The sequence below is a fragment of the Petromyzon marinus genome, chromosome 52, assembly GCF_048934315.1.
Source record: "Petromyzon marinus isolate PM22_M1 ecotype Great Lakes invasive population chromosome 52, UKy_Petmar_22M1.pri1.0, whole genome shotgun sequence".
NCBI classification, from domain to species: domain Eukaryota; kingdom Metazoa; phylum Chordata; class Hyperoartia; order Petromyzontiformes; family Petromyzontidae; genus Petromyzon; species Petromyzon marinus.
Genome location: NC_133718.1, coordinates 1,260,665 through 1,392,378, shown reverse-complemented (window position 1 = coordinate 1,392,378; position 131,714 = coordinate 1,260,665). Strand labels below are relative to the sequence as shown.

At 50.7% G+C, this 131,714-nt stretch overlaps 3 protein-coding genes across 4 annotated transcripts; 1 reads left to right on the top strand and 2 right to left on the bottom strand.

The window, feature by feature from the left end:
* Positions 1-11,517: 11,517 nt before the first annotated feature.
* CCDC124 (coiled-coil domain containing 124) lies at positions 11,518-29,513 on the bottom strand. Its single transcript, XM_076075106.1, has 5 exons — positions 29,211-29,513; positions 25,084-25,276; positions 23,021-23,255; positions 20,296-20,419; positions 11,518-12,182 (listed from the first exon to the last, which is right to left on the bottom strand). The coding sequence occupies exons 2-5, from the start codon at positions 25,240-25,242 to the stop codon at positions 11,978-11,980; spliced, it is 723 nt and encodes a 240-aa protein (XP_075931221.1). The 5' UTR covers positions 25,243-25,276; positions 29,211-29,513; the 3' UTR covers positions 11,518-11,977.
* Positions 29,514-33,938: 4,425 nt separating this feature from the next.
* LOC116953503 (YTH N6-methyladenosine RNA binding protein C2) lies at positions 33,939-96,409 on the bottom strand. Its single transcript, XM_076075105.1, has 31 exons — positions 96,135-96,409; positions 92,716-92,893; positions 91,856-91,946; positions 90,976-91,175; positions 90,122-90,324; positions 89,753-89,919; positions 88,619-88,721; positions 87,869-88,025; positions 86,992-87,099; positions 80,579-80,724; positions 79,220-79,355; positions 78,144-78,270; positions 76,149-76,214; positions 72,805-72,980; positions 69,997-70,093; positions 68,810-68,897; positions 65,933-66,013; positions 64,855-64,937; positions 63,545-63,650; positions 62,097-62,216; positions 61,015-61,287; positions 59,925-60,051; positions 57,837-58,042; positions 54,475-54,673; positions 51,767-51,876; positions 49,294-49,712; positions 48,359-48,521; positions 47,092-47,298; positions 46,299-46,481; positions 44,828-45,109; positions 33,939-41,824 (listed from the first exon to the last, which is right to left on the bottom strand). The coding sequence occupies exons 2-31, from the start codon at positions 92,882-92,884 to the stop codon at positions 41,765-41,767; spliced, it is 4,653 nt and encodes a 1,550-aa protein (XP_075931220.1). The 5' UTR covers positions 92,885-92,893; positions 96,135-96,409; the 3' UTR covers positions 33,939-41,764.
* A 2,103-nt stretch (positions 96,410-98,512) lies between these two features.
* Positions 98,513-124,244, top strand: PMVK (phosphomevalonate kinase). 2 transcript variants are annotated; one of them, XM_032973885.2, is made up of 5 exons: positions 98,513-98,705; positions 106,996-107,059; positions 108,793-108,951; positions 117,175-117,304; positions 123,809-124,244. In XM_032973885.2, the coding sequence occupies exons 1-5, from the start codon at positions 98,563-98,565 to the stop codon at positions 123,949-123,951; spliced, it is 639 nt and encodes a 212-aa protein (XP_032829776.1). In that variant the 5' UTR covers positions 98,513-98,562; the 3' UTR covers positions 123,952-124,244. The 2 variants fall into 2 exon arrangements, with proteins under 2 accessions (XP_032829776.1, XP_032829778.1); XM_032973887.2 differs by having other exon boundaries at positions 98,579-98,770.
* The last annotated feature ends 7,470 nt before the right edge of the window (positions 124,245-131,714 follow it).

Sequence of the window (131,714 nt, the reverse complement as noted above, 5' to 3'; positions counted from 1 at the left end):
ATCGTAATGATGGTGGTGATGGTCGTGGATGATGGGGGTGCCAATGGTTATTGCGGTCAGGGTGATGATGATCGTTGATGATGATGATATGTATGGTTGTGATGCTAGTGGTAGTGATGATAGTAATGGTCGTGGTGATAGTGGTAATAATGTTTATTGCGGTAAGGGTGATGATGGTGGTGATGGTTAAGATGATGGTAGTTGGTGGTAGTGGTGATGGCCATGATGGTAGTTATGGTTGCGATGGTCGTGGTGATGGTAGTGGTGATGTTGGTAGTGATAGTATGCATTGCGGTGAGAGTGATGATGCAGTGATGGTAGTCATGGTGTTGATGATAAAATCACAATGATGCTATTGTTGTCGATGAACATGACGGCAGTGGCGATCATTATGATGGTGGTGGTGGTGATTATGACAGCGACAGTCACGACGATGACGGCATTGATAGTTGTGCAAACGTTGACGACGATTAACGTGTGAATGTGTGCACACGTGTACACGTGTGTGAGTGAGTGTACACAGAGTCAATATTTATGCTGATGATGCAGGCTGAAGCAGTTGATGCAGCTGATGATGACGAGGACGCCGCCGATGCCGTAGACCACGGGTCGGCAAATCAAAGCAACAAGGGCCACATTCATTTTAGAATTCGGTACAAGGCTCAATGTACTACTATAATGAGCCAAGAATGTCTGTGTCTCGCGCGTGACGTCAATGCACGTCGGCCAGCCTCCCTCATTAATAATCATGAACAGGTGACGCCCTCCACATGGACCCTCCCCCCTCATTAATAATCATGAGCGTGTGACGTCTCCTCTAGGTCGGGGTGGCGATGCGGCGCTTCACGTCGACGTTAGGGGCCGTCCATAAATGACGTCACGCACCTAGGAAGGGGGGGGGGGTCAGACATTTGTGACGATGTGTGACGAGGAGGGGGGGGGGTTTGAGAAATGTGACGTCACATCAAAATTCGCAACTTTAAATAAATATAGACAACCACGTTCTACTTAATTAAATAGACGTTTTAATAAATGTTTACTCCTACAACATCAGAGTGCAGCGCCACATTAAATACGCACTACAATGACAATAGTTTTAAGCGATTTGAAGCATGTTTTTTTGTGGGGGGGGGGGGGGGGGGGCAGAGCTTTGTGACGTCATATTTGAGGGGGGGGTCTGACTTTTTGTGACGCCGTGTGAGCACGTGTCTATCATTCGGAAACAACTTCGTCTTCATCATCATCATCAGCAGCAGCACAATCATCATTACCAGCATCATAAGGATCATCATCGTCATCATCCAATCACACACCGATCATCATCTACAATATTGGAATCGAATCTGGTTGCCATCTTTATCATAATCATTGGTTAGTACAACGGTGCAGTCGAGTCCTGCCAGTCGAGTGGTGTACAGGCAGGTGTAGTGGCAGGTAGGCGGATCAATAGGTAGGCGTGACATTGGTCAGGTAGAGAGGTGTGCGAGCAGGTGGGTCCATGGGTCGGTGTTTGATCAGGCAGGCAGGTACACAGGTGCACATGCAGATCGGTATCCAGGTAGATTAATAGGCGGGTGGTGTGTGATAGGCGGGTGGTGTGTGATAGGCGGGTGGTGTGTGATAGGCGGGTGGTGTGTGATAGGCGGGTGGTGTGTGATAGGCGGGTGGTGTGTGATAGGCGGGTGGTGTGTGATAGGCGGGTGGTGTGTGATAGGCGGGTGGTGTGTGATAGGCGGGTGGTGTGTGATAGGCGGGTGGTGTGTGATAGGCGGGTGGTGTGTGATAGGCGGGTGGTGTGTGATAGGCGGGTGGTGTGTGATAGGCGGGTGGTGTGTGATAGGCGGGTGGTGTGTGATAGGCGGGTGGTGTGTGATAGGCGGGTGGTGTGTGATAGGCGGGTGGTGTGTGATAGGCGGGTGGTGTGTGATAGGCGGGTGGTTTGTGATAGGCGGGTGGGGTGTGATAGGCGGGTGGGGTGGTGTGTGATAGGCGGGTGGTGTGTGATAGGCGGGTGGTGTGTGATAGGCGGGTGGTGTGTAATAGGCGGGTGGTGTGTGATAGGCGGGTGGTGTGTGATAGGCGGGTGGTGTGTGATAGGCGGGTGGTGTGTGATAGGCGGGTGGGGTGTGATAGGCGGGTGGTGTGTGATAGGCGGGTGGTGTGTGATAGGCGGGTGGTGTGTGATAGGCGGGTGGTGTGTGATAGGCGGGTGGTGTGTGATAGGCGGGTGGTGTGTGATAGGCGGGTGGTGTGTGATAGGCGGGTGGTGTGTGATAGGCGGGTGGTGTGTGATAGGCGGGTGGGGTGTGATAGGCGGGTGGTGTGTGATAGGCGGGTGGTGTGTGATAGGCGGGTGGTGTGTGATAGGCGGGTGGTGTGTGATAGGCGGGTGGTGTGTGATAGGCGGGTGGTGAGTCAGGTTAGACGCCGACCTCCTCCCGCCCGGTACTATTCCCCACGGCTGATCACCCCTCACAGCTGTTGCTTGTGAGTTGCCACCTGTCCCGGTCTCACCCGGAGAAATCCGAGAACCATTGGGGCCGTCCATAAATGACGTCACGCATTTTTCGACGATTTTTGACCCACCCCCCCTTCGTCACACGGCGTCACAAAAAGTCAGACCCCCCCCCCTCAAATATGACGTCACAAAGCTCTGCCCCCCCCCCAAAAAAATAAAATAAAACACGCTTCAAATCGCTTTAAACTATTCTCATTGTAGTGAGTATTTAATGTGGCGCTGCACTCTGGTGTTGTAGGAGAAAACATTTATTTTAAAAAAAGTCTCATTAATTAAGTAGAACGTGTTGTCTATATTTATTTAAAGTTGCGCATTTTGACGTGACGTCACATTTCTGAACCCCCCACCCCCTCGTCACCCCTCCCCCCTCCCCCAGGTGCGTGACGTCATTTATGGACGGCCCCAGTTGGCGCTATTGTTCCGGCGGTGGGTGGGGGGTGGGCAGTCGTTGTATTTGAGACCGCGATCCAGCGTCGGCATGATTGTGTTGTTGCATGCAGCGACTGTGGTTGACTGGCAACAGCTGCCGACGGCAGACCTGGCGCTGCCCATAGCGATACAGTTCTGATGTGCGAGGTTTGGATGACAGGGTGGTTCCAGATGTCTTGTGACCCCCCCCGGCCCCCCCCCCCCCCCCCAATTAAATGATCTATTGTATTTATTAACTAAAGCTTAATTAAAACATAAATCAATAAGAAAAGGTCAGTAAAAAATGTTCAGAGGCAATTACATTTGGGGGGGGGGGGTCACACAAGACATCTGGACCTACCTGTAGGAAGCTGGCTCAGCAAGCCAAGCGCCACTCGGCTGGGGGGGATTTATGGTCACCCCCCCCCCGCCCCCGACTCGCCCCGCACCTTGTGTGTCGGGTGAGAGTCGCCCCCTCGGTGATCATGAATTACTTAGTCATTATTCAATTAGCGCTGGCCCTCTCCCGCGATTGGAAATTGATTTGTGAGCGGGCACCCCCCGCCGTCACCCCCCACCACCCCCCCCCCCCCCCGCCGTCACCCCCCACCACTCCTCACCCCCCTCCGTCACCCCCCCCCCCCTCCGTAACCTGCACTCCTCACCCCCCCTCCCCATCCGTCAACCCCACCCCCTCCCACCCCCACCTTTACCCCCCCTTCACCCACTCCGTCAACCCCACTCCTTACCCCCCCCTCCTCCTCACCCCCCTCCCCATCCGCCAACCCCCCCCCTCCTCCTCACCCCCACCTTTACCCCCCACCCCTTCACCGCCTCCCCCTCCGTCAACCCGACCCCCACTCCTCAACCCCCCCCTCCCCATCACGAATCTAGAAATCTGCGATCCTGCTAACGATCGGGACAAATTTCGCGCAACTTACAAATCGGAGAAATCTAAAACTATATTTCATCTTACCAGGTAAGGCCCCGCTGAGCTAGGCAACTTTTGTTTTCAGAAACGACCGGGCTACGACAAATGAAAGCTCAAACGAAGTGGGCTCATCATCATCATCACCACCATCACGTGTAAATGTAGGGCAGTAGCCCAATAACTCTAAACGTGCGATGTTGATACTAAATGTGGAGGGGAAAACTGGAGGACCCGGAGAGAAATCGACGCGACCACCACGGGGAGAGAGAGAGACACGCAAACTCCAAATATACAGCAGCAGTCAGGGTCGGGATCGAACCCACGACCTCCTGTACACCAGGCGAGGTAGTTAACATCTCCTAGCCACCGTGATGATGATGAGAGAGAGACGCAAACTCTAAATATACAGCAGCAGTCAGGGTCGGGATCGAACCCACGACCTCCTGTACACCAGGCGAGGTAGTCAACATCTCCTAGCCACCGTGCTGATGATGAGAGAGGAGACACACAAACTCTAAATATACATCAGCAGGCGTCAGGGTCGAGATCGAACCCACGACCTCCTGTATACCAGGCGAGGTAGTTAACATCTCCTAGCCACCGTGATGATGATGATGATGAGACACAAACTCTAAATATACAGCAGCAGGCGTCAGGGTCGGGATCGAACCCACGACCTCCTGTACACCAGGCGAGGTAGTTAACATCTGGCCACCGCGGCACCGAATCTCAACAGGAGTACGCGTGCAGGAGTGACTTTGGCACAAAAACCACAGAAGCCGAGTTTCCAATTCGTTCAATTATTTGCGTCGAATGTTCATTCCTGTATCTGTGTACGTGGGGAGCGGTAGGGTAGCGGTTTGTGCACTGCGCAACGGACATTAGCGACCCGGACAACCAGTGATGATTATCTGAACCGGTTCTGGGCCTCCCGTAAGTTGACTCAGCCTCAAATGAGAACCTGGTGTGGTGTGTAAACATCGCCACTGGGGAGACAAAGGCGGGCGGGCGTGGTTCTGGCCACCCATTTCCTCGTGTACTGTACCGGCCTTCATAGGTGCTCGCTAACAGCTCTTTCCCCAAAAGTCTGTAAAGGCGATACGGGTGATGTGTTTTTTTTGTATGTGTATATATACACACACACATATGGGGAGCGGTGGCGCAGTAGGTAGTGAACTTCCCCACAATCCTTAACGTGACCCGAGTTCGATTCCCACTCACAGCCAGCATTGGAGATTAATATATCTGATTCGGTCCGGAGTAGAACCCCCTCCTCTAGGTCGACTCAGCCTTAAATGAGCAACCTGGTGCCAGTGTTTAAACGTCAGCATTGGAGAGACAATGGGGACTCCAAATATACAGTCAGGGTCGGGATCGAACCCACGACCTGCTGTACACCAGGCGAGGTAGTTAACATCTCATAGCCACCGTGACGCCCGCATGCTAGCCCACGTGACAATTTGACTTGGGCTCTGTCGGGTGGTGGAGGGTTCCAGTGGAAGATTGACATCACACCGACTCGATCTGGCGCCCGAAATAAACTGTGATTCACAGAATGTTTTTGTCTTTTTTTTTTTAAACTGGCGATGAACCCTCCACGTATCCCATGCAGATGGAGCACGGGCGGAGGGGGGCAGGGTTAGAAGCCCTCGAAATAAACTCAACCTCCGAGACTCCAAATCCTAAACTCAAAATATAAAATAAACCACGAGGGACGGGTGTAGATGGGGAGGGGGCAGCAGACGGCGATGAGAGGGAAGGAGAGATGGAGCAGGCGAGAGAGGTGTAGAGGAGAGGGTGCCTGGGAGGTCAGAGCGGTGAGAGGGGACAGGCGGGAGTGAAGGGAGAGAGATGCGGGCAAGAAGAGATAAAGAGAGGAGGGGGATGGAGGGAGAGAGCGCGAGGGAGATGAGAGAGAGAACAGTGGACAGCAGGGAGCTTAGATGGAGACAGGATGATCAAGAATTGCGGCAAGATGGAGAATGGTGAGAGATGAGAGGGGAGAGATGAGGGGGAGAGATACGATAGAAGAGAGGTGATGGCAGGGACGTGGGGAGCAGTGGTTGAGTGGTTATCGCACTGCGCTACGAACCCGGCAACCCGGGTTCGATTCTCGCTCATGTCCAACACCAACGACGATTATCTGAATCGGTCCTGGAAACTCCCCTAGGTTGACTCGGCCTCAAATGAGTACCGAGTGGGATGTGTAGTCATGGTCACTGGGGAGACAAAGGCGGCCGGGCGTGGTGCTGGCCACCCACCCCCTCGTGTGCCGTGCCGGTGCTAGCGAAAAACACTTGCCCCAAGAGCCTGTTTCGGCTATACGGGGGATCTTTGCCTTTGTAGGGGTGAGAGAGGGATGGTTCCCATTCAGTAATGGGACTTTGGCTCCGAAGACACAAGTCTATGGGTCTCTATGTGTTGCGTAGAGACCCAGACTGACATGACTTCAGTCTGTAGGTGTGCATGTAAACCTGAGTGTATATATAGTTGCACGTTTATAAATGTACAGCACTTTCTTAACTAACATAAGTCTATCGGTCTGTGCGCAAGCTTATGTCTCTATGCAAGTCTAGAGGTCTTCATGTAAGCCTATAGGGCTCTATGTAAGTCTTCAGTTCTGTATGCAAACCTATAGGCCTGTATACAAGCCTGTCTCTATGCAAGTCGAGAGGTCAGTCTAACGCGTAGACTTTCGCGACCAGTATTATTCATCAATGGTTTTTGGGTTAGATCGCGTTAAGTATAATTGTGTCGCAACCCTCCACCACCTGACACGGCCAATCAGTAAAAAATGTCAGATTAACAAAACGCCAATTAAAATTTTGATTCAAAGCTTTCATGACTGCAGGGATTCATAGTCTTGGTTCTTTCGGTAAAGTCACGTAGAAGGGAAACAATAAAATAATAAAAATATAAAACAATAAAATTATCACGTTTCGACTGCAACACAAGCAATCATCATCAGGTGTGAAAACCACAGCAAGAAATTTTGAAAAAATTGGCGTTTTTTTGTTAACGTTAGCACCACGGAGAGCAATTTGGCAGTTATTCAAATGGACGAGTCCATCTATGTTCGGAAAAGAGGAGGGGGGAGACGAAAATAATGGATGCGGTCTGAAAGCCACCATAAGCGTGAACAATCAATTAAGACCCGCAATGGTTTATCAAATCCTTCCAATGATTGCTAAGCCAGAATCCATCTTCTCGGTTGAAATTGTCTGTGTTTGTATATGTGGATAGCCTCATGAACGAATCTCTCATGGAAGCCAGATGGCTTGCAAAGAACCTGTCTTGGAGAAGTCAATGTCATGTGAGCCTTCTGAATTATAACAGTGATCTGCCACGGCCGAGGTGTTGGTCCTACCGTGTTTTAGGTCTGCTTTGTGTTCACGAATGCGGTCCGAGACATGTCGTTTGGTTTCTCCAATGTAACTACCACAGAGGCAACTTAGTTTGTAGACGCCAGGAATCACATTTTACAGACGGAACCAGATCACGAATTTTATGTAATGTGTTGAATCGAACCTGGATCTTGTGTTTATTCAAGATTTTGGAGATCTTTTTTGTGATCCCCGCAATGTAGGGTAAAGTGATGGTTTTGAAAGGCTCCTCAAGAGGGTCCTTCTTCATGGTTGGAGTGATAGCTTTGCGGATTGTGTAGTCGGAGTAACCATTAGCCTTAAGAGCTTGGTGTACGTGCTTGAGTTCACTGGCTCCGTGGTGCTAACGTTACAAAAATAACCGCCACTTCAAATTTTCTTGCTGTGGTTTTCACACCTGATGATGATTGCTTGTGTTGCAGTCGAAACGTCGTGATAATTTTATTGTTTTATATTTTTATTATTTTATTGTTTCCCTTCTCCGTGACTTTAGCGAAAGAACCAAGACTATAAAACGCCAATTGGTTATTTTTTTTCTCCACCCCTACAGCCGACCTCTTCATTGTTGCCGCGGTGATCCACTTTTCTCCAGTGACCCGGGTGCTGCTGCGGGGTCAACTTTCTGCTACGCCTCCTTCCCTTCTCTCTCCCGCCCCCTACTGCCGAGGCCTACGATATAACCTCGTGCCACGGTAGATCTCTCGCCTACTTCAGCAGTTTTTTCTTGCTGTGGTTGTCCCACCTGATGACGATTGCTTGTGTCGCGATCTATACGTCGTGATAGATTATTTTTCTACCTACATGACTTTACCGAAAGAACGAAAGAGTCCGCCGATTGGTTACTTCTTCAGCCCACCGGTGTGTTTGAAGAGTGAATCCACACTCTAAATGTTGTGGATTCACTCTTCACAAACACACCGGTGGGCTGAAGAAGTAACCACTGTAATTGGCGTTTTGCTAACGTGACATTTTTTACTGATTGGCTATGTCCGATAGTGCAGGGTTGCGACACATTCATAAGAACGCGATCTAACCCAAAAAAACATTATTATGAAGTCTACAGGTCTCTATGTAAGACGATACAGGTCTTTATGTAAGCCTCCAGATCTGCACGCAGGTCTGCCTACCGGCCCATAGGTCTCCACGTAAGTTTACAGGTCTGGAAGGAGCGTGGATGTGACGAGGGAAGAGGCACGGAACGAGAGGGCCATGGAGAAAGACGACACGAGGAGATGGCCCCAGAGCAATTGATCAATGGGGGGCCTTTCGCCCGAATAAGAAAAAAAACCGACACCACCAGAGACACCACGACCCCCTACTCGCTGCACGAAACACGAGCACCGGGGAGGGAGGGGGGTCACAGTAAATCCGCGGCCGTCAGCGCAACACAAACACAGCCGAGGCAGAAGCGGCGTGTAACCAGCACGGGGCTTTCGTCGTGTTTTTATTATGACCGCCATCGCCATCATCGCCATCGCCGCCAGCACGCGTGTTGTGGTCTCGCCGACGTTGGCAAAGAGCTTTTCGTGTTTGAGGATCGCGCAGCCTGGGAGGCTGCTGCGCAGTGGTGCACCTGGACCCAGGATCCAATCAAAGATGATCTTACGTGCAGTCATCGGTCACCCGAGGCCAGGAAGCTCGCTGTGCTTGTTGACGGAGCCTGGCCGGGCGGCTGAACCCAGCGTGTCTAGAACCACCCACCAACCCCCCCCCCCCGCCCCATCACCTCCCCCACCCCCCCCCCCCAGAGCCACCCAACCACGACAACCTTGAGCAATTGAAACATGAAGGCGTAAATTTGGCGAGCCAGTGATTGTGCAAAGTAGTGCACGTCCTTTGGCGGGCGTTGGCAGCTAAGAAATAATATCAAATATTACAAACGCCACGGCATTGTTGCAACCGCCATTTACGAAAGTGCCAAGTCCAATGAAAAGGGAATCAAGACGATGGGCGGTGTCCGTACGTGCCACGCTTGGCTTATCCGACAGAAAGCTTTCACAAAGGGAGAATAAAAATAAAATAAAATAAAAACCGGCACAATTTCCCTGGGAGGCACCAAGACCAGGGGCCGGCAGTGAAAGGGAGAGAGAAAAAAAAAAACGCACCATCAGCTTGCGTCGTTGGGAACACATTTTTCGTTCCTTAAATTTTCTTTAAATAAAACAAATCGACAAGCATCTCTGAGAACGGCCGCCGCAAAACCTGCGGCGGGGAGAAGCTGCTCGAATTTGGAGAAAGCTCCTCCGCTCGGAAATGACGGCAAAGCCCTGCAGGATCGGGCGACAGGATTTAGCAACGCGCTTTCGGAGCATTTGGCTGCCGTGAATTTCCACGCGATAAGCCACTTCTTGTAGAGCTCTCATTTGTGGCCAGGTCGTGTCCGACAAAGGGCTACGGAGCTCAATGGGCCTTACCACCTGGTAAAATAAAAACAGTTTTAGATTCTAATCTCTGACTGTCGTTGTAAGATCATCACCCCCCTACCCCGCCCCACCAGCTCCCCCCCCCTACTCCGCCCCACCAGCTCCCCCCCCCTGCCCCATCAGCTCCCCCCCGCCCCACCAGCTCCCCCCACCCCCTACCCCGCCCCACCAGCCCTCCCCCTACCCCACCAGCTTCCCCCCCCCGCCCCACCAGCTCCCCCCCCCCTACCCCACCCCACCAGCTACCCCCCCTACCCCGCCCCACCAGCCCCCCCCTACCCCACCAGCTCCCCCCCCGCACCACCAGCTCCCCCCCCCCACACCCCGCCCCACCAGCTCCCCCCCCCCCTACCCCACCAGCTCCCCCCCCGCCCCACCAGCTCCCCCCCCTACCCCGCCCCACCAGCTCCCCCCCCCCTACCCCGCCCCACCAGCTCCCCCCCTACCCCCCCCCCACCCCGCCCCACCAGCTCCCCCCCCCCTACCCCGCCCCACCAGCTCCCCCCCCACCCCGCCCCACCGTCGTGCGAGCGGCCTGCGACTCGCAACCCCCAACGCGACAGGCAGGGGCTGGAGTGTGAGCCAAGGCGGACTTGAATCTCGCAACCTGGGCGTAGGAGTCCAGACGTCGCTTCACGCAAGACGCAGCCCCCCCCCTCCTCCTAAGCCATGAGCCGCTGTAACGCGGCGCGAACGTGAGCTGATGGGGATGGTGGTGCTGCAGTGGTCTGCAAGCCGCTGCGCTAGGAACTTGCCCAACCCGACTTTAATTCTATTGACGTGGGACAGTGCGTGGGGGGGGGAGTAGAGCGAGATGAGAGGGAGAGGCAGGAGAGTGAGTGGTGGGGAGTGGAGTGAGATGAGAGGGGAGAGGTAGGAGAATGAGTGGAGGGGAGTGGAGTGAGATGAGAGGGAGAGGTAGGAGAGTGGGTGGAGGGGAGTGGAGTGAGATGAAAGGGGAGAGGTAGGGGAGTGGGTGGGGGGGAGCAGAGCGAGATGAGAGGGGAGAGGTAGGAGAATGAGTGGAGGGGAGTGGAGTGAGATGAGAGGAAGAGGTAGGAGAGTGAGTGGAGGGGAGTGGAGTGAGATGAGAGGGGAGAGGTAGGAGAGTGCGTGGAGGAGAGTGGAGTGAGATGAGAGGGGAGAGGTAGGAGAGTGAGTGGAGGGGAGTGGAGTGAGATGAGAGGGGAGAGGTAGGAGAGTGCGTGGAGGAGAGTGGAGTGAGATGAGAGGGGAGAGGTAGGAGAGTGAGTGGAGGGGAGTGGAGTGAGATGAGAGGGGAGAGGTAGCAGAGCACGGAGAAGAATGGAGGTATTCTTTCGGTAAAGTCATGTAGAAAATAAATAAATTAAATAATAGAATACGACGTTTCGATCGCAACACAAGCAACCGTCATCAGGTAGAAAACAAACCGAGTGAACTTATAAATACAACACAACACAGAGAGTCGGCCAACACAACAGTCAGCACCTCACCTGGTTGAGTACGTTCTTACAAAGATTGCTAAACTTGAGAGACAAAACACAGACACGGAGACACACAGACAGACACACAAGCAGAGAGAGACAACACACAGACACAGAGCGAGACGCACAACATAGACGCGACTTTACCGAGAGAACCAGAGAGTAATTCCTGCAGTTACGAAAGCTTCAAATCAAGATTGGAGGTGGGGCACTGTGTGTTGTGTACGAGGGACGGTGACAGTGTGGGGTGGCGTTCAACGCTTCATCTAGCAGTGGATCGATAGGTGGATGATGATGACGACACCGACGACGATGATGGTGGTGGCTGATTGATGGCCGTTCTTGTTATCGTTAGCCGATGACCAAACCGCCCGATAATCGACCCAACTTGTCAGACAGAAAGCGTCGATTTATTTTGGGGTGGGGGTGGGGGGTAGGGGTGGGGTGTTACATCTTCCCGTCGTTAGTCTCCCCAGCCGATTTTAACAGCAATTTAAGTCGTGGCCCAGGGACGTGATGACCCAAACCCCCAGGGGCTGGGAACTCCCCGGGTCCAACGCCGGTACCCTGACCGGCGCGGCGTTTCTCACGCCGCAGTCGAGCTCTCGGCGCGCGTTCCGCTCGCCCCCCCCCCCCCCCCCCCACGTGCCGGGAGCTTCATTCCTCGCCGGGGGCTGCGCGTTGGGGCCGCGGAGAGAGAGAGAAGAGAGAGAAGAGAGAGAAGAGAGAGAAGAGAGAGGCGCTCGGGCCCCAACCCCGCAGACACGGCGACGATACGACGGTTCTGGAGGTGCGGGGGGAGACTCGGGGGTGGGATAGGGGAATGGGGGAGGGTCGGGGGGTCCAACTTATGCCTTGACGTTGTACGCGGCGTGCTTCTGGTTCATGGGGTTCTCCGGCGAGCGCATCCAGTCTTTCTTGAGCACCTGCTTCAGCTGGGACAGCCGCATGTTGGGGTTTTCCTTCTTCAGCCGGGGCAGGTGCAGCTCCTCGTAGGCCGTGTACGCCGCCTTCATCCTCCGCTCGGGGTGGTGGTCGACGTTCTCCTTGGTGCTGCGAGCACACACGCACACACACACAAACACACACACACACACAAACACACACACAAACACACACACAAACACACAAACACACACACACACAAACACACACAAACACACACACACACACAAACACGCACACACACACACACACACAAACACACACACACACAAACACACACACACACAAACACACACACACACAAACACACACACACACAAACACACACACACACAAACACACACAAACACGCACACACAAACACACACACACAAACACGCACACACAAACACGCAAACACACACACAAACAAACACACACGCACACACACGCACACACACACAAACACACACAAACACACACACACAAACACACACACACAAACACGCACACACAAACACGCAAACACACACACAAACACACGCACACACAAACACGCACACACACACACAAACACACACACACAAACACACACACACACACACAAACACACACACACAAACACACACACACAAACACACACACACAAACACACACACACACAAACACGCACACACAAACACGCAAACACACACACACAAACACACGCACACACAAACACGCACACACACACACACAAACACACGCGCACACACACAAACACACAAACACGCACACACAAACACGCACACACAAACACACACACACAAACACACGCGCACACACAAACACACACGCGCACACACAAACGCACACACACACACGCACACACAAACACGCACACACAAACACACGCGCGCACACACGCACACACAAACATACAAAAACATGCGCGCACACACGCGCGCACACACGTGCACGCGCACACACACACGCACACACAAACAGAGACAAGAAATGTTGTTAGCCATGCCGGGAATGAAACCGCGGTTGCCAGGTTCGTGGCACAGCTCATTAACCCTTGCTTTATAGACGCTGTCAGAGTCATCATTTGTTTGTGGTGTTTTAAATTAATAAACACATTCCAGTACCAAGCTCTCCTGTATACGAGGTGTTTGTATTTATTCATTAAGTGCAATTATTATTCACTTACGTATCCGAATGTTTTGCTGTCTGTGCTTTTTTTTTTAAGACTCCTGGAGCAAATGGCTTTTATCTGGCAATAAAGCTCTTCAATCTACCCGTGTATTAAAAAAAAAAGTTAATTATGCAATAACCCCTAACACTCACTTCAAATGGCCTGACATCGTTCACTTTTATAGGGGGAGTCCTCGTGCGCTCGAGGGGCTAATAGCGAGTCAGAGCCCCGTCGCCACCAGCAGTGCAGAACATCACCCGGATTGCCATCCGGGTGTGTAAAAAAAACAACCCCGTCACGTCAACTTGGAGCACAGTCACATCCCTGGGACATTTTTTTTGCCAGCATCAAAAATGATGAAAAATAGGAATCAGTTTAAAGCTTTCGTGACTGCGAGGATTGATCTTCTTTGGTTCTTTCGGTCAAGTCACGTAGAATGAGAATAAAATAATCAATTAATAAAATTAAATAACACAATAAAATTCGCACGACGTTTCGGTCACAACACAAGTGGCCTTCTTCAGGTGAAAGGAACAGACCTGTCGGGACGACAGAGCTTCAATGAACGTTAAGATTTGTAGCGTCTTTTAAGCTCTTTTAGAGAAGTGAGGCACCTTGACAAAGGGGTTTATTAATTGATGATTTTATTCTCATTCTACGTGACTTTACCGAAAGAACCAAAGAAAATCAGAATCAGTTTTGGTTCCTATCCGTGGGACCTTTATGCCGGTATCAAAAATGATTAAAAATATATAAATATATTAATGTTTATATATTTATATACTAAAAGGTTTCACCCCCTTTTGGCAATACAACGGGAGTTGTGTTAAGATGTTCAAACATCAAAAAGACAACATTAAGCACACACAGTACTTGTGGCAAACACGTGCAAACAAGCACGCTCTGATAACAATATACGCCATTGTCTTTGAAACTGATTGGCCTACACCAGAGACAGCGTCGTCTCACCAGTGCTAGACCAGAGGACACAACGCCTAAAGGCGAACGGTGCAAAGACAATGCAAGCATCAAAGTGACAGCTGCTTTATTGCCGGAAAGGATAATAATAATAAAAAAAACTATTCTCATTTTTTCGCGACACAGTGTTTCGCTCAGCTCTCGCAGAGACGGAGAGCGACTGGACGGTGCCGGCAGGGAGCACGGAGGGGCGGGAAGGCGGTAGCAGCGGCGGTAGCAGCGGCGGTAGCAGCGGCGGTAGCAGCGGCGGTAGCAGCGGCGGTAGCAGCGGCGGTAGCAGCGGCGGTAGCAGCGGCGGCATCCAGAGAGCGCCCTGGCGCTACTTTCCCCCTCCTCCAGATATTTATCCGCACCCCCGACTGGCACGGTTGGCTACGTACATCGCGAAAGACGCTCAACGTACGTACATTTAGAATACATTTAGGTGCTAGTGGCCAATTAGTGAGAGTACACGTACGTGAGGGACGAGGTGGGTGGGTGGGAGGGGCGGTTAGCGCTACGCTGCGCTATGAACCTGGCGACCCGGGTTCGATTAGCACTCACGGCCAACACCCAGTGGCGACTATCTGAACTGGTCCTGGGCCTCCACTAGGTCGACTCAGCCTCAAAATGACAAAGGTGGTCAGGCGTGGTGCTAGACACCCACCCCCTCTCGTATGGCGTGTCGGCCTTCGTAGGTGCTCGCTAAAAGCACTTGCCCCAACAGTCTGTTCAGGCTATACGGGGGACCTTTGACGTCGTCTTTACGTTCTATACCCGTACAGATGGACGCAGATGCAGATGAGTCCCCACTTGCTGCACCAACTTCTCCTGGCGAGCCAGGGTAATTGTCACCTCCTTGAAGCCCAGGGGAAGGGGAGTTTCACAACTTGTGTTCGGGTTCTAGCTGCTGCCTCCACAGAACGTGGAGTTTACAGACCACGTGCAGCAAAGCCACAAGCTGCCCCACAAAGGGGATTCAACAACGGCTGCAAAGACAAAGATCCCCTATAGATTTTAACAGACTGTTGGGGCAAGTGCTGTTAGCGAGTGGCACCTATGACGGCTGACGCGGCACACGAGGCGGTGGGTGGCCAGCTCCACGCCCGGGCGTCTTCGACTCCTTCGTGGCCAAGTTTATACACACCGCACCGGGCACACATTTGAGGCCGAGTCGACCTAGGGGAGTCCCAGGACCGGTTCAGATAATCGTCACCCATGCTGGTCGTGAGCGGGAATCCAACGCTGGCAACTGGGTTCGTAGCGCAACGTGCTAACCACCGCGCCACCGCTCCCCACACACGCACACAAATCTAAGTCAGACGCAGGACTGAACCGCAAATTCCAGCGCTGGCAGTCTCCGTATTACGCAGCGCTGCCGCCGGATTCGAACCGCGAACCTCCGCAAGCAGCGGTGAACGCACGACCGTGAGAGGCGACTTGAGGGAACTCAAAAGTAGTTCACACATCGCTCGCCACCGACGCGGGCCGCGGCCAGGAATCAACGCTCGGCGTCGCCGCATTCGCCGTGCGGTGGCAACGAGCGACCGGGCCGCCGCGATGGTCACGCGAGCGTGAAATTCATTTCGCCGTGCGACGTCACGAACCCCACGACGCCGTGGGAATGCAACGGGCGGGGCGGTGGTAACGAGGTAGAAAATCCACGCACGCACGCACGGATCGATTCCCCGCCCGGACGTGCGGTTTGTCCGCGAAGAGCGGCGGTGCACCGTCGACATTTGACGAGCCGACGTTGCGACGTCATCGAGAGATGATGAGGGAGGGGTGGGGGGGGAGGGGCGAGGCGAGGCGAGGCGCTCGCTCGCCGTGCTTGACGTCGTTTTGCCCGTTTCCCGTTTGGCCACCGTCGGACACGTTCCGGGCGCTCGACCGTCCGATCGACGCGGGCGGCTACCGTCGCTCTCTCCAGGGAGACGTCACCCCGACGGCGACGCGACAACTTCACACTCGAGCGTCCGTACGGGAGCTATCAAGACCCCACCGCGCCCCTCCAACGACAGACATTAAACCTGGGAACCTCACACATTCTTCTCTCTCCACCTTCCCCCTTCATCTCATCTCCCCCCCGGTTCCCACGCTCCCTCATCCGTCTCTCTCCCTTGTCTGCAGTAGCCTCTCTTCCTCTGCCCCCGCCTGCTCCCTTCCCCTCCACTCTCCACACACTTCCCCCTCAATTTCTGCCTCCCCTCCCTCCCTCCCTCACCCCCGACTATCCAGGTTGGCTACCTGCGTGTGGTGGTGTATGAAGTTCAGCGCACAGTGCATACATATTCACGAGACACATGACCGCTGGCAAGCGAACCGTCTCCACTCTGGCCAAGTCAATGAGGGTTGGAACGGGTTGGGGTACAAACACCCTAACCCTAACCCAAAGCTCCCGCGTCTGGCCTGTAACGTGCCGGTGGCCCAAGTGCTATGAGCGAGCACCTCACAAACATACATACGAACCGTACACAAGCTGTTCAATCCGGGCGAGGTTATTGATAATAATTGGGGGAAAGAGATGATGGGAGGGAATTCCATCTGTCCGACAAACACCGAGCGGCCAGCAACAAACAGCACTGTTACATTTAACACCTTGTAGGGCTTTCGCGACCAATATTATGAATAACCGTTGACCTTTTGCGGTCACATTGCCACGTCAGCAGAACGAACGTCACGTGACTCCCACCACTCGTTTGTGGGGCTCGGGCTTCCGTGTGCCATCTCATTTCCTTTCGGCAAATGCAACAGATTAAATAACATTTTTACTGAATAAACTCTTTATTATTGCATTGTTGAGGCTCTCAAAACGCCCTGGCGTGAAGGGCGCCGTATCATTAATAAATAAATAACAATCGCAGCAATAAATCATTATAATTACGAATGGGCGTGCAGAGGTAACACTTGTGCCGCTCAGCAAGAAATGCCAGGGCTGGCAGTCTGTGCAGGTCTTCGTCTTTGGCGTTTGTGTGTTCTCCCCCTGTTCTACAGAGTGAGTGAGTAGAGTTTGTGTGATCTCCCCCTGTTCTACAGAGTGTGAGTAGAGTTTGTGTGTTCTCCCCCTGTTCTACAGAGTGAGTGAGTGGAGTTTGCGTGTTCTCCCCTTGTTCTGCAGAGTGAGAGTGAGTGGAGTTTGTGTGTTCTCCCCCTGTTCTACAGAGCGAGAGTGAGTGGAGTTTGCGTGTTCTCCCTCTGTTCTGCAGAGTGAGTGAGTGGAGTTTGTATGATCTCCCGATGTCCTACAGAGTGAGTGAGTGGAGTTTGTATGATCTCCCCCTGTTCTACAGAGTGAGTGAGTGGAGTTTGTGTGATCTCCCCCTGTTCTGCAGAGTGAGTGAGTGGAGTTTGTCTGATCTCCACCTGTTCTGCAGAGTGAGTGGAGTTTGTATGATCTCTCCCTGTTCTGCAGAGTGTAAGTGGAGTTTGTATGATCTCCCCCTGTTCTACAGAGTGAGTGGAGTTTGTATGATCTCCCCCTGTACTGCAGACTGAGTGAGTGGAGTTCGTATGTTCTACACCTGTTCTGCAGAGTGAGTGGAGTTTGTATGATCTCCTCCTGTTCTACAGAGTGAGAGTGAGTGGAGTTTGTATGATCTCCCCCTGTTTTGCAGAGTGAGTGAGTAGAGTTTGTGTGATCTCCCCCTGTTCTACAGAGTGAGAGTGAGTGGAGTTTGTATGATCTCCCCCTGTTCTACAGAGTGAGTGGGTGGAGTTTGTATGTTCTACCCCTGTCCTACAGAGTGAGAGTGAGTGGAGTTTGTATGATCTCCCCCTGTTCTGCAGAGTGAGAGGAGTTTGTATGATCTCCCCCTGTTCTGCAAAGTGAGTGAGTGGAGTTTGTATGATCTCCCCCTGTCCTACAGTTGAGTGGAGTTTGTATGATCTCCCCCTGTTCTACAGAGTGAGAGTGAGTGGAGTTTGTATGATCTCCCCCTGTTCTACAGAGTGAGTGAGTGGAGTTTGTATGATCTCCCCCTGTTCTGCAGAGTGAGAGGAGTTTGTATGATCTCCCCCTGTTCTGCAAAGTGAGTGAGTGGAGTTTGTATGATCTCCCCCTGTTCTACAGAGTGAGAGTGAGTGGAGTTTGTATGATCTCCCCCTGTTCTACAGAGTGAGTGAGTGGAGTTTGTATGATCTCCCCCTGTTCTGCAGAGTGAGAGGAGTTTGTATGATCTCCCCCTGTTCTGCAAAGTGAGTGAGTGGAGTTTGTATGATCTCCCCCTGTCCTACAGAGTGAGAGTGAGTGGAGTTTGTATGATCTACCCCTGTTCTGCAGAGTGAGTGAGTGGAGTTTGTATGATCTCCCCCTGTTCTACAGAGTGAGAGTGAGTGGAGTTTGTATGATCTCCCCCTGTTCTACAGAGTGAGTGAGTGGAGTTTGTATGATCTCCCCCTGTTCTGCAGAGTGAGAGGAGTTTGTATGATCTCCCCCTGTTCTGCAAAGTGAGTGAGTGGAGTTTGTATGATCTCCCCCTGTCCTACAGAGTGAGTGGAGTTTGTATGATCTCCCCCTGTTCTACAGAGTGAGAGTGAGTGGAGTTTGTATGATCTCCCCCTGTTCTACAGAGTGAGTGAGTGGAGTTTGTATGATCTCCCCCTGTTCTGCAGAGTGAGAGGAGTTTGTATGATCTCCCCCTGTTCTGCAAAGTGAGTGAGTGGAGTTTGTATGATCTCCCCCTGTTCTACAGAGTGAGTGAGTGGAGTTTGTATGATCTCCCCCTGTTCTGCAGAGTGAGAGGAGTTTGTATGATCTCCCCCTGTTCTGCAAAGTGAGTGAGTGGAGTTTGTATGATCTCCCCCTGTCCTACAGAGTGAGAGTGAGTGGAGTTTGTATGATCTACCCCTGTTCTGCAGAGTGAGTGAGTGGAGTTTGTATGATCTCCCCCTGTTCTACAGAGTGAGAGTGAGTGGAGTTTGTATGATCTCCCCCTGTTCTACAGAGTGAGTGAGTGGAGTTTGTATGATCTCCCCCTGTTCTGCAGAGTGAGAGGAGTTTGTATGATCTCCCCCTGTTCTGCAAAGTGAGTGAGTGGAGTTTGTATGATCTCCCCCTGTCCTACAGAGTGAGAGTCAGTGGAGTTTGTATGATCTACCCCTGTTCTACAGAGTGAGTGAGTGGAGTTTGTATGATCTCCCCCTGTTCTACAGAGTGAGTGAGTGGAGTTTGTATGATCTCCCCCTGTTCTGCAGAGTGAGAGGAGTTTGTATGATCTCCCCCTGTTCTGCAAAGTGAGTGAGTGGAGTTTGTATGATCTCCCCCTGTCCTACAGAGTGAGAGTGAGTGGAGTTTGTATGATCTACCCCTGTTCTGCAGAGTGAGTGAGTGGAGTTTGTATGATCTCCCCCTGTTCTACAGAGTGAGAGTGAGTGGAGTTTGTATGATCTCCCCCTGTTCTACAGAGTGAGTGAGTGGAGTTTGTATGATCTCCCCCTGTTCTACAGAGTGAGTGAGTGGAGTTTGTATGATCTCCCCTTGTTCTACAGAGTGAGTGAGTGGAGTTTGTATGATCTCCCCCTGTTCTCCAGAGTGAGTGGAGTTTGTGTGTTCTACCCTTGTTCTCCAGAGTGAGTGGAGTTTTATGTGCCGCCCCCTACTGCAGGACCCTCCTGAAGTAAGAGAGACTCCGTGAGGCTTTCCTCGCGGGGAAACGAACGTGAACAAACGAAACCGAGGGGGCTGGAGAGACACTAAAACTACATCTTTTTATTTTACCAGGTAAGCCCCCACTGAGCTATGTGTAGCTCTTTTTCAGAAGCGACCTGGCCACAAAATGATAGCTCGACGAAGCGGCCGCTTATCACGTGGGAATTTATAGCAGCCAAATATCTCACATGCGGAGGGAAAAACCGGAGGACCCGGAGAAAAATCCACGCGACCACAGTAAGCGAGACACGCAAACTCCAAATATACAGCAGCAGGCGTCAGGGTCGGGATCGAACCCACGACCTCCTGTATACCAGGCGAAGTAGTTAACATCTCCTAGCCACCGTGATGATGATGAGAGAGAGAGAGACACGCAAACTCCAAATATACAGCAGCAGGCGTCAGGGTCGGGATCGAACCCATCACGACCCGAAGAACAGGCCAGCAGCGGAGCGACGTACCTGAGGGCCGCGATGGCGTCGTCCACGGACCGGGCTTCCACCGCGTCGTCGGCAGCCACCAGCCGGTTGATGTTCTCCTCCAGCGGTTGGTCGGCTTGAGTCACCGCCTTGCCCGCGACGCCGCCTGAATGGGGGAAGGCGAGCGTCGGCACCGCGGGCGGCTCGGGCAAAACGGCCGTCGTTCCAACGGCAACGCAACACCGCCAAACCGGTAACCGGGTTTCAGAAATCGCGTAGCTCCCCCCCCCCCCAAGCCTCCCCACACGCTCTCCCCCTCTCCCGTTTCTCAAGTGTCGAGTTGCCGGGTCAACGATTCTGTTGCGATTGTTGTTGTTGTTGTTATTGTTGTTGTTAACGACCGCTCCGCTTGGCACGCGCGAGACGTTCAAACGACACAGCGGTGGTGGGGGCGCTAGGGCACGGCATGGTATGGTGTGTTCGCCCACGTTGCTCGGCTCAAAAGGTTAAAGGCGCAGCCCTGCAAGTGTTCTCGATCGCTCACGCGACTGCTGGCGGAAGGGGGCCTCTCCGCTAGAGGGAGCACTCGAGGGCGCCGCGGTGGCAAGATGTTAACTACCTCGCCTGATATGCAGGAGGTCGTGGATTCAATCCCGACCCTGACGACTGCTGTATATTTGGAGATTGCATGTCTCTCTCTATCTCTCTCTCCCCATGGTGGCGTGGATTTTTGATCAAGGTCCTCCGGTTTTTCCAACCGCATTTGGCTGCTGCCTTTAGAATATTTGGCTGCTGATAAGCCACGACGTAGAGCTATCACTTGTCGCCAGGTCACGTGTGAAAAAGAGCTACATAGCTCAGTGTGCCTTGCCTGGTAAAATAACAGTTTAGTTTCAGTATTTGGGATTTGGGCTAATATTGCACGCTGACCGGGCGTCCTGTAAGAGGTGGGCGTACCCATGCTTTACCCCACCACACTCGCCAACCTGCCAATTGACCGTGGGTGAACCCAATCAGACTGCTGAGTGGACCGAGGCGGTGAGGATGATGATTGGGGGGGGGGGGTGGGGGGTGGGGGAATTTAAGAAACCTGCCCCATTGTTAGTGCTGCCGGGCCGGGAGATGGAATCGAAACGGCGACCTCTAAATTGATTCCCGAATCGACCGGAGAACGTCCAGTGCGCTAACCGTGACACCGCAGCAACATCCCTTGTAGTACTACTGTGTTTTCCATAATCGAGGTTTCCTCGGTTAGATCACGTAAATGTGTTGTTAAACCCGCCACCACCCGACGCAGCCAATTCTTCACTAGTACAGCACACCGGTGTGTTGGAGAGCCAAGCCACAACATTTACAATCTGAGTACGCGATCTAAACCAAAAAACCTCGACTATGGAAGATTTTGGTCACGAAAACCTACGTGTTAAACAAACTGTATTTTACCGGGAAGTAATGATATTTTTTTATATTCTGTTAAAATAATATGAAACTTGGGTCTTATTTGCAAGGATGCTCCAGGTTAAATGGTATGGTTGATTTATGAATCATACAGTGAATAAAATGACATTTGTTACTGCACCTCCGATCAGCATGGTTGGCTACGTACGGTGCAAAAGGGGTTCAACATACGTACATCCGTACATACATCCGTACATACAGGGACAATAAAACTCATTTCGAGCGGTATTGGTAGTCCGTGCAGGTCAGCACACGCAGGCATTAGCTGATGAGATCATGCAAATTATAATTTGCCTTCTAGCTTTACCCCTACTCACCTTCAGCGAGACGTTTTCTCAAGAAACTTTTCAAATCCACGACTGCAACTGATGGCAATATTTGTTGCACTGCCATCAGTTGCACGACAGCCAACCTGATGTTAAATTCTCAAAGCTGGAATATGGGCAACTTAAGTGCCGTGTGTCTTTGTAGGCATCAGCGGCCAGGCCAAGACCATCAAGTACAACTGAGAAATCGATTTCAGTCTGTGTGGCAATATGGGTTAATATGCTAGCCTGTGATTTCTGTTAAACGATAGGCCTCTCTGTAAGTCTGTGAGTTGCATTAAAAGTGTATGGGTCGTATGGAAGTCTACGGGTCGATTCTCTGCACCAGCCTTTTGGTATCTGCACAAGTCACTGGTAACCGGGCTGACACCAATTAAATCACCACTCTTTAGAACCCGATTTAATCACAACTCAGCCTATGTGTGCCTATGTGTCTCTCTGTCAGTCTACGGGGCCTCTACGAAGTCTGAGTATCTATGTACAATATGGGTGGGTGACCAGGCTCGTACCATCAACTCACTGATAACTGACGGTGCAAGCTCAACGATTTGACCTCCCGAGCCATCCGGCGACCTCCATCTGGCATCATCATGATCGTTATCACGCGTGTTGTTCGGCATGATGTCTGACGTTTCGCTCCCACGTGACAATTCAGTTCAGCATTATAAATTGGTATAGGGCAGCGATGTGGCCCAGCAGTAGCGGTTCAAATCTGACAGCTCCCCTTATGAATACTTTGTTGTATCAACCATGAACGACTACGCGCCGCCTGCATCACAGTGGATGTTTAAAATCTCCTGCTCATTACAGAATCGGAATCGTTATTCATACGGGAGGAATTCGACGAGCGTTAAAGCTCCTTTTTCCACAGGCGTCCAGCCGCCGATGTCATTCATGAAGGAGCAAGGCCTTGGTGTGGTGGCCTCACGGGTCCAAATTGACCAAGGGCGCCAAGCGTCGCCGTCGCAGCGGGCAGCCTTCACCTTCGCCGTCCGAGCCGTTGGTGCGCTCCTCCTGCTCGCGCTTGAGCGCCTCGCCGATCTGCGCTCGCGTCACTTTGCCGCCGCCGCCGCCGCCCGCCGCCGCCGCCGCCGCCGCCGCCGCCGCGGCCGCCTGCTTGGCGGCGCGGCCCTTCAGGCTGGCCTGCTCCTCGTCCAACAGCCGCTGGGCCTCCTTCTTGCGCTCCAACTGCTCCAACCGCTTCTTCTCGCGCTCCACCTGCGCGTTCCGCGGTGCGGGGGGAAGGGGGGGTTATTAGTTGTTTTGGTTACACCCGCAGGGGTGCGGCTCCAAGCGTCCCGTAACGAGGGCCACTCCAAGGGAGGTCGCCGATTCATCGCGGCGAGCGGTCGCGCGGTTTCCACGAGCCACCCTGAATACTGTCCAGCCGCAAATGTAATCAGCGTCATCGCCACGTCGGCTTTAAAGCCCTCAGCATCTTCAAAAGTGAAATCCTCGAAGTAACGTCATACGTTGCTGTGGGTTTTCGCAGCAAATGCTACAATTCGAAATAAGATTTTTTGAGGCTAGGCCACATAATGATCCGGCCAAATTTGTTACAAGACCCTCCACCACCCGACACAGCAAAACAAATTAAATTGTCACGAATACAAGCGTTCAACAAAGCACGCCGATAGTTACCGTTTCAACTCACTGTTGAAGCTGAAGAGCAACTCTCGTAACCAGGTTTATTGATCAGATACGTTGAATTTCGCTAGAAACTACGTCAAGCATCTTCAGGACAAGATCCAGGAAGTCAGGATAAAATCCAGGAAGTAAGAAGAACCGTGTCGCCTGACCCCGCTTTCTGAAACATGTCTCACGACATCACAGCAACAACGAATCAGATATAAACTAGATCTTAACGACTACATATAGCTCGGTGGTTCCTGCGAACATACAAGAGAAGGCCAAAGCAGATTTCGCTGCCCTCAAAACAAATTATTTCCGGAGAGTTCTTTACATTTCTTATAAAGATCGTGCTATAAACACAGAACGGACCGAGATAAAGAATAAAGACTAACAACTATGGTACGAAGACACGATCAGGAGGAATGGTAATGGTGACCGACTGCAGAGTCACGACAGAAGTGTGCCTTCGTGTGTCAATTGCAAGCACAGCGGAAACTGTAGGCTCACTACATTTGCCAACTCGGTTTTAATCACAGGCGACCCGTCGTGTTGCCAACTCAACGATGCTGTCGCTATAGTAAGCGACTTTCTGAGTTTCCCCGTGACCAAAATGTCAAAGCGAAAACAATTCAGAGACTTTCTGGGCCGTGGACATTACAAAGATCTAGTAGCGGACTCAGGTTTGGATTATGAATCCCGTGTCGGTGGATTACGTTTAATACACGGTTAATTGTCTCGTAACATTTCTGAAAACTGCAGAAAGTCCGTCCAGCGATACCCGGTGACTTTTTGATAGTTTGGAGACCCGAAAGAGTTAGCAAGACCGCAGGTGGCTGCCTTGGTTCAAAGAGGATTCTGAGTAGAGACAATTCTGGCACCCCCCCCCGCCCCGAGTCACCTGGCCACCTCACGCGAGAATCCACTTTGAACCGACGCATCGCTAGGGGCCCCAGCATATGGCAACGGCTAAAGGTGCAAGTCTCCTACAATTGGTTGCTCACAATCGCCGCTCGGGAGAGCTCCAGAGAGCCTCTCTGGCGCACGGCCCGTTCCCATCAAGGCTCGTCTGGCTGGCTTACATCCAGTCGACTACTTTGGGGATTAACTTTTAAGTAAACCCCAGGACGACCATGAAGCAGAGCCTGAGCAGCTAATTGGGGCCCTTCCTGCTGAAATAAATTGAATGCATCTCGCCAAAAACCCACATTTTAAGTACACCGAAGCACAAAGTCGCGACGTAAAAAAGGTGGAATACATGTCATTTCATCGTCATCGTCGGCCACCATCGATCCACTGTTGGATGTAGGCCTCCCCGAAGCTGCCGCCAACCTATCACGCTTCGACGAATCCGACCGCGCGACAATGGCAATGGGGCACCGTGAAACACAGCGGCGCGTCACCCCGCGGCACGCACCTTGCGCTGCTCCTTCTTGAGCACGTTCTTGTCATCCTCCACCCAGAGGGCATCCTCCACCTCCTTCTGCTTCTTGGCCGTGGCGACCGCCTTGGCCTCCTCCTTGCGGACGCGGGCCGCCGCCGCCTTGGTGTTCTCGGTGGAGAACTTCTTTGGCATCGCCTCCCTGCCGACCGCAGCCTGGGCCAGGCCCTAGATGGGTGAGAGCAGACGAGGGAGAAGCTGCTGCGGTGTGCCACGCTTGCGGCAAAGTGGCGTTCGCCCCGGAGACACATTCGATGCGAGTGACCGTTTCCTCTCATCGTTAGATAATCTCATTTGTATTCAAATAGCACATCGACCAAGGCGCTGAACAAAGAATGTACAGTAAAACCTTGTACAGTGTAAAACCTTGGATTGCGAGCATAATTCGTTCCGGAAACGTTGTTTGTAATCCAAAGCACTCGTATATCAAAGTACTCGTACATCAGTTGTGATCACGTGACGCTCGGCAGACAAAGCGTATACGTACTACTCGCATTGCAAGACCTCGCTCGTTTATCAAATTAATATTTATTTAACATTTTTGCTCGTCTTGCAAAACACTCGCAGACCAAGTTACTCGCAATCCAAGGTTTTACTGGAACTGTTTGTAAGGCAGAAGAGCATGGTGCGATGAGATGAGTTGATTAGAAGGGTGGTAGTTACGTGAATGACGACGATGCATGAAATAAACAATGAGTGGCTAATGATGAGTAAGCACGATGATGAATTGGTAGGGAGGTTGGGAAAGAGAGGGATGGAGTTAATGATGGGGAAGGGAGGCGAAAGGGGAGTTTGTAAAGCTACCATTATTACAGGGTAAACGTTTATCTTCTTCCAGAGGCGGGTCTAGAAACTTCCGAAAAGTGTGGTGCGTGGTCCTGCATTAAGAAATAAGCACAAAAAATTTCACTGCTAAATATCAATTAACTGACAATTTCCGGGGTATCGATCCAGCCGATCGTCCATTAAATCTCCCTCCCATCGTCTCTTTTACCAAAGTGCCCATCGACATCCACAGCCCTGGTGTCAATCCACTGCTGGGTGAGGGCCCTGCCACGCTTTGCGGACCGTGGGGGATTATACGACCATAAGTCACCACGCGGGTTGGTGAAGGCAGGAGCATAGAAGTATAGTACAGCACTTAACTATGCACGGTCTTCAACCTTGCAGGGACATTGCCTCGCATCTCCGATTAGCATGGTTGGCTATGTACGGTGTGAAAGAAGTTCAAGATAAATACAGGGTGCTTAAAATAAATGTAAACTTATATGGGACTATCGTTTTTAATGGAAAAAGAATGGATAATACACTGTAACATGATAACAAATGTAATTTTAATAGCTTCAAAAATTCAATGATTCTCCACTTGTTCGCCATCATTGTCAACACGTGCCTGGAATCTTCTCCAGGTGGTCTCCAGAGCCCGGAGGAACATTTCTTTTGGTATTGTTGCAAATTCTTAGAAGTGTTAACATTCTTTTGAAGCACCTTGTACATACATCCAGGCTTAGCATCTAGTAACTAATGAGTGCAGTCCGGATGTTTGGTCTAAGGCCAACAATGCTAGCTTATACTTTACCTTCTTATAGAATACTTAAATTTTGATTTAAAGCTTTCGTGACGACTGCAGGGATTCATATTCTTGGTTCTTTCGGTAAAGTCACCACGTAGAAGGCTCACATGACATTGACTTCTCCAAGACAGAGGTTCTCTGCAAGCCATCTGGCTACCATGAGAGATTCGTTCATGAGGCTATCCACATATACAAACACAGAGACAATTTCAACCGAGAAGATGGATTCTGGCTTAGCAATCATTGGAAGGATTTGATAAACCATTTCGGTTCTTAATTGATTGTTCACGCTTACAGTGGCTTTCAGACCGCATCCATTATTTTCGTCTCCCCCCTCCTCTTTTCCGAACATAGATGGACTCGTCCATCTGAAGAAACTGTCAAATCGCTCTCCGTGGTGCTAACGTTAACAAAAAACGCCACTTTTTCAAATTTTCCTGCTGTGGTTTTCACACCTGATGATGATTGCTTGTGTTGCAGTCGAAACGTCGTGAGAATTTTATTGTTTTATATATATTTTTTTATTTTATTGTTTCCCATCTACGTGACTTCACCGAAAGAACCAAGAATATAAGAAATACTGTTCATGATTATATAGTTTGTCTTTGTCTCGAAATTCTATCCCGAGGGTGCAATCAGCATGATGTCATGAGGCTAAACCAACCAATCAGAATGCTCTCAGAGGCCAATGCATCGCCCCCTGCGTTAAGAGAATGGCCCACGGAAGAAGATGACGCAAAATGCTTCCCAAAATCTTTTCAAGCGACCTCTTAATCACACATCACGGGGCTGACAGATATCCACGTTACATGACAGCCAAACCGATATTTATAATTAAGCGCAGAAACCAAATTTCACGTGATGACGTCATTTTTGTATGCAGTCATTGGTGATGGGAGGCTGAATTGAGAACCACAAATTGGTCTCAGAGCCTGTGGGACTTTATGTGAGACTATGGGTCTCTGTGAGTCTATGGCTTTCTACGCGACTCTATACGTATCTATGTGAGACATTGGGTCTCTGTGAGTCTATGGCTTTCTACGCGACTCTATACGTCTCTATGTGAGACTGTTGACCTCGGTGAGACTTATGGGTTCCTGTGATTCTATGGGTTTCTATGCCAAACCTATGTAAGTCTAGGGGTCTCTATGTAAATAAATGGGTCTTTATGTGAGTCTATGGACCTCTTTGTGAAACTATGGATTTATATGCGAGCCTATGGGTCTCTGCGAGTCTATGCGTCTCTATGCAAGTCTATGCGAGTCTATGGACTTACATGTGAAACTAAGGATTTATATGTGAAACAACGGGCCTCGATGTCAAAATATGGGTCCTATATATGTATCAGTGGGTCGCCAATCGAGCCTGTGGGTCTCTATGTGAGACTAGGGGTGTCTTTAAACCTGGGGGTCTCTGTGCGAATCATTAAGAGCGCCGGGGAAAGAGACCCTCGACTGCCTAAGACACGAGAGGGCCGGTCCAATCGTGGGTGGCAGGAACCCGGTGATTAAAACCCAGGCGCGTCTCAGCTGTGAGCTGGTTCGGCACTGGCCACTGAGCCAACGCGATTCCGATGACTGCTCAGGTTCACGACGACCCCGCTGTTGTCTCTGCTGGTGATGGATGACCCCCCCCCCCCCACAAGGATTGCACTCGGGAGCCAGCCCCGTGACACACACCCGCGGTAGTCTTAACAACACAAAAGCACCGTCAGTTTAACACGTAGGCTTTCGCGACACAATATCGACCCCCCAACACAACAACCTCCTGTATCGTGGACAAACCACTGCCGAACGCACACAACGCGCTGAGCAGCCCGACCATTGCCCGCACAACTGGTATTTATCGCGCGGTGGAAGTTCCACGTTCCTGTGACGGGAGCTCTGACATCCACAGGCAAAGTATAATAACGTTTAACAAAGGACCACGATAGCCGTGATGCCCGAGTGACTGATCAAGAAGACGATGCTGGTGATGATGCTGGGGTTTGTTTATTTGCCGAGCACAGGCCCGAAGGCCCCAATACGCCATGCGACCAGCCACAAACGGCACGATCGAATTGAGAAATATTTTAAGAAGCCGATGATACATCACTGATGATGATGATATCGTCAGATATGTCGTACTGATAAGTGCTAGTAATGCTGCTGCTGTTTATAATAATACACTCATTAAATTCAACTCCTGATTGTTCCAACAGCATATTATCCCTCGACTAAAAAGACCGCGCTTCCGGGGCAGCACCCATTCTACACAATAGTTCCTTAATCCACGCCAGCGGTAACTCCACATTCCTCTGGCCGGGATCGCTTGCGGAACGCCGCAGGCATCAGAGTGGCCCCAACCAGGCATAGCGCGAATGATGCAGCGCGAATGAATGATAGCTCGTGCGAGGCGCCTCTCCGTAGCGCCTCGAATGCAACATTCAGAGAGGTGAATTGGGAGTCGGTTAATTTGCGGTAATGATGTTCGAGCGCGGAGGGGTGTTTTGAGGGAAGTGAGACTCGCGGACCCTCGCGAACCCTTACCCCGGGAGTCCAACTGGGAAGTCGCTGAGAGGCGGAGGCCTCGCCGAGTCGCTCACGATGCGAGTCGGCGTCACCCAACACACCCACCCCAGGGACCCCAAAGCGGTGCCTGCCAACAGATTGGGTGTTTTTTTTTGTTTGTGCAACAATAAAGCGTCTAAAAGATATTCACATTGTTGTGATGTCGTTTAAATTTTTTTTTAAAAATCTCCCTTTGCAAATCCGTTTTAGTAAATAATTTGCGTGAAACGCTTGATGAGTGACGCGCTTGCTTCGAGAGGTGAGGCGACAGCGGCCATGGTAGTCAGGGAGGCGACGTCATGGGGGTGGGAGTGTGGGGGGGGTATTGTAAGCGGAGAGGGGGGGCGATGCTACAACGGAAATGACGTCACCCCCTCTCCACCCGTCAAGCCGCGGCGTCTCCCCTACGCAAGATGGCCGCCCGCGACTTCACGACCCCCCCCCGCGCGAAGTCGCTGCGAGGGCGCTGGCGCTCGGACACGGAACGTCGAAAGCGCCTCCCAGTCGCCCGCTCAGCAGTCGCGGTCACAACGCCTCACGGCCGCGAAGTTGTCGTCTTCATCCGTCGCAGGGCGCCGTCACACTCTTCAAATACAGTTTGACGTCGAGCGGGCGGTAAGCGGCAGTGTCCGACATTTGGCGTTCGACGGTTTGGGAGCAACTCTCCCCCGTGTCGCCCCCTGCCACTACCTGGGGGCTGCGCCTCTAGTCGTCAAAGGGCGCCCCCCGCCCCCTCTCTCTCTCACCACGACTCTCATTATCGTTCGCTGATTGCCGCTGGCAAACCTCACTAATTGGCTGTGTCAGGTGGTGGCGGGTTTAACGACACATTTACGCGATCTCACCCCAAAAAAAAAACCACACCTACATTACGGATGACATTGGTCGTCTTAAACTTGTTTAGAACTGTTGGCGTCAGGGGCCTGTCTGTGATGGCCACATCAATGCGCCCGATCCCTTCAAGATAAACTCAACTTTTTACTTTTTCGGAGGTGGAAAATTAATAGACGACGACGTTTCGATCGCAACACAAGCAACCGTCATCAGGTGACACAAACACAGCAGGAGAACTTCTGACGCAGGATTTTCTACCTCCGTGACTTTTACCGAAAGAACCAATGGATTCCTGCAGTCACGAAAGCTTCAAATCAAGATTTTTTTTAATAATTTTACCGTGGGGATCTCTTAAGCCCATAAAATGAAAACGTACTGACGTACCGACGAACGTTCCCCTAACCCACGTGACTAAATCCCTAACCCCAAAAGTATAAACTAAAATTGTTTTTATTTTACCAGGTAAGGCCCCACTGAGCTGTATTTTCAGAAGCGACCTGGCCACAAATGAAAGCTCAACGAAGTTGGCTTATCATCATGTTGGAATTTTCACAGCCAAATACTTTAAACCCATGCTTCTAAACGTGGAAGGGAAAAACCTGAGGACCCGGAGAAAAATCCACGCGACCGCGGGGAGAGAGACACAACAAACTCCAAATATACAGCAGCAGCAGGCGTCAGGGTAGGGATCGAACCCACGACCTGCTGTGTACCAGGCGAGGTAGTTAACATCTCCTAGGCACCGTGATGATGATGAGAGATACGAAAACTCCAAATATACAGCAGCAGGCGTCAGGGTCGTGATTGAACCCATGGACTGAATGCCAGTTGAGGTAGCCAAGCAGGCGTTCAGCCTGGCTAGTGCCTGGAAGGGCGACAGTCGTCCCTACCAGGTGTTACAGGCTGCAGCGGAGACTTAACGTTGTCATCAACAGTGCTGTGCCTTGTACTGTACTATGCTACTGCGTCTATGCACCCCCACTTTCACCAACCCGCATCGATCAGCGCGGTGAAGTATGGTCAAATAACCCCCACGAACTCGCGCACATTCAGCAGTGGATGGACAAGAAGGGGGCTGCTTCGATCGTTTAAGTCTACGTGACCCATAGACGTACGACTGCTATTTACTGTTTTTATTATTTTACCAGGTAAGGCCCCACTGAGCTATAGAGAGCTCTTTTTCAGAAGCGACGTAGCGAGCACATCATCATCACGTGGACATTGATAGCAGTCGCCAAATACTCTAAACGCGTAAACGTTTGTAGATGTGGAGGGGAAAACCGGAGAAAAATCCACGCAACCACGGAGAGAGAGAGACATGCAAACTCCAAATATACAACAGGCGTCAGGGTTGGGATCGAACGCACGACCTCTTGCATATCAGGCGATGTAGTTAACATCTCACCACAGCAGGTAGAGGGCCTTCTCCTTGAAGCTCACCCGTAATGGAGCCAGCGTGAGCTGAGCTGTGTCCGTGCGTAACGAGGCTCACAGTGACAACGTACGGGCTTAGAGAAGGACGGGCACCTTCTACCGACGGGTCCTGTGCCACGGTGAGCCGGCAGGATCGCTGAGACCGTGGACCCGTAAAGCGAGAGTACCTCGGGCTCACGGTCCCACGGTCGGAGCGGGGCCAGCGTCACCCAGCTCTCGCAATGATTTTTCCAACCACACCCAACATCAGTTGGGCGCCATGCCTCTCCTGGTATACAAGAAGTCGTGGGTTCAATCACAACCCTGACGCTTGTATATTTGGAGCGTGCATGTCTCTCTCCCCAGGTCTCGTGTGTTTTTCTCTGGGTCCTGCGGTTTTTCCCCTCCCCATTTAGAATCAACATCACGCTGCTATACTTTTCGACGTGATCAGCCATTTCCTTGAGCTTTAATTTTTTTTCTCAATAAATAGCTGGAGAGCTCAGTGGGCCTTACCTGGTGAAATAAAAGTAGTTTTTTTTAAAATAGCTTGTCGGATATTTAGTTTCCGCACGATCTTTCTCTGCCTTTGCAGACGGCGAGCGATGATGAAGGCGGACGGACAGACGAGGTCAGACTCGGCGGCGGCTGCCAACGGGACCAGCGGCGACGGCCCCGTCGACGGTCACCCCAACGGCCTGGCCGCCGACCCCGCTTCTCCGGCCGGCACCGGGGTGGTGCCCGGCGATGACGACGGACCGGCCGAGGAGCGCACGCTCACCGACCACCTCAACAAGCGCCTGCTTGAGTCCTTCCTGGGCCGGCTGAACCGCGGGGAGGCGCGCACGAGCGCGGCTCGGGACGGGGAGGACGAAGACGCGCAGGCCGCGGGCCCCTCCCACGAGTGGGATGACTTTCGGCCGTGATGGCGCTCGGGGCCGGGATGGGCGCCTGCTGGCACGGATGTACGGGGGGATGGGGCCTTGGTAGCGTTGGCTGTGGCAGGACCAAGGGAGATGCCCCCGCCATCCTTCACCCCCTACCACCGATCCCTCACCACCCCTCCCCTTGAGACCTCAAAAATTGGTATACTATTATTTACCAGAGCAAATACATTGAATTTTTTTTTTTATTGAAGCAGGGCCCTGTTTAAAAATCCTGACATTTTGGGACCTTCCTCCCCGAGTTAAATGTGGGTGGCTGCGTGGGTGGACGTGCATGTGGGTTGGTGACTGGGTGTTGACTCAGCCTCAAATGAGTATCTGGTGCGATGTGTAAACATCGCCACTAGGGAGACAAAGGCGGCCGGGCGTGGTGTTGGCCACCCACCCCCTCGTGTGCCGTGCCGGCCTTCATAGGTGCTCGCGAACAGCACTTGCCCCAACAGTCGGTTCAGCCTATATGGGGGATCTTAGCCTTTGTTGGTGTGTAGAAAGGTGTGTGGGTGTTTATGTACCATCACATTTGCTGAGTAAACGCCTGAAGGCCTGCAATGCAAAGTGTGCAGCTAGGTAGTGGGGTAAGTGGATAGGTGTGTAGGGAAATGGATAGATGTATGGATAGGCAAGTTGATATATATTTAGGTAGGTGGGTAGGTGATTAGCGAGGCATGCTTTGTAAGTAGGATGGACAAGTGTGTCCCATAATTTCACGATGCAATGCATTGCCGCCAATTGTGGTTCACAATTCCGTTCACAAATCAATGATGTCTCGTCCTTGTGCATGTAGAATCCACAGTATACAATGCACGCGCCTTCACGAATCTCAAAACGGTTTTCACACGCACGAGTCAAGCCACGTGCCTCGTGAGTGCACAGCGATTGTTTTAATGTACTAACCATTCCCTATATATAGATGGGTATCAGAATATAAATATTTATTTCTGCTGGAGGATGAATCCAATGAGCTACAAAGCTCTTTTTCACAGATGTCCAGTAGGGGCACAGGGCCAGAACGTTACAACGGGTAGTTTGGCAGTGTTCGCCTTTGTAGCCAGGGGAGAGAGATGTGTGGGATGATATTAAATGTCTTGCAAAGGGGACACCTTTAGTCAAGAAAGGAATGGTAATACAGTACAGGGTATGACTAGTGCGTGAAATAAGTTTGGCATGAAAAGACTGCGAAATGACTTTAATTATATGCATTATATGAGAGCAAAATGTGTATTTTTAAACAGTTTGTAATGTGAATCCGAGGCAACTGAAATTTGATATTAGAAGTTAGCCCCAGGTAGAGTTACAGGTTTGCCCTTTGCGTCATTATTCCGTGGCCCACCATGCTGTCAAAATATTGTATTTAAGGGGCTTTAATGTCACACTGGGAGTTTGTACATGACAATGGGATGTCTGTAAGTGGAGACGATGGTCGTTGTTCAACTCAATAATAGTGCAGTATGTGGAATAAAAAGATGAAAGGAAGAGCTTAAAATGACGGTACGAATTAAATTGGGAGTCGAGTCAAACTTCATGAAACTCGCTGTTTTATTTACACGTTTGTCACAAGGAACAGCAGCAGCACGTGCCTTAGTATCACTAAACTCGGAAACGGTGCCGAGGTGTTAACATTCTAAACACGCTGCAATAAAGGTGCAACATGTGTACACGGCTTGCGGTTTTCCAAACGGACAAGCTGTCTTAATGAGCACCCAATCAAACTGTTTGGTCCGTGGCTACACCGTAAAGTGCTCTGTTTACATCGAGAGAATCGCTTTCTTATTAGGGAATGCTTAACGGTAGATGTTATCAACAAAGGAGGCAAAGTAGCTTGTCGTTGACGAGAAAACTGAACACATTGGTCAACAGCACTGCTATATAACGGGCGACGTTTGGGCAATGTGGCCCCGTCTGCACAGCGTATCGACAAAGAGCAGCCGAGTGGAGTTGAGGCGGCACTGAACGATAGCGCCGCACTATTGTTCAGCGCCGCCTCGCAACGCTGATCCACTCTACCTCTCTGAACCCCTCCACAGACACGAAGGAGACCGTCGCGGCGACGATGACGACACACTCCTCCGCTGCTCCTGACGCGGCTATCTGGCATGACCACCTGAACGTGAAATTGTAGTTTGTTGCTCTGCGTCGACATCAGCAGCCGTACGACGAGAGAAGGAACCTCCGTTGGGAAGACGAGCCGCTTCCCCCGACAACGTCGCCTGTTGTACACATTTTATCTTTAGGGCCGCAGTGTTACTGGCGGAACTTGTTGGGTTTATTTTTGTTGAGTATATATGCTATTGGTTGCTTGCGCACCACTGCCAATGCTCCTGATTAGCACGGTCGGCTACGTACGGTGCAAAATAAGTTAAACATACACACGTACGCACAATGCAGTATCAGCATAGTTTATCGATTCTTGGGTTGTTTAAATCGTTGGGTTTTTTCCCCCGCAACAACCAGCAACCACGCGAAACGAAACGGATTACCGACAGAAACGTCCAGAAACAAACGGAGCGACTCAATCTCTGACCCGAGGAATGTCGGGGAGCGTAATGGTTGGCAGCGCACTGGACTTGCAATCCAGAATGCTGCCGATGTTATCCCATCTCGCGGGCACACGTTACCCACGGCGGTGACTGAGGCCGCCGAGTGGTTCGCGTGTCCGTGCACGCGCGTGCCAATCGGCGCGTGTTCGTTTTCCACCACTCAATCTGGAAACGGACGCCGGGCGGTTCCCGAATTCGTGAACTGGTAAACGATTCTCAAAATGGTGACTTGGTTCTAACAAGCTACAGTTCAACAGTGGTCGGAGACGCACATTGCATGCAGGTACTTGAGAACTCTTGACTTTGGGCTGTCGGTAATAAGTAATTTTTTTCACGGTAGCTTCTGCCTTCTGTTAAAAACCAAGATCACAAAGATGCCGAAGTGGATTGGTTTATTTACGTCATTCAACAAAACATTTTAACAGGCCACATAGGAAACAGTGTGGTGTCAAGAGGCAAAGACATCTTTGATATGTGAGCACAGGGCTCTTCAACTGGAGGCCCATGGGCCACATCTGTGGCTGAAGGCTCTTGGAGTGACCTGCCTGGCTATGGGACCCCGAGATAATGTAAAAGTGGTCCAGATTAGTGAGCTGAAAGAGCTAAACAAGAGACAGGGATGAGAGAGAGAGAGCTGTTGTGGACATGAGATGAAGATGAAAGCGGAGCAAGATGGGTGGAGAAACCTCGAGGCAAGAGATAAAGATGAGTGAGATTAAGGCTAAGCAAGAGGGAGTCATTTAATGAGTACATCTGTATCGGCATTCTTACAGCACGTGGCTATCATGAAGGTGCTGCTGTTTCGCGGACGCAGTCTGCAAGTGGTTTCACAGCGGGGAGCGGTGTCGTTCCAACGAGGTATTTGCGGTGTAAATTTTTCAAATTTGGACGGCGACGCCGGCCTACGACGGATTATGTGGTGTAGCCGACAGACTTCTCCGATAAAGCGGTGGTATAGTTGCGCTCCCAAAGAACACGGCGTGATGGAAAAATCGCCTTATAATACAAAATATATATAGGGGTAAAGCACAGTGCGCGATAACACGAGAGATGCGTACGCAGGCCAAACAAAGACCGAGGCGCTTAAGCATCCTGCTTCGTGCGATGCTACGAGGCAGCCGTAACCGCCGCGTACTCCTACTCGCGCGGCGTTGTACCGTTCACTCGATCGCGTTACATCACACTTCGCATCCGCGTCATCAAAAAAAAAGTGTTCCCCAATACATCAATCGCATTGTATAATCCAATTCACGTAATTAAAACCCGCGGCGTTATAGAACAGACTGCATTAGGTTTAATACACACCGCGGTATTAACCGGGGCGGCCTGGTGGAGTCGAACCACGTACCCCGAGATGAAAGGGGGAAAAAAACGAGAGAGAGATGAGAATTGAAGAATAGAGATAAAGATTAGTGACTTGACAGAAGGATCAAGAACGGGGAGGCAGCTGTCGGAGAGCTCTGGGCAAGAGCTACAGATGAGAGAGATGAAATCAGAACGAACAATTGCTGTTATTGATCACCTAAGTGGCCACGGAAAGATGCGACTGACACAGCACTGTATATTATCATTATGTTGTTAATTTTATTAAGTGGCCGGGCAGAAAATTAAGTTGAAGAACCCTGACTCGGCCCATTAAACAAGGAACGCATTTTATTTGTCATACTGTGCTGGGAGTGGCGCATAAAAGACAATGATATGGGGGGTGATGTTGCAGGAAATAGCCCTTCTGTTAATGGCCCGTCTACGGTGAAGTGGTAGGAAGTTCGCCTGCTTATCGCGTTTCATTTCGGGGCAGTGTCACTGACGGCCGTGTCGAGTCGTCCCGGGGAGACGCCGCGATTGTTGTTGTTTTGTTCGTGCGCCTTCGCCAACAGCGTCAATCGTTAAAGTGCTCGCGGGAGAGGAGGAGTCAACTACTTCGGCAATGACAAAACACTTTGAGGACACGTAAACGAAAGTTAAAATGAACATCTTCTTTCGGAGAACTTTGTTTTGAACAATTTTCACGAAGATAAACAATTTTAAACAGGATGAAGGTTGAAAGCGCAGTCGATCGGCTGGTCACGTGTGGTGGTGGGGCGAAGTGTGGGTACTCCCACTGCTACGTCAGGTCAGAGTTGGAGGAGTAGGCCGGCAGAGGCCCTTCTGCCAGCAGTGGCGTGAGCCACGAATTGCAGGGGCTGCACCTTTTACGTCGTGAGTTTAGCGAAGTGAGATGTTCGTTAAAAAAAACACAACTTCATCAAAAAACGTTGGACTCTTGAGATTATTGGAAACTTTTATGACAGCGATACAACCTTGATTGGAAATTTTAGATTTTGTCAACTTCTCGTCACACAGCCACAACAGTTTTCATGCGGATAAAAGAAAAAAAACGCCAAATTGACGACCGAGCCGCCAACTTTGAGCGCTGTGTTTCAAACGCGACACATTTCCAAAAGCAGCTTTCTGACAGAGACTTAAAACACCAACACAGTGGACACACGCCTAAGGGTACGACCACATCCCTCTCTAACTTTGCAATCAGAACAACGGTCGTCAAAACGATGGGGAGGTCACGATGCCTTTCGGGATTTCACGTCTCCATTGTGATCGTAGAGAGTGGGGCATGGCGAATATTTCCCTTACCAAAGAGCCGATTAGGACTTTTGAATACGGCTGGTGGGCAACCGCGCACGCACGCACGCACGGGCGTTTATCCAATAACAACGCAAACACAACAACGCACACGTACGTGTGTGTGTGTTGAGCAAGTATAACAGGGCCCTTGCAGCGACGGGAGTGGACTAGCTTTGATCTAAAGTTCTCGTTTTCCAGGTTATCTTAAAGATAGATACCTTCACCTTCTTAGTTTCGTTCACCTTCTTAGTTTCGATCGGGGTGCGGCCGAGAAGATTGTAGCGACGGTCAAATGTAATTTTGCGGGCCGTTCCAAAGGGCGGCCGGGTAAAAGTCGCGTGGCCGCATTCCCCGCCCCTGACGGTCGCCCCCTCAGCGGATGCGGGGATCGCGTGAACAGAATCATTTTGAAAACACAATAACGGAACTTTAAAAGGGCGGTCAAGCGCACAGCCCAGGCGCGTACGGTTAAGTTTCTCGCGTTTCTCTCGCATCTTACTCCGAGCGGCAATTACCGCAGAGCACGGAAACGTCGAGAGGCGGTGAGTCCGGAACGACGCGCCCGTCACACCGCAACTCGGACTAAGCTAGGGAGCGAGCCTGGATGATAGTGCCTGGACGGACGACCCCAATGCATAATAGAGGCGCCGTAGGCTCCAGGCTGCCGCTGCTGCGGAGCTGTGTGGTGGGCAGCAGAGGACGCTGGAGAAGAGCCATAGCTCCGGTGCACTTTTCCACCCCCCTTGTCTGTGTCATCGCGTCCCCTCCCCAACCTTCCCCAACCTTCACCGACGTGCGTGGTGAATGAGCACGGTGAGAAAAGCCCCCCATGCGCCGCTCACAGCGTGGGCAGACGACTCATCCGGAAGCGGATTTACAAGAGGGCGGGGGTACACCGCGCACGCTCAGTGCCGCGTGTTGACCCGCGAAGGTTTGGCTCTCCATCCGACGTGAGTACGCCTTTGTAAAATCGTGTTTATTTCTACCCACAGCAAAAGCGGGATGCGGGGAGGGGGGGGGAAATGATTTACCAATCCCAATGTCCCGATGGTGGTGATGGTGGTGCTGATGACAGTGGCTTGGTGTAGGGAGGCCCTCATCCGGCAGTGGATCGGCAAGAATGGAAGTGACGAAACACGTTCATGTCCGCAAGAACCACCAATGTTTCTGCCTCCGGTTGCTAACGTTGTGCACGCACGACGTGGAAAACACCAGTCGGGCCGAACAAGAGAACTGAACGGGAGTCCGAGCCAACTCAGATTTTAAATCGCGTGGGGGACAATAAAAATAACATTTACAGACCCCCTCTTACCGTACACTGGATATTTCAAGATGCTCGTTTCAATAATGAAACCGAGGCAGCTCAAAACGACTGAGGTCTCGCAAGAAGCAGCATCGACATCAAGGCTGCGCCGAAGTGCGCGCAACCAACGCCGTGACGAAGAACGCCGCGGCATTTCGACCGCGGGAATAATAATAAAACAAAAACCGAAACGAGGTTTCCCACTCGCGGTCCACCGCTGTGGCTCCTCGACCCGCCACGACATAACAACAATGCGAGGCGCGGTAGTAAGTAAAAAAAAACAAGCCGGCACCACGGTCTTAACGTTACGACAGCGGGAGACGGCGTCCACCGACGACGGCGCTCCCCGTCAGAATGAACAATCTGTGACCATTTCTTGGGCGAGCGTGGAAGGGCCGACTGGGCGAGCGTGGAAGGGCCGACTGGGCGAGCGTGGAAGGGCCGACTGGGCGAGCGTGGAAGGGCCGATTGGGCGCGAGCGTGGAAGGGCCGACTGGGCGAGCGTGGAAGGGCCGATTGGGCGAGCGTGGAAGGGCCGATTGGGCGAGCGTGGAAGGGCCGATTGGGCGAGCGTGGAAGGGCCGATGGCGCGAGCTGCGATGCCTCCCCCCGTTGGGTAGCGGCGATCCGACGTCGCTTTCCGTTTTGAGTCGGGGATTTCGCCCGCCACAAACAAACCCTAAATGACACCGGGCCTACAGACCAGGACGCAATGCCCCCCCGGGGAACACACGGTTGGTGTAGTTTCAAGGAAAACGTCGGACGTCTAAATGACTAACCTGGGCTGTTAAGAGTTTGCTCTTCAACGTCAACGGTGAGTGGGCGTGCGCTGTTGAACGCTTGTCAACGTGACGAGTTCATTTGTTTGGCTGTGTCGGGTGGTGGAGGGTCTTACGACAAATTTGGCTGGATCATTACGCGGCCTAACCCAACAAAAACTATTACAAATCGTAACATTGGCTGCGAAAACGCACTACTTACTGCGTGTTATGTTCATTCAAGGATTTCACTTTTGAAGATCCTGAGGACTTTAAAAGCCAATGTGACGATGACAATGATTAAATTTGCGGCTGAAGATTTGCCGGACGGCTTCTGGAAGCCACGCGATCGCTGGCCGCAATGAATCGGTGACCTCTCTGAAGGGACCCCTCGTTTCGGACGCTTATAGCCGCACTACCGAGGGATATAACCAAACAACTAAGCAGACAACAATGAGCCTCTGTCACGCATCTGTCCCTCCGCGTAAAATAGTTCAGTTTTTTTTACACATTGTAATGTTTAGTTTCAGATATAATAGCATAACCATTTTCTTTGGTTCTTTCAGTAAAGTCACGTAGAATGAGAATAAAATAATAAAATAAAACAATGAAATTCTCACGGCGTTTCGGCCACAACACAAGCGGCCTTCTTCAGGTGAAGGAACAGTTTTGTTTTGTTCTGAGAATTTCATTGTTTTATTTTATTATTTTATTCTCATTCTACGTGACTTTACCGAAAGAACCAAAGAAGATGAATCCTTGCAGTCACGAAAGCTTTAAATAGAAGCATAACCATTCATGCAAATTCCATCTCTCGCAATCGCTGAGCAGCCACAGAGAAGCGGGAAGGCAGCAGCCAGGTGCTGGGACAGCGATAACCAACAATTATCCAAGCTCTGCGATGCACCATATATGAAGGTGTTTGTCAACCGGTTAAAGAGTATATATACGAGAGGAAACCAGAGCACCCGGGGTAATCCCACACGTGCGAGTGAGCGTCATTCTACCCCCTACGGAAGGGACAGATGATATTAGTAGGCACTTTGCCGTACTGCCTTCTCATCAGCTGCACAGCCTTACGGGAGTGAATATAAACTTAATAAAATGTTGTACATGGACGGGCAGATATGTGAATGAGGCGTACTATCCGCTTGGTCATTGTGTTACTCGCCTTCTCCACTCAAGACGCGAACGATTATGCGCGCGGAAAACGGACGCCAATTGGACGAAGGGTTAATCAAAATTCCATAAAACGTTTTTGCTGCACCTCGTTCGCCCCGCCAGCGTGAGGTGTCACCGCAGGACGCTCCTCTGCTGCGCTTGAGCAAACGTTCAGACGGGGAAAGACGGCAAACAGCAACAGCCGCCGTTCGCCAGCAAGTTGCGGCGACGTCACCACGGCGCTTGCCCCAGGTTCGGGTGTACTTCGAGGCCACGTGTCGGGGCTCCCACACAGGTCACGGGACAGAATTCGGGTGCAGTGGATTTGGCCGACCGCGATGGCTGGCAGATGCAGCACCGCCTGTGGAAACTCGCTGCGTTTCAGCAGCCCGATGCTCCGCTCGTTGTTGTGAGGGGTGGTAAGGAAGATGCACACGCATGCACATGCACGCATGCACACGCATGCACATGAGCGTACACGACGTACGTCACAGCTGAGACGAGGTGACACCCGCCTTCTTCATTGAGACAACACCAACGCTCAGTAAGGCGTGGCGTTGGAAAAATTAAAAACACCAGAGGACTCAAATAATAAAGATAAAAGATCCCCCATATCGCCTATAACAGTCTGTTGGGGCAAGTGCTGTTAGCGAGCAGCTATGAAGGTCGACACGGCACACGAAGGGGGTGGGTGGCCAGCACCACGCCCGGCCGCCTTTGTCTCCCTCGCGGCGATTTTTACACACGGCACCAGGAACTCCTCTGAGGCTGAATCGACCCAGGGGAGGGCCCAGGACTGGTCCAGGTAAATCATCACTTGCTGTTGGCCATGAGCAGGAATCGAACTCGGGCCGCCGGGTTCATAGCGCAAGCGTGCTAACCGCTGCACCTCTGCTCCCCCGTACCAGAGGACTCGCCCACGCACACAGAGCGTGCGGTGCGTCCGCTTGGTGAGGCTGCTGGTTAGTACCTCGGCATCTGCAGAGGGGACTGACTTGCAGCGGCCTGCTGTTCCAAGTCTCGCTGCAAACAAAACAACAAATAAAACACAGTGAACAAAAGCTCCTCACATCCGATTAGCACGGTTGACTACGTATGGTGCGAAATAAGTTAAACATACATCCACGCGCACATACGAGGTTACTTATTATGATGTTTGGTTATCCAGGCAGGGAGCGATGTTGCTGCTGTGTACGATCCCAAATGAGTAATTTGCGAGTATTTTCTTTGAGATAGCATTGGGATGTTTTGGCCAAATCCAGTTAGATTGTATAGGTTTTCGTTCAGCTATGGGGAAAAAAAAACAGAGAGCCAGAAGGAAACCCGTGCAGAACAGGGTGAGAACATTCACCTGCACACAAAGACACATATCCCCCGTATAGCCTCAACAAACTGTTGGGGCAAGTGCTGTTAGCGAGCACCTATGAAGGCCGGCACGGCACACGAAGAGCACCACGCCCGGCCGCCTTTGTCTCCCCAGTGGCGATGTTTACACACCGCAACAGGTACTCATTTTAGGGTCGTGTCGACCTAGGGGAGGCACCACGACTGGCTCAGATAATCAGAACCCGGCAGCCCGAGGAACCAAACTGGGGCTGCCGGGTTCGTAGCGCGGCGCTTTAACCGCCGTGCCACAGCTCCCCACTTGCACACACAACCTCTTTCACACTCTCACTCGCACACACCCTTGCACCCATCCAAAGTGGAATCTTTCACTCGCACTCCAACGCACGCACAATCACCACATACTCACAATCACACAGTCACTCTCCGCAGAAGCGGAGGAGAACACACAAACGCAACACGAAAAAGCGTACCAGTTGACAATCGAACCCAGACCCAGCTGCTGCGAGGCACGAATGTTAACCCCCACTGCGCCACCCAGTCGCACCCATGGACGTAGACATTGCCATACAACAAAGAAGAATGTGTGTCTACAAGCAGTGGAGGCTGGTGGAGTAAAACTATACATGTGTGTGTGTCTGTGGGGAGAACGACAAAAAGTCTCTATTTGTTTATTTAGTGTAACGTTCAGTTCCGTTTTAGTTCAACACGAGAGCTGGCGGTGCTATTAACAGAAAGCTTACACGAGATAAAAAAATAATTCCTTTGCTTTCATTCTATCGCATCAATACTTTATTAAATGGAAGTGCTGCGTGCCAGTAAAACTGCTGAATGAGCCAATCGCGATAACTTACACCGCCGCTCGGATTTTATGACATTATAAAGGGTTTGCATTATCCGGGCTGATTGCTTTTCTCCCCTGCCTGTTTAAAAGACTATAATGATTCATGAGACTTCCTGGCTCAATTACCCAGCTTTGTAAAAAAAAAAAAGATAGTAAAAAATAATTTAAAATACCGGCAAAACATAAGCTGTCCGTGACAAATAAAATAAACATTCACGGGACGCCCCGCGGGGGACGAGCGTCCACGTCCCCCGACGCGCGTCCCCGGCTGCACCGTGCGGCGCTCGATCATCCCGACGTTTCGCCCCGCGAGCTAGGGAACTTCATCTGAGGGTCGAATAGGTAACTAGAGAGGGGGCCCTTGCCCATAAGATCGGCAGTTCACCAGCATTCCTTCAAGCAGAGCCTGACTTCTGCTGACGAGACACTGCGTGTCGAAACCGGCCCAGAGTTGTGCCCGTCTTGAATCAATGCCGCTAAATTATGCACTGCCGGGAGAGACGCTCCCACCACGCGCGGTGAAACGTCGGTCATCACTGTGCACGCAAACGCACGGTGGGCACAACCCATAAACATGCCGCAGTAGACCCGTGTTTAGCCCAGCAAGGATGATTTCCAGTGAGCAGAACGTGTAAATGAATACGAGGGTGCTTTAACATGCCATTCGAGGTTAGGATGTTTAAACAAGGTTATTTTGTCGTAGCGATTCGCCAAAGTGAAGCACGTTTGAAGCCTGGTTAATACTGGGAATGCCAGGTGCTGTAGGCTTGTTCCTGAGAGGCATTCAGGAGGTGACAGTACAGCAATGAACAGTACAGTGAAACCTTGGATTGCGAGCATAATTCGCTCCGGAAACGGGCGCTCGTAATCCAAAGCACTCGTATATCAAAGCGAATTTCCCCGTAAGAAAAAATGGAAACTCAGATGATTCGTTCCACAACCCAAAAATATAAAAAAACATGATTAATACAAAATACTGTACCTTTTTATATTTGTATTTAAATTTAATATAAAGGAATCAAATGTATTAATTAAATGTAATCGTGGCTGGTGTGAGGGAGACTAGAGAGAGGAGAGGAGGGTTATTGTGTAGGACGACTTTCACTGTCTGTAACGGAATCTGCCATCTGTTGGCTCACTGGAATATTTTTCTTTTTGTGCGACTTTAACAAGGAACCTATCCAATGACACTTGCTTTTGCCTCCTTTTGAGGATTTCGCGGAAATGTGACCTTGCATTGTCGTTAAATAGATTCATCGCTCGCACTGCTACAGCCTTATTCGGGTGGTGCTTTTCTAAAGAACAGTCACTACACTTGGACACAAAATAAAAAAAAATGCTTTACGCACACACACGTGGTCACAACACTATAGTAAACAGTATACGCTCTCGCACGGATGTTGACTATACGAGTGAGGCACGCCGACTGAGACCGAGCATGGGAGACGATTACCCACAATCCCGCAGCGAGAGAGAAGAACCATTAGCTCAGTTGTGATCACGTGATGCTCGGCAGACAAAACGTATACTGTACGTACTGCTCTTATTGCAAGACATCGCTCGTTTATCAAATTAATATTTATTTAAAACATTTGCTCGTCCTGCAAAACACTCGCAGACCAAGTTACTCGCAAACCAAGGTTTCACTGTATTTAAAAAGCACAAAAACCTTGCTGCTGAGATCTGAGAGCGTGACCCTCTCGTATGAATGGGTTGTCTCCGGGCTCTCCGGATCTCCCCCCACGTGCCATAACTCGTAAAGGGAATTAAATTTCCCAAGGAAAATAAATATCGTTTTCATCACTACTTATTTTGACGGGAATAAACAAAAAAATTACCACAGCTCTCGAGTAGAGGGGGTTCCCATCTGCCGGGGTGCGTGTTTCTCTGCTTCCAATTAGCTCCGTCGTGTAGTCATCGGCACTGCCAGCGGCGCCTGTGGCACCCACGACACCACCGCCACCACCACCACCACCGCCGCCACCACCACCACCGCCGCCACCACCGCCGCCACCGCCGCCGCCGCCACCGCCGCCGCCCCCACCACCGCCACCACCACCGGCACGGGGCCATCTGTCCCACAACTTGAGCAGCTGTTCTCCAACCTGAGTCTCAAGCTCCTGTAATGGACATCCCCAGAGTCGTAATTAGTCGGCCTCAGCAATAACGCCACGTCATGCCAATGTCACCGCCACGTGCCCTCCCACAACATCATCGCATGCACAGAAATAAACCCACTACCGCATGCACCGTAACTACCATCACAAGCACCGCTACCCATCCGCACTGCCACACACGTCGCACCAACAAAGTATGGCTAACCGCTACACTATCGCTCCCCACACGTGCCACCACCGTCTGTATCACGAGCACCGCCATCACAACAGTCATGCGCGGGATTTAACCACACAAAGGTATGCACAACCGCATACAAAAACTCTCAGCCTTACCCAGACCACCAGCTCATAGTAACTGAATGTGTGCCAATTTCCGTTTAAAACCACTGACTCAAGAGAGTTGAGAAAATGTGGCCGTCCAAACAGACGGCAGTGAAACAAGGATACAACTGTAGACCGGTTTCATCGGCATGAGGGATCATCAGCACACCAGTAATCATTGTTCGCCACTGCCATATTCCCCTGGGAGACCCATGTACGGAGAGGACTTGTACCTTAACACTTTGCATAAATGCAATTAGCACTCACCTAGAGGCAACAATTTTGGGATGGCCATAATTGTGCAACGCTGCGTGTGCCGCTGCAAAACCTATTTGTTTTCAGCCTGTATTGATGTTTCCGTTCGGATGGGTTTTACCCAGGGCACACTACCGGGAAGGGATGTAGAGTCAAGGGTAGAATGCATGGGGTGTACAGTCAAGGATCAAGTGGGAAGGAAAAAGGGAAGCAATGCCACGACGGAGGTCCGCAAGACGGAAAAAGAGGAGGAGGCACGGCTCAAGATGAACAGCAGGAAGAGATGAGGGGGAAAGGCAGGAAGGGAGGGAGGGAGAGAGGAGAAGGAATGACCAGGCCAAGATATCGGCGACGAGAGGGTGATGATGATGATGAGAGTGGAGGGAAGAGAGAGAATAAATGAGCCAGACATGTGCTGCAAAGAGCTCTGTGTGTTGTCACAGAGGGCATGGAATGGTTTCAGAGAGAGAGAGGGGGGGGAACCACACATGTCACGTAATTTATAGGAGGTCTGAGCTGGTGGAAATTCCTCCGGTACAGCCATGGAAAGCTTCTCAAACTACATGGAGGATGGGAGGGGACGAGGAGGGTAAGGGGGGGGGCGGCAGAGGCTCACCTGCCCGTCGCGGCTGATCTGCACCCTCTTGTTGTCGTTCCACGGGTTGAGCAGGTGCTGCACCTGCTGGAACGGGATCCCGCCCAGGTACAGCCACAGCACCCGGAACACTCCGCCCAGCGCGGGGGAGCCCCACTCCTGGCACCGCTCCTGGCCGATCGGCGACACCATGCGTGCGTAGCCCTGCCAACAGAGCCGCAGTCGCGCCCAACCCGGGCCGCTCGCTCGTCGTGCATCGATTCTACGGCGCGGAGTATTTTTGTGGTTTTAAACTATTCTTTTCATTTCACCAGGTGAGGCCCACCGAGCTATATAGCGACCCGGCCACAAATTAGTGCTCAACGAAATCGCTCATCATGTGGGAATTTGCAGCAGCCGAATACTCTTAAGCTTTTTCTAAACGCGGCGGGAAAAACCGGACCCGGGGAGAAAAATACACACGACCGCGGGAAGAGATAAAGAGACAGGCAAACTCCAAATATACAGCAGCAGGCGTCAGGGTCGGGATCGAACCCACGACCTCCTGTATACCAGGCGAGGGAGATAACATGTTGCCTTCCTTCGTGATGGCCCTGCACTATGAGAAGAGCGCCAACAACACCAAAGCCACCAAACATTTCAGAATCCAGAATCTTTATTCAGACTGCAGGAGGAATCCAATGAGCTCTACGAAGCTCTTTTTCACAGATGCCCAGTTAGGGCGCGTCGCTACGATCCACCTCCACCGCCCCCACCACCACCACCATCACCGCCACCCCTGCGCCAAGTGCCGCCGGATTCCTCGGCAACAAACCTGGAAGTGTCCGGAGCCCTGCACGGAGAAGACGAGGTAGACGACGGGGCACAAGAGGAACGCGCGGTTAAGTTTCTGCTCGTTGGCCGGCGTCGTCGACCAAATGCCCCTCTGCTGCGACAGCTCCAGGTTGCGCATGTTGCTGCTCTTCATGACGAAGTAGCGCACGGTCGCCAGCGCCCGCCGCGGAGACGGAGGCTTCGGACCCTGGTCGCCGGGGCGAAGCCGGCGAGAACGAACGGGCAAATTAACTCAACGGCACAGGAAATGGGGCCCCGCGAGGGGTTTGCGTCGATCCAAGGCGTTCGTTCGTGGGCACAGCACGCAGCGCATAAGCCAGGCGAGGGTAAGGATGTGGATTGGGGCACATTCCCAGCGGTGTGGGCTGCATGCATGAAGGGTCTTCTCCACAAATCTGTCCGCCGCCTGATGATGCCGGTTGTAATTGCTGGCGAAACGTCGTACTCAAGATTGTAAATGTTGTGGCTTTGCTCTCCAACACACCGGTGTGCTGTACCAGTGACGAATTGGCCACGTTCTGTTTACGCGACAAACCTTACAAATTGGCTGTGTCGGGTGGTGGCGAGTTTAAGGACACACTTATATATTTACGCGATCTGGTGATGTTACTGCGTGCGATGATGGTGTGTGTGTGATGACGACAATACAGAAAAGGCTAAACATGTGGTTTGGGCACATTCTCAATGGTCCGAACTGGATGAAGGAAGTCCTAGAAGGGTTTCTGGTGATGATGCTGCACCTGAGTGTGTCATGATGCGGTGTGCGATGAAGCAGGCGACGCTGTGTGATGACGACGATCCAGAAAGGGCTCAACACGTGCATTGGGCACTTTCTCAGAGGTGAGAGCCGGATGAAGAGAGTTGTACGGATGCTGAACTTCTTTTGCACCGTTCACAGCCAACCACGCTAATCGGAAGTGCGGGGGAAGGACAAACAAGCTAAACACAACGCGCAGTTCTAAATAAATGTAAGTTTTCAAAATTCTGGAAGGGTTAGGGATGTTGGGGAAAGAGGCACTAAGAGAAGGATGCTGCTTGAAGACTCGAAGGTGGCAGGGACAAGAAAGCTAAATGGATCCGACAGGATGGAGGTGGCTGTGATTTTCCACCGCTGGGCAGAGGACTAAAGAGAGGCTCTGCAGTGCGAGGAGCTGACACAGCTCATCTCCGCGCGTGGACAAACTTTTAAAAAAAAAAACCCCCGAACGCGTCACGTAAGCGGCGCGCAGCACACGCGAGGACGTCACCTTGGCGGCGGCGGGCGGTGAGGCGGCGACAGGGGGAGCGGCGGCGGCGGCGGCGACGGGGCCGTTGCCCCTGTGAGCGGCCGACCGACGATCGAGGAGCGGCGGTTCCTGCTGCTGCGGCTTCAGCTGCTGGAACCCCGGCGGGGGGAGCACCACCCTGGACCTGCCAACACGTCCAGCGGTTTCGCAGTGCGCAATGGAGGGTTTTGGGTGAGATTGCTTCAATATAAATGTGTCGTTAAAACCCGCCACCGCCAATTAGTAAGGTTTGCCACGCAAACAAAACGTGACAATTGTAGCATCAGCTGATGCTAGTTGTAATTACTGGCGAAACGTCAAAGTACTCGAATTGTAAATGTTGTAGGTTTACTCTCCAACACACCGGTGTGCAGTACTAGTCACGAATTGGCACGCTTTGTTTACGTGAAAAACCATACAAATTAGCCGTGTCGGGTGGTGGCGGATTTAACGGCACATTTATATTTAATGCGATCTAACCTAAAAACCACTATCACGGAAAATATTGGTCGCGAAAGCCTAATATTGTTAAACTGGTTTCGGAGTGATCAGTAATCGGTGTTTTTATTTCTCCTGACAACCTCTCACATCCGTGTTGCAAGGATAGCAAGTTGACGATCTAAGCCAATGATGTATATAGAGGTCTATTTACACTCTACCTAGAGACCTACAGACTTATGGAAAAAAAGACCTATACATTCACACAGAGACCCACAGTTCTAGATTTGAAGCTTTCGTGACTGCAAGGATCCATACTCTTTGGTTCTATTCGGTAAAGTCACGTAGGTAAAAAATAAAACATGTGACTTTACCGAATAGATCCAAAGAGTAGAGACCCACAGATTTGTGTTACCTACACAACAACTGCCACCGACCTCCCTGCCCGATAAATAAAATAAAAATGATCATGGCCTCACATCTCGGTCACCAGCAACTCCTCAGTTGACTCGGCCCCACCTCCTCCACCACCACCACCACCACCACCGGCTCCACCACCACCACCGCCGCCATTGCTGCCACCACCGCCACTCTTCCGGCTGCGATCGGCCTTCCACGAAGCCGCCACCGCGGGTGCCGGGGGCGAAAACCTCGCCGCGGCCCCCCGCGCCGTCGTCGACGGCGCGAAGTGCGGCTCCTCGGGAACGATCGGCCGCGGCCGCTGGCCGATGCCGGTGGGCTGCTGCAGGCCGAGGGCCTCGTCCTCGCAGGCGAGCGCCGCAATAACGGCGCTGACCGTCGCCTCGTCCGCCTGCGACCAGGCGCGCGACGGCGCCCGCATGCGGCGCACGAACAGAGTGTGCCACTTCTGCCGCAGCTGCAGCAGCAGGTTCGCCGCCTGGCGGGAGGGACGGAGGGGAGCGGGAGGGCGTGCAGGGGGGATCAATCGCCCCAGCGCTGTGGAGGCAGGAGCAGCAAGGGTTGTAGGTACAGTGACTCCTCTACTTACGAACGAGTTAGGTTCCAGAGGTCTGTTCGAAAGTCGATTTTGTTCGTAAGTCCAACTTGACTCCTGTCGATTCCAAACATGGTGTACGGCATGTGCACTAAACACGGGGAATGGATTTAAAAGTTGTATCATCTCCTGTAGATGTCACTGGCTCTTCGCGTTCTGCAGATGTAGATGCCACCACTGCCATCTATTGCCCGGCGGTTGAACTTACGACTCTCGGTCCGAATAGGCAACTGGATACACGGACAGGTTTTTTTGTATCTCGGAAAGCTCGTAAGTCGAATGTTCGTAAGTAGAGGAGTCCCTGTATATATTGAAATTCTTTCGCACTGTACGTAGGTAGCCAAGCTTGCTAATTGGAGGTGCAGGGGAAGGACAAAAAACTTCACACAAAAAACAGTTTAAAAGAATAAGTTTTTGGTTGATCGCTGCGCTAATGTTCTATAACTCCCTGCCCGTAGGAGTCGAGGAGGAGCCGTACCCCTGGCACGCCCACAAGGCATTACAGCAAAGTGGACTAATCTCCGTCTGTTTCCATCTTTGCGGGGATAGAGCGTTGCCCCCTCGCGCAAGGCGTGGGTTTTCTTCGGGTGCTCCGGTTTCCCCTCACACGTGAATAATAAACACGACTCATCATTGATTGGCTACAAATATCTTAAAATAAAAACTCAATGCAGGACCGTCCTGAAAAAGAGTCCTACAACTCCTGGATGAACAAGTAAATGATTATTATAAGTACATTTGTATTAATATGACGATGCTTGTTTACCCAGGAAAGCCTCGCCAACTCTTCTGCAAATTAAAGCAAAACTTTTTATTTTACCAGGTAAGGCCCACTGAGCTACATAGCTATTTTTCAGAAGGAACCTAGCCACAAATGATATCTCAACAAAGTGGCTTATCACGTGGACATTTATAGCAGCCAAATACTCGGCATGCATGCTAATTATAAATGTGGAGGGAAAAACCAAAGAACCCAGAGAAAAATCCACACGACCAAGGGGGAACATGCAAACAGCAAATATACAGCAGGCGTCAGGGTAGGAATTGAACCCACGCACTCCTGCAATACCAGGCGAGGTATTTAACATCTCGTCACCGTGTCGCCCCACAGAGACACACGCACCTTCACATGAAGACCCATAGACTAGCAACAGAGAGAGAGGGGTTGTAATTAAGCCGGATGAAAAACTGATACCTCGATTTAGCCAAATTACATGCAAAAAAACACCAGGGTAAATATGATGGGGTGTTTGCATGGCCATCGGTAACCGGGCTGAAACCATCACTTGTGCACACCCGGTGTAATCGCAGATTGTGAACCCAGCATCTCAGCCATCTCGATGAAGCGCTCTGTGCCATGCAGTCAACTCTTAAAAAGCAGTTTAACACGTAGGCTCTTAGGAAGCAAAAAAACAACAGCCTCATCCGATCTTTGGCTTCTTGTCAGATATTTTGGTGTTCATAGCCTCACTCGTGCTGGGAATTACACTGGGAGACAGAGAGACGCACACGTGAACGAAAAAACACGCACAGGTTAATGACACGTTTCACACGTAGTAGTAGTAGGGATTTCGCGACCAATATTATACATAAAAGGTTTTTTTCGGGTTAGATCACGTAAATATAAATGTGTCGTTAACCCACCACCACCCGACGAGGCCAATTAGGAAGAAGGAATAATAACGGAGCGGCAGCCAAGGGACGCGACGTGTGCCCGAGAGCACGTCCACCACGGAGGCGGATCGATGAGAGTTTGCGTCCAGGTGCTGAACGGGTTGTTGTTGTTGTTGCACTGCACGATTGAGAGGTGGTGGCAGTGGTGGCGGCATGGGGAGGCATTCATCCAGCAGTGACAAAAGCAACTCTACGCATTCGTCATCCAGTACTGGATATGACCATGGCTGATGACGATGATGGCGGTGGTGGCGTCCCTTCACCTCTGGGTCCAACTTGAAGTTGATCCACTCGTCGAGATGCAGAACGGCCGTTTTCACCGACGGCTTCTCCTCCATCTCGCTGTCGCTGCTATCGTAGGGAATCCCTTCCACTGCACACGCACGCACGTTCACGCAAGACGCGGTCACCGTCGCAGCCGTCACCATTGGCCCGTGACCACTCAGCCGTGACCACAAGCCCGTGACCACTGGCCCGTGACCACAAGCCCGTGACCACTGGCCCGTGACCGCCGGCTCATAAACACCGAGCCGTGACCTGCACACGAGCCAATTTCAACGCTTCATCTCTTTAAACACTACAAATTGAAAACGAATTGCTTTAGAACTGCTTTTTGTATTTAGTTTGTTGTTGTTACTCCACACTTCCGATTAAGCACGGGTGGCTACGTACAGTGCGAAATAAGTTCAACATACATACATATATACTTTGATTTAAAGCTTTCGTGACTGCAGTAATTCATATTCTTAGCTCTTTCGGTAAAGTCCGTTGAAGGGAAACAATAAAATAATAAAATATATATAAAACAATAAAAATTCTCACGACGTTTCGACCTGATGACGACTGTTATGGTCAAAACGTCGTGAGAATTTTTATTGTTTTATATATATTTTATTATTTTATTGTTTCCCTTCAACGTGACTTTACCGAAAGAGCTAAGTATATACATATATACTATTTTTATTTTAGCAGGTGTAAGGCACACTGAGCAATGTAGCTCTTTCCAGAAGCAACCTGGCCACAAATGAAAGCTCAACAGTGGCTTAACATGTGTAAATTTACAGCAGCCAAATACTCTCAACGTATGATTCAAAATGTGGAGGGCAAAAGCCGGAGGACCCGGGGGAAAAAGCTACGCAAACACAGGAGAGAGACACGCAAACTAAAAATATACAGCAGGCGTCAGGGTCGGCATTGAACACACGACCTCCTGTATACTAGGCAGTGCCCCCTCTCTGTATAATGCTCCTCTGACTGTCAATCCATCACCTGCCTCGGTTTAACACGTCGGCTTTCACGACCTCATGATACGATTTGTAATTACTGGCGAAATGTCGTTCTCAGATTTAAAATGTTGTGGATTTGCTGTCCAAGACACCAGTGTACTGTACTAGTAACGAATTGGGCATTGGGTAGTGGCGAGTTTAACGACACATTTATATTTACGTGATCTAACCCAAAAATCCACTTATAGCGGTTTAACGTGGAGGCTTTCGTGACCAATATTATCCATAATAAAGGGTTATTTTTGAGTTAGATCGCAGTTTAACAACACATTCATATTTACTCCGATCTAACCCCCAAAAGAACCGTAAATTATGGATCCTTTATAGTGATTAACTGGTCAATGTGGAGCCTTTATATTGTCATGATTCTGCTCATTTTACGCAGAAAAGCCTCGCCGAGTCTCAAGACTCTTTTTTCAGGAGGGTCCTGCCAAGAATGGGGGCGATGTTGCTGTGTGCAATCCAAATCGAGTTTTGAGATTACTACTTTTAAAGGCACTTCGTAAAATTGAGTTTGCATTTTTTATATAATATTATAGAGGTATTTTTGTTTCGGCATTGGGATGTTTGGTCGATGCCAGTTACACTGCATGGTTTTTAATGTTTGATTTGTGTTTTTTATCCGCACGTTCTCCAATCCAGGCGTTCCCCTCTCTAGCTCTCCGAGTAATTCACAGAAACCATTTTCCTCCATGCTTCTGTGCATCTCCTTCGGTTTAGTTTGATTTTTGTCATTCTCCGCACACTCGATTAAGTAAAATAAAATCCACCAGGGGGCATCATATGACAGCTAAACGCTATGGGGTTCTTTCTGGCTGGTAAGATTTAAAAACAACTTTACCATAGTCATTAACAACATTTAACAGGATAGCCCTGTTACAAACATTTGTGTAGAGTATTTGGCTGCTATAAACGCGCACCTTGCTACAAACCCGGTAACCCGATTTTGATTCCCACTCACAACCAAACATCGGTGGTGAATATCTAGGACTCCTGTAGGGTCGTCTCAGCCTGAAGTGAGTGCCTGGTGCCATGTGCAGACTTCATCCAGGTGTGGTGGTGGCCACACCACCTCTTCGTGGGCCATGTCAACCATAATCGACGATCGCTAACAGCACTTTCCACAACAGTTTCTGTAGAACACAGGAGATGTTTATCTTAGGTGGTATTAGTGAGGAGCGGCAGTGGAACGGTTAGCATGATGCACTACAAACCCGGCGACCCGAGTTCGATTCTGGCTCACGGCCACCGGTGACGATTATCTGAACCGCTCCTGGGCCTCCCCTATATCGAACCCGAGGTCGACTCAGCCTCAAAGGAGTACCCGGCGCAGTGTGTAAACATCCCCACTGGGGAGAGAAAGGTGGCCTAACATGGTGCCGGCCACCCACCCCCTTGTTAGCCGTGCCGGCCTTCATCGGTACTCACTAATAACACTTGCCTCAAAGGTATCTTAAGGCTATACGGGGTATATCTGCCTTAGTCTTTGTTTGGTGCTGCGAAGTGTTTACAGTGAAGGCGGGGCGCTGTGGCTATTGTTGGCAGTGGTGGTTAGTGGTGGTGTCTGTTGATGGTGGTGGCATTCGGTGGCTGGTATTGTTGGTAGTGGCAGCGGTGGCGGTGACCGCAGAAGCGCCGGCTGCGTCGGCGTCGTCGCCGGTGGCACCGGCCCGCGGCGTTCATACCGTGCGTCGATGACGGTCCCTGGAGGGCGGAGGCGGGAAGGCGAGAGGGGCCGGCGAACAGAGCCACCGCCACGGGGCTCACGGCCGTGACGCAGCGAGCGCTTGCCAGGCGGTGCACTCGCGTCATCTCGCCGAACACCAGCCAGTCGGTGGGAAGCGCCGCCAATCCCTCGGGAATGCCCTCCTCCGAGGGGGAGGGCTGCGCACGATAAGGGGACACGATAGCGGGAGAGGGCAGGGGGTGGGAAAGCAGAGACGCCGACGTTTAAAACATCACGTGTTCGCGAACCACGTCGTCTCATCAGTTACTCCAATACTGTCTCATCCACTCCGTTGACCTTTGTGCAGCAGCGTCCTTGCAATAAATTCAAATGCTTCCAATTGGCGCTCATCAACTCTGTGTGCCATTTCACTGAATAATGCCGCCGCTTACGACGACTGTGCGCACGAATGCCTTAGCCGCCCCGCTCCCCTGCTTAAACGCTGAGCCTTTATTCTTTTTGGAAAACCTTCAAACATTTAAGCATATCCGAGTTAATTTGTATTAATTTTTTCCCCGGTTTCATCCCAACTGCTGTAAGCATCATGAATTGAGACAAAGAATCCGTTCAGACCTCACGCAAAGTTTAACCTGTACAGAGTTATTGTAATGCGAGTCAAGTTCAGTTTGTGTAACTGGGTGAGGTCGAAGGTGACTCTCATTTGCAAGACCACCCTGGGTCACCAAAATAACAAATAGCAAAACCACACCAAAAAAAGTTTAAGGTACAGCAATGATACAAAAATAAAGGCAGAGCAGCATCAACAACTGTCTCGTGAGCAACCCAGAAACACTGTATGAACATAAATCAATAGTAAACAAGAAAATCCACTCCTGTGTTTTTTCTCGGTAGCCCGGTTTTCTCCCAAACAAAGCCAAACACTCCAGTACAATAAAGGACAGACGACGATCGTGTGGGCCAACAGTGGGACCGGGCAGTCCTCCCACCACCTTCAAATACCTGCAATGTGATCAGTGTGCGCTGAAGTATGGTCAAACACCCGCTATGACCAACATAATAGTGTATGAAGGTCTTCATCCAACAGTGGGCTGACAAAGGAGCTGTAAATTATTAGCGTTAACTTAAATAATAGATCGTGGTTAGCGTGGCTGGTTAGCATGCTGGCTGGCTTGCTGGTTAGCGCACCGGCCTTGCACTCCAGAGGGTCGCCTGTTCGATTCCATAACCCAGGGGCGGGAATTGAAACAAAGTTCCTTTTATCCCCCCCCCACTCCTACCGCCAACCTCCGCCACCTGTGTGGTGGGGTAAAGTGTGGGTACTCACACCTCTTCTAAAAACATAGTGGCCAGCGTGGAAGACAAGGCCAAAAATAGCCTTGACAAGAACCCTCGGGGGCTCCCTCGAGAGAAGGCCTCTTCCAAGGACGTGACCAAGCAATTGCAGCGCTGCATCCTTACCTTTCATAACAATAATAATCGCTGCACTCTCCCGGACAAAAAATAAACATTACCAAAACAAATACTTCCAGATGAGTTAAGATAAAAACACACAAAGTAAAAAAAAAATCCCCATGGGGTCTCGAGAATCTGCCACCCTCATTCTCCATCCACTTTTGACCCATCAATTTCCGCAAATGCAATATTTATGTCTGCAGGGTGCGGCTACTAACACGAGAATAAAAAAGCTCATTCTTTTTCGATTTAAAGCTTTCGTGACTGCAAGGATTCATCTTCTTTGGTTATTTCGGTAAAGTCACGTAGAATGAGAATAAAATAATAAATTGATAAAATAAAATAACACAATAATATTCTCACGACGTTTCGGCCACAACACAAGTGGCCTTCATCAGGTGAAGGGACGAGACTGTCTGGAGGACAGCGCTGTCCTACCAGACAGTCTCGTCCCTTCACCTGATGAAGGCCGCTTGTGTTGTGGCCGAAACGTCGTGAGAATATTATTGTGTTATTTTATTTTATCAATTTATTATTTTATTCTCATTCTACGTGACTTTACCGAATGAACCAAAGAAGATGAAAGCTCATTCTATTTAGGCAAGTGGCTTGTGGCCATGCGCATATCACAACAGTCACTCCAGAACATAATACCATACAATAACATTGGCATTTAATCGATTAAACTGAACTAAGTTGTATCTTACCAGGTAAGTCCCAATGAGCTAGCTCTTTTGCAGAAGCGACCTGGCCACAAATGAAAGCTAAACTAAGTGGCTATCATGTGAAAATGTATTGCAGCGACCACGGGGAGAACATGCAAACTCCAAATATACATGTGTCAAGGTCAAGATGGAACCCACGACCTCATGCATACCAGATAAGGTAGTTACCATCGCGCATATTGTACAGGCCATCATGTCAATCCACTGCTGGATGAGGGCCTCCGCACACCGTGCTGGCCAATGCACGGTTGGTTAGGCGGGGGAAGGGGTGGACAGGACAGTTAATGATATATCACTCACCACTCATGTTAGTAGTTAGGCATGGCTTGGCACTGAATTCAGGCTGCTGCTGGGTTCATATCGAAGTGCATTAAGCACTGTGCAACTACTCCACGTGGTTATACGATCTGCTGCACGTCAGGATAACACGATGCCACCAGAACAATTGTAATGTAACCACGAAAATGTATCTTTCCTCACAAAGAAGACAAAGAAAAAATTCCCCATACAACCTGAACAGACTGATTGGGGCAAGCGCTGTAAGTGACCGCCATGAGGGGGTGGGTGGCCACCATCATGTCCGGCCACCTTTGTCTCACCAGTGCTGATGTTTACACACGTTGACCTAGGGGAGGCCCAGGACCGGTTCAAATATTTGCCACTGATATTGGTGATGAGCAGGAATTGAACTCAGGTCGCCAGGTTCATAGCGCAGTGTGCTAACCACTACACTAATGCTCCCTACACTCATAATCACACACCTACACTCGTACACAAACTTAAACGAAAAAAATATCCCCATATAGCCTGAACAGACTGTTGGGACAAGTACTGTTAGCAAACATCTATAAAGGCTGGAACGGCACACTAAGCAGGGGGTGGCCAACACCACACCTTGCCACCTTTGTCTCCCAAGTGACGATGTTTACACACCGCACCAAGTACTCATTTCAGGCCGAGTCGACCTAGGGGAGGCCCATGACCGATTCAGATAATCGTCACTGGTGTTGGCCATGAGGCGGAATCGAACTCGGACAGCACAAACTCCAGGCAACAGAAAGTCTCCCGAGTCGGGAATCAAACCCTTCTGGCTACGAGGTTCGACCTTATCCCCCCAACTGCGCCGCTCCAGTCTTCCCCCCTGCCACGGACGGAGCTGCAGGACACGCACGCAAGGTGGTACCTTCTTGAAGCCGGGCTGGTCGAGCACGGAGGAAGGGTGGAGGCGCACCCTACGCTCGAGCTGCGTGGTGAGCGTTTGGGTGGTGCGATCCACGTGGATCACGTTGGGGTAGAGCCCCGCCACCAGCGCCGCCTTCACCACCGGCCAGTTCTCCGAGTTCGTGTTGAGGTCGCGGATGTCGCCCCCGCCTCTCGCCCGCACGAAACCTGACGTGCGATTATTATTATTATTAGTGGTGGTATGACTTGTCAGTGACGCTGGTTTACACAGGAAAGATTATTTTAAAACTTAACAGTAAAAACATTTATTTGACCAGTTAAGGCCCCACTGAACTATATAGCTATTTTTCAGACGCAACCTGGCCACAAATGATAGCGCAACAGTGGCTTATCATCATGCAGAAATTTATAGCAGTAGCCAAATACTCTAAAAGTGTAATATTGATGCTAAATGTGGAGGGAAAAACTGGAGGACCTGGAGAAAAATCCGCACGACCACGGGGAGAGAGACACGCAAGCTCCATATATACAGCAGCAGGCATCAGGGTCGGAATCGAACCCACGACCTCCTGCAAAACCAGCGAGGTAGTTAAAATATTGCCACCGTGGCACAGAAGGGTCCTGCCAAGTTTTTTCAGTAGAGGTGCGATGATGTTGCTGCTGTGTGTGTGATCCCAATTGAGTAATTTATAGGTAAACTAGCAGTTGTTTCCCATTCTTCGCACGTAAATTAATAGTTTAGTCCAACTTTTAAGTTTATTCAATGAACGAATATAGACGATGATGTTGCATGGTTCTTTGCGTTACCCAAAAAACAACGAGTGATTTTGGCAACTCGGGAAGGGAATGACGTGGCGAGCTGAAAATAGTCGCGTTCACTTAGACATTGCAGAGACAGAAGCTGTGCAAATGTCATGACGTCAGAGCTCAGCGTTGGGATAGTTTTTGCCGCGGGTTGACGCCACACACTTCATGGTCATTTCCCCCCCAAAATACACAAGTCTATTTTTATACTTTTTCCACTGTGTACATTATGGGAGCTACCCACATGCCAAATTTCAAGTTTGTAGCATGTTGGGAAGTATGCTAAACATTTCGAACAGACACATCCACAAATTTCCTATTTTTATATAGATTGTTTTACAGCATTGGGATGTTTGATCAATATCAGTTACATTTTATGTTTATATTTATTGACTTACTATGGGAGGAAATCAGAGAAACCAGATGAAACCGTAAAAACATATAAACTGCACACAGAAAGTGCAAATTTTCAACAATAAGAAGAGACAGACTACAAATATAGTTGGAGTTTTTTTTCTTAAATCCATCCTCAATATCATTCCTATCGTGCTATAAGTATTGTGACGTGAGATGCGTAATCCATTCAGAAGTCTCTCAACCTTTCGTGACGGAGAACGACCAATGGAGGCGGATATCACAGAGCTACAACAGAGCTCCATTTCAAGTGACCTCCGGTTCACACCCACTCTGTTATATTAGAGTAATCTTCGTTGCACGACGGTCAAACTGAAATGTAAAATTCTCAAGAGCTGCAATTTTAGCCAAATTAAGTGCAGAAGCAAATTTATTGGATTTTTTTGTGTGCAGTCATTTGGAGACCAAACTTGCTACACTTGAGAAGCCAGTTTAATCACAACTCAGTCTGTGAGGCTATGGATCTCTTTGTAATGTCTATGGGTCTCTGTAAATCTATGGGTCTCTATGCGAGTCATGAGTAGCCGGGATGAGACCTTTAGCTTCCCTACACTTGAGAACCCGGTATTATTACAACTCAGTCTGTGTGAGACTATGGATCTCAATCTAATGTCTATGGGTCTCCGTAAATCTATGGGCCTCTATGCGAGTCTGAGCGCCTATGCGAGTCTACGGGTATCTATGTGAGTCTATCGGTCTCTGTGTTAGTCATAAGTAGCCGGGCTAAGACCAAGAACTCGCTACACTTGAGAACCCAGTTTAATCAGACAGGAAGCCGAAACCTGGATTGGAACCGCAGGATCACAGCGGCGCCGGCTGGGCGCTCTGAAACTTTCCGAGCCACTCGCGTCGACGATGCAGCCCGTCTTACCGGACGCACGCAGCTGACCCAACAGCTGCGACCTCATGCCGAAGATCATCTCCATGGTGCCCTGGCTCAGGAAGCTTCGCTCGCAGAACGAGCGCTCCCAGCCGTCGCCGCACGCCTTCTGCCACGCCTGGCAGGACGGAGACACAGAGACAGCGCACCAGAAATTAACTTCTCAGTGACGGGGCAAGTTTGGTTTTTTTCCCACAGTGTCTTTGTTTTTATATTCTTAGTTTTTTCGGTAAAGTCACGTTGAAGAGAAACAACAAAATAATAAAATATATATAAAACAATAAAAATTTCTCACGACGTTTCGACCATAACTCAAACGGTCGTTTGAGTTTTTTTGGTAAAGTCACGTTATATTTTTTATTATTTTGTTGTTTCTCTTCAACGTGACTTTACCGAAAAAACTAAGAATATGAATTACTGCAGTCACGAAAGCTTTAAATCAAAAGTGTCTTTGTTCTTTAGCAAAGAGGCGGTGACGTGGCCCAGCAGGAGTGCGCTCGGCACTTGGAGCAGAGGTTCACGGTTCAAATCCGGCGGGCCATCCCTGATTTTTGGTTGCGAGATGTTAACTACCTCGCCTGGTTTAAAGGATGTCGTGGGTTTGCGCCTGACCCTGATGCCTGCTGTATATTTGGAGTTTGCATGTTCTCCCCGTGGTCGTGTGAAATCTTCTCCGGCTTTTCTCTCCACATCTAGAAACATGTATTTCTAGTATTTGGCTGCAAAAAATTTCCACATGATAAGCCACTTCATTGGGTTATCATTTGCGGCCAGGTCCCTTCTGAAAAAATAAGCTATATCGCTCAGTGGGCCTCACTTGGTAAAATATTTTTTTGTTACTGCGGTGTGTATTAATCGTAAAATACACGCCACCTGCCTTAGTGGACGTTACAGATACCCTCGGACGTCTTAAAAAAAATGGGTAGGCCATTGTATGCCTGCGTCATGCTGCCTGTGCGTCATGCTCCAAAATGCGCCGTTTTCAAAATATTACACCACAACTGGGATCACACGTACAGGAGCAAAATCGATGCCCACTATAGGCAGACTAATCCCCAACCGCTACCTGTGCCACCCCCACCTGGAATGCCCGGAGCAGGGCCATGTGATCGCTGAACGTGGAGGCGGCGAGCTTCTTGCGCGAGTAGGCGGCGGCGCGTTTGTGCGCCGGCTGGCTGGGCAGCGTGAAGGGGTCGCGGTAGGCGAGCGAGCAGGCGATGGTGAGCACCGGGTCGAGGCACTTGAGCACGACGCCGTAGAGCACCATCTTGCCCAGGTGAGGCTCCACGGGCAGGTCTGATAGGTGATGACCCAGTTCCGTCAAGTCCTCCCAGTTGTCCATCGCGTCGATCGCCTGCGTGTGTGCACGAACATGCGCGTGTCCGAGTTCGTGCCTGTGCGTCGTTAGCCATGGCACTTGGGTCTGCCCCGTGACTTCCTTCCAGTGGGCGTTCCGACACTTCACGTGGCCTTAAAAAGCACCGTGGTGATGTCACCGCCACTCGGTGGCGAACGGCAGTTGTTGTCGTCGTCATTAGTGGTAGCGCAGTTGTTATCGTGCGAACCACGAACCCGGCGACCCGAGTTTGATTCCCGCTCGCGGCCAACAACGCTGACGATTATCTGAACCGATCCTGAGCCTCCTCGAAATGGCCTAAAATGAGTACCAGGTGCAGTGTGCAAACATAACTACTCGGGAGACAAAGATGGCCAGGTGTGGTGCTGGCAACCCACCCCCATGTGTGCAGTGCCGGCTTTCATGTATGCTTGCTAACAGCCCTTGCCCCAAAATGTCTGATAAGACTATATGGGGGATCTTTGTCTCTTGTGTCGTTGGCACACTTGCTTTACGAACCCAGCAACCAGGGTTTGTTTTGATCGCCGTATATTGCGACTCAACTGGTTGTTGGGTCAGGCCACGTGAATTTGCACACACACGGGGGACAATTATTTCGTTTGACCGTGTCAGGCAGTGGAGGGTTTTTAACGTCACAAACGTGGCCAGACCGCGACACGGCCTAAACCCAGACAACAACAACAACAACAAAATAAATCGCGAACCAGCAACTGCTGGAAGGCGATGTTACAAACAGAGAGACGAGAGGCAACACGGGCGCCGTCGTCTGGGCGAGGCTTTGCGAAGGCCGCCCCTCCCCACCGCACCTTGAGGATCTGCAGGGCGTTGCGGACGATGAGATTGGGCGGGGGATCCGGAGCCTTGGCCAGGAACTCGGCGATCGGCATGCAGGTCGGCGCGAGCAGCTTGGTGTGCAGGCACAGCTCCTGCAGCAGCAGCAGCAGGGGCAGCAGCAGCAGCAGCAACAGCAGCAGCAGGGGCAGCAGCAGCAGCAGCAGGGGCAGAGGTGGTGCAGGTGATCCGCAAAACAAATAGCACCATGACGGCACCACCCTCCCGTTTCTACTTTATTATTTAAAAGCGTTGGAATAATAACACTTTCGTTTTGTATTAGCGTCATTTATGCTAATAGCATCCTATAACGCTACACATTAATGATTTATAAGGACCAAATCCCTTATAAACCCACTACCAGAAAATGAAAACCCTATTACCAGGAAAAATCTAAAATGAATAAAGGAATGAATAAATGGCACCACCACGAAAAGCACAAACACCAACGTGACAACGCAACCTATAAAACATCACAACTTCAAAACGGTCGTCTTTTCACTTTGGTTTCTACGCGGTGGTTATCGCTTGGTGGGCAGTGCGGATCATTATCCACTATATTTCACGACAGTCTAGATTCTCCTATAACACGTGTTTTCATGACGTGAATTGGGCATAATTCGACGAATGCACGCATTAAGGAACGCATTTTTTAATAACGCGGATGCGAATTGAATATAACGCAATCCAGCGAACGGAACTACGTCGCGTGAGTAGGAACAAGCGGTTTGCACGGCTGCCTCGGCGTAGCATCGCACAAGGTGCCGGGATGCTGCTGGAATAGTATATTCTAGCAAATCAACCTGATGATGCTGGAACGTAATTACCAGCTAAAGGTCATACTCAATTTGTAATTGTTGTGGATTTACTCTTCAACACACCGGTGGGCTGAAGTAGTAACTAATTGGCACGTTTTGTTCATGTGACAAACCTTACTGGCTGTGTCGGATGGAGGAGGGTGTATGACACGCGTTGCTATTATGCTTACGTGGCGACCTGAACCAAATTTTATTATTAATTGTTAATTATCCCCACTGTACACAATGCAAACCGTTTCCTACACTCACGTTATACGCATCATACTGTATGCGTTAGTTTCCGCGATCTGACAAGATTTGGCGCATTCCGGGCACTCTTGGTCAGAGGCTATAATGCTGCTAATGATGATGATGAAGATGGCGATGAGGAAGATGGCGATGATGAACGTTTATCCCTGGGACGCTGAAGACAGGCACAGCGAGACGAGCGTCACGCCGCTGACGGTGTCCACCGGCCGTGGCTTCATGAGGACCGTCGAAAAAGCTGTTTAGGATGGGGGCCTACGTCAGCCTGAAGGCCCTCGACGGCACGCGATGCCGCCCCCACCCCCCCCCCCCCCCCCCGGGTGCGCCTTCTGGCTGTCTGTGGCCTGCGTCGTTCGTACCTGCAGTGGCTCTCGAAGCAGCTCGGGGGTCTGGAACTCCAGCATGTTCTGGAAGCGCACCTTGCTGAACAGGTGGAAGCAGATGCCGGGGCGACACCTCCCAGCCCTGCCCGACAAAACATAATAAAGACAAAAATTCCCCATTTTTAGCCCACGCATTCATTGTTTCTACAAATCATGCTGTGCATGCGGTCTACGGGACCAATACTTCCGTCTCATCCACGCTGTGTCCCACCACTCACAAGTGCGGGTCGCAACAACACAAAGATTCCCAATTGAGTCGCAATACACGGCAATGAAAACAAACCCGGGTTGCTCGGTTCGTAGCGCACGCGTGCTAATGACAGAAATACAAAGATCCCCCGTATAGCCTTTAACAGACGGCAAGAGTAAGCGCTGTTAGAGAGCACCTATGAAGGAGGTGAGTGGTCAACACCACGCCCGGCCACCTTTGCCTCCCCCAGTGGCGATGTTTACACACCGCACCACATACTCATTTGAGGCTAAGTCGATCTAGGGGAGGCGCAGGAACGGTTTAGATAATCGTCACTGCTGTTGACCGTGAGCGGGAACCGAACCAGGGTCGTCAGGTTCATAGCGCAACGCGCCAACCCCTACACTACGACACACTCACTCACCTACTCAGCTACCTTATAAGCGCACAGCATAATCTTTCCGAAATTTTTCCATTTTGTTTCCATTTTTCCATTGCCCCCGTGCAGTGACCCACCGCATCCCCCGCACCCTCAACATAACAAAGGACGGATTAACTTAGCCCCGTACCCCATCAATGTCCCTTATTTGGCTCCTCCCCCCCTCCCTTAACCTGTATTTAAGCTCGAGGCTCTCAGAGCCTCCCCACTTGATGCGGCGATCTTGCTGTGACTGTTCCACCTGAAGACGGAAGCTTGTGTTGCCTCCGAAACGTCGTGATTTAATTGTTTTATTTTATTTTACCTACGTGACTTTACCGAAAAAAACCAAAGCGTATGAACACTGACCCACTTCGCTTCTTCCATCGCACTTTTCCGCTTTGAAATTCACTCTCCCATCATCTCTTTTGCCCCGATGCGCTTGCAGCCGGAACGATGCAAACGGTGGTGTTGTTGTGGCAACCGTCGCTCCACTCGGGAGCTACTGACAGCCCGCTCTGTGATGAGTCACCTTGTACCAGATGAGATGGCGTCTAAGACGATGCATATATGTACGTATGTACGTTGACCTTCTTTCGCAACGTACGGAGGCAACCATGCTAATCCGAGGTGCCAACCGTGCCAACCGTGTTGATGTACACCTGTGTAAACCCATACCTGCCCCTCCTCTGGAGGCTGCTGGCCTGGGAAATCCAGACCGTCTTGAGCATGGTGACTGAGGTGAGCGCGTCGTACGATTTCTGCGGAGAGGACGGGCGCACAGTCACCATGAGCAGCCAAACGTTACCACCTCCGCCGCTTTCTCTCCTAAAATATATACATCATTTATTATTCTGCTTGTTTACCCAGGGAATCATCACTCGGTCTCAACAAACTCTTTCTCAGCAGGGTCCTGCTAAGTATTCGCAAAAGGGGGGGTGGGGGGGACGATATTGCTACCTGAAATTTCAATTTGAGTAGTTTAACACGTAGGCTTTCGCGACCAATATTATTCGTATGTACGCAATCTAACACAAAAAACGTTATTGTGAACCCAATTGAGTAATAATCTGCGCGGGGGGGGGGCGGTGATATAAAAAATTTGGCCGGTGAAGCCGGCACACAATGGCCTACTCATTTGGAATGACGTCACGGGGTCTTTAAGATTCCACAGAAGCAGTCGGGCGCGTGGAAATGTATCGGGTCATTACACACCCCGGTGATAACCAGGGTGGCCTGCCGGATTCGAACCATGAACCTCTGCTACTAGCGGCGAATGAGCTCGCTAGCGCCGGGCAGCGTGACCGCCCCCCAAGTGAAATGAGACCGATGATTAATGCCAGTGAAGTGGCGACGATCGAGCCGACGGGCGACTTTTGACGCAGACGTCTGACAGCAAACGCGGGAAGAATAGGACATTTAAGATTGCCATTTTCTTCAACATCAGTGGAAAGACCATGGAAGATGATAATAATAATTACATTTATATAGCGCTTTTAATTAAGGATCTCAAAGTGCTGTACAGGACACAGCAGCAGCAGATGCTCAGCATAAAAAGAGTATTACAAATACATAAAAAAAACAATTAACTAAATTAACAAAAAATGTAATACGCGGAAGCGTATAAATAGGTTTTGAGGGGCATTTTAAAAATGTCCACAGATTCAGAGATCCATGGAATCTTGAGGAACAGCGTTCCATCGCTGATGTGCGTGTGTGTGCGTGTATGTGCATGTATGTGAGTGCAGGTCAGCACCTCCTTCACTTTCCCCGAGTCGATGACGAACACCACGTCGTTCACCGTGATGCTGCTCTCCGCTATATTCGTCGACAGGATCTTGCGGAAGGGTTTGGGGTTAAAACAAAAATGAAAAGAGACGGAGCGAGCTGTAACCGCCTACACACACACACGTTCATCACCGTGAAAACAATCTTCTAAATCTAGACAGGATCGCACCGCTGAACGAAATAGTCCCATGGTTCAGTTTGCAAGCGCGAGTTCACGTTTCAAGTCGGTGTTAGAAAAATGTATATTTCATGGAAGCTGGTTCGTAAGTGTGAGTGTTCGTAAGTGTAGGTGTTCTTAAGTCATGTGTTCGTAAGTGCGGGTGTTCGTAAGTGCGGGTGTTCGTAAGTCGGGTGTTCGTAAGTCAGGTGTTCGTAAGTCAGGTGTTCATACGTGCGGGTGTTCGTAAGTGTGAGTGTTCGTAAGTCAGGTGTTCATAAGGGCGGGTGTTCGTAAGTCGGGTGTTCATACGTGCGGGTGTTCGTAAGTGTGAGTGTTCGTAAGTCAGGTGTTCATAAGGGCGGGTGTTCGTAAGTTGGGTGTTCGTAAGTCGGGTGTTCGTAAGTGCGGGTGTTCGTAAGTGCGGGTGTTCGTAAGTCGGGTGTTCGTAAGTCAGGTGTTCGTAAGTCAGGTGTTCATACGTGCGGGTGTTCGTAAGTGTGAGTGTTCGTAAGTCAGGTGTTCATAAGGGCGGGTGTTCGTAAGTCGGGTGTTCATACGTGCGGGTGTTCGTAAGTGTGAGTGTTCGTAAGTCAGGTGTTCATAAGGGCGGGTGTTCGTAAGTTGGGTGTTCGTAAGTCGGGTGTTCGTAAGTCGGGTGTTCGTAAGTGCGGGTGTTCGTACGTCGGGTGTTCGTAAGTGCGGGTGTTCGTACGTCGGGTGTTCGTAAGTGCGGGTGTTCGTACGTCGGGTGTTCGTAAGTGTGAGTGTTCGTAAGTCGGGTGTTCGTAAGTGTGGGTGTTCGTAAGTGTGGGTGTTCGTAAGTCGGGTGTTCGTAACTCGGGTGTTCGTAAGTCGGGTGTTCGTAAGTCGGGTGTTCGTAAGTCAGGTGTTCGTAAGTGCGGGTGTTCGTAAGTCGGGTGTTCGTAAGTGCGGGTGTTCGTAAGTCGGGTGTTCGTAAGTCGGGTGTTCGTAAGTGCGGGTGTTCGTAAGTCGGGTGTTCGTAAGTGCGGGTGTTCGTAAGTCGGGTGTTCGTAAGTGTGGGTGTTCGTAAGTCGGGTGTTCGTAAGTGTGGGTGTTCGTAAGTCGGGTGTTCGTAAGTCGGGTGTTCGTAAGTCGGGTGTTCGTAAGTGCGGGTGTTCGTAAGTCGGGTGTTCGTAAGTCGGGTGTTCGTAAGTCGGGTGTTCGTATGTGTGGGTGTTCGTAAGTGTGGGTGTTCGTAAGTCGGGTGTTCGTATGTGCGGGTGTTCGTAAGTGTGGGTGTTCGTAAGTCAGGTGTTCATAAGGGCGGGTGTTCGTAAGTTGGGTGTTCGTAAGTCGGGTGTTCGTAAGTCGGGTGTTCGTAAGTGCGGGTGTTCATAAGTGCGGGTGTTTGTAAGGCGGGTGTTCGTAAGTTGGGTGTTCGTAAGTCGGGTGTTTGTAAGGCGGGTGTTCGTAAGTGCGGGTGTTCGTAAGTGTGGGTGTTTGTAAGGCGGGTGTTCGTAAGTCAGGTGTTCGTACATGCGGGTGTTCATAAGTGCGGGTGTTCGTACGTCGGGTATTCGTAAGTCGGGTGTTCGTAAGTCGGGTGTTCGTATGTGCGGGTGTTCGTACGTCGGGTGTTCGTAAGTGCGGGTGTTCGTACGTCGGGTGTTCGTAAGTGTGAGTGTTCGTAAGTCGGGTGTTCGTAAGTGCGGGTGTTCGTAAGTGTGGGTGTTCGTAAGTCGGGTGTTCGTAAGTCGGGTGTTCGTATGTGCGGGTGTTCGTAAGTGTGGGTGTTCGTAAGTCGGGTGTTCGTAAGTCGGGTGTTCGTAAGTCGGGTGTTCGTAAGTCGGGTGTTCGTAAGTCGGGTGTTCGTAAGTGCGGGTGTTCGTAAGTCGGGTGTTCGTAAGTCGGGTGTTCGTAAGTGCGGGTGTTCGTAAGTGTGGGTGTTCGTAAGTGCGGGTGTTCGTAAGTGCGGGTGTTCGTAAGTGTGGGTGTTCGTACATGCGGGTGTTCGTAAGTGTGGGTGTTCGTAAGTCGGGTGTTCGTAAGTCGGGTGTTCGTATGTGCGGGTGTTCATAAGTGTGGGATTTGCATGTACAGGGCATTGCTTAGAAGCCTAAGCAACTCAGAGCGGCTGACATCACATTTCATCTCAATCATTCCAATGCCCTGCTAAAATGTAGCCAAGGAAACCCCCGGTGGCTCCGTTTGCGGTACGCTGGAGCGTACCGCAAACGGGAATTTGTCAGCAAGTAATGTGTAAGTTAATGCAACCACCCCAACTGCACACACGCAAATAAAACAAATCAGTTCAACAAACTTGAACAGACTTTGAACATTCGAGCTCAATGTATTATTACGCTGCTTTGCCCAGGAAAGCCTCGCTGGGTTTCAAGACTATTGTTCATGAGCGTTTCTGCAGTAGGGGCGCTATGTTGCTGCTGCTGTGTGTAATCCCAATTGAATCATTTGCAAGATAATTTTCTGCAAGCCATTTGGACGTTTGCCCACACCAGTAAAATGGTGTGCAGGGTCCTATTTACTATGGGAGAAAAATCTCCAACAACCCGGAGGAAACCCAATGCACAACAGGGGGGAGCCGGGAGTCGAACCCAGGATCTTTGTGCTGTGAGGCACGCGCGTTACCGCTGTGCTGCTGCCACCCTGGTGAACCAAAATAGGAACGACCAACGCCAGAGTAGAGAATGCGATAAAAATACGCACAATTTTGCGGGTTCCTGGCGGCACGCTCTTGAGCACTCTCCTCTGGTCACACGTCTGCATGTTGGAGTGAAGGGTGAACACGTGGTACCTGCCACAACAAGCGACGGAACTCTTGAGCGGTGCCCGGCGGCCGACGAGTCACGGCTTAAGCGGGGGCGGCCGCTGGATTTGAAACGTGAACCTCTGCAAACAAGCGGTGATCGCGCTACTGCTAGGCGGCGTCTAAACTAAACTATTTTTATTTTACCAGGTAAGGACCACTGAGCTATGCAGCTCTTTTTTAAAAGCAACCTGGCCACAAATGACAGCTCAACAAAGTGGCTTATCGTGTGGAAACATACTGCAGCCAAATACTATGAACGCACGTTGATTTTAAATGCGGGGGGAAAAACCGGAGGACCCGGAGAAAAATCCACGCAACCACGGGAAAAGAGACACACAAACTCAAAAATACACAGCAGGCGTCAGGGTCGGCATCGAGCCCACGACCTCCTGCATACGAGGCCAGCGAGGCAACATCACGCCCTCCTACCCACTCCATCTTATTTCGTATGACGCGCAATTTGCAATGCAAGAAGCCGGGGGGAAGGCAGCGAATTAAGTAAGTGAGCAATTGACCCCTTTCGGTGGGGACCAGTCTGGTTTGGGGCAGCGGGTCTGCTCCCCATCTTTCTATCCTCTGCATTTCAGAACCCGTTTAGTTTATGTTGACGTTGTGTACGTGCGTCAGAATGTGATATAATGGGCCCGTCCTTTGCCTCAATAAAAAAAAAGTACACGAGCAATTTGGACCAATTGGATTCAACTAGGAATATTTCAAGCATAGCTCTTCAGTAAATATCACAGACAGAGCTAAATAGAAGGGTCATGATCGCTGTAGCACATAGCGAGAGAGTTAGAGAAATGTGTGTCTGCGTGCAAGACGGCAACGCTCACAAGGCACTCAAGGTCAGAAAACAACGACGATCGTCGTCAACCGGCTACTGGACACCGGCCCATCGTACACACGGTACGAGTGCCAATGGCCATGCGCGCAAACGGATGGCTAACAGGGCCAAAAAACGCCACCAAGCTGCAGGGCACGAGCCTTACCCCCTCGCAAACGGGTACACGCGCACACCTGCCACAAGCAGCAGAAGCATCAGGTCACCCGTCAAGAGTCGGAAAGGTGGTTAAAGCGTACTCACTTGTGGCTCTGCTCCGCAAATCTTTTGTCGTCGCAGAGAATGAGGTCCCGCAGCGTGATGATCTCATCGTAGCCCGGCAAAAAAATCAGCACGGCTCCTGAACAACAACAGCAGCGCCAACAACAAACATCAACAAAGAGCTCAACGGTATTTGTTTAAAACTCTATCAGCTGAAGTTGAAAGCGTTGATGTACTAGTTCTCTCCATCTGTCCATGTCTGTCTGTAATTTGAAGGCATGATAACTCTTGAAAAGATGATTCAGTATGTGGCCATCGAACATGAAATAGGCGACGTTTCGGGCAACAGTTCTTCTTCGTAGCACGTGAACATGAATTGATCAAAGTGCTGGCCAATATTTGGAGGAGAAAAAACTGGGGCTTAGAGAAGGCAAGCGCCTCCATTTCGCCCCCCTCTCCCCGTCGTAACCTCGATCTGTCGCACCTCCTCTGACCCGTGACGTCACCTCGTGGCGTCATCCTCACCAACGCAACACGTACAACAATAATCGCAAGGGTGAAAAAAAAGCACGACAAGAATCCACGCGTACGTACGGTTCTTCTGCCTTGTTTTGACTTTTCCTTTTGCCTTTGTCATCGTTATCCTAACGTTTAATATGGGCAAGGCGTTCAATGGGCAAGGCGCTCGAGAGCACTCCAGAGCGCTCGTTCTGTTGAAAGATCTGTGAGCCCCTGAGGCTGCATCTTCATAACGGGAGCTAACGGGCAAAGGAGCTGCCTCGCCGAGCGGTAGGTGGGCGCCTCAAGATCCAGTCAATCGGAAGAGCAGCTGTAATACGATGAAATCAGACACCCGACAAAATCACCGATCAGAGATTTTCCCCCCCCCCATATATGGAAGTAGGCATGGTGTTGCCCATACATGGTCTTTGTGGATCGTGAATCGAGTGTTTAATAGTCTCGATTCAGCACAATCGATCCGGCAGTCGCTCAAAGTTGATCGGGCAAGCAACTTAAAAATGTCAATTCATTGCGATTCATTCGGGGACGCAACACGCCGGCGTTCATTGGCCGGTCGTGTCGTCGCGTCGTTGACGTCGCGTCGCACGGCTCCCGGCGTCCTGACGCACCGCTCAATAAGAGCTAACGCCCGCCCGCCTATGTAAGAGCGCCACGGCAGAGGGCTCTGCCCAGTGAAGGCACCCCGGGCTGTGCGGCGGCAGCTATGCACAGAGGGCCGATCTAAAAACTAACCCAATGGGGGAGCGGCGGGAAGGTGGCGATCCCGAAACGTCAAGCTTTAAAACATCCTTTAAAAATGCAACTGTTTTGTTATTTTACCAGGTAAGGCCCGTCAATCTCTGCAAACAAGTGGCGAACGCGCTACCGCTAGGCCATGTCTAAACTAAACTATTTTGTTACATTAGATCTCCTTTGCCAGTACCAAAATAAAATAATAGGGGTTTTTCCCCTTTTTTCTGGCAACAAAACTGAAGCCTTATTACAAAGAATCATGTGTGCATTAACCACAATACTTATGGTCAAAATGCAAAAAAAAACACTGATAACATATGCATTGTCCTTGAAACTGATTGGTCTACACCAGAGACGGGTTTGAGTTTTGTTGCCAGAAAAAGGGGGAAAAACCCGATTATTATATTTTGGTACTGGCAAAGGAGGTCTAATGATGTAGATGCTTACCCCGAGCCCTCATTACTTTGATAGTGGCATTGTTTTTGAGCTGTACGCCTATTGGCGTCCTCTGGTCTAGCACCAATTGAGACGAGGCTCAAAAGAAAACCGTCTCTGGTGCGGACCAATCAGTTTCAAGGACAAATGCATGTTATCAGAGTGTGTTTTTTATTTGCATTTCGACCACAAGTATTGTGGTTAATGCACACATGATGCCTTGTAAAAAGGTTTCAGTTTTGTTGCCAGAATAAAGGGGAAAAACCCTATTATTATACTATTTATATTTTTACCAGGTAAGGCCCACTGAGCTATGTAGCTCTTTTTCATAAGCGACCTGGCCACAAATGTTAGCTCAAGAAAGTGGCTTGTCATCAAGTGGAAATTTATAGCAGCAGATAAATGCATGTTGATTATAAATGTGGAGGGAAAAACCAGAGGACCCGGAGAAAAATCCACACAACCACAGGAAAAAACACGCAAACTCCAAATATACAGGTGTCAGGATCGGGATCGAACCCACAACCTCCTGCATATACTAGGCGAGGTATAAAGGAGGTTGATTGGTGGGCCCTAGACATTAATATAAACAACATTCAACGCATTTTCAAGCAAACATCTATAACATACCAATTATTTAAATTGGTATGTGAATGGGGGTGGGTAATCACCACCATCGCCCTCCATCCCTTGGATCCGCTGCCGTCTGGGGAACCACAGCACTGCGCTTTCTCAAGCTATACACCAGAGGGTTGCAGTTCGAATCCAAGATCCCGTGACGTCATTCGCAAGTGCAGGCCACTGCGTACCGGTGTTATGATAATTATTTAGAGAATAAATAAAAAAACCTGCAAATTACTTATCTGGGATTATACAAAGCAGCGACCATTGCCCCTTATTGGCAGACTCATGCCCCGCTTACAGGCCAGGTGCCGAGTCACCTTGTGCGCACAGGGACAGCTGCCACTGGGTGTGCCCTTTCAAATGTGTTGTTGAGACGTGGCCATTGAAAGGCGCAAATCGGGTGTAAATCATTCCGAGAAGCCGCGGCGTAAAGGAGGGCAGCTGTATCAACAACAAATCATTCCCATCATAATAATTACGATCATCATCGCCGCCGCCGCCGCCGTCCGGCCGTCCGTCGCGGTGGACAGCACCCACCATCAGTGGAGCCCTGGCAGATCTGGTTGAGGAGGTGCAGGATGAGATCGAGGTCCACCTTGTCGTCGTCAAAGGTGTGGTGGTAGACGCTGAGCAGCTCGCGGTCCTCGGGGCTCAGCTCAGTGCTGGTGTTTGCCAGTGTGCTTTCATCAGGCCCCGCCTCGCCCACCGAAGCCCTGGGAGCCCGGGGGAGAAAAACAGGGGGTGAATTCAACTAAAACTCTTTTTATTTTGCCAGGTAAGGCCCACTGAGCTACACTGCTCTTTTTCAGAAGCGACCTGGCCACAAATGATAGGTCAACGAAGCGGCTTATCAGATGGAAATGCACAGCAGCCAAATACTCTAAATCAGGGGTCTCAAACTCAACTTACCTGGGGGCCGCTGGAGGTAGAGTCTGGGTGAGGCTGGGCCGCATCAAGTATTAAAAAAAAAGTACAACTGATCCAATCTTCTCAATCTTTATTGCTCTTTTGGATTAAATTGCTCTTGGTAAATTCGTTTTCTTTTGCGATTGCACATATCTGTCCTTTTTCCTTGTCTTTGTTTCTCTTGTAATAATCTATAACTTCTTCTTTATAATATTCAGGTTCTAACCACCATTTGGCTTTTGTTCTTGCCACTCATCTCATGCTATTTGCTATCCATGTAATTATTTTCCCTTTCCTATTGCAACACTCTGTTGTCTTTATCAGGTCACTGATTACTCTTGTTGAGTCCGCCCACTTCCTAAGTCCTCTGTACCTTGCACTGGGTGACAGGATATATTTTCCTTCCTCTTGGCATCACTCCGGAATCACATTTCAACCAAGTGACTAACGTTGCTAATTCGCGTTGGCTAACTTGGCAACAAACACCGGAAGCTGTCACGAGCCTGAGCTATGGGGGGGAAAAAATGATAATTAAAAAATAAATTAAAAATTGATGTAAAGTAGGGGGACACAAAATATCGTTCCGCGGGCCGCAATTGGCCCGCGGGCCACGAGTTTAAGACCCCTGCTCTAAATGCATCATAGGACCTCCTTTGCAAGTGTCAAAATACAGGGTGTTTGAAAAAGATGGACCCAATTTCAAAGCAGTATATTTCACGATGGTAACATGTTACAATTACACAAAAAGTTACAAACGGTTTAATGGGTTATCAGGTTTCACGAACCATTTTATAAATGCTCTATGTGCCCTCCACCTGCTGTACGGACAACATCGAGACGATAGTTGAATTCGTCCCAAACGCCTCTCTTCTCACGTTTTCCTCTGAGGTGCGTGGTTGCCCGTGCTCTTCCCCTTACATCAACAGCCTGCTTCCTTAAATTGCGGGTAACAACAACGAATGCTCTTTGACAATGGTGGATCAATGCCAAAATACCGTTGAAACACACGCTGCACCGCAAATACGGATTCAGTCTTGCTGAACTGCAGAACGCAAAACGCCTTGTGTTGCAAATGACTGAGGCTAGGAGCTGTTTGTGCGCTGGGAGAAGCATCTAGGGGTAATAATTTGAAACTCTATGCCCCGCCCGTGGTAAGAGTTTCGTTCATGGGCGGTTCATGGTTGCAGAGATACAGCGATTTCAAATCGGGTCCATCTTTTTTAAAACACCCTGTATAATAGGTTTTCCCCTTTTTTCTGGCAACAAAACAGGTGTTAAGATGATAAAACACCAAACTGAAACTTTTTGCAAGGAATCATGTCTGCATTAACCGCAGATACTGGTCTAACACCGTTATGAGACTAGGCTCTAAAGAAAGCTGTCTCTGGTGTGAACCAATCAGTTTCAAAGACAATGCATATACTGTCAGAGCATGTTTTTTTTTCGATTTAAAGCTTTCGTGACTGCAAGGATTCATCTTCTTTGGTTCTTTCGGTAAAGTCACGTAGAATGAGAATAAAATAACAAATTAATAAAATAACACAATAAAATCCTCACGACGTTTCGGCCACAACACAAGTGGCCTTCATCAGGTGAAGGGACGAGGCTGTCTCGAGGACAGCTCCAGCGCTCATTCTACGTGACTTTACCGAAAGAACCAAAGAAGGAGCATGTTTTTTTGTTTGTATTTTCACCACAAGTATCTGTGGTTAATGCAGACATGATTCCTGGCAAGAAGTTTCTTGTTTGGTGTCTGAACATCTTAACACAAACTGTTTTGTTGCCAGAAAAAAAGGGGAAAACCTATTATTATACTCTAAATGCATGTTTCTAAATGTGGAGGGAAAAACCGAAGGACCCTGAGGAAAATCCAGGTGACCACAGGGAGAGCATGCAGACTCCAAATATACAGGCGTCAGGGTCGGGATTGAATCCACGACCTCCTGTATATGGCGCCTCGCACTGCTGGGTGGACAGAGGCAGTGAGAGATTTAACAATGTTGGCCACATATTAATAATAATAATCATTATAAGCCATGATCAATCTACAGCTGGATCAGGGACTCCCCAAGCTGTCACCATCACCCACGGTCCTGCGATGCAAGAATCTATCCAGGCACCTGCACACGACTGATTTCATCTCCACGGTGGAAGTGTATCTTGGCCGGTTGTATTCCCATCTTCGCTGTTACTTCTGAGTCCCAACCCACCGGCCATCGTCCCTTCACGCATCCTGCCCAAGCCCACTCATTAAAAAAAGTCAAATCACGTCTCAAACTCGTGTATGCCTTTTTAACGACAAAAAATTACAACAATGATTTCTAGTACCGGACGGAACATCCGATATGGCGAGAGTGTGGCGAAATTAGCCCTTGTGCAAGTGCCAGGTAGATCCCGACCCTGACGCCTGTATATACGGAGTCTGCATGTTCTCCCCGTGGTCACGTGGATTTTTCTCCAGGTAGATTGTTGAATCGTGAGATTGTGAGAGACGTGACATATTTGGGAGGCATTCTTCCAGTGGATTGAAAATGGCTGATGACGATACTCTTTTTGTTACCACTATTATGGTTGTTAAGTACCCAGGAAAGCCTCACTGAGTCTCAAGGCAATTTTTTCATGAGGATGCTGCCAAGTTACGTTTCAAAATAAGAGGAAATATTGCTGGCATGTGTGCTCCCATTTGAGTAATGTGCAGGATACATTTTTCAGCACTGAAATGTGTGACCAATACCAATTACATCGTATGTTTTTTCGCTTTTAGCTTTGGGAAGAAACCAGAGAAACTGGAGGAAAACCCATGAAAAACTGAGGCGAGAACGTATCAACTCAACACAGAAAAAGTATCCCGAGTCAGGTATCGAATCCAGGCCCCTTTGTTGCTGTGGGGCGCAAGTGTCACCACAGCGCTGCCACCTACGACGAATTACATTAAATCAGCGCCCGAATAAGGCGATGTTTTTGCTGATACGTACACAAACGATTCCATGAGCTCCACCACGTCCAAATGATGAAAATTCTTCGCCCAGTCGAAAGCGTTCCTGAGGAAGAAAAAAAAAAAACATGGCAAGGGCATTGGCTGGCAACGGGCGATTGCGCCGCACCCGAGCAGGAGCACGGGACGGCACATCTTGCCGAGGGGGGGCTGCACCAGCGCTGACCGTCGGACCCAAAACAAACACAAAACCAGGGAGAGATGCAGATGTTGTTCACGAAGGAAATGAGGATGACGAGATGGGCGTCAGGGATCACGAGACCGGATATCGGGCGACGGGGAAAACGGCGGAGACGCGGCCGAGCGGTCGGCCACTCGCCACTTGCCGAAGGTTTGTCAATTCGCATCCGGCAGGCCACCCTGGTTGTTACCTGCGATGTGTGTTAACCGTAAAATACTATGCACTATCTGCTTGACTCACAGTGGACCTTCCGATGTCATTCCAAATTTGCCAAATGCAAATGTAACGCCGGAAATTACACGACTGGGATCGCGCACGGCAACTGTGACCTGCAACTGGCATAACGCTAACGCGGCCCGGCGCAAAGGAAGGTTGCCCGATCATCAACGGCTCATTTTCTGATCACCACTAAGAGCAGAGCGCATCTCGAGACAAGCCGAAAGAAAGTCGACTCAGAAGGATGTGGCGTAAGAAGGGAGGACAACCACACAGGGAGAAGAAAGGCGATGAACATGGAAGCACGGGGGAGGAGGACGAAGGGCTGCCCCAGAGAGAGGTGGTTTTTAAGTGGTGGGACCAGGACTGTGGAGTGGATGTTGGAGGTGATGGCCCAGGACAGGAGTCAGCAGAGGAGTGAGGAGCAGGTTTGGAAAAATTCCAGGAAGGAGGAGACACTTTTGGCCCTCACACACGGACGGCACGGGGATGCCGTCAGTTAAAGAATTTGCACAACGTTCCAAAAGTTGGCAGCGTTTCAAACATTACCCCCACCCACCCCCTTGAAACAAAAGAGCATTGTGTGGCCGTTCCGCTGCACAATAACAACCGGTGCCACTTTTTAAATTGTTCGGTGTGGCTCCCTCCCGCCCGCTTCGCTTGTAAATTAAACGTTGCAGCAGAAATGTAAATTTAGCATGACACCGGCGTGAACACTTTCAGCCACGCAGTTTCCCGTTTCGATTTTTCAAAAGGCCAAATATAGTTCGGCGATGCCAGGAATCCCAACGCCACGTGTTCTCACGGAGGGGATTTTTCTGTTCTGTTTTGTCCGTGTACTTGACTTTTCACGTTTGTGACTCACTCGGTAGAACACACGTGCACGGACGAGAGTCCGGCTGAATCAACAACACGGCGGTTCCCGCGGGGTCAGCGTTAGTACAGCAACTGTAAATATCTTTCATGGTAAATGCAATTTAATCCCTCATCAAACAACACACTCCTTAAACGAATGGCCAAACATCACAGACGCAAAGTGACGTTGAAAGGTTCAGCCCTGTAATCGCTCGCTTACGCGACTGCTCACAGAAGAGAGCCCCCCCCGCCCCCCCAGAGGGAATTTGGCCTACTCTTCCAAGCTGGTTAACCGTCTCGGAAGAGGCGGGAGTACCCACATTCACAAAGGCGCAATATTTCACAGGGGAGTCTAAGTCTGCCAGTAGGGAGTGAAGTTGCAATTTGGTTTTACCCGATTAAAGTAAACAGCGGCCAATTTTTTTTCTTTTCTTACAAATTTGGACCGTCGAAGCGGTACAATGTGGCCTACTCTCTTGCAGAACAGCGTCACGCGACCCTTTAAACGAGCAACGCAAAGCGGACGGCGCGCCGCAGCGTTTACAATCGACGCACCAGCAGTAACCGGGGAAGCCTGTCCAAACTTGAACCACGCAAACCCCGCCGACCCCCCCCCCCCCCCCACCTCCGGCGCGACGAGCGGCAACCGTGCTTCCGCCAGGGCTGTGTCAGCGCCCGATTGTGAGCGAGGGGGGATGGGGAGGGGGATGCAGGTGCCCTCACATGCCGTTGGAGGCCTTCACGTTGACGTTGGCCCCCAACCGGAGCAGCTGCTCCACGATGCCGATGAAGCCATGTCCTGCGGCCACCATCAGCGGCGTGGCGGTCGTCTCGCTGTGCCTGTAGTCGACTGCCCGGTAGAGAGACGATCGTCATCATCAGCAGCAGCAGCAGTAGCGGCGGCGGCAGCAGCGGTGGTAGCAGCAGCGGCAGGGGCAGCAGAAGCAGCTTCAGCGGCAGGTGTGTAGCACCGAATTGATTAGACGATTCAAATTCCTACGCTCACATGCTGTAATGGTTGGCAGTACTGGCCGGCCAATCTAGAGGTCACCGATTCGGCAGTTGAAACGATGAAGCAAGTTTATTAAATCAGAAACCCCCTGCCCACCCCCCCCAACCGCTCACCTTCACCGCCTGTCCAAACAACACCCCCGCCCCCTAGAGCCCTCTTTAGTGTAGGCTCTTTCAGCAACGGTAGCACGAGCAAGCAAGCCAGCAATAGAGGGGCAACACCTTATTCTTTTAAATGAGAAACGAGGCCAAACTATGACTAGGGCCGCCATGCACGTGGGCCAATCGACGCACCCGTCGCAAACCGTTCTACCGATAAAAAAACGGTTTACCGATTCCTGACTCTCGGAACAGGGAACAATATATATATTTTTTTACTATTTTATTTTACCAGGCAAGTCCTACTGAGCTGTTTAGCACTTTTTCAGAAGCGACCTGGTCACAAATTATCTCAGTAAAGTGACTTATCATCATGTGGAAATTTACAGCAGCCAAACACCTTAAACACACGTTGATTCCAAATGTGGAGGGAAAAGCCGAAGCACCCGGAGAAAAATCCACGCAACCACGGGGAGCGAAAAAGAGACACCGCAAACTCCAAATATACAGCAGGCGTCAGGGTCGGGATCGAACCCACGACCTCCTGTACACCGGGCGAGGTAGTTAACATCTCCTAGCCACCGAGGTGTTACCAATTCAGAAAAGGGCTACCGGTGTAACAGGGGAAGAAGTGGGGAGGGTATTTTCCAGGCCACCCTGTTCCATTGGCACGCTGGCCCGGCACGCACCGCTGACGCGCTCGCTGAGCAGCAGGTGCAGCAGCTGCGTGAAGGCGTCCTCGTCCCGATGCATCCACAGGTTGGTGATGCACGCGTCCATCTCCTTGACGAGCCACGGCTCCAGGTTGGAGCCATCGCGCTCCGCCTGTCCGCGCAAAAGACAAAGATCCCCGTCGTATAGCCGAAACAGACTGTTGGGGGCAAGCGCTGTTCGCGAGTGGCACCTACATGAAGGCTGGTACGGCGCACGAGGGGGTAGGTGGCCAGCACCACGCCCGGCCGCCTTTACCTCGCGAGCGGCGATGTTTACACACCGTACGAGGTAATCGGAATTCAACTCGGGTTGCCGGGTTCTTTGCGCAGTGCACTAACCAGTACGCCACACAAAGACAATAATCCCCCCCATATAGCCACGGGCTGTTGGGGCAAGGGCTGTGAGCGAGCACTGATGAAGGCTTGGCACGGCGCACGAGGGGGAGGGCTGTGAGCGAGCATCCACGCTCGGCCGCTTGTGTTGCCCCAGCGTCGATGTTTACACACCGCGCCAGATACCCATTTCATGCTGAGTTGACTTAGGCGATGCCCTGTGAGTGGGAATCAAACTAGGGCTACCGGATTCACAGTGCGGCTACGAACCGCGTTAATTACCGCTCCCCACACGCGCAAAACATACAAAGACGCATAACATGGACACTCACGGAAACTTAGATACACACATAAAAGCTAGGGAACCTGAAACCAGATGAAACCCATGAAGAACAGGGGGAGAACATACAAACTCCAAACAGAAAGGCATCAGTCAGAAATCAAACCCAGGCGCTTCTTACTGTGAGTCAGAAGTGTTACCACTGCACCACCCTGCCTATCCATGAGTTTAACAATGTATTATTATGATTTTATTATTTATCATTGATGGGAGTGTCCTTCACGCCACGGGATCTCAGCCATGCGATAATACAATTATAATGCAATGACAAAAAAACGTTACTTAAGACTGGGCTCAAATTACTGATAGGAAATTAGTGAACACAAAAAAACAAAACCCAAGAGAGGGGAGGGTTCCTTCCCCTAAGCTAAACTATTTTTTATTTTACGAAGCGACCTGGCCATGAATGATAGCGCAACGAAGTGGCTTATCATGTGAACATTTATAGCAGCCAAATACTCTAAAATGCGTGATGTTTATTCTAAATGTGGAGGGAAAAACTAGAGAACCCGGAGAAAAATTCACAAGACCATGGGGAGAGAGACACCGCCAACTCCAAATAAACAGCAGACAGCAGGGTCAGGATCCAACCCATGGCCTCCTGTATACCCGGCGAGGTAGTTAACATCTCCCGACCCAACCCAGCGTTCCACACGACATACCTCCTGTACGAAGGCGCTCTCCCCTTCGTCGTTGAGCATCCTGGTGTGATCTGCGAGGCATGCGGCGCTGGCACTGCGTACTGGCACGCTCGATCCCGTCTCCTTCGCCTTGTACCATTCGCTCAGCTTGTTCTGCTGGCTCTCCACTGCGCACACGCAAACACAGAGTTTCCCCCCCCCCCCGTATAGCCTCAAGAGACTGTTGGGGCAAGTGCTGTTCGCGAGCGCCTTTGAAGGCTGGCACGGCGCAAGAGGAGGTGGTGTCGCCACGGCCGGCCGCCTTTTGTCTATATACTGCACCAGGTACTCATTTAAGGCCGAGTCGACCGATTTAACAAAGAAAAACGACTTTTTTTTACCAGGTAAGGCCAACTGAGCTATGTAGCTCTTTTTCAGAAGCGACCTGGCCACACAAATGTTAGCTCAAGAAAGCGGCTTGTCATCAAGTGGAAATTTATAGCAGCAGATAAATGCACGTTGATTATAAATGTGGAGGGAAAAACCAGAGGACCCGGAGAAAAATCCACACGAGCACAGAGAGAATATGCAAACTCCACGGGGAGAGAGACACGCAAACTCCAAATATAAATGTGTTAGGGTCGGAATCAAACCCACAACCTCCTGTATACCAGGCGAGGTAGTTAACATCTCGCCACAGTGGCGACCACTGTGCAATACTGGACCTACGGCAGGTGCAGGACTAGTTTGGATAACCGTAACTGATATTGGCTAAGAGGGTCACACACATACACAGTGTACATGCCTTCACAGGTCATGACAGCTATGAAGAAGCCCGGTCAGGTGACGCGATTATTCGGACCTCCTGGGTATTGTCCTGATAATGCTTGATGTAGTTTCAAGCGAAACTTCGCGAATCCAATCGTTAAATCTGGCTATGGGAATTGTTCTTCAACTCACCGGTGGGACAACTGAAACAATAATAATCGGCACATCGTTAAAAACCTGTACTCCGCGTAACGGTCTAATTAGTTTGGCCGCGTCGAGGTGGTGGAGGGTCTTAACGGCACAGATTTGACCAGATCGTTACATGGCCTAACGCAACACTTTATTAGGAATTATTGACTGCGAAAACCTACCTAGTTGTTTTTTTTTCCCCATTACGTGGCCCCACCAGACATTAGCAGTAACAACACGGGCGATAGTTTATAAAACAACAATAAACAATAACGAGAGCATTCACAATGTTAATAATAATAACAACACGGCTACGGTGGCGATGCGATGGCACAATCATGAAGAAGAGGAGCGACAAAAGACTGCAGTTGACAGTGGCCGGTTGAGACGAGGAGGGGAGAGAGGAGAGACGTGTTTCACCCAGAGCTCCTGGCCTTACCTCTAGAAACTTTATTTTTCTCAACCCTTTGTTCGGGATTTATTTTCACCAAGTGTCTCGCTTTATACACAATTTGTGATCACTGTTTGTTTGTTTAGACTTCCTTTGTCCTTCTTGCTTTGTTCTTTTCTGTTGTTTTCACTGCTCAGGGTGCGGCTGCGCTCTCTGCAGTGGAAAGGTGTCTTTGTTCTCCGCACAATCGTCCACTTTTATTTGATAGTTGATTTCATAATCACGCTTTTCTTTGTTGTTATTTCGATTTTGAGTTCCTTTGTTCCTCAAGCAATTTTTTTATTTTGTGGTTTTTCGTGTTTTTTTTCGTCCCTTTGTCTCGTGTGCTTCCACGTGTTACACGCACCACGTGTTGGCACTGTACCACACCGACCGGTGTGAGTGCAGTGCTAACATCCCCTTTAGACCCCTCTTGTTTTGTGCTGCGAGTGTGTTTACATTATTATTTTTTTATTGGTGTTTTTTTTTCTCTCTAAATTTTCGGTGTTTTTTCCTTCTCCTCTTGTAAAAAAAACCGAGGACCTTAACTAATTTTACCCTCTCCAGGGGAGCTTTGGGTGGACAGCAGTAATAGTAATTAAGACAAGGTGCTCATAACACAGGTTTGACCATCTTTACATACATTTTTTTTCGTTTCTTGTTTTTTTTGTAAATTTTTTTCCTGGCTTTAGAAAATAGAGAGGTTTGCTTTAGTAGTTGTGTGTGACATCTCACACGAGTGAAGATGTCCACCCGACCCGCAACGACGTACACGAAAGCTACCGCGCCTACACAAGGCCGGTCTCTGGGGCCTGCAAGGCGCCAGCAGCAGCAGCAGCAGCTGGAGCCTCCACGCAAGGCCGGTCTCTGGGGCCTGCAAGGCGCCCACAGCAGCAGCAGCTGGAGCCTCCATGCGAGGCTGGGATCCGCTGCCCGGCTTCCACCGATGTCCCGCTCGAAGTTTACGTGGAATCTCTGGGCGCCATCGTGCCTAGGGGCTCGATAAAGTACGCCTCCAAGGTGAGCGGAAGGGTTGGTTTTCTTCATGGAGTCCGAAAAGGTGGCAAACGCCGCCATGGAGAAGGGGCTGACGGTTGACAATTGGCACCTCACCTTGGGAGCCACTGTCATCGCCATCGGTACGTGTGATCGTATCCAACGTCCCCCCCCCTACATTCCCGATAAAGACATCCAAGATAACCTGGCTAAGTTGGGCACGCTGACTTCCCACCTACAGCGTGTGCCTTTGGGCCTCAAAAATCCTGCCTTGCGGCATGTCTTGTCTTTTAGAAGACAGGTCTACATGCTGGTGCCCAATGGGCAGCTTGAGGAGGGCTTATTTGTGATCATGCATGGAGGAAGGGCCCATTGGCTGTTTTACTGCAGGGACGTGCTAAAATGCAACCTATGCAAAGCAGAGGGGCATATTAAGAAACACTGCCCAAAGAGAGCAAATGCCCAATCCAACAGCGAGGCAACGGTGGAAAAGGGTGCTAAAGAAGCACACCCAACAAGTGACTCAGGAGAGGGTCCCTCACCACAGAGATCACTCGAGATGGCGGTAGACCCCGCTCCAACATCAGCTACTGCCATGGAGACTGAGGCTCAGCCAGCCACCCAGCCATCATTGACAGCCGGACCTCTGAAGAGGAAATTTATGGAGGATTCGGCTTCGTTGTCTCCAGAGTCAAGTGGGGATGAGGTCAGTCCCTTTAAAGATCTCCCAGAGTTGGAGTCGGAAATCGCACCAACGCCTGGGGGAGATGCAGAGAGCACTTGTGGCAAGGACGGGGTCTTTATCATCCCAGATGCCCCTAGCGGTGGGACACGCACAGGGAAGAAGCCCCGTGCAGGAACCAAGCTCAAGCGCAGGACGCCTGTAGAAAATCTGGAGCCTGAAATAGAAGCGGGGGAAAATGCAATCTGTGCAGTGGCGGAAGAAACAAGTGATGAGGGTCGCACTTCAGACCTCGACGACGCGCCCAGTGAGGCGGCCGAGGGCTCCCAGGAAACGCGAGCGGCCAAGAGCACAGAGGAGCCCAAACAGGACCCAACTGACCAAACTACGCGAGGTGACCAGGACGAGGACGATGGAGGGCCATCAGTGGAGGGGCAAGTGGCATCACCCAATAAAGCATCGACGGAGGATACCACGACGACTGAAAATCCTCAAAGCCTGGGGGCTGAGGGGGAAATCCAAGAAGAGGAGTTGGAAGAAACCCTCGGCACAGGAAGTTCAGTGAACCTGACATCTGCTGAGCTGACTGAAGGGGCAACAATATTCTCAGTCAGAGCTGTGGACCTTTTTAGATGAAGTGCATGGCCCAGAAGAACGAGTGACTGCAGCTCTGTCAAGGTGGCGAAATGTGGAGGCAATTATAGCCTCCCTAGTCCATGTTGAACAGGACTTCAAGAGACAGGGAAAGTCATCATCTGGGAAGGAAAGGAAGAGGGTCAGGTATTTCCTGAGCCAAATAACTACAGTGAGGGAAAAAAGTATTTGATCCCCTGCTGATTTTGTACGTTTGCCCACTGACAAAGAAATGATCAGTCTATAATTTTAATGTTAGGTTTATTTGAACAGTGAGACAGAATAACAACAAAATGCAGAAAAACGCATGTCAAAAATTGATTTGCATTTTAATGAGGGAAATATTTATTTGACCCCTCTGCAAAACATGAATTAGTACTTGGTGGCAAAACCCTTGTTGGTAATCACAGAGGTCAGACGTTTCTTGTAGTTGGCCACCAGGTTTGCAAAGGAGGGATTTTGTCCCACTCCTCTTTGCAGATCTTCTCCAAGTCATTAAGGTTTCGAGGCTGACGTTTGGCAACTCGAACCTTCAGCTCCCTCCACAGATTTTCTATGGGATTAAGGTCTGGAGACTGGCTAGGCCACTCCAGGACCTTAATGTGCTTCTTCTTGAGCCACTCCTTTGTTGCCTTGGCCATGTGTTTTGGGTCATTGTCATGCTGGAATACCCATCCACGACCCATTTTCAATGCCATAACTGAGGGAAGGAGGTTCTCACCCAAGATTTGACGGTACATGGCCCCGTCCATCGTCCCTTTGATGCGGTGAAGTTGTCCTGTCCCCTTAGCAGAAAAACACCCCCAAAGCATGTTTCCACCTCCATGTTTGACGGTGGGGATGGTGTTTTTGGGGTCATAGGCAGCATTCCTCCTCCTCCAAACACGGCGAGTTGAGTTGATGCCAAAGAGCTCCATTTTGGTCTCATCTGACCACAACACTTTCACCCAGTTGTCCTCTGAATCATTCAGATGTTCATTGGAAAACTTCAGACGGGCATGGATATATGCTTTCCTGAGCAGGGGGACCTTGCGGGCGCTGCAGGATTTGACTGTGGTCCCAGCTGCCTTGAGATCATTGACAAGATCCTCCCGTATAGTTCTGGGCTGATTCCTCACCGTTCTCATGAACATTGCAATTCCACGAGGTGAGATCTTGCATGGAGCCCTAGGCCAAGGGAGATTGACAGTTCTTTTTGTGTTTCTTCCATTTGCAAATAATCGCACCAACTGTTGTCACCTTCTCACCAAGCTACTTGGCAATGGTCTTGTAGCCCATTCCAGCCTTGTATAGGTCTACAATCTTGTTCCTGGCATCCTTGGAGAGCTCTTTGGTCTTGGCCATGGTGGAGAGTTTGGAATCTGATTGATTGCTTCTGTGGACAGGTGCCTTTTATACAGGAAACAAGCTGAGATTAGGAGCACTCCCTTTAAGAGTGTGCTCCTAATCTCAGCTCGTTACCTGTATAAAAGACAACTGGAAACCAAAAATCTTTCTGATTGAGAGGGGGTCAAATACTTATTTCCCTCATTAAAATGCAAATACATTTTTAACATTTTTGTCATGCGTTTTTCTGGATTGTTTTGTTGTTATTCTCTCACTGTTCAAATAAACCTTCCATTAAAATTATAGACTGATCATTTATTTGTCAGTGGGCAAACGTACAAAATCAGCAGGGGATCAAATACTTTTTTCCCTCACTGTATGTTACATGGGAAAACCGTGTTGTATCTTTTATTTAAAAAGGTGGCACATAAGCAAACAAAAAAGACAAAAAAAAGACATGATGAACGAAGCAAAGTACCGAAAGACCGAGCATCTTTCTGTTGCTTCTGATTGTTAAAAAGAGGGAGGGAGGTGCCCCGACTGGACAACTGCGAAAGAGCTTTATAGCTCATCGGATTCCTCCAGTATGAATATTCTCCTGACTATATTTTTGCCTGTCCAAGGACGGCTGTATATTGCAGTAAATCTGAAATATTCAATAGAAAAATTGTTCAGCTTCATGATTATTAATGAGGAGGGGGGGGTTGCCCCATGTGGAGTGACGTCACCCCCTCATGGTTATTGTGGAGGGGTGCGGCATGTGGAGTGACGTCACCCGCTCATGATTATTAATGAGGGGAGGGGTGCGGCATGAAGAGTGCGCAACTTTTTTGTGCATTAGTGTAAATTTCCACGCGGGCATGAATATGAATGAAGGGGGGGGGGGCGTTTTTGCAGTGACGTCACTCACGGATGTAGCACTGTGCTGCGTAATTTATTTTTTACCGCCACTTTCTGTAAAGAAACGCCATATTTGAAGCGACTTTGCGTCATTATTTTGCATCATTATTATTCATTTAATTCAGCTCGACCTTCCTATGAGTTAGTGTAAAAATCCACCCACTCGTGAATATTAATGAGGGGGGGGTGGGCCTCTTGTGGAGTGACGTCACACAGGGGGGGGTAGGCCTCATATGGAGTGACGTCACGCAGGGGGGGGGTGGGCCTCATGTGGAGTGACGTCACGCGTGGGCCGGACAGACATTTCTGGGTGATTTTAGTAGGTAATTCCGAGACGTTTCGATCGCCACGCAAGCAGTCGTCTTCTCTCTCACCTACGTGACTTCACCGAAAGAACTAAAGAGTATGAATTCCTGCAGTCACGAAAGCTTCACGTCAAGACTAATTCCCATACAGTTGGAGAACGCCGCGTCAACACAACGGGAGGCTCTCTCAAGCACTGAGGGAGGTGGCTTTGCCAGCTGTGCGTACGTTTATCTTTCTCCTTCTGGTATCTCTCCATCTCCTTAGACTTGTAACCCGTGGTGCGCAGGATGTCCTCCAGAAAGAGCCGCTTCACCTCGAACAGCCTCCCGGGCACTGGCTCACGCACGAGAGGCAACACGACGTGCACACCGCCACGTTCAACATCGCCGTAGCGGGACGCGCGGGGGCGGCGTTGCCGCCGCCGCCGCTGCCGCCGCCACCGCCGCACGGATGGATCTCCATAATAGAGGTTTTTGGGTGACATCGAGTGAATATAAATGTGTCGTTAAACCCGCCACCACCCGACACAGCCAATTAGTAAGGTTTGTCACAAACAAAAAATGCCATGTTTAAATGACAAACCTTACTAATTCGCTGTGTCGGTGGTGGCGGGTTTCACGACATTCATATAAGTAGCTATCCTTGACTTCAGTGTTAAATATTAAATACGCCACTTTATACATTACGTATGTACATAAGAGGTTTTAGGGTTAGATCGTGTGAATATAAAAGTGTCGATAAACCCGCCACCACCCAACACAGCCAATTAGAAAGGTTTGTCAAGTAAACAAAACATGCCAATGAGTTACTAATTCAGCACACCGGTGTTGGAGAGTAAACTTACATTTACCATTCGGTAATTACAACCAGAAAATGTCGTACTCTAATGGTAAATGTTGTGGGTTTACCCTCCAACACAACGGTGTGCTGTACTAGTAATCAATTGGCATTTTTTTTTTTACATGACAAATCTTACAAATTGGCTGTGTCGGGTTTAACAACACATTTATATTGACGCGGTCTAACCCAAAAACCTTTATTATGGATATTGATCGCGAAAGCCCACGTGTTAAACTGACGGATGGATTTAGCTATCTCTCACAGCGGATGATGGGGCAGCCGCTGAAGTACTTGGAGAAGAGCGAGACGTTGAGGGAGGCGCTCATCAGCACGACGCGGAGGTTGCACTGCCGCTCCAGAATATCGCGCAGCTTGATGAGCAGGAAGTCGCAGAAGCGGTCGCGTTCATGGACCTCGTCCTAGTGGATACATCACCAACAACGCTGCGATCATCGCCATCAATGTAACCACCACTAACACCACCATCATCATCACCATTATCAATTTTGACCACCTAACAAGACAAAGATCCCCCGTATAGCCTTAACAGACATTTTAGGGCAAATGCTGTTTGCAAGTAGCTCCTATGAAGGCAGGCACGGTACACAAGGGGGTAGGTGGCCAGCACCACCCTCTAAGAACCACCACCAGCACCACCACCAGAACCAACACCAGCACTACCACCATCATCACCACCTGTAACCACCACCATTATCACTACCATCATCACCACCCTTAACCATCACCACCACCAGCAGAACCATCACCATCAATAACCACCACCCTTAGCAGCAGCAACACCACCACCAGCATCACCTTTAACTACCAGAAGCAGCATCAACACCAGCTTCAAAACCATAATTTAATTTCACCATGTACAGCCCGTTGTCAATCCAATGATTAAAAAACTAAACTGAACAAAAACTCAGGAACCGGAACTGGCCACATCTTGGGCTAGACCCAATCAACTTTTAAGCACCGGTCCGGAGGGCGCCGGTAGCTTGGCACGTACCACGATGATGTGCGTAACAGTAGACATGGCGCTGTCTCCGGACATGAGGGTCCTCAGCAGCACGCCGTTGGTGCAGAACGTGAGAAGTGTCTTTGGCGAGACCCTGCGCAACGGCACATGCAGAATCCGACGGTAAAAGGGATCTCAAATACGTATATTGTGTTTTCCTGTTAACCTAACATCTTGGTTGTCACAGGCAATATTGTGATTTGTAATTTAACGTACGTATGCAAGTTGAACTTCTTTCGCACCGTACGTAACCAACTGTGCTACGTGGTCGAATGTGTCATAAGTACCTCCCACCAGCCGACATAGCCAAACCATTTAAATTATCACATGGTGGTAAGTGTTTAACTATGCGCCCAACAAGATTGTTTCAGCTCACCCACAGTTGAGTTGAAGAAGAATTCTATCAATACAAATTCAGCAGTCATATACAATGCCTATAAGCGATGTGCTGAACTTGGTTGTGACAATTGTTCTGTACCCTCCCCATACCCATGGCAAACTGTTGTTTGGCTACATCCTGCAGAGGAAGGATTTTATGACAGGTATTTTGTCAGATAATTGTTTTTGTCGCCTAACCAAAAAATGTGCCATACATATTGTCCCGAGTAGGTTTTCGTAGAGTTGTGTCACTGTAGAGCTCAAACAGGAAGGATAAACGCAACTGAACACAACCGATAAATGACATGACAACTCAACGAAAGAACACGGCACAGGGCAGGGAGAAACACAACAGAACACAGTGGTAAAAGTACACAAGAACAAATGTATGTATGCGTGTATGTTGAACTTCTTTCGCACCGTACACAGCCAACCATGCTAATCGGAGGTGCGACTAGCACAGTTGGAATGAAATGACGAGAAAAACACAATAGCACATGGTACAGAGGGAAAACACAATAACAAAAACAACACAAGACACACACACACACACAACAGAAGAACGACACGAGCTGGCAACGGCATGCCAGGGCGGTGCTGTTTGTGCCAACACCAGGAGCGCCGACACGAGAGAAGCAACAACAAACAACAGAACAGACACGCAACAGGAGAACAACACGAGCTGGCGACGGCACGCCGGGGCGGTGCCGTTGCGACCAACACGCAAGCGGCCGGAGCGCTACACACCTGCTCTCCAGCCGGATCTGGTAGCCCACGGTCTGGCCGACGCCCTCCCCTCGCTCTGCCGCCACTCTCTCGGCCACGGCGATGGCAGAGATTCGGCGCGGCTGCGTGCACAGCACGCGGCATGGCCACCCCAGGCGGGTGCTCTCGTCCAGGATGTACTGAGGGATCTGCCGGGGGGGGGGGGGGGGTGGGGGAACACGGGTGGCGGCGCACGCCGAGTTAAGCGATGATCAGAGGCAGTTCTTAAGATCGCAATTAGAGTAAAAATCCACGTTCCCGCTCGTGGTCCTCACATCGGGTGGGGCAATGAGCCCAATTTTTCCCCTCCTCTAAATAAAGGAGCTCTAAGTTCTAGGACTGTGCAAGCACCTGCGTGGTTTTGCCAGAGCCGGTCTCGCCCAGCACCAGCAGGATGTTGGACTTGGCGATGGTGCCCAGCAGCTGCTCTTGGAACTCGGCCACGGGGAGGGTCTGGCGGAACGCCTCCAGCTCCGAGCGCCCCCGCGGTGGAGGAACCTGAGGGATCCCGTTGTTGAGCCGCCCGCTCAGCCTGCTCATCTCGTGTCTCACCCCTGCGAGTGACGTGACAAAGTAGATCAGCATCACGGGTGCCATGGTGGCGAGATGTTAACTCCCTCGCCTGGTATACAGGAGGTCGTGGGTTCGACTACAACCCAGACATCTGCTGCTGTATATTTGGAGTTTGCGTGTCTCTCTCCCCGTGGTCGCACAAAGTTTCCTGCGGGTCCTCTGGTGTGTCCCTCCACATTTGGAATCAACGTGCGTTCAGCGCATTTGGCTGCTATAAATGTCCACATAATAAGCCACTTCATTTGTGGCCAGGTCGCTTCTGATAAAGAGCTATACAGCTCAGTGGGCCTTACCTGGTAAAATAAAAATAGTGTTAGCTAAAAAAAAAAATGCCCAAATAGATTAGTTTAGATTATAATCTTAGTTTTTTCGGTAAAGTCACGTTGAAGAGAAACAACAAAATAATAAAATATATATAAAACAATTATTGTTTTATATACAAACAATTATTTTGTTGTTTCTCTTCAACGTGACTTTACCGAAAAAAACTAAAGAATATGAATTACTGCAGTCACGAAAGCTTTAAATCAAAATTTAGTTTAGATTAGTTTAAGTTGATAAAGAGCACCAACAGAGCGCTACAAAACAAAAAAAAACAACCCGTCACTGGCAGCTCCAAAGCGGGAACGAACCTGGGTCTGAGCCGGCACCAGACGGCGCTCGGTCCGTGCGGGGCAGCAGCTCGGTGCGCTCCTTGCTGGTGACGGGGAAGCGCTGCAGCAGCGCGTGGGCGGCGTGGCGCGCCGGGTGCGACAGCACAAACGACATCTCGGCGCCCGCCGCCTCCGCGCTCTCCTTCTTCCGCACGGTCAGGCACCGCATCAGCCCCTTGCTACCGACGGACGCAGCGAGTACGTGGGGGGCAGCGTGAATTACCGGTGGGCGGGCGGGTTAGGTGGGTGGGTGGGTGGGTGGGCGGGTGGGTAGATGGATAGGTGTAGCATGCAGGCACACGGGGAGGTGTATAGGTAGGCAAGTAGATGAGTGGGTTCGCGAATGCATGACGAGGCAGGCAGATAGGCAGGCATGTAGGTGGACGTGCATGTGGGACAGGCAGGTGTATAGGTAGATATGGGGAGCGGTACTGTAGCGGTTAGCATGCTGCGCTACGAAGCCGTTGACTGAAGTTCGATTCCCGCTGACGGCCAACACCAATGACAATTATCTGAACCGATCATACGCCTCTCCTAGGTCGACTCAGCCTCAAATGAGTACCGAATGCGGTATGTAAACATTGCCACTCGGGAGACAAAGGCAATCAGGCGTGGTGCTGGCCACCCACCGCTCGTGTGCCGTGCCGGCCTTCATAGGTACTCGCTAACAGCACTTGCTCCAACAGTCTGTTAAGACTATATGGGGGATCTTTGTCTTGTATAGGTTGGTAAGCGGGTAGGTGGGTAGGTGAGCGGGTACGTAGGTTAGTGCATGTATCACAAGCTTATGAATCAATATTCATTAATACTTTGCGGTTACACTCCCACTAATTAAACCCAATAGCTGAGCCTCACTGACTTCCGACTCCTCGAGATGAGTCCCATCGACTGGCAGAGGCGGTGGACGAAGGCCCGCTCCGTTTTTGTCAGCGAGGAAGGGAACTCCAGCTCTGCAAGCGAAACGCACGCCAAGACAGACTTTCACGAACGTACACGCACCTCAGTACATTTGGTATCCTCACAATTCGCATAGCGCAAGCAAATCATGCATGCTGTGTATTGCAGAGTCCGCTGTAGTATCGCAGTATGGAGCAATGTTACAATGCATAACCTCAATTGGATATTTTGCGGGTAGATTATAAATTGTGGACCATGATGACGGCACTAACCACATGCAAAGCAAGGACAGTGTGTGGCTGAACCGGTGAGCGGTTGTATGGATGTGTAGCTGTGTGGTTGGGCAGTTGTGTGGGTGAGTGGTTGGGCAGTTGTGTGATTGTACAGTTTGTGTGACTCTGTGGTTGTGCGGTTGATTAGTCATGCAGTCGGGTGGTCGTGTATAGTATTCCCTCGTTATTCGCGAGTGATACGTTCCGGAGATGCTCGTGAATATAAAATTTCGTGGATAATATTGGAAAATACATTACCTAAAATACATAAATAAGCTGTTAAATAAATGAAAATTCTCTCATCACTTTCTCGCATCAATTTATCTCTCATAACTTTCTCATATCCCATTCTCTCACATCACTTTCTTTCTCTCTCTCTCTCTCTCTGAAGAGTCGTGTATAGTTCCAGATGTGATTCACGGATAGCCAAAATCGCGGATATCAAGTTCGTGAATAACGAGGTACCACTGTAGTCACGTGACCGTGTCGTTGTGCGATGTTCACTGTGGTTGTGGGGGTTGAGAGTGGTTGCGGTGGGTGACTGGCTCACCTTTATCGTCGCTGTAGCGGAAGCGCTCCATCGCGACGTTCACTGCGATCTTCACCTCCTCGCTCACCTTGATGTTCTGCAGACCTTTGCCGCGGCCGCCACTTTGATTCCCTCTGCCGCCGCGGGGAGTTCCTACGGGCTGCATGGAGGCTGCGCGTGGGCACGACATGGCGTCCCGCTAAAAAAAAAAATCGACAGCCACGATTGGACCACTGCTGGATGACGGCCTCCCCAAGCCATCGCCATCTTTCACGGATCTCACGATGCAACAATCTTGCTCTTACACACAAGCCTAGTCCGTGCTCTCCAGTTGCCTGGGTGAAAAGTTGGGCTCCGTTTTGCCCAACCCAGCTGGCTCAAAAAACGTAATCATCGAATGAGCCGATTTCATCGCTCCATCTCAGCAGTGGATGGTCTCAGGCGCGTTTTCTCATTTGGCTGCCACTGTCCGATTAGTACAGTTGGCTTCGTGCAGTGCAAATAAAGTTCAACATACATACACACATACACACATACATCCTCTGACATTATCCTTGACCGTCCCTTAGAACGACAACGTCCTGCACAATCCCACTTACCTCTCTTGACAATGTCTCTTACTTTTGTACGTTCTCTAATCAAAAACAAACATCTTTAAAACTTATTTTGCGTGAAGTTTGTTGTCCTTCGCCACACCTCTGATTAGCACGGTTGGCTACGTACGGTGCGAAAGACGCATAACATACATACGTTCCTGTTCCTGAGTTAAATTCAGAATTTGTTGCATTACAAAGACCCCCCGTATAGCCTGTAATGGACTGTTGGGGAAAGTGCTGTTAGGGAGCACCTATGAAGGCCGGCACAGCAAACAAGGGGGTGGGTGGCCAACACCACGCCCGGCCACCTTTGTCTCCCTCGTGGAAATTTTTCCGCATCGCACCAGGTACTCATTTGAGGATGAGTCGACCTAGGGGAGGCCCAGGACCAAGTGGGAATCGAACCCGGGTCACCAGGTTCATAGCGCAGCACGCTACACTAACCGCTCTCCACAGGCACTCCTTGGCATACGCGATAGATGCGTTCCTGGAAAAGCACGGGTATCTCAAAATCGCGTATGTCAAAAGCTATTTTCCCATAAGTAATAATGGTAAAAGAGGGGGTTAGGGGATTTCACTCACACTCGCAGACATAGTCGTCTATATTGTCGTAGCCTATATCAATACAATACACGTACACACAATATATGGGTGCTTAAAAAAAAGTTTTATACTTACAGTATATGGGACTATCGCTTTTAATGGAAAAAGAACAATCAAACACTGTAACATGATAACAAATGTATGCTAATAGCTTCAAAAAGTCAGAGTCTCCTCCACTTGTTCTCCATCATTGTCAACACGTGCCTGGAATTTTCTCCAGGTAGTCTCCAGAGCCCGTAGGCATATTTCTTATGGTATTGTTGCAAATTCTCACAAGTGTTAACATTTGTTTAAGCACCCTTGACTTTAAATCAAAACAGAAAATCATGTAAACTCTAATATACTTCCCATAAAATAAAAAAAGAAATACAATAAGGAATACACAAGCGGTGAACACAACACAAGTAAACTTGACAACGTACGATCACAACGTGAGACGCGAGACAAAGGGAAGAATGCTGGGGTACACATTGATGCGATACCGTCCAGTCCAGCACACGAATTGATAAATAAGAAATTAATATTATTATTATTAGTGATCGTAGCGCGAACTGGCCGCTGGCAACGCCACTGGGTCGCGGCGCCAGGCTGGTGGTGGAGCGCCTTACGGGATTACTTTATTACGAGATTTGCCTCGCGCACGTCACTAAAACGTCTAAATACAAAGCGCGCGTTATTCCGAAATGGCGCGCCACAAACGCGCGTAAACCGAGGATTGCCGGTATTCGAAACGTCCACGACGTCCGAAAAAAATTAGTCTGAACAGGTCGCTTGTGTTGTGGCCGAAACGTCGTGAGGATATTATTGTGTTCTTTTATTTTATCAATGTGTTATTTTATTCTCATTCTACGTGGTGACTTTACCGAAAGAACCAAAGAAGATGAATCCTTGCAGTCACGAAAGCTTTAAATCTAAATTTAGGTCTTCCCCTCCCCACCCCATCCTCATTCACCAACACGCACTCGCCAGGGTGAAGAAGAAGCAAGGCCAAACAACTTCGACACGTGGGGAAGGGGCCTCAAGTCGGCAGCGGCTGACAAGGAGACCATTTTTTTTATTCTCATACTTAGGCGGTCTATCGACCGTTTGTCAAATTGGCACTTGACATAAATTCAACAGCCTGAGGGAAGATGGCAATAACCACGTTGATACGATCGCTGTCAATACATGCATTGTAAAAAAAATAACCCTGAGGTAACACAAGCGGTCGTATATTTTTCCTTGTAAACGTTCAATGTTTTGTCCAAGATCGACGTGAAATATTTGTAACGCACTTCGTTATGAATCTACCCACGGCGATGGGCGAAGTGATATCCGAAGCAAGTTCTGAGATCCCGCCAGATTGTCACCAATGTAATCAAATGTTATATTCATATATACACAGCACCTTCACTCAAGGCGCTTGACATTGTTTAAAAAAGAAAATTGGTGACAATTGAATCATTTAGAGGACAGTGAAGAGAACCAGAATGTGCTGATTTATACTACAGGAGGAATCCGATGAGCTGTAAAGCTCTTTGTCACACATGTCCAGTCGGGGCACGGGCTCAGAACGTTACAGTACAAAACAAAAAACACAACAGAAGTGCAAAGTATAGGAAAGGTAAGCAAATCACCAAATGTATACAACTAAACTATTTCACTTTACCGGCTAGAACTCACTGAGCTTTACATATAATAAAGGAGCTTCCCGGCCACAATTGATGGGCTTGGTCGTCCAGTTGTGGACATTTCTACTTCTATAGCCACGACGGGCTGACGACCTAAGAGCCGCGAATTATTACATTTAGCAATTTTAACTCGATGACCCCCCACCCCCTCTCAACCCATCCCGTGAGTGATTTCCCCGCTAAAATTAGCACACGTCGCTCAGATCTCCCTGAGGCAGATGGAAATTCCACATTCCGATGGCGGCGGGTTGATGGGTGGTTCATCCATCGCACAACCACTGTTGAGGGGAACACAAGCGGTTGTGTGTGTGTGCCTGTGTGTGTGCGTGTGTGGTGAAAATAGCACGGACGTGCAGTGTGTATGTCCACGCGAACGTTAAACACATCACGAGTTCATTCGATTGAAGGGAAGAAACCAGCTAAAGCCTGACGTAGGCCCGAGCTGCCTTCAGACTTTTAGTTTCGATCGCTTTAACAAATTTCCGTGGTAAAACGAGGGGAACCGATTAGTCTCGGTCGATACATTTGTGTATAAGATGTAAAAGCGCGGGTGAAGTGGAGTAAAACTCACTCTGTCCCACTCCGAGCCGCCCAGCTTTCAAACTGAAAGTGGAATCAGAAATATGACGCTCACGGGTGAAACCAATTGATCACAATGTGAGGGGGCGCCCGGAAATTGTTACTAATTAAAGCCGCTATATCTTACGTTGTTTACCAGTTAAAAAACAAATCATTAATTTCTCTTTCTGTATTAATAAAATCTTAGCTATATTTTTATTAAGCCACGTAAGACGTTTTAATCTACTGTATATACAGAAAGCTTTAACCCCTACCCACACACACATTAATGGACTCAACTTGGCGCCTTTTACATCGTCAGTAACGATTCCATTAACTTATCGATTCCAAATTTATTATGTTAACAGTTAATGCAGTTGAATACCATTAAAACCCCCATGTAAATAAAAAAAATATGTATAATATTATATACTGTACTAAAGTTATCATTCAACAATAAAACAAAATCTGGTGATATCGTCGTCGATCCGGATAGGGTGACCGATTAATCGATATCGATATAACCTGCTGCTTGGAAGTAGGCCTGAACAATTTGGGGATAATATCTCATTGCGATTTTTTTGACAGATATTGCGATTTGATTTGCGATTAATTGTTTTAAGTCAAGCTGTGTAATAGATTTAAAACATGTGATGGAGCATTACCACGTGATACCATCAAAATATGAACTGCTCTATATATTCTCATGAGAACTTAAAATATATGAATTGCTTCCAACATGTATTTATTGAAATGTTTTAATTGAAAAAGAACAATAAAACATATAACAATTGTTAAGTTAAATAAAAAAAGCTATAACAACTAAAAATAAAATAATTCCAGCCTTTGCGATTTGCTAATCGCATTGTTTCAAATAACGATTTCGATTATAAATCGATTAACCGTTCAGCCCTGCTTGGAAGTACGCAATCGATTCGAGAAGGAATCGACAACTGGAATCTATTTCGCCACCCAGAATCTTGAGCATTGAGACTGCAGGAGCAATCCGATGAGCTATAAAGCTCTTTGTCACGGGTCTCACATTTAAAGGTACCGCTTCGAAAGTGGCCTCCCTGTTTGGATCTCTTTATTTGTGGGGATTATAAGACGCACCTAGCTTCATGTTTATTATTATTATAAGCGTCTTATAATCCGGTAGGATGTGTGTGTGTGCAAATATTTAACAAAAACGCAAATGTGCGCAGTTCAAAGTCGCATGCACAACAGCGCTCAGCCTTGCCCAGACCACCAACTCAATGTAAATGTGCGTCCGAAATGTGTCGTTGAGAAAGCACCGATCCAAATGGTTGGTCAAATGTGACCATCATTGCTGATTGACACCGGGCACTGGGTCTTATAATCCTAAGAATACCGTTTCATCCAGAATCAGAATATTCATTTACACTGCAGGAGGAATCCGATCAGCTATAAAGATATTTTTTTTATAATCACAGATGTCCAGTAGGGGCACGGGGTAAGAGCATTACAGCAACAGTACACAAACACGAGAATAGCGCAAAAGTATAAGAAAGTTAAACATATCACCCGTGGAGTTTTTCCCCTCCAAATTTAGAATCAACATCACGCGTTTAGAGTTATTTGGCTCCTGCTATCAATGTCCACGTGATGACATCCCAGTCAACCCATACGGTTTACCCGTATTCTTGTACAGGGAAAATGAGTTTTCAGGTCTAATACGGGCAAAACATTTTTGTTTGTGTTTCTCCCTCGTGATGTGACTTTGTAAGATGAACGTTGAGATTTATAAGCGCACGGGGTGACCAATAAAAGCTGAATAGGTCTGTAATAAGGTCGGTACTCATCAGTTTCATTTATTTGGTATAGCCCTGTGAGCCATTCGGCTCTTGAATCGGCTGCAACCGCAACAAACAAAAAACAAAAACATGAACAAGAAAAACATCTTAAAGTGACTTTGTGTGACTGTGCAAACAGAAAATCCAGGAAAAAAAACATCAAAATATTCCTGAAATAGCACCGTACACCAACGCGGTGTGCAAAAGTCCCAGTGGGATGCAAGTCAAACAACAACAACCACAAGACAACTAAGATTAAGGCCATCAGTCTAACTCCGTACTACAATAAACAAAAACTTGGCCAAACCTAAAAAACGTTTTCCAAATCACCAAAATAAAAGCCATGATGATGAGCCTACTGCGATTGAACCATCACTTTTGATAGCCAGGTCACCTCTGAAAAAAAAAATCTACGTCGCAGCTCAGTGGGACCTTACCTGGTAAAATAATAATAAAAACTGTTTAAAAGTTAACATACCGGTAGTTTAACTTTAAATTTGGGGTGGAAGAGGTAAAACCTCTGACCTGGCACCGCGTTTAACGAACTATCCTTTTCTGGAGGTAAATCCTCCGCGTGTGACATCGCCCCGCCCCCCGCTTTGGCGACCCGGTTCGGCCCCGGCAGCCATGGCCGCACCTGACGGCGATTCCCCTTCGCCCTCCTCATCCTCCTCATCATCCTCCTCATCATCGCCGCCTCGCTGCGTCCTCGTCTTCAGCGGGAAGAGGAAGTCGGGCAAGGACTTCGTGACGGACTCGCTGCGCGGAAGGTTCGCGATGATGAGCCCGGCCACGGATGCGCGCGACTCGAGCAAACATTCACCAACATCGCTTGGTGTGTGGTTGGTGTTGTTCTGTTTGTTGTTCTTCTGTGTTTGTTGTTGGTTCGTGGCTTGCTCCCTCCCCCCCACACACACACACCACCACCTCGTCCAGCAGTTGGATGGATCGCGCCGCCGCCAAGCCATTCGCGTGTTGCGTTGACCAGCAGCAACAGCAGCAATGTTACATTAGTAATAAAGGTGGTGGTTGTTGTTGTGGTTGTTGTTGTTGTGTTAGATCGCCTCGCTACGAACGCGTCGTTAGCCTCCCCTCCACCTGGAAGCGCATTATTAAGTTAATACACCTTACACGATTCCTCATAGAGGAAACACGTGCTAATTAACTGATGACTAATCTATGATATAATGACAATAGTCGCCCCCTGCTGCGCCTCTGACCTCTGCACCTGATGGGTTCAGTGACGACGTCGTCCTGCTGGTCCATTTGAGAGCTGAATCAGGTGGATGGCTTCACAGCACACCGGTGGGCTGTAGCAGTAACTAACTGGCGCGTTTGTTTACGTGACACTGCCATTACTAATTGGCCGTGTCGGGTGGTGGAGGGTTACGACACAGCGCGGATCAAGTATGGCCAAGTACACCTGCGGGAGACAACCCGCAAGGCCCCTCGGTTGGAGCGGCACACATCGCGGGTAGCCCCGTCCCCGAATCTCGTCGGATTCCTCACAAGCCAAGCAGGGAATTGGAGGCTGGATGATGAACATTGCTTTGTTCAGAGCGACAGCCGTGCATAACGGGTGCTATAGGCTCGAGAGCTATGGGCGGCAGAGGGGCATTGCAGCAACAACCATCGCTTTCCTGCGCCCCTGTATGTACGGTGCTTCATACCGCGTCAACCCATACGGTTTACCCCGTATTCTCGTACAGGTAAATCGAGTTCTAAGGTCCATACGGCATTGCCTTAGCGTTAGCGAGTTCGCAACTCGGTGCAGAGGCTCACGGTTGGGATCCAGCGGCCGCCCTGGTGACACCGGTGGCCATGCACGCCTCTCATCCACCACCACTGCGCGGGCGACGAGGGTTGGTGGATGGCACAAATGTCGTGTGTCGAGGAGCCATACCCTGGCTCGCCAGCAGAAGGCAGTAGAAGCAAGCGGACTTGTCACCGTCCGTTTTCTTCCGTACGGGGATCGAGCGTTGCCCCTCGCCGCTTTGCGCGCGTGGATTTTCTCCGGGGCGCTCCGGTTTCCTTCCACATGCAGTCACTCGTGAATTGTCTGAAAACATCTTCATATAGAGGCATGCCTGTCAACCCATACGGTTTCCCCTTATTATTGTACAGGGAAATTGAGTTTGTAGGTCCATACAGCCGTTTCAATACGGGCAAAAAAAATGTTGTCTTTGCGTTTCTCCCTTGTGATGGGACTTTGCAGGATGAACGTTGAGATTTATAAGGGCACGGGGTGACCAATAAGGTCTGGAGTGGTCTGTGATAGGGTAGGGCGCTAAGAGGTTGAAAGGTTTGGTATTTATACTCTCCCCACGTTTGTGCTGCTCCCCATGCATCACCGGCGTGGTGAAGTATGGCCAGATGACCCCCCGGCCACCCTCACGACCGTGGCAGCGTCAGGAGACCATCATCCAGCGGGCTACGTAGCTCTGGTAATTAATGCGTTAATTTCACCGGTTAATTAAAGCTGGCCTATTTAAGACCGGCAGTGGAAATTCCACATTTCCATGGTGGGTGGGGGGGGGTAAAGGAAAACTCCACATAACAGCCGCTGTTGACTCCCCCCACAAAGTAGGAACTTTCTGACCCGTCCCTAACTTTCTGACCCTGTGTCCCTGCTGAACAGCTGTGAAAAAGAGCTTCATAGCTCACCGGATTCCTCCAGTATAAATAAACATTCTGATTCTGAAGTAGTCCCCAATTTAGCTGCCCCAGAAGGTTGATGGGGTTGGGCATGCGGCTGACGGCAACATGGTTTGTTTAATATCAGTGAGCTGACAATAATGTCAACTCATAACGCAAGGTATGCGCTCGCTCTCCTAGAGAGAGGGGAGATGGAAAAGGGTGCGAGGATGACAGCACAGACCAACGGGAAGGCAGCAGCAGCCGGACAGGTGGTGTGAGACTTCACTACCAGCAATTGACCAAGCTCTGCCGTCCTCTACATATGAAGATGCTTTCTGCCAATTCAATGAGTGACTACACGTGGGATGAAACTGGAGCGAAGGGGACGAGCAACACTCGATTGCCGTACAGATTAAAACAGATGGAGACACGTCCGCTTGCTGTACTGCCTTCTGGCGAGCCAGGGTATGGCTCCTCGACACAACATTTGTGCCATCCACCAACCCTCGTCGCCCGCACAGTGGTGGATTAGAGGCGTGCATAGCCAACACCGCTCAGCTGGTGTAACCAGGGTGGCTGCTGGTATCCAACCATGAATGCCTGCACCAAATTTGCGAACTCGCTAACGCTAAGCAATGTCATAATTTGACAGGGCGCTGTCGGTTGTGAGATGTTAACTACCTCGCCTGGTATACAGTAGGTCGTGGGTTCGATCCCGACCCTGACTCCTGTATATTTGGAGCTTGCATGTACTCCCTGTGGTAGTGTGGATTTTTCTGCAAGTCCTCTGGTTTTTTCCTCCACATTTACAATCAACATGCGTTTAGAGTGTTTGACTACTACAAAATGTCCACGTGATCAACCACTTCATTGGGCTATAATTTGTGACCAGGTTGCTTCTGAAAAAGAGCTACGTAGCTCAGTGGGCCTTACCTAGTAAAATAAAAAAAAATAGTTTATAGTAGTTTTTATTTATTTCAGCATCATTCGTTCGGTACAATTTTAAATGATTGTGAATTATAATGATTGCTAATATTTATTGGATTGTAATTGTTGCGTATGTATTTTTAAGTTGACGCATATCAATTATACATGTATATATTAAGCTAGTCCTTAGCGCACCGAGTTGGGAACCTGGTGCAACCCATAACCACGGCCAACATCAGTGACGAGTGACAACCGTGCTGTGGAATCTGAAAAACCACCACGTGGGAAGTTGTGGTTGGGGGGAGAGAGGAGGGCGTGGGTTGTAAATGAATGAACGCAGCCACTAAAATAGATCTGATGAAATCATTAGAAATATATAATGTAATCATTAGAAATATAAAAAAATATATCTGATGAAATCATTAGAAATATATTAATATATATGATGAAATTATTAGAAATATATAATGTAATCATTAGAAATATCTAAAAATATATCTGAAATAATTAGAAATCTATAAATATATCTGATGAAATAATTAGAAATATATAAATATATGTATTATTAAATAATTGGAAGTATATACATATGTAGTGATGCACTTCGGAGACGGGGATCATTAAGGCACCTTTATTTTCACACGTCAGGGAACTACAAACGCCCTAAGTGCTTACACACTAGTCACACATCCATCTCATTCCAGCTAGTACAGTTGGCAGGCTGTCTAGCTAGCGGCATCTAAGGATGGTTGAGACGGTAGTGACAGGGATGACGAACGAATCTCACTCGCACGATTCCAGCAACAGCCCCGAGCTCTCGCCTCGGGCCCCCTTTTATCCTCCTGGCGTGGCCTCGCTCCGCTCTCGCCATGCCCCCTTGCTGGAACCCACTAGCAGGTTCCCGGCTTCCAAATGAACTCGTCCCCGAGCTCTTTAGTTCTCTTCACCCCCATATATGCTCTCTCTGCTGACGTGTATACTGCCTTCTGCTGTCAGTACCACTTTTCCGTCAGCAGCCAGCGTTATTAAACTACACATATATAAAAAATATATATCTCATGAAATCGTTAGAAAAGCACTCTGGGAAACGGCCGACAGAAAATATGCATTACACGTGAACCAGGTGTCTCAGACAATGGTATCTCACAATCTAGTTTTGATTGGTATGCACTGCACTATCAACCCGGTGATCTGGGTTTTTAGTTCCTGCCCACCGCTAACATAACTTGGTGCGTAACCGCATAATGCGCTCATGGGTTCTGGGCTCCCCCTGCCATCTCCCCTCCCCCCACCTTCAATAACTCCCACTAACCGTTGTGGTGAAGTATGGAAAATAATGCCCTAGACCGACACATTGTGCTTTTAACTGCTTTGTGTTTTTGGTTGTTTGTCCTTCCCCACAGCTCCGATGAGCACGGTTGGCTACGTACGGTACGAAATAAGTTAAACATACACACGCACGTATATCACTGTATTACTATTTATTTTGTGGATTGGAATCGGTGGAATTACCCAAATTGATTGGGTGTCTATAAGCAAATCACCCGGAATGCACCCAATCTCGTGAAAACTCGCAAGCTAAGCCGAATCGAGCCTGCACAGTGCTTGAATGGGCAATCAAAGTGCATTACAGTTTGAGTTTGACATCGGTCTACTGTTGTGGGCAAGCTGAGGGCATCGTGGCAAAATCCATTGATGTCTTGCTTCTGTGCTCCCAACGTCTTTGCAAGCTTGGTGAAGTGTGGTCAAATAGCTCGCACGACCCGTACGGCGGCGTGGGGAGGCCCTCATCCTGCAGTGCATTGACAGGAGGGCTGCCCGTGTACGTGAGTGGCGGTGGATCGTAGCAGAGGTCATAAATTAGGGTGATAAAATGTATTGGCCGGATTGCATGTGTGTATGTTGAACTTCTTTCACACCGTATGTAGCCAAGCGTGCTAATCGGGAGGTGTGGGGGGAAAGGACAAATTAAACGCAAAAAGCAGTTCTAAAGAAATTAGTTTTCAATCGAGATTACTTTAAAGTGCATAGCTCCAGTAGCTTCCTAATATTAGAAAGAAGAGCGTTCCAGAGAGCGGCCGATAACTGTCCTTGTTTGATGGCTAGCCAAAATCTGCTGCGAGGATGATCGGAGCTCACCTGATGGTTCGTGCCCCTTGACGGGATCAGCGAGGTACCGTGGTTCATTTGTGGCAAGCACTTTGTGTATAACGAATGCGACCTCATAATAATGTATTCGTTCGGCAACCGGAAGCCAATGCAGCTCAGCGAGCACTGGACAGAAATGGGTCAATCCACTGCTGCATGAAGGCCTCCCCTAGTTGCCGCCACCTCTCGCGATCCTTTGATGCATCAACAATCCATCCATCGTCTGCACGCGAACTAATCTCACTCGTGCCTTCTGCTTGGCATACATCCGCTCGGAAGTGTAATAGTAACCCTGGTTTTCCAAAATGCAAATCGTTCTCCCGAAACCGACTGTAAAATAGAAAACAACTCTGTGGTTACGTGGGAGGCCGCGGTAGCTTTTGTGTAAGTGATTACCATTGCAGAAAAAAATGCGTCTGATGGTAATTATGGGAAGACATTTGAGCCAACGCAACTTTCCTTATTCTTAGCCGTACGAAACTGAATGAGAAAAATGCTGATGGACAAAAAAATCTTGCGCCCTGTCGCATTTCATGAGAAGGCGAAATGTGAGCCAGACATTTGACCTTTTTAACATTCTCAAATCTGTAATCCGTGTGCTTCAGGTTAAACTAGGTATCTGGTGATGATGATGATGCTGCTCCTGCTGCATTGGCAGTGGTGCGCAATCGACAACAACAGCAGCAACAACGACAAGAAAACTCTTGTCCCTGCCAGTGCCTCTCTTCCTGCGATTCTGGCAAATCGCCCGATGATGCTGGATGTGATTACCAGCGAAACGTCGTACTACTCAAATTGTAAATGTTGTGGATTTATTCTCCAATACACCGGTGGGCTGAAGTAGTAACTATTTGGCGTTTTGTTTACGTGACAGATCCCATACTAATTTGCTGTGTCGGGTGGTGGAGGGTTACGACACATACTTATGCCAAAAACCTTTTTTGTGAATAATATTGGTCGCGAAAGCCTACGTGTTAAACTTTGATTCTCCGTTCACAGAAAAAAAATACTTGCATTCTCATCACGCGCCACAGTGCAAACAAGTGACACTCTCCAGCCATTACCTATCCACTCTCTCTGTCTACTGACAGCCTCTCTATATACCATGAAGAAGGGCCTTTGCCCGAAACGTCACCTATTTTTTTCCACCTTTTAAGGCGACACACAAACAGCACATGCCAGGTAAAGGTACATGCTTATGAAAAAGACTATTGCCTGGAAAGTTGCCGGAGATTTCTTGTTTTCTCATTTTAAGGCCACAAAAACAAAGATCCCCCTTCTAGCCTGTAACAGACTGTTGGGGCAAATGCTGTTAGCGAGCACCTATGAAGGCCGTTGCGGCACACGAGGGGGTGAGTGGCCAGCACCACGCACACGCTCACACAGGTGCATGTGCCGAGTTATTCTGGGGTTCACGTAGGTGTCACGTCAATCAAGCCCATAACCGTCCACTGCCAGACAAAAGCCAGCAGGAAATATTTGTTAATTGCCAAACTTTTATATGAATAGGTTTTACCCCTTCCTGGCAATAAAATAGGAAGTGTCACGATGTTCAAACACCAAACAGAACCATTTTACAAGGAATCATGTCTGCAGTAACCACACATACTTGTGAAAATTCAAACAAAAACAAGGTAAAAAAAACCTTTTCTTATACTTTACTGGCGAGAAAGGTCCCATGTTGGCAAACTTGAGCTTGGGGCTTTTCCGACGTAACCGGTTTTATTGCTGAAAAACAAAATCCATGGGCGCATTCACCCGTGACGCGACAACGCGATTTAACCTGGCCGTGTCGGGTGGTGGAGGGTGCACGGCTGTAATTTGCACGAGGGCCCGGCGACATTGCCCACACGATCGAAACCAAAGGAAGCCCAATTGTGAAGCCTAACGTTGGTCCCGAGAGTTTTTTTTAATTGCATAATTTCACCTGTGCATATACCCTGGGTACGTGCAGGTGTGGGCGGCAGCATGGTGGGTAGTGCCCTCCGCGATGAACCCGTGACCCGACTTCAATGCTGCGTCGTGGCAAACATCAGTGGGCGAGTGACACCTCTGATTCCTGGGACCCCCACCTTCACAGAGCAGAATGGAGAAGTATGGTCAAGAACTCCTATTGAGGGGTGGTGGTATAGATGTTAACTCCCTCGCCTGGTATCCAGGAGGTCGTGGGTTTGATCCCGATCCTGACGCCTGCTGCTGTATATTTGGAGTTTGCGTGTTCTCACTGTGGTCGCAATGATTTTTCTCCGGGTCCTCCGGTTTTTCTGTCCACGTTTAGAAAAAATGCGTTTGGAGTATTCGGCTGATATAAATGTCCACACGATGGGCCTCCTCGTTGAGCTTTCACTCGTGGCCAGTCGCTTCTGAAAAAGAGCTAATATAGGTGGTTAAATAAAAATAAATGGTTTAGTTTAGAATCTGGCACTGTGAAGGCAGCAGTGAAGGTTGGTGGATCACACACACAGGAGAAGGCAGTACAGTAAAGTGCGGTCTAATAACGCATTCTCCTGCGGAGGGAGCTGGTAGGAACGTTGGGTTGCTCTGTCAATGGCCAGGGTCCACGGCGGCACCACCACGTGGTGTATTCCGCAAATATGCCCGACTGTGAGGGTGGGCACAAGCCGGCGTGAGTAGGTGAAACGTTGAGTTTTATAAGGGCACCACGGGGTGACCAGCCCCTCTCCACCCATCCCCACCCCTCCCACTCCCCACCCAGCCCCACCCTCCCCACCCAGCCTCCCCACCCAGCCCCTCCCCAGCCTCCCCACCCTCCCCTCTCCACCAGCCTCACCCCTCCATTTTTGGATGCAGGACTGACGGACACAATAATCCCCTGTGGGCTGGTGGTGTAACCAGGAAGTTCCTACCAGTGTCACCTGCCCCTTCTGACTGCACCACATCCTCGCAGACCAAGCCAACCTCGAAACAAAATTTTTTTTTAAGGTGCCACGGTGGCTAGATGTTAACCTCCTCGTCTGGTATGCAGGAGGTCGTGGGTTCGATCTTTATCCTGATGCCTGCTGCTGCTGTATATTTGGAGTTTGCGTGTCTCTCTCTCTCCATGTATTTGTCTCCGAGTCATCCAGTTTTTCCCTCCACATTTAGAATCGACATCCCGCGTTTAGAGTGTTTGGCTGCTCTAAATGTCCACATGATGATAAGCCACTTTGTTGAGCTATCATTTGTGATAGCCAGGTCGCGTCTGAAAAAGAGCTATACAGCTCAGTGGGGCCTTACCTGGTTAAAATAAAACAAGGTTTTATAGTTATCTGGCCCTGGTTGGGAATCATTGTCTCGGCTGTTTACCGAACCGTAAGCGCCGCGTTGCGTATCTTGTTATCGTTGCAGGCTGGGAGGAGACGTGTGTGCGATCCTGCGACTGTCTGGACCCCTGAAGAGCCAGTTCGCCAAGGTGAGTTCACTCGAGGGCGCTGGCTCTCATTGCTCGATCAAGTTGAGGAAAAGGAAGGGGGGGGGGGGGTGAATGTCGAGTGAAGCTGCAGCCAAAGTGTGAGCTCTGCACTGCTGTTTTCAAGGGATACAGTAGAACGGTGGCTCGGAGATGTTAACTACCTCGCCCGGTGTACGGGAGGTCGTGGGTTTTGATCCCGACCCTGACACCTGTAAGTTTGGCGTTTGCGTGTTCTCTACCATAGTCGCGTGGATTTATCTCCGGGCACTCAGTATTTTCCCTCCACATATAGAATCAACATGCGTTTGGAGCATTTGGCAGGTCTAAATTTCGACGTGTTAAGTCACTTTGTTGAGCTATCACTGGTGACCAGGTCGCTTCTGAAAAAGAGCTATAGTTCCGTGGGCCTTACCGAGTAATATAAAAATAGTTTCGTTTTTAGTTTAACTGCCACAGCGGTTGTAATGGTCGGAAGGACTGAGCTTGCGATCCAGAGGTCTCCGGTTCGATTCCGTGTCCCCGTGCGGCAGTTGAAACAATAGGAGCCATTTTCTTACATCTCCGCATCGCCCCACTCCACCGCCTCTGTCTCGCGAGCAGTCGAATTGAGTTTAGCACCAAAGTCGATCAGCAGGCCGCTTGCGGTGGGGTAAAGTGTGGGCCCCTCCGACCTCTACCAAGACATACCGGTCAGCGTGGAAGAGTAGGCCAAATACCCACTTAGAGTGGCTGTCTAGAGCTCCCTCCAGTGGTCACCAGCAGTGGCGCGATTAAGCAAAGCCAGCGCTCACCGCATTGATCGTTGTCTAGTGAAGCTGACACGGTTGTTCCAACTTCGTCTATCTTGTCCCGAGTGTCGACCTGCTGCTCAATGTGGTTGTGAGCATCGTTCTTCAAGTCACCGTTGAGCGAGCTGCAACATTAACATTCGGCGCGTTTCTGCACCAAGCGATAATTTTATTTGGCTGTGTCGGGTCTGTGGCGGTGGGGGGTGGGGGGCCTTAGCGACATACATTTGGTCCAGATTGTTACGTGGCCTAACCCAAAAACCAATTGTGAATCATGACATCGGCTGCAAGAACCTACTCGGTGTTCATTCTAGATTTGAAGCTTTCGTGACTGCAAGGATTTCATGCTCTTTGGTTTTATTCGGTAAAGTCACGTAGGTAAAATAAAATAAAAGAAAACAATTAAATCACGACGTTTCGGAGGCAACACAAGTCTCCTTCTTCAGGTGGAACAGACACAGCGGAACATCACTGATGAACATCACTGATGTTCCGCTGTGTCTGATGTTCCGCTCCGTCTGTTCCACCTGAAGAAGGAGACTTGTGTTGCCTCCGAAACGTCGTGATTTAATTGTTTTATTTTATTTTACCTACGTGACTTTACCAAATAAAACTTCTCGGTGTTCATAGTACAGGTTTGTTGGATTAAATTGCGTAAATTTGTCAATGTGTCATTAAACCCGCCACCACCAGACACAGCCATTTAGCAAGGTCTGTCACGTAAACAGAACGTGGCCAATTCGTCACTAGTACAGCACATAGATGTGTTGGAGACCCAAGCCTCAACATTTACAATCTTGAGTACGACGTTTCGCCAGTTATTAACAACCGGCTTCATCTCGGTGTTAAATGATTTAAACCTCAACGATTGTCTGCACCACGCGACCCAGTGCCCGGTCTGTCCTAAGGCCGCGTTATCCCGCCCCATGTCACGGTTCGTGGCAGGAGCACCGGCTGCAGCTGGACAAGCTGCTGGACGCGAGCGACTACAAGGAGCGCTACCGGGGGGACATGATCCGCTGGGGCGAGGCTCGTCGATCCGCCGACCCCGGCTTCTTCTGTCGACTGGCGACGCAGAGCGACGGGGCGCGGTGCCCCGTGTGGGTGAGGAACCCGGCCCGCCGGTGCCACCGCTAACGCCGCCGCGACGACCACCGCCACCACCGCGAACACCACAACCAACACCACCACCTACACCACAACCAACACCGCCACCTACACCGCCACCAACACCACCACCTACACCACAACCAACACCACCACCTACACCACAACCAACACCACCACCACCACCTACACCACAACCAACACCACCACCTACACCACAACCAACACCACCACCTACACCACAACCAACACCACAACCAACACCACAACCAACACCACCACCTACACCACCACCTACACCACAACCAACACCACAACCAACACCACCACCTACACAACAACCAACACCACCACCAACACCACCACCTACACCACAACCAACACCACCACCTACACCACAACCAACACCACAACCAACACCACCACCTACACCACAACCAACACCACCACCACAACCAACACCACCACCTACACCACAACCAACACCACCACCTACACCACAACCAAAACCACCACCTACACCACAACCAACACCACAACCAACACCACCACCTACACCACAACCAACAACACAACCAACACCACCACCTACACCACCACCTACACCACAACCAACACCACAACCAACACCACCACCTACACCACAACCAACACCACCACCAACACCACCACCTACACCACAACCAACACCACCACCTACACCACAACCAACACCACCACCAACACCGCCACCAACACCGCCACCAACACCGCCACCAACACCGCCACCAACACCGCAACCAACACCACCAACACCACCACCACCAACACCGCCACCAACACCACCACCACAAACACCACAACCAACACCGCCACCAACACCACCACCACCAACACCACCACCAACACCGCCACCAACACCACCACCACCAACACCACTACAAACACCGCCACCAACACCGCGGCCACGACCACCACCAACACCACGACCGCCATGGCCATTGCCAACACGGCCAACACCGCACCTCCTCGCTACCGACAGCTTTCAGCCACATCGTTCCACCAGTTCCCGCAGCTGATGCACAGTAACCACGCAGCCACCTCCCAAGCTCTGCCCTGACGGTCTCATCCCGCCCATCTGGCCTTAGGCCTTCTCTTCCCTTTGGCACCCGGGCTCGTTGGAGACCGCTCCGATTCCGTCACGGCAATCGCCCCTCCCCCCGCCCCCTGTCCTGCACACACGCGTCCCACCCAGTTCAGCCGCTCCGGCTAACACCGCGGTTTTGCGTGAATATTCGCCGTGAACATTTATCATGCGCCATCCGATTCACAGTGGACGCATACTTGTCAACCCCTTAGCAGTGTCTACCTTATTACAGACAAATTCAGGCCTTATTGGTCACCCCGTGCCCTTATAAATCTCAACGTTCATCCGACACAGTCCCATCACAAATAACTCTAAACGCGTCATGTTGAGTCTTTATTTGGAGGGGAAAAACCCGGAGGACTCCACGCGACCGCCGCAAGAGAGAGAAACGCAACCTCCAAATATACAGCAGCAGCAGCAGCAGGCGTCAGGGTTGGGATCATCACCACGACCTCCTGTGTACCAGGCGAGGTAGTTAACATCTCTTAGCATTTTGCATTGGGATCTGAGGATGGAGTGCCTGAAAACTCAATTTCCCTGTACAGGAATACGGGTAAAACCGTATGGGTTGACACGGTATGTGGACGCCAAATTTCCTGCGGTGTCATTCGCAAAGAGCGGCCCCTCGGGTGCCGGCATCTCGGTCTAAATCTTCGCCAAATGTTGAAATATTATGCCGCAAATCAAAGGTCACCTTTTCTCCGTTGCCAATTCCCGCGTCCTCCCCTTCCCTAACCCCTCCCCCCTCCTAGGCACCCTCCATCCTGGTCACCCGCTCCTCATTCCTTGCACTCCCCTGCCACCTAGATCACTTCCCTGTTTGTCCCGTTTTTGTTATCGTAATGTTACGCGCCGCCTCTTGATCGAGGGCTCTCTTCGTCGGAGGCGCTCTGTAAAGGGTCAAACGAGATAGATTCCTCGGCTGCGATCACGCACAAGCAGCAGGAGCAATCATCGCCTCCCACCGCAAAACCTCGGCGTACCCTGAAATATAGCAACAGCAATAACAATGGCAACGATAATCGTGAGTTTAACACGGAGTAGGCTTCCGCGACCAATGTTATCCATCGTAAAGGTTTTGCCCGATGAAGCCGATTGTAATCAGCGGCTAAACGTCACAGTACTCGTACGGTAAATGCTGTGGGTTTACTCTCCAACACACAGCCGGTTAGTGCTGAAAGAGTAACCAATTAGGCGCGTTGTGTTCACGTGACAAACCACTACTAATTGGCTGTGTCGGGTGGCTTGTGTGTATGTTGAACTTGTTTTGCACCGTACGCAGCCAACTGTGCTAATGTACGTATGTATGTTGAACTTAGCCAACCTTGCTAAAGTACGTATGTATGTTGAACTTCTTTCGCACCGTACACAGCCAACCGTGCTAATCGGAGGCGCTGGTGGCTTGTGGGTTAACGACACATTCATATTTCCGCGACATAACCCAGCAAAAAAAAAAAACCCGTTATTATGTTTGGCGACTACAACAACAATAATGATCAACGAGCTGCCGTTGTTTTGGTTCTCGCGCCGCTAGCGAGAAATTGTTTTTCCCTGCAACGACTCCGGGCGCCTGCCGCTGTCGCCGCTGCTGCCGCTCCCCGGGTGGCAGGAGAGCTTTGGGCTTTCTCGTTCGACAAGAAACAAGAACTCCACATCACCACCCCCGCCCAGCACGTGGAGAATGTTAACAAAACAAAAAACACATGCAGAGCTTTCCTGACCCCTCGCGCGATTACCGTAATATCTCACGTCACCCCCCGCCACGGCCACGATGGAAAGTCGTGGCAGTGGGGGGTGTGGTGGTGGTGGCGGCGGTGATGCTCGTGGTTGGGGTTTCTGGTTTTGTCCCAAATTTCCCAACATTGTTTTGGCTCCTGTCTCGTCGCCTCCGATATTGTGACGTCGTGTCGGTTGGCCCTCTTGGCAGAGGCGGGACTCGAAAACGTTCCAGAGTGGGGGGGGGGGGGGTGGGGGTTGGGAGGACGACAGGGGTGGAGGGGGCGAGGGCTGTCCAGAAATGTAAAGCGTTTTATATCTGGGCTGCAGGATGTTGGCAGAAGTGGTCGTAAGACGCGTGCCTCACACCAAGAAATGCCTGGGTCCGATTCCCGACTAGGGCGTCTTTATGCATGGAGTCTGTATGATCTCCCCCTGTTCTACAGAGTGAGAGTGAGTGGAGTTTGTATGATCTCCCCCTGTTCTACAGAGTGAGAGTGAGTGGAGTTTGTATGATCTCCCCCTGTTCTACAGAGTGAGAGTGAGTGGAGTTTGTATGATCTCCCCCTGTTCTACAGAGTGAGAGTGAGTGGAGTTTGTATGATCTCCCCTGTTCTACAGAGTGAGTGGAGTTCGTATGATCTCCCCCTGTTCTGCAGAGTGAGTGAGTGGCGTTTGTATGATCTCCCCATGTTCTGCAGTGAGAGTGAGTGGAGTTTGTATGATCTCCCCCTGTTCTGCAGAGTGAGTGAGTGGAGTTTGTATGATCTCCCCATGTTCTGCAGTGAGAGTGAGTGGAGTTTGTATGATCTCCCCCTGTTCTACAGAGTGAGTGAGTGGAGTTTGTATGATCTCCCCTTGTTCTACAGAGTGAGTGAGTGGAGTTTGTATGATCTCCCCCTGTTCTGCAGTGAGAGTGAGTGGAGTTTGTATGATCTCCCCCTGTTCTACAGAGTGAGTGAGTGGAGTTTGTATGATCTCCCCCTGTTCTGCAGAGTGAATGAGTGGAGTTTGTATGATCTCCCTCTGTTCTACAGAGTGAGTGGAGTTCGTATGATCTCGCCCTGTTCTACAGAGTGAGTGAGTAGAGTTTGTGTGATCTCCCTCTGTTCTACAGAGTGAGTGAGTGGAGTTTGTATGATCTCGCCCTGTTCTACAGAGTGAGTGAGTGAAGTTTGTATGATCTCCCCTTGTTCTACAGAGTGAGTGAGTGGAGTTTGTATGATCTCCCCCTGTTCTACAGAGTGAGTGAGTGGAGTTTGTATGATCTCCCCCTGTTCTGCAGTGAGAGTGAGTGGAGTTTGTATGATCTCCCCCTGTTCTGCAGAGTGAGAGTAAGTGGAGTTTGCATGATCTCCCCCTGTTCTACAGAGTGAGAGTGAGTGGAGTTTGTATGATCTCCCCCTGTTCTAGAGTGAGTGAGTGGGGTTTGTATGATCTCGCCCTGTTCTACAGAGTGAGTAAGTGGGGTTTGTATGATCTCCTCCTGTTCTGCAGTGAGAGTGAGTGGAGTTTGTATGATCTCCCTCTGTTCTACAGAGTGAGTGAGTGGAGTTTGTATGATCTCGCCCTGTTCTACAGAGTGAGTGAGTGGAGTTTGTGTGATCTCCCTCTGTTCTACAGAGTGAGTGAGTGGAGTTTGTATGATCTCGCCCTGTTCTACAGAGTGAGTGATTGAAATTTGTATGATCTCCCCCTGTTCTACAGAGTGAGTGTGAGTGGAGTTTGTATGATCTCCCCCTGTTCTGCAGAGTGAATGAGTGGAGTTTGTATGATCTCCCCCTGTTCTACAGAATGAGTGGAGTTTGTATGATCTCCCCCTGTTCTACAGAGTGAGTGTGAGTGCAGTTTGTATGATCTCCCACTGTTCTACAGAGTGAGTGAGTGAGTGCAGTTTGTATGATCTCCCCCTGTTCTGCAGTGAGTGAGTGGAGTTTGTACTTTCTCTCCACCTATTCTGTACCGTTTGAATGTGACATTTCATATCATATCGTTTGAATGTGACATTTCACATCGTCTCCCCCCTCCTCCACCAACACCTGCCCCTAATCCACCCCTGACTTTGTACATCGGCATAAGCCCGACACGTCAAGCCTTGGCGCACGTGGCACTAACAGACTCACGTGGCACTAACAGACGCACGTGCGACTAACACTCGCGTGGAACTAACACTCACGTGGCACTAACACTCACGTGGCACTAACAGACGCACGTGGCACTAACAGACGCACGTGGTACTATCACTCACGTGGCACTAACACTCACGTGGTACTAACACTGACGTGGTACTAACACTCACGTGGTACTAACACTCACGTGGTACTAACACTCACGTGGTACTAACACTCACGTGGTACTAACACTCACGTGGCACTAACACTCACGTGGTACTAACACTGACGTGGTACTAACACTCACGTGGTACTAACACTGACGTGGTACTAACACTCACGTGGTACTAACACTCACGTGGTACTAACACTCACGTGGTACTAACACTCACGTGGCACTAACACTCACGTGGTACTAACACTCACGTGGTACTAACACTCACGTGGCACTAACACTCACGTGGTACTAACACTCACGTGGTACTAACACTCACGTGGTACTAACACTCACGTGGCACTAACACTCACGTGGCACTAACACTCACGTGGCACTAACAGACGCACGTGGTACTAACACTCACGTGGCACTAACACTCACGTGGTACTAACACTCACGTGGTACTAACACTCACGTGGTACTAACACTCACGTGGCACTAACACTCACGTGGCACTAACACTGACGTGGTACTAACACTCACGTGGTACTAACACTCACGTGGCACTAACACTCACGTGGTACTAACACTCACGTGGCACTAACACTCACGTGGCACTAACACTCACGTGGCACTAACAGACGCACGTGGTACTAACACTCACGTGGCACTAACACTCACGTGGTACTAGCACTCACGTGGTACTAACACTCACGTGGTACTAACACTCACGTGGTACTAACACTGACGTGGTACTAACACTCACGTGGTACTAACACTCACGTGGCACTAACACTCACGTGGTACTAACACTCACGTGGTACTAACACTCACGTGGCACTAACACTCACGTGGTACTAACACTCACGTGGGACTAACACTCACGTGGTACTAACACTCACGTGGTACTAACACGTGGTACTAACACTCACGTGGCACTAACACTCACGTGGTACTAGCACTCACGTGGTACTAACACTCACGTGGGACTAACACTCACGTGGGACTAACACTCACGTGGTACTAACACTCACGTGGTACTAACACTCACGTGGTACTAACACTCACGTGGCACTAACACTCACGTGGTACTAACACTCACGTGGTACTAACACTCACGTGGTACTAACACTCACGTGGTACTAACACTCACGTGGTACTAACACTGACGTGGTACTAACACTCACGTGGTACTAACACTCACGTGGCACTAACACTCACGTGGTACTAACACTCACGTGGCACTAACAAACGCACGTGCACGCACGTGGTCGGGGGGGGGGGAGGCGGAGGGGAGAGGATTTACGCAGAAAGGAAGCGCGGTTGGCGTGAGAGTTGACGGCTGATTTATCGAAGCGAGGTCCTTCCTGCGCCAGCGTTAGGATGGACCGGGAACTGGGTCACGTGATGACATATGCGCGCTCAGTTGCTGCTGGGAAGTCTGCTGCAGGAGGAGGTAGCTGCCGCTGCGACCAACGATGGGGGGCCCCCTCTTGGGGTTGTCGAACGGCGGGGTGGGCAGTAAACCCCGGTGCGCGTTTTCAGAATCGGTTGCTCCCCCCCCCCGCTCCCCCACCGTTCCGTGAGTCAGGATCCGGCCACCGATGATTCCGGTGGAAAGTTGGGTTGGTGCCAAACATGCTTGGCATGTGCGTGTGTATGTTGAACTTGAGCACCGCACGTAGCCAGCCATGCTAATCGGAGATGCGTGTAGATGTATGCCGCTGGGAATGAAGTTCGCAATGCGGTGCATTCACCGCTTAGCCACCGACGGTCTGACCACTGTGCCACTGTCTCTTCCACTGTGGGTGTCTACGTGAGTCTGTGGGTCTGTACGTGACCCTGTGGGTCTCTACGTGAGCCTATGGGTGTCTACGTGAGCCTATGGGTGTCTGTGAGTCTGTGGGTCCCTACTTTAGCCTATGGGTCTCTGTACGTGAGCCTATGAGTGTCTGTGAGTCTATGTGAGCCTATGGGTGTTTATGTGAGTCCGTGGCTCTCTACGTGAGCCTATGGGTGTCTATGTGAGTCTGGGTCTCTCCGTGAGCCTGTGGATCTCTCCGTGAGTCTGTGTATCTCTACGTGTGTGGACTGTGGTTTGAGGTTAGCAACCACAGTCGCTCTCGCGGTCAGTCTTCATTGTCCATCGGTGGAATAGAAAGAACGGCACAGTGGTTAGATCATCGGTGGCTGAGTGGTGAGTGCGCTGGACTATGAAATTCATTCCCAGACTAACATCAGTGGTGCATATCTAACCCCGCCCCCCCTCCGCTGGGCCTCCCCAAGGTGGACTCAGCCTTAAATGAGTACCTGATATGGGTGTACACACGACGGCACGCATAAGGGTAGCCAGACGTGGTGCGGATTGCACCGCACCACACCGCACCCCACACCACCTCATGCCCCTTTATAGGTGCTCGCTAACATCTCTTGTTGAAAAGTCTACACTGAACACCTCCGTCCGCGTCCATACAATGCGTATGCCACGCGCACATTTGTGTGTGTGTGGAAAGACGTGGCGCAACGGTTAGGGCACTACGTCACGAACCCGATAACCCGAGTTCGATTCCCGCTCACAGCCAACAGCAGTGACGATTTTCTGAACCGGTCCTGGGCCTCCCCCGGAGGTCGAACTCAGCCTGAAATGAGTACCTCGTGCGGTGTGCAGACGTCAGCAGTGTGGGGACAAAGGCGGCCGGGCGTGGTGCTGGCCACCCACCCCCTCGTGTGTTGTGCCGGCCTTCACAGGTGCTGCTCGCTAACAGCACTTGCCTGAACAGTCCGTGAAGGCTATGGGGGGGATCTTTGTCTGCGTGCCCGTGTTCGTACCGGGATGCCTGGCTCTGGCCACACCACGCCCTCGGCACTGGCTAACACCACTTGCCCCAACGTGAACTCTCATCTCCTTAGAGCTGCTTGTTGTTGTGTTTCGTTGCTTGTCCTTCCCGCGCACCTCCGCTTAGCACGCTTGGCTACGCTCGGTGCGACAGAAGTTCAGCGTATATACGTACAAAGGCTGCGGCGGGTCTTATCTTTGTTTTATTGACATGCACATTGTACCCTCCCTTTCCCCTGCTCCACCCTCCCTCCCTCTCCCCCCGGCCCTGCAGTTAATCAGCGACGCGCGACGCCGCTCGGACGTGGATTGGTTCGCTCGCCACCACGGCGCGGTCACGCGCACCGTGCGGGTCTCGGCCTCCGACGACACGAGGCGGAAGCGAGGATGGGTGTTCACACCAGGTGCGTTCGCGGTGACGCCATCGCCTCCATCACCATTGCCCCCACCGTAAATAAAGCGACAGTGTAACGGTCAGCGCTACGCTGCGCTACGAACCCGGCGACCCGAGTTCGATTCCCGCCCACGGCCACCCGACACCACCAGTGAGGATTTTCCGAACCGGTCATGGGGCTCCCCCAAGTCGACGCAGCCTCAAATGCGTACCTAGTGGCGACGTGAACAAAAACATCGCCACTGTGGAGATAAAGGCCACCCAGCCCCCTCACGTGCCCTGTTGGCCCTTCATAGGTGCTACTCGCTAACAGCACTTGCCATGACACCGCCGTCGAATCCTGCTGCTCCCTTCTCTTCCTCCGCCACCTGTGTGCGCGACGCTGCGGAGAAGCAGGGCGGGGTTCGCGATTGTTTCCCACGCTCGGACCGTCACCGACGTCCCCTGGGGCATCGGTGTCGCTGCTTGGCTGCCGCTCCGTTGTTATTCGCCACCGGCTGCTGTCCGTGACGCGTCCCGGCCACGCGGGGAGCCCTGATAGAAACTTGCACGATTGGTTCTACTGCCGCCCCCGGAGATAGTTGGCGTCTAACTGTCGTAATATGTAAATGCATTTAGTTGTAAAAGCGTCATTCTTTTATAAACTAAACTATTTTATTTTTTTACACACCAAGTAAGGAGGCCCACCGAGCTGCCTAGCTGTTTTTCAGAAGCGACCTGGCCACAAATGTTAGCTCAGCCAAGTGGCTCATCGTGCAACCAAATACTTTAAACGCGTGTTGTTGATTCCAAATGTGGAGGGAAAAACCGGAGGAGCCGGAGAAAAATCCACGCGAGCACGGGTAGAGAGACACGCAAATTCCAAATATACAGCAGCAGGCGTCGGGGTCAGGATCGAGCCCACGACCTCCTGTGCACCAGACGAGGTAGTTAACATCTCCTGGCCACCATGGCACCCCGAATGCTTAGGTTAGGCCACGTAATGCTTTGGCCAAATCTGTATCATAAAACCCTCCACCACCCGACACAGCCAAACAGATGAATAGTCGTTTAATCCTAAAGCACCTTTCGTCCGGAGATCGCAAAGTGCTGTTGATGCAAAAAAATAGAAATAAATAAAATCCTAACAAGGAAATTAAACCCAGTAAACTCCTACTGGAAGCGTGCAGGCTTGTGATAGGAACACCTTGCCATGTAGCATAAACACCCCAATGGTAAAGCTAAAGCATATTGAGCAACTGAAAAGACAACGGTGTTAAGGCGGGGGAGGGGGGTTTGAATGAGCTGAGAGTCGCGGCTTGGGGATCCGAGGTGGCATTGAGTTCCACAGCTTGGGGGCCACTCGGGAATCGGCCCAAGTCGCCCACGTCACGGGCACAGGCCTTTAACGACGCGGCAGTTTCTTAATGTTTCTGCTCGCTCACTCACCCACTCACTCACCCACCCACCCACTCGCTTAATCACCCACCCACTCACTCACCCACCCACTCGCTTACTCACTCACTTACTCACCCACCCACTCGCTTACTCACCCACTCACTCACCCACCCACCCGCTTACTCACCCACCCACCCGCTTACCAACCCACCCACTTACCCACCCACTCACCCACCCACTCACCCACCCACCCACTCGCTTACCAACCAACCCACCCACCCACTCACCCACTCACCCACCCACCCACTCGCTTACCAACCAACCCACCCACCCACTCACTTGCTCACTCACCAACCCACCCAGTCTCACAAAGACAAAGATCCCCGTATAGCCTTACCAGACTGTTAGGGCAAGTGCTGTTAGCGAGTAGCACCTATTGAGTGCTGGCACAGCACACGAGGGAGTGGGTGGCCATGTTTACACACTGCACCAGGTACTCATTGAAGGTTGAGTCGATATAGGAGAGGCCCAGAACTGGTTCAGATATTCTTTACTTTATTGGTTGTGCACGGGAATTGAACTCAGGTTAGTGGAACAGCGTGCTAACCACTGCAATACCAGACACTCACACACCTACTGACCGACCCAGACACTCGCACACAAACTCACTAATCCACTCACCCACTCACTCACCCAGTTACTCGCACTCCCACTCACTGACGCACCCACTCGCTCACAGGAAAGTTTTAAGGGCAGTTCTAACAACCATATTCAGCTCAATTATATTCACGAGGTTTTGCTTGCAACGCCACCAGGGCATCGTTAGGACAAGATGCAGGAAGCCCCAAGTATGATCCAGGATGTCAAACTATCCGTGTCACCTGACCCACCTTCTTTAATAGGTGTCATGACCAATCAGATGTGTGCTGGATATTAACCATGACAAATTAGGTGGTTGCATGGTCCAACCGAGGGCAGTCGCTCGGTAAGTCGCGGCATTGGCTGCGGTGAAAACCTACGCGCTACCCTCAGAGCATTCTGCGCTGCGTGTCTCTCGAGGGCAAAGAATAACTTTTAACGGGCGGCGGGGGACGTGGCATCGCGCTGGTAAACAATTTGCGCCGCGCGGCAAAAGAAGGGTCCAGGGTTCGATTCCTGACCGGGGGGGTGGGTGGAGGGGAGGGGAGGGGAGCGCCTTTCTCTTGCGTGGGTTTTGTACGCACTCACTGCCCCTGTTCTGCGTGCGTTTCCTCCCGATTCCCCCGGTGTCCTCCCATGGCTGAACCTCCCTCCCTCCCACCCACCCACCCACCCCCATACAATGAAACTGATCTCAGCCAAAACATCCCCAGTGCTGAAGAATTCCCTGAAAAATTCCTCAGTCAGGGTCACACAACAGCAGCGGCAGGCAGGCAGGCAGGCAGGCAGGCAGGCAGGCAGGCAGGCAGGCAGGCAGGCAGGCAGGCAGGCAGGCAGGCAGGCAGGCAGGCAGGCAGGCAGGCAGGCAGGCAGGCAGGCAGGCAGGCAGGCAGGCAGGCAGGCAGGCAGGCAGGCAGGCAGGCAGGCAGGCAGGCAGGCAGCACTTCCCTCTCATCTCGCTCCTCTTCTGCGAAAACAAATTTGGCAGGGACCTCTCCTGAAAATGTGTCTGGAGATGCTCCCATATAAAGCAAGCCGAATAATAATTTTCTAAAGTATTTATCTCGTAACGAATATCTGTACGGTGCAACATCTCGAGCCGTCGCCGGTCGCCCACGAAATAACCGAGTTCGGAGGGCTCCCCGGGCCAAGCCTCCCAGCTGCTGCTGCTGCTGCTGCTGAAATCGATGTAATCTCAAATCTAATCGTCGTACGATTCGTACAAAAAATGTTGGCAAAGGATTCAGTTTGGCCGAGTCCTCCGTTTGCCCGCTTCGGCAATTGTTTACTGCTGTGGTTGTTTCCACCTGATGACGGGCACTTGCGGTGCGCCCGAAACGTCGTGATTTAACGTATTTTGTACCGAAAGATCCAAAGAGCATGGGAAAGAAAAAGAAAAACAATGTGAAGAAAACAAAAAGAAGAAATAGAGAAAAAGGAAAACTGAAAGAAGAAAAATAAAAAATATAAAAGGAAAGAAAAATATAATAATAATAATAAAAGAAGGCATTTGCGACGGGAACGTCAAACTGTATTTATAACCGGAAAGGCAAGGGTCTGTTTGGCACATGTGGGGTGGGGGTGTCAGACAAAGCTATCTGGGTTCCCATAAAAATACCATAAACAGCAACGCCGCCACCGCAAACAATATCAACAAATCCGCGTTCTTATTGTCAAAGATTATAAAGAGCGTCAACGTGATCCTCGCTCAACTTTAAATCCTTCGCCGGAGCGCCGTTGCCTAGCAGCAAAGATAAAAGGTTCCCGTGTAACCTTCACGGACTGTCGGAGGCTGAGTGCTGTTAGGGGGTAGCTGATGTTGCTCATGAGCGAGAATCGAACTCTGTTCCTCCGGGTCTCTTTGGCGCAGCGCGCTAACCGCTGCACCATCGCAGCTCGCCCACCGACGTCCGCCATTCGCCACGAAGTCACGGTGACGGCGCCACGGCGCCTGCGCCAGGCCAGGTGCACCTTTGAGGCCGCCACGTGAAGTGTCGAAGGCTCTGTGGCAGGAGGGCGTCACGGGACAGACCCAGCAGGTGCCATGGGTTGACTGAGACGACCGGCAGATGCACCACCAGCTGTTCCCCCTACTGTGCCAACTTCTTCTGCCAAGCGCCACGGTGGAAACAACAAATTAGATTGACCCCGTGCTGGAGCTCGCCTACCTACGCACGCGCGATTAAACTCGTCCACGCCGTCACCATCGCGGAGTCAATAACTGCTCTAAAGAAAAATATCCGCTTCCCACTCGAAGGAGAGTTGAGGCATTTGGCTGTGACCTCTCGGGCAAAGTCCCTGGGCATGCGGTGGAAATTCCACATTCCTGTGGCTGGGGGGTGGGGGGGGTGGGCGGCGAGTATCGGTGAGGGATGATTGGCCGGGTCTTCCCTCTCGTCCAGGAATCGATCTCGCGGACTCGCAGCCGCCGATGTCGGCCGCGGTCGGGGATCGAACTCGGCTCGCCGGGCCACCTGCCTGGAAAAATCCGCGAGCAGGCGATCGTTATCGAGCCGCGGGCGGAGTGGTGGTTGGCACGCCGCACGCTATGGACCCGGCGAGCCGAGTTCGATCCCTGACCGTGGCTAAGCATTGGCGGCGAGCGATTTCTGATCCGGGCCTCCACCGCGCCTATGACCTGATCCCGTCGGATCTCGCAAGCCTAGCGGGGGGTTGAGGCCGGATAGAATTGCTTGAATGAGTGACCCGTCGTGCATGGCAGGTGCTTTAGGCTTTCTAGCTATGGCCAGCGAGAGAGTGGTGCAGCAACAGCCATCGTTTTACTGTACAGTACTTGTATGCTCCCCAGGTGTGTGTCCTCCTCCCCACGCATCACCAATGTGCAGTAACCGGTGAAGTATGGCCAAACAATCCCCTCTGACCCTTGCCGCGGGGGTAGTAGGATTGACAAAACGACTACTTGAACGTAAAGATTCGTTGGCGTCACGTCGTCCGTGTACGAGTTAATTCTTTACTTTTAATGCAGCGGCAACAAAGACAAAGATCCCCTCTATAGCCTTTAACAGACTTTTGGAACAAGTGCTGCTAGCGCGTAGCACCTGTGAACGCCGGCACGGCACACGATGCAGTGGGTGGCCAGCACCAGGCCCGCCCGCCTTTCTCCCCCCAGTGGCGATTGTATTCACGCACCGCACCAGGTACTCATTTCAGTTTGCGTCGACCTAGGGGAGTCCCTGGACCGGTCCAGATGATCGGCAGTCACTGGTTGTTGGTGGTCGTGAGCGGCGATCGAACCCGGGCCACCGGGTTCAGAGCGCAGCGTGCCAAGCGCTGCCGCTCCCCACGAACGCTTGCGGCCCACACTGAATCACCAGCGGAGTCAACCTGTCCGGCTCGCAATTGATTCGCGCATTAAGGCCGCGCAGTGATGTGGCCGAATATCGGACTTCTCGGGTCGTTCCCTCTTGCGAGACCTTGTCCCGGAGATATGCTTGGCGCTGTTGGAAGTGAATCGCCGCTCGTTGAGCCGCTGCTAAATGCGGCTTGCGAGGAGGATCCGTCTTCGAGCCGCACCGGCCAGTGAGCTGGACCGATAAAAAAAATAGCCGGAGCGCGTTTTGCTTTTGCACGGTGCGGCGGTAGAATTTGTGTTGCCGCGTTTAGGGGTCTTGACGTCAACAAATGCGGCCACATCGCTGCGTGGCCAAGAATGAATTCCGAAATGAAAGTAAAATATTATTGATGAACATGAAGCCACATCGCCCCTTACTTGCAGACTAATTACCGTTTACAATACAGGTTTTTTTTGGGGGGGTAGATCGCGGAAATATAAACCCGCCACCACCCGACACAGCCAACTAGTAAGGTTTGTCACGTAAACAGAACCTGCCAGTTCGTTACTCGTACAGCACACCGGTGTGTTGGAGACGAAAGCCACAACAAAAACACCTGTATTATGGATGATATTGGTCGCGAAAGCCTACGTGTTGAAATTCCCGTTTGCGGTCCGCTCCAGCGTACACCTTGAGTCACAAAGGGACAGCTGCCGCCGGGGGTTCCCTTGGCCAGATTGCAGCAGGGCATTGAAACGATCGAGATGAGACGTCAGCCGCTCTTGAGTTGCTGAGGCTTCCAAGCAATGCCCTGTACATGCAAATCCAGGAAGTTAGAATTAAATGCAGGAAGTCAGAATAACCGTGTCACCTGACCCCCGACTTCTTAAACAGGTGTGATGTATGGTATTTCTACATACGTGACTTTACCGAAAAAAACAATGAGTAATTTATGCAGTCACGAAAGCTTCAATTCTTTATTAGGTGTGATGTACATATGTATGTTGAACTTCTTTCGCACCGTACGTAGACAACCACGCTAATCGGTGGTGCGGGGGAAGGCGAACAAGCAAGCGCAACGCAAAAAGCAGTTCTGAAGAAACGAGTTTTCAATTTGGAATTTTTTTTCAATTTCGACTGAATCTGATGGATTCAATTGAATGTCAATCGATGCTAAGGACACAAACTGCCTTTTGTCCGTGCAGGGATCGACGACATGGAGTCGGAGTGCGGCCTGGATTCCGGAGTGCAGTGGGACTGGAACATCCGGAACGACGGATCGGACGGCGACCTGGACTCTCAGCTGCAGGAGATTTTGAGTCACGTGGAGCTGCAGCTCGGGAGCTGACGAAACGCGTGGCACCATGGCCTCTCGTCGTCGCCCAAGGTCCCCCCCCCCCCCTCGTTGATTTGCACGGCCACTGCTGCTGCCCTGCCCCGCCCTGCCCCGCCCTGCCCCGCCCTGCCCCGCCCCGCCCCGCCCTGCCCCGCCCCGCCCCCAGTCCCTATCCAATGAAATCGTGCAGTGCGAGAAACACTGCACTTGGAACGGGGCGACCCGAGTTTGATTTCCGGCCGCGGCTGACATCGGCGGCGAGTGATACGTGAACTCCGGTCCTGGCGTACTCCACCAACCCTTCACTCGCCCTTCACCAACCCTTCACCCGCCCTTCACGAACCCTTCACCCGCCCTTCACCCGCCCTTCACGAACCCTTCACGAACCCTTCACGAACCCTTCACCCACCCTTCACCCGCCCTTCACGAACCCTTCACCCGCCCTTCACGAACCCTTCACCAACCCTTCACCCGCCCTTCACCCGCCCTTCACGAACCCTTCACCCGCCCTTCACGAACCCTTCACCCGCCCTTCACCCGCCCTTCACGAACCCTTCACGAACCCTTCACGAACCCTTCACCCACCCTTCACCCGCCCTTCACGAACCCTTCACCCGCCCTTCACGAACCCTTCACCAACCCTTCACCCGCCCTTCACCCGCCCTTCACGAACCCTTCACCCGCCCTTCACGAACCCTTCACCCGCCCTTCACGAACCCTTCACCCGCCCTTCACCAACCCTTCACCAACCCTTCACCAACCCTTCACCCGCCCTTCACGAACCCTTCACCAACCCTTCACCAACCCTTCACCCACCCTTCACCAACCCTTCACCCGCCCTTCACCAACCCTTCACCCGCCCTTCACGAACCCTTCACCCGCCCTTCACCAACCCTTCACCCGCCCTTCACCCGCCCTTCACGAACCCTTCACCCGCCCTTCACGAACCCTTCACCCGCCCTTCACGAACCCTTCACCCGCCCTTCACGAACCCTTCACCCGCCCTTCACGAACCCTTCACCAACCCTTCACGAACCCTTCACCCGCCCTTCACGAACCCTTCACCCGCCCTTCACCCGCCCTTCACGAACCCTTCACCCGCCCTTCACCCGCCCTTCACCAACCCTTCACCCGCCCTTCACGAACCCTTCACCCGCCCTTCACGAACCCTTCACCCGCCCTTCACCCGCCCTTCACCAACCCTTCACCCGCCCTTCACGAACCCTTCACCCGCCCTTCACGAACCCTTCACCAACCCTTCACGAACCCTTCACCCGCCCTTCACGAACCCTTCACCCGCCCTTCACGAACCCTTCACCCGCCCTTCACGAACCCTTCACCCGCCCTTCACGAACCCTTCACCAACCCTTCACCCGCCCTTCACCCGCCCTTCACGAACCCTTCACCAACCCTTCACCCGCCCTTCACCCGCCCTTCACCAACCCTTCACCCGCCCTTCACGAACCCTTCACCCGCCCTTCACGAACCCTTCACCCGCCCTTCACGAACCCTTCACCCGCCCTTCACCAACCCTTCACGAACCCTTCACCCGCCCTTCACGAACCCTTCACCCGCCCTTCACCAACCCTTCACCCGCCCTTCACGAACCCTTCACCCGCCCTTCACCCGCCCTTCACCAACCCTTCACCCGCCCTTCACGAACCCTTCACCCGCCCTTCACGAACCCTTCACCCGCCCTTCACTCACCCTTCACCCGCCCTTCACCAACCCTTCACGAACCCTTCACCCGCCCTTCACGAACCCTTCACCCGCCCTTCACGAACCCTTCACCCGCCCTTCACCCGCCCTTCACCAACCCTTCACCCGCCCTTCACGAACCCTTCACCCGCCCTTCACGAACCCTTCACCAACCCTTCACGAACCCTTCACCCGCCCTTCACCCGCCCTTCACGAACCCTTCACCCGCCCTTCACGAACCCTTCACCCGCCCTTCACAAACCCTTCACCCGCCCTTCACCCGCCCTTCACCAACCCTTCACCCACCCTTCACCAACCCTTCACCAACCCTTCGCGAACCCTTCACCAACCCTTCACGAACCCTTCACCCGCCCTTCACCCGCCCTTCACGAACCCTTCACCCGCCCTTCACCAACCCTTCACCCACCCTTCACCAACCCTTCACCCGCCCTTCACGAACCCTTCACCAACCCTTCACGAACCCTTCACCCGCCCTTCACCCGCCCTTCACGAACCCTTCACCCGCCCTTCACGAACCCTTCACCCGCCCTTCACAAACCCTTCACCCGCCCTTCACCCGCCCTTCACCAACCCTTCACCAACCCTTCACCAACCCTTCACCCGCCCTTCACGAACCCTTCACCAACCCTTCACCCACCCTTCACGAACCCTTCACCCGCCCTTCACCCGCCCTTCACCAACCCTTCACCCGCCCTTCACGAACCCTTCACCCGCCCTTCACCCACCCTTCACGAACCCTTCACCCGCCCTTCACGAACCCTTCACCCGCCCTTCACCAACCCTTCACCAACCCTTCACCCGCCCTTCACCCACCCTTCACGAACCCTTCACCCGCCCTTCACGAACCCTTCACCCGCCCTTCACGAACCCTTCACCCGCCCTTCACCCACCCTTCACGAACCCTTCACCCGCCCTTCACAAACCCTTCACCCGCCCTTCACCCGCCCTTCACCAACCCTTCACCCACCCTTCACCAACCCTTCACCCGCCCTTCACGAACCCTTCACCAACCCTTCGCGAACCCTTCACCCGCCCTTCACGAACCCTTCACCAACCCTTCACCCACCCTTCACGAACCCTTCACCCGCCCTTCACGAACCCTTCACGAACCCTTCACCAACCCTTCACCCACCCTTCACCAACCCTTCACCCGCCCTTCACCAACCCTTCACCCACCCTTCACCAACCCTTCACCCACCCTTCACCCGCCCTTCACCCGCCCTTCACGAACCCTTCACCCGCCCTTCACCCACCCTTCACGAACCCTTCACCCGCCCTTCACCCGCCCTTCACGAACCCTTCACCCGCCCTTCACCAACCCTTCACCCGCCCTTCACCAACCCTTCACCCGCCCTTCACCAACCCTTCACCCGCCCTTCACCAACCCTTCACCCGCCCTTCACGAACCCTTCACCCACCCTTCACGAACCCTTCACCCGCCCTTCACGAACCCTTCACCCGCCCTTCACGAACCCTTCACCCGCCCTTCACCAACCCTTCACCCGCCCTTCACCAACCCTTCACCCGCCCTTCACGAACCCTTCACCCGCCCTTCACGAACCCTTCACCCGCCCTTCACCCACCCTTCACTCACCCTTCACCCGCCCTTCACCCACCCTTCACGAACCCTTCACCCGCCCTTCACGAACCCTTCACCCGCCCTTCACCAACCCTTCACCCGCCCTTCACGAACCCTTCACGAACCCTTCACCCGCCCTTCACGAACCCTTCACCCGCCCTTCACCAACCCTTCACCCGCCCTTCACCCGCCCTTCACGAACCCTTCACGAACCCTTCACCCGCCCTTCACGAACCCTTCACCCGCCCTTCACCAACCCTTCACCCGCCCTTCACGAACCCTTCACCCACCCTTCACCCGCCCTTCACCCACCCTTCACCCGCCCTTCACGAACCCTTCACCCGCCCTTCACCAACCCTTCACCCGCCCTTCACGAACCCTTCACCCGCCCTTCACCAACCCTTCACCCGCCCTTCACGAACCCTTCACCCACCCTTCACGAACCCTTCACGAACCCTTCACCCGCCCTTCACGAACCCTTCACCCGCCCTTCACGAACCCTTCACCCGCCCTTCACGAAGCCGTACTGCTGACCAGGGTGGCGAAGTACGGTCAGACGATGCCACCCTGTATCCCACCAACCCACCAGCGCGCACCGCATTGCGCGCGCTGTCGGATGCGGTTCTGCGGCCGACTGGAACTCTCTTCCTTCCGATGTTAGGAAACCACTGGGAGCTGTGCACTTTGAGATCATCATCAAGATTGTAACACCCATGTCTTTAGAACTGCTTTGTTGTGTTTCGATTGTTTTCCCTCCCGCACCTCCGATTAGTTATGGTTGGCTACGTACGGTGCGAAAGAAGTTCAGCATACGTACACACCTGGTGACGTACCGGTTAGGCCTTCAGCAACGAATATATAAAAGGACCTAAAATTATTGTTATTTATAGTTGTGTTACACTTGACACCTCAGTGACTCTTGATCAAAGTGGTTTCTCATTTCAAGTTTGCATGTGACCTCATCCTCCAGAGAAAGTGGTGGAAATCCCACATTCCTATGGCGGGTGCTAGTACATCCGTGACATCGGTGTGCGTTCGTGGTTGTATCGTGTGGTAACCATCGAACAACACCTCCACCGATTGCCTTGCCAGACGGAGACAGCTGCCACTCTTGCCATGGCAGCCTGTGCCGGAAGGGCAGCCGGTAATCAATTAAAGAGAATATAATTTTAAATATGCACTTTTCCGCTTCGTGTTCGTACGGTCGGGCAGGACGTCCGACGTTTCGCGTCACGTGCCGGGAGCTTCATCAGGAACCGTTGATTCAAACTACAATTCGGTTAAATTTTGATTTAAAGCTTTCGTGACTGCAGTAATTCATATTCTTAGTTTTTTCAACGTGACTTTACCGAAAAAACTAAGAATAGAATTCGGTTGCTGAAAGAAGCCCCCCGGCGCTGGAGCGAAACGTCGGACGTCGTGCCGAGCAGCGCGCGGGGTGCGGACCGAATCGACGTCAGAGAGAGAGCGGTGCAGCAGCAGCTGAGACGACCTGCGCAGTGGCATCACACGCAGCGCACTCACACACATACACACACACAGATCATACACACACACAGATCACTCACACACAGATCATACACACAGATCACTCACACACATACACACACACAGATCATACACACAGATCACTCACACACAGATCATACACACAGATCATACACACACAGATCACTCACACACAGATCATACACACAGATCACTCACACACAGATCACTCACACACAGATCATACACACACAGATCACTCACACACACATACACACACACAGATCATACACACAGATCACTCACACACAGATCATACACACACAGATCATACACACAGATCATACACACAGATCACTCACACAGATCACTCACACAGATCATACACACACACACACACAGATCACTCACACACAGATCACACACACACAGATCATACACACATACACACAGATCATACACACAGATCACTCACACACAGATCACACACACACAGATCATACACACATACACACAGATCATACACACAGATCACTCACACACAGATCACACACACACAGATCATACACACACACACAGATCATACACACAGATCACTCACACACACAGATCACTCACACACAGATCATACACACAGATCACTCACACAGATCACTCACACAGATCACTCACACAGATCACTCACACACAGATCACACACACACAGATCATACACACATACACACAGATCATACACACAGATCACTCACACACAGATCATACACACACATCATACACACACACACAGATCATACACACACACATCATACACACAGATCACTCACACAGATCACTCACACACACAGATCATACACACACATCATACACACACAGATCATACACACAGATCACTCACACACAGATCATACACACACACATCATACACACACAGATCACTCACACAGATCATACACACACAGATCATACACACACACAGATCATACACACAGATAACTCATACACACAGATCATACACACACACATCATACACACAGATCACTCACACAGATCACTCACACAGATCACTCACACACAGATCACACACACACACAGATCACTCACACACACAGATCACTCACACACACACACACACAGATCATACACACATCACTCACACACAGATCATACACACACAGATCACTCACACACAGATCATACACACACATCACTCACACACAGATCATACACACACAGATCATACACACACAGATCACTCACACACACATTCACTCACACATGCAGCGCACTCACACACAGATCATACACACAGATCACTCACACACACAGATCACTCACACACAGATCATGCACACAGATCACTCACACACGCAGCGCACTCACACACAGATCACACACACAGATCACTCACACAGATCATACACACAGGTCACTCACACACAGATCATACACACAGATCACTCACACACACACACGCAGCGCACTCACAGATCATACACACACAGATCACTCACACACAGATCACACACACACACAGATCATACACACACACGCAGCGCACTCACACACACGCAGCGCACTCACACACAGATCACACACAGATCACTCACACACACACGCAGCACACTCACACACAGATCACTCACGCAGCGCACTCACACACAGATCACACACACACACACAGATCACTCACACACCAGCGCACTCACGCACAGATCATACACACAGATCACTCACACACGCAGCACACTCACACACAGATCACTCACGCAGCACACTCACACAGATCATACATACACAGATCACTCACACACAGATCATACACATACAGATCACTCACACACAGATCATACACACAGATCACTCACACACGCAGCGCACTCACATACAGATCATACACACAGATCACACACACACAGATCATACACACAGATCACTCACACACACAGATCACTCACACACGCAGCACACTCACACACAGATCACACACACGGATCACTCACACACACGCAGCGCACTCACACACAGATCATACACACACACAGATCACTCACACACAGATTATACACACATCACTCACACACACGCGCAGCGCACTCACACAGATCACACACACAACAACCGCCATTCGCCACTAAGTGGCGGTGACGTCACCACGACGCTTGTGCCTGGCCATGTGCACCTTGAGGCCACGTGAAGTGTCAAACGCCCGCTGGCAGGAGGTCACGGGGCAGACCCAAGTGCCACGGGTCGACTGACGAGATGACTGAGATGACTGGCTGATGCACCACCTGTGCCCCCTACTGTGCCAACCTGCTGTGCTTTAGCCACCCGGCGCTCCGCTCGTTGTTGTGAGCGTCGCTCCTCTGCCCTCCATTGTTGTTGGAGGGCGACTGCCTCCAACTGCCCAGTAGCGTCCTTCACGAGCCTCCTCCACAGAGGCCGATCTTGACACCGCTGGTACCTGTCATCGGCAAGTCCACTCAGCTCCACGTTCTCCTGTACCACATCACTCCATCTCTTCTCTAGCCCGTGCCGCGCCCGTTTAGCCCCCTCGATCCGGTCGAACAAAAGCTGTTTCGGCATGCGGTGGCTGGGCATGCGGACTACATGACCCAGCCAACACAGCCTTGCCTGCCGGAGGAGCTCACCGATGGGACCTTGCCCAGATTTTTCAAAGATTTGTGAGCTCACACAATCCAGCCTGGTTAAACCCAGGATGGATCGTAGGCAGGCTAGCCTAAATGTTTATAACCGGCGAAGATGCTCCATTAGGGGGGTCCACGTTTCGCAAGCGTAGAGAAGGGAGGGAATGACCGTGGCCAAGAAGACCTGAAGCTTAGTGCGGAGCGACAGACCAGGTAGCTTCCACACAGCGTTACGCAACCGATGAAAAGATATTGCCGCTCGACTGATTCGGAGTGAGACCTCTGCTGTTAAACTGGAGCCGGTCATAAGCACACTGCCCAGGTATGGGAAACTCCACTCTCTC

What these genes read in the sequence shown, in the direction of transcription:
- CCDC124 (XM_076075106.1), bottom strand. Translation starts at nt 25,242, where the DNA reads ATGCCAAAGAAGTTCTCCACCGAGAACACCAAGGCGGCGGCGGCCCGC. An exon ending in CAACGGCTCGGACGGCGAAG is followed by an intron (nt 20,420 to 23,020) that starts GTGAAGGCTGCC and finishes TCCCCCATTCAG; the next exon opens with GCGGCGTCGCGGGCAAGGCG. An exon ending in GACGCCATCGCGGCCCTCAG is followed by an intron (nt 12,183 to 20,295) that starts GTACGTCGCTCC and finishes GTGTGCTCGCAG; the next exon opens with CACCAAGGAGAACGTCGACC.
- LOC116953503 (XM_076075105.1), bottom strand. Translation starts at nt 92,884, where the DNA reads ATGTCGTGCCCACGCGCAGCCTCCATGCAGCCCGTAGGAACTCCCCGC. An exon ending in GTGAAGGCCTCCAACGGCAT is followed by an intron (nt 76,215 to 78,143) that starts GTGAGGGCACCT and finishes TTTCTTCCTCAG; the next exon opens with GAACGCTTTCGACTGGGCGA. An exon ending in CGCCAGGAACCCGCAAAATT is followed by an intron (nt 66,014 to 68,809) that starts GTGCGTATTTTT and finishes CCCTTCCGCAAG; the next exon opens with ATCCTGTCGACGAATATAGC.
- PMVK (XM_032973885.2), top strand. Translation starts at nt 98,563, where the DNA reads ATGGCCGCACCTGACGGCGATTCCCCTTCGCCCTCCTCATCCTCCTCA. An exon ending in ACGGACTCGCTGCGCGGAAG is followed by an intron (nt 98,706 to 106,995) that starts GTTCGCGATGAT and finishes TTATCGTTGCAG; the next exon opens with GCTGGGAGGAGACGTGTGTG. An exon ending in GGGCGCGGTGCCCCGTGTGG is followed by an intron (nt 108,952 to 117,174) that starts GTGAGGAACCCG and finishes CCGGCCCTGCAG; the next exon opens with TTAATCAGCGACGCGCGACG.